Raw genomic sequence first — 129,797 nt, forward strand, 5'->3', positions numbered from 1 at the left:
TTTGACCCATATGTGCTTCATAATAGTTAAAGACTCTTGTTATAAACAACTAAATCATATTTCTATCGTTTCCAGAGATTTGTAAAATTTTCACACTGACCGAAATGTTTCCACGAAACGTTTTCACTTTTGGACCAACCGAAGTTTCCACCGAAACCGAAGTTTCATTCCTTGCGGTCAAGTCAGTAAACTTGGCAAATAATGAATAGTAATTATAAACCAGAGTTCTAGCTATGAAGTTAAATATGCTGATTGAGCGAGTCAGTCGTTCGAAGAAAAGGTGATACAGCTGAGTGTATGCCTGCCTAGTTCTCTGGTTGTCGAGTGAAATAAAGCTCTTGCATTCCTTAGTCGTATGGTGAGAGAAATGATCAGTCATCTTCCTTGAACAGTTGGTCGTAGGAGAGAGAAAGATCAGTCGCCTTCTTTGAACCAGTGACCGTCAGAAGAGAGAATAATCACTCGTCTTCCTTAAGCAGGTGATCGTCAGGAGAGAGAATGATCACCCGTCTTCCTTGAGCAGGAGATCGTCAGGAGAGAGAATGATCACTCGTCTTTCTTGAGCAGGTGATCGTCAGGAGAGAGAATGATCACCCGTCTTCCTTGAGCAGGTGATCCTCAAGAGAGAGAATGATCACTCGTTTTCCTTGATAAGGTGATCGTCAGGATAGAGAATGATCACCCGTTTTCCTTGAGTAGGTGATCGTTAGGAGAGAGAATGATCACCCGTCTTCCTTAAGCGGGTGATCGTCAGGAGAGAGAATGATCACCCGTCTTCCTTGAGCAGGTGGTTGTTAGGAGAGAGAATGATCACCTGTCTTCCTTGAGCAGGTGATTGACGGGTCATGAAAATGTCCCATTTAAGTCGTTTAATTTAGCCAAGTTAGTCGGTTTCGAGTCTTTATTATAATAAAATGGTTGGTTTTCTTGATTAGGTGTCTTTTGCAGAGTTAGGTGTGAAAAAGAGTTAAAAACGAGGAAAAGATGCATGAAGGGTATTTTGGTCATTTGGAGTCAAGGACATTCTGTTAATTTGGTTAAGGTCAGTGCATGGGTGAAAAGTAGAGACCAAGGCGAGCTCGGAGGAGAAAATGAAAGTCAATTCGAAGTCCGGATGAGCAAACTAGGCAAAGTCAAAGATGGAGTCAACAATGTTGACTAGTGGGCCAGTTTCGGGCATGGTTCTGGCGCGCGGTATACAAGAAGAAATGTGGCGCGCTGTGGAGGCCGGTGTATCCAATTCCCGTGTTAGCGCTGCGCAGCAAAATGACCCTAAAGGGCTGATCCGGTGGAGCGCGTTGCAACTTGCTTCTGTGGTCCCAATCCTACGTTTTAATCTCAGCCATTCCCTTTCGCGTTTTCAAGATCGTGCGGCTGCTGTGCGTCTCCTCCTCTATTCATGTTCCGTGTTACCCGAAGCTGCGTATTAGAGTAGTCCCGGACGCGTGTCCCCTTCCCAAACCGTCCAGATCCGTGCAAGCCTAATCAAAAGGCTACTGAACCGCTTGCAACTTAATATCTTGGGCCATTTCACACGCTAGGATCCGAATTGTGACTAGCTAATCCCAAGAATTCCACAAGTGACCCTATCCTTTCTGCTTTTCTACACTTTAACCCAATAAAAACCCTAACCCTATATAATAACTCTTGATCCTCCATTAAAACCTAGACTTGAAAACCCTCTCAATCCATCTTTCTCTACTCCTTTCTATTTCTTTCCCATACCTTCTTCTTCCTTAGCTTTAGTATTAGTAGTAGTAGCTAGTCTTCTTCTTACTACTCCTTCCTCTTCTTACTAATACTACTACTACTACTACTACTTCTTTACCACTATTATTCTTCGAGTAATAGTCTTCTCCTTCCTTCCATATTCTTCTATCATCTTTATCCCATTTCATCTCTTCTTTCCAACTTCTTTCTACATCTAATTCTTTCTTCTCTTTCTTTTTCTTATTTGGGTAACAATAAAATTGATATTACTTGGATTTCTTGGAGTAAAATTCTTGAGCACAAATGGAGCAAATCTTGGACAAAATGGAGATACATTTGTATATGGATTTTGAACATTCTTGGTGATTTCTTTCCATTAATTTCTTAGTATTTTTATTTATTTTACAATGTCAATGAATGTTACTCTAGATTCCATGTATAGTTAACTTAGCAATCTAAGGTTGTAGATGAACACATTTTGGATCTTTGTAATACTTGTTCTTGATTAATTAAATCCCTTGATGTGCTTTAATGTCTATTGATTGTTTATCTATATGGATTGGATTTTTTTTCCATTACTCATGCCTCATAATTAGATATTTCATACTTTCGTTAAGTTGTTAGATAAAGTATGCTTTTTAGATGATGAATAATAGTTAAGCAAACCGAATCTCTATAAGGAAGACAATTAGAATTAGTAATTATAAAATTGTTTTATCTAGAAAATCATCCGGGATCCAAATAGTTCATTATATTGGATCCCGAGTATATACAAATGAGATTTAAGTAATTAAGTGTTTGTTTTATAAAGTGAAATTATGCGGGGGATTTTATAACCTTAGATATCCTCTCACCTCTCACTTAGATGGTTTAGTTAGTTTTATTTGTTTTCTTATTTCTTACAAATCAATCATCAAATCTATGAAGTGGGGTGTGTTTGTTTTAGTCTAAGTAGCTATTGACATCTTGATTATTGGGTTAAACTCGCCTTCAATATCCGAAGTTGCCTACCTATCCCTTGGGACGATTCACGAATTTTCTAACATACTATAACTTGACCCCGTATACTTGCAGGAATAGACCTATTTGAGGCCTATCAAGTTTTTGGCACTGCTGCCGGGGATAGGTTAGTAGTTTGGATATCGTTTGTTTGTTTGTTTAATAGTTTAGTGTTAATTTCTTACTTAGACATTTTTTCTTTATTTGTTTTTCTATTTTCTTAAGTGTATTTTCTTTTAGGTACCATTTCAAGAAAATAGCCAGAAGAGACACAAGAGCGAAGGAAAGGAAAGAATCGAGAAGTAAAGTGAAAAGTCGATAGTATCGCATTCTATCTCTTCCTTCTTACTTGTGTGTGATTGTTTAGTTATATAATTGTTAGTTCCCATTTTGTGATTATGTGTTACCATCTTTGAATACTGTTAGATCATGACCCGTTCTTATAACGGTTGGTCATTCGATGTTGATGATGATGAGCTTATTTCGAGGATTCCCCGCACTAACCGACCTGATATGACCTTAGGTGAATACCAAAGGATGTGTAGGGATGCTCCGATTAGTGAGGAGAATATACTATTTGAGCATGACCGATCTCGTATGACCTTAGGAGAATACTGATGGATGTATAGAGATGGTCAAATTAGTGATGGATATAATCTGACACTAAATATGTATGAGAGTCCTTATAGTCCACACTATTCTGAGACCAATGATTTTAGAGGCAGGTATGATCCTAGTATGTACGGTGGGAGTTATTATCATGAGTCTTCATTTAATTACACTTGTGAACCTTATCATGAAGAGACTCTTGAAGATAAATCTCAATTAGAGTCTGTGAGTCGTCTGACTGAAATGATGTTACAACTTGAAGAGACACAAGATCGATTTCAACATACGCAGATTCAAATGCAAGAAGAGTTACATCAGAGGTTTGAGTCTCTAAATCATCAATTAGAGTCTCTAAATCATCAATTAGAGATGATTGCTCCACAGTTACTAGCCGACGAGGAAGGGGTTTTACCACCCCAAACTCAAGAGGGTACTAGGTCCGATGGCGAGGGTAATAAGTCGAACCCTAGGACTAAGTTAAATGTCGACGAATCAACTGAGAAGACCTAAGAACTTGAACAAACTAATAACCTTGTTGTCTCGTTTCCTCACCATGTGTCGTCTCATCTTGATAGGACTACATTAGACTTTGAGATTCAGGATGATGGCTCTATGAACAAGTTTGGGGATGACACTATTTTGAACTTTTCGATTTTCGACACTTGCAGGGAGTCAGTCTTAGATGCCAGACATGATGTTATAGCAGATTATGAGGCTTTAGATGCCTTTGAGGACATCGATGACATAGTACCTAGAGACATGTTGGATAGCTTGTCGGACCATTTACCTAAGGAAACCATGGACCTTGACTTTGTCCCTGAGCCTATTGTCTTACCCTTAGAATCCAGTTCAACCTTTCACGTGATCTCAGACTCGGTCGTTGATCCCTTTTGGGACATTTTAGACGTCTTTCCTAGAATGTCTATGGACTTAGTGGATGTTCTATCCACTAAGCTTGCAGACGACTTTTTGCCTTCGACTGACCTCTTAGCTCTTCACTTGTATGTCGATCCTTTTGACGACTTCTTAGTCGTCGCCCCTAGCATTTATGCTTACTTAGTGGACCGTGCATCCACTAAGTTTGGGGATGGCTTATTTTCTTCAATCGTCTTACTTGCACTTTATAATTTGTACATAGTTGTGAGACGATTACTATTTGTATATAGCTTTATTTGGGTTGACCCCCAAATTTTTTGTCTTTTGCTTTATGATCATTAGGCCGATTGAGATGGGTCTTGATGTTTGTGGGTATCATCTCTGGAAACCCTCCGCGAGACATAACTCGTGTTCTTGTGTCAAATCAAGAGAATCAAAGGCTAATTGCATAGCTCAATGCAATCGTGTATACCCACGTTAGTGGTAGATTTGTATGTGGTCATGTCTTTTATGTGATTCATTCTCATGATATTTGTTGATATTTTAGGAGCAATTCTTATATGTTTTGCTTCTAAGGCGTGGTTTGTTCCAAATTTGGGGATGGCGCGAGCTTGACATCAATTTGGAACCTCTTTATACATGAGCCTTGGTAGTATCATCTTTTATCTCCTTCGGTTATGGTAATATCTCTCTACTCTTCTCTTTAGATTGATGTGTCTCTTTATCTTTTGGTGAGTGTATGCTTAGAACATTGAGGACAATGTTAGTTTTAAGTTTGGGGATGCGGGATATGACCATAACCAATGCATGACCATGGGTTTCAAAGACAAAAGAGTTCAAATTAGCCAAATTTGAAAATTTTGAACATTTTGAGTAGATTTGCATGTGATTCTAGTGATAGTTTTAAGAATTTTGATGCATATGTGTCGAGTTGATGAGTTTTGTGATTGCTAATGGCCTTTGCATGAAAGTCGAGTCTTTGAGTGTCTGTATTATACTATGGGAGTAACATCTTAGTGAAGAAGAAACATCTCTAAGAGACCTAGAGTAGTCATTAGTGGAGACTTAACCCATGTGAGAGCTCAAAGCCTAAATTGTCCTTCGATTGTACTCTTCCGCGCTAACTCCGAGTAGAATGAAGAGCTACTCAACCTCGTAACTTATAAAAGAGCTCATTTGATCTTGTGTGCTCAATTTCCTTAGCCACTAGGAGTGACATTAGGATAGCGAATTAACCTTGCCCTTTTAGTCCATGAAACCCAATGAGAATGCCAACTAGAGGAAAGCGGATACTCAATCACCATCCATCATCTTATATCCCGAGAATGAAGACATGAGATAAAAGAATGAAGAATGTCAAAAACAAGTATGAAATGAAAAGTTGATTGCGAGAATAGAGTTATGTGTGTAGTATTTTATTTTGGTTGATTGAAATTGTGTTATGAAAAGAAAAAAAGAAGAATGAAAAAAAAAGTGATATGAAAAAAAAAAAAAAAAAAAAAATGAAATAAAGTGATTTTTGTGTTGTTTGAGCATGTGTTAGCTCTTTTGTGTGAGTGATGTGATTGTATATATGTGTTGGTGTTTTTGTTCATGAATAAGTATTCGAAGCAAGAAACAAATGTTGATATGCTTAAGAGGTTCTACCATAATGAAGAGGTCAAAATTCTCGGGAATCCACCATCACCATCCATCTCTAGTATCCGCTAAACTTTAGAAGGCATTTTTAGAGGGTAGAATGGGTGAGTAGGGCGAGTGAGCTTCCCCACTCTATTTAGTGGCTAATTCCTTTTCGAAGATCATTTGTTCCAAAATGTTGTCCTCGCTCCTTTTTATGTGTTGAGTTCAAGTTAAGTGATCACACTCACACATACGAGCGAACCATTCTTGAGTGATTTGATTTTTGGAGTGTATGTCCGTGAGGCCGAAGTCGAGGTGAAATGTACTAACTCTATTTAGTGGCTAATTCCTTTTCGAAGATCATTTGTTCCAAAATGTTGTCCTCACCCCTTTTTATCTGTTGAGTTCAAGTTAAGTGATCACACTCACACATACGAGCGAACCATTCTTGAGTGATTTGATTTTTGGAGTATATGTCCGTGAGGCCGAAGTCGAGGTGAAATGTACTAACTTGGGAATCAAGGTTTTGTGACTTCAGAACATAGATGTGCTCATTATGGTATGACACTTGCATTTTAGGGTAAGACCATTAGTGACACTACAAAAAAAGCGTCCAATAGGGACATGCATTTTTACTTCTGTCCCTAATATATTAAAAGTAGGGACAATTTTTTACTATTCGTCCCCAATAAAATTGCAATAGGGACAAATTTTAGGTACAACTGAAAAATGGCGCAAAATTTCGGACAAAATAAAAGATTGCGCAAAAAAATTCCCTCTTTTTTTTCCTAAAAAATCAAATCCCTCGTTTTCTTTAGTTTTTCTTTTCTTTCCTTTTCTCTCTCTTCTTTTCTCCTCGGTAGGTACAGAGAAGAGGAACGATTTCTCCTCAATAAAGAGAAGGAGATTTCTCCTTTTTCTTCTACATGTTATAGATTTTTATTCTTCCTTTGTTCGATCTCTTCTTCAATCTCTGTCTCCTGGGTGTGGGTTCTTTTTTACCTCCACTTCTAGGGTTTCACCACCAGGTATGTGTTCATCCTCTTCTTCAAATAAATCAATGAAAATTTTGGAGTACCATGAAACCCTTATTTGTTTTTGCAGAAAACCGTTTCAGTTCAGGTGTTAAACAAAGTTAGATTGTTTCCACAAGTCTTGCCACAACCAAGTTATATTTTTCTTCATATTCGTCTTCTTCTTCGAATTAAGCTACTAACTATTTATGACATAGTTCCTGATTCAATTTTGCTCCAATGTTATTCAATTTAGCATCAATTTTATTCAATTTTGCATCATTTTGGCATCAACTTTATTCAATTTGACTGTTCCAGGTTAGTTGGTATTCTTCCTCTTCTTCCTATTCCTCAATAGTAGAAATCAAGAGTTTATGGTTGGGTGAAATCAAAGTATTTTTGTTAGCTTCATGTTTCTACTATTATCAATAGATGTTAAGACTGAATTGGTCAAGAAATCGATAGAAAGTTCCTTCTTTAACCATTTTTTGTTGTCTTCCTAGTTTTTGTTATCTTCCTATTTTATTTGATGGAGTAAACTTAAATGAAAAATGTATACCAAAAAAAATAATCCTAGTCATGTTGATAAAGGAATTTTAATCATTTTCTTTTTTCGCTCGACTTGTTTCATCTTTCAGACGTTAGAGCTAATTGAACAAGAATGCGTCAGTGTATCTGCTAAACTAAAACTAAAAGTGAGGCGGTAATATCGAACTCCTTACACTCCGGACTATTAGAGGAAGTGTATTATAGATTTTAAGCTTTATTTATACAACTATGTTATCGAACAGAAAAAACTACATGATGGTCATTGAGGATTTGAATGCCAAGTTTTTATAATGCTTTTATCTCCCAAGCTGTAAATGATAATCTCTGGCTTGTGTTTGTATAGGACTTGATTAAATATGAGAAGCTTGGGATACAGGTTAGTCGTACTTCGATGTAGTTTGCCTGTTGGATACATTTGAGCACTCGCGAGAACGGTTCTGAATAATGAAGAAGTGCTGAAGCCGAGGTCATTGTTGTTTCTGGTTTAACATCTTTTTGCTTAAATATTTTTTAATGTCCTAGCCTTACTAACCAATGAAAGGTTTAGCAGATCCAATGTTGTGAACACTTGTGAGGTTTAATTTGATATGAAACTTAAGTTCAAGGAGACAAACGCTGTAACTTCTGTTGACTTTTTTGTAGTTTTTGTCGTGGTTTCTTTACAATCATATTACTCACGTTGGTTAGATCTTTTTCGGTCCTTAATTTATCTTACTTTATATGATAGGTTTGATATTTTGTACATTCTGAGCTCATGTTCTTTGCTACCATACTGACTACTACAGGTCCAGGGAGATTTTGGTGAACAAACATGCAAAATTGAAGGTACTATCTTGATGATTTTGATATACTATTGATGTTATAGTTCTGAATATTTTTCGGAAACTAGTCTCTTGATTTGGTTGGACAACATATTACCATGTGAAACTTTTCAAATCTTGGGTTGACTTTCACCATGAGAGTTTAGTTACTGGTTGGGCAATTTCTGATTTTATTTTTCTTTTCCAGGGGAAAATTAGGCAAATCTCTAATATGTTTACTTTGTATTTCGCCTTCTTTGTACAAAAGACCTATTTTATATCAATGTCTGAAGGACAAATCATTTTGATGTTTTGGCTTACAAAAGGATTTTTGCTCTCTCATATCTTTCAGGTGCAAGGGAGGGTACCTATCAGATCCATGTTGTTAGTGATAATCAGGTATCATCATTTAAACCTGAACAGTTTGGATTTCAAATACCAAATAGTTGATGCCTATCAGGAATATGAAAATAATAAGGAGTACCAGGATCTACAGACAAGCTGGACCCAATGAAAGCTAAGCACGAGGAAATAAAAATGAACAAATCAAGTCTTGTTTCAGACAATATAAAGGTATGGTTCTTATTTGAAACTGCAACATTGTCCCAGTTTAGAAAAGTGTTCTTTCTTAATCTTATTTTTGTCATATCAAGTGGAGCAGTCAATTCAGGAAAGCAAATCTAGGGTGACAACTTTCCGGTTTGTTAGTTGTCATATGCGTGCTGGAAGTCTGCAGTTAAGTTCTTAAACACTAGAAATTAATGGTTTAGCAGAGATCATTTAAATCTCAAATAATACCAAGACTGGGAAGTCCTCATTGGTGAATGGGTGAGTGAAGTTGTTGAAACTGTCGATTTGTTTATGTACAGTTTTCTGTTTTATCTCTCAGTGATTCAGATGTATGATGGTTAGATTTAACTTGAAATTTAGGAATAACCCTTATCTAGGATCCATTGGATAACGACGTTATCAATATTCACATTGCAACTCTAGGTTTCCTGATTCAGTACATGTACTTTACCTGTCTGGTATTTTTTTTTGTATTTGTACCTTATATAAAAGTCTCTGACTGAGGTTTACGCTATGTTGTTTCTCTTCCTTTCTTTTTCATTCTACTATCCTTTGATTGGTGTTAACAGGCAGAGCTTTGTGCTATGGGTATGAAGACCTTGAAAGAGGAACATCAAGCTCTTTTATCTGATAAGGCTGCGGAAAAGGAGTACTTGCAGTCTCTGCAACATCAGATTCAACAACTGAAGGTTACTATAACTGAACTGATTCTTCAAAAGAAGCTTTAGAGTTAATAGTCAAGTTATGAATTACAAAAATGATCAAATTGACTGCTGTTCTGGGCCTCTGGCCGGGATCTGGAGCCTAATCAAAATGACGAAGTGCTAATAAAGTGGTTTCCCTTAATTCGACATTGGAAGTTGGAATAGGGTCGACTTCTCCAATGAGGGCTTATTCATTTGATTCATTCTTCCTAGCAATCTTTGTCTAGGATCAAAACCCAACTTTCACCGTCTCACATGATCTAGGCCAAATTGTTCGCACGTCACGGAAGATGATGGTTATTCTCGTATTATAGAGAACGAGTGACTTCCCAATCTGGTTGTCCTTTTCTGCTAGTTTGACTTTAACCCTTTGTTATCTTACTCTATTCCTCTGTTTTTGGATAGAGCATCTCTCACATAAATTATACTCAAATTATACCATTGTTTGGAGATAAAGGAGAACTTTGGTTGATCAAATTAGGACACTCAATATGAAACGTTATTTTTTTACTGAATTATAGCAGTGTTTCTAGAACTAATGCTGTATTACAGTGACCTGGACACTTAATATGAAACATTATTATGTACTGTAAAAGAATTCTCTTCTAAATGCAACGCAAAGACCCGTGAGGGTATGCTCGTTAGATTACTAGAATAGTAAACACAAACTTATTATGAAGCTACGACTTTTAAGAAGATTTTATTTGTGAATGTTTGCTCTTTTAATAATTTTATAGAAGTTTTAACATGTTTGTATATTTGTCGTGTCCTAATTTTGAAAAAGCTAATAAACTAATGGCTTTTGTTCTCTTCTGTTTTTCGTGTCCATGGCACAGGGATATGATGGAGCTCTGCTGAGATGATGTGCTAATAGTGTTTCTACTTTTTCCCTACAACATGAGAAACAAGATGGGAGGATGAAGTTAGGGTAGTTTATTTTTCATACAATGTTATCTTCTTGTGGAAAAGTTATTAGTCTATTCTCTTATTTTGGTTTGACCTTTTTTTTCGTCCACGCTTGTGAATTTCTTCGGGAGGTTTCTCAAAACATGTTAATGTGAATATTTGTTTTTTAAATTGTTTAGGGAAAATTTTCTCTTTTGTATGCACTAATTATTGTTTGGAAAACTTCTAATCAAATTTGTAGGGACGAATATTAACTGTATCAGGTACAGGCAATAGAAAATCACAATCGACCTTATAGGGATGACTATTATCCGTCCCAAATGCTAACGAGGGAATTCTCTCCAAATTTTTAGGGACGGATATTAATTGTCCCAAATGCTAACAAGAAGGAATCACGCCGAATTTTTCAGGGACAAATATATGTTGTCCCTAATAATTGTTGATACAGGGACAATTACAAACCGTCCCAAAAATATATTTGGGACAGATGCTATCTGTCCCCATATCCGTCCCCATTATTATTTGGGACGCCACTTTCTGGGACAGATTTTAACCGTCCCCAATACACTTTTAGGGACAGTTTTCCCATATTTGGGACGGTTTTTGGCCGTCCCTAATGGACCTATTTTTTGTAGTGTGAAGAGATCTTTAACTTTCACATGAACTTGTTTACTTGATTCATTATGTTTTGACATGCTTAAACCCTTCACTATATGAACCATGCTTATCTATGATTTGGATGTTGGACCCTTTTGTTTAATGAAAATCGACGTTTGTGGGTATCATCTATGGAAAACCCTCACGAGACCACACTCGTCCACTAGGGCAACCTAGGGGTTTAACGGCTTGTTGCATATGCTAAATGCAACCGGGATTCCTCCGAAAGTGAGTTAGGTTTTTCTTTTATTTTGTTTTGCTCGAGGACTAGCAAAATCTAAGTTTGAGGATGTTTGATGGGTCATGAAAATGTCCCGTCTAAGTTGTTTAATTTAGGCAAGTTAGTCGGTTTCGAGTCTTTATTATAATAAAATGGTTAGCTTTCTTGATTAGGTGTCTTTTGCAGAGTTAGGTGTGAAAAACGGTTAAAAACGAGGAAAAGATGCATGAAGGGAATTTTGGTCATTTGGAGTCAAGGACATTCTGGTCATTTGGTCAAGGTCAGTGCATGGGTGAAAAGTAGAGACCAAGGCGAGCCCGTACGAGAAAAGGGAAGTCAATTCGGAGTCCGGATGAGTAAACTAGGCAAAGTCAAAGATGGAGTCAACAATGTTGACTGGTGGGCCACTTTCGGGCATGGTTCTGGCGCGCGGTATACAAGAAGAAACGTGGCGCGCTGTGGAGGCCGGTGTATCCAATTCCCGTGTTAGCGCTGCGCAGCAAAATGACCCTAAAGGGCTGATCCGGTGGAGCGCGTTGCAACTTGCTTCTGTGGTCCCAATCCCACGTTTTAATCTCAGCCATTCCCTTCCGCGTTTTCAAGATCGTGCGGCTGCTGTGCGTCTCCTCCTTTATTCCTGTTCCGTGTTACCCGAAGCTGCGTATTAGGGTAGTCTCGGACGCGTGTCCCCTTCCCAAACCGTCCAGATCCGTGCAAGCCTAATCCAATGGCTACTGAACCGCTTGCAACTTAATATCTTGGGCCATTTCACACGCTAGGATCCGAATTTTGACCAGCTAATCCCTAGAATTCCACAAATGACCCTGTCCTTTCTCCTTTTCTACAATTTAACCCAACAAAAACCCTAACCATATATAATAACTCTTGATCCTCCATTAAAACCTAGACTTGAAAACCCTCTCAATCCATCTTTCTCTACTCCTTTCTATTTCTTTCCCATACCTTCTTCTTCCTTAGCTTTAGTATTAGTAGTAGTAGCTAGTCTTCTTCTTACTACTCCTTCCTCTTCTTACTAATACTACTACTACTACTACTACTACTTCTTCTCTACCACTATTATTCTTCCATTAATAGTCTTCTCCTCCCTTCCATATTCTTCTATCATCTTTATCCCATTTCATCTCTTCTTTCCAACTTCTTTCTACATCTAATTTCTTTCTTCTCTTTCTTTTTCTTATTTGGGTGGCAATAAAATAGCTATTACTTGGATTTCATGGAGTAAAATTCGTGAGCACAAATGGAGCAAATCTTGGACAAAATGGAGATACATTTGTATAAGGATTTTGAACATTCTTGATGATTTCTTTCCATTAATTTCTCAGTATTTTCATTTATTTAACAATGTCAATGAATGTTACTCTAGATTCCATGTATAGTTAACTTAGCAATCTAAGGTTGTAGATGAACCCATTTTGGATCTTTGTAATACTTGTTCTTGATTCATTAAATCCCTTGATGTGCTTTAATGTCTATTGATTGTTTATCTATATGGATTGGATTTTTTTTCCATTACTCATGCCTCATAATTAGATATTTCATACTTTCGTTAAGTTGTTAGATGGAGTATGCTTTTTAGATGATGAATAATAGTTAAGCAAATCGAATCTCTATAAGGAAGACAATTAGAATTAGTAATTGTAAAATTGTTTTATCTAGAAAATCATCCGGAATCCAAATAGTTCATTATATTGGATCCCGAGTATATACAAAAGAAATTTAAGTAATTAAGTGCTTGTTTTATAAAGTGAAATTATGCGGGGGATTTTATAACCTTAGATATCCTCTCACCTCTCACTTAGATAGTTAAGTTAGTTTTATTTGTTTTCTTATTTCTTACAAATCAATCATCAAATCTATGAAGTGGGGTGTGTTTGTTTTAGTCTAAGTAGCTATTGACATCTTGATTATTGGGTTAAACTTGCCTTCAATATCCGAAGTTGCCTACCTATCCCTTGGGACGATTGACGAATTTACTAATATACTATAACTTGACCCCGTATACTTGCGGGAATAGATCTATTTTAGGCCTATCAGTGATTGTCAAGAGATAGAATGACCACTCGTCTTCCTTGAGCAGGTGATCGTCAGGAGAGAGAATGATCACCCGTCTTCCTTGAGCAGGTGATAGCCAAGAGAGAGAATGGTCACTCGTCTTCCTTTCAGGTGATCGTCAAGAGAGAGAATGATCACCCGTCTTCCTTGAGCAGGTGATCGTCAGGAGAGAGAATGATCATCCCTTTTCCTTGAGCAGGTGGTTGTTAGGAGAAAGAATGATCACCCGTCTTCCTTGATTAGGTGATCGTCAGAAGAGAGAATAATCACCCGTCTTCCTTGAGCAGGTGGTTGTTAGGAGAGATAATGATCACTCGTCCTCCCTGAGCAGGTGCTAGTTGACTGCCAGGGGTTTGAATGATCGAAGTAAGAGAGAAAATAGGTGGTTAGTTGATTGCAAGTGAATTTGGATATCCAGTGTTGTTATCTGTAGTTGCACCGATTACCAGTTGATCCTTATATAGAGTTTTGTAGTCAATTGTCCGGTTTGGTCAACTGTCCGTTTTGGTCAACCGTCACCTGGTGGTGAGCTGTTGCCTTGAATGTGGTAACGCATGGAGCTATTACCATTAATATGGATATTGTAACCCCTTAACGGATATATTCGGGATATTGTCATCTTAAATGACGGTAACGCCTCCCCAACGGATATATGAACGGAGGTTTGCCGAGGGGGTGAGGACGGACCTCTACATCCAGAGGTGGATGTACTTCCATACTTTAATTTGCTGGTGAGGACGGACCTCTTTATCAAGAGTTGGACGTACTTCTGTACTTTAACGTAGCTTCGGGATGCCTGAAGGTGAATGGATCGGGCCCATTAATTCATGGGCTTGATCACCGCGTAAGCCCATCAATCGTGGATTTCTTGGGGCTCCCCTGGTGACGTATATGCAAATCCATCCCATGGACAATCACTTGCTTTATGATCATCATGACCACACTAGTAGCATTTTGAGAATGAAGACCCACTTGTTGTTCCAATAGTTTCATTTAACCATTGGAATCCCCCACACGTAGGAAATTGACATTTTAGATATTTTAAGCCTTTAAGAGGTGTTCCTTCAAATTACAATAGCATTCTAATACCAGTGCATCATCTCTGATAGCATTTAGAGTACACCCAACAACAGGATATTGCTGAATGAGAAGCTTGGTCACACAACTAACATATCTTAACATTAGAAATAAATTAGACATAAGTATATCTGTTTATGCATAATGTTAGTATTTGGATAAAAAATGACAGAAATACTTACCACTATGTTGTTTGATTTCATTTTGGTTCTTTCACTCCTAGCTACTGATAGCAACTAACGTTGAGGTTTGTAGAGTTCTGAATTAAGGAAAAAAAACCACAAATTAGTTGTTCAAATCCAAAGATGAAATTAAGGTATGGGTGAAAAGTGGGAAGATGAGTATTTACAAGAAATTGGGGATAAACTAGTATAATCTTGAGATAATCTTGGTCGTTCAATTCGACGATCCAGATCTGTTGAAAAAAAACGGTCGAGTGACGTCAACAGACGACCGTTAATCTGTCATCAAGACGTCGTTAACGTTTTTTTGAATTCAGATGGTGGTTAACTATTGTTGGTAGTCAACTGGTTCAAGGGCTACTCCATGACCTAGACCCTATAACGCACAAATTAGTGGCCCAAACGCTAACTCCAATACTTTTCTTTGACCCAAACGTTAAGTCTGTTAGCCGCATGGAAAAGTCTAATGTCTAAGTCAAAGGTTAGAGTCAAAGACGGTTGACCAAATCGGCTAGAATACATTTGGCGTGTAATCTGACGGCGCGGGTAAAATTTTCAGTACCCTGGTGGGTCCATGCAGGTGATTTTCGAGATCAGTTCCTCATGCTAACACCGTGCGACGTGACTCTTGATATATTTGTACTCTTGTACCCGTTATGCCAGATCTGAATGTCGACTTAACCCCCGAATATGTGGTGTAATCCGACCATGAGTATCGCACAAGTTTTATCCTCCCCTGAAGTAAAGATTCGTGTCGCCCTCACTATTCACTCATCAACCATTTGACCTACCTTTTCCTCCAGCTTTCAAATAAAAAAGATAACAGAGAAAGGAAGTTTTTTATTATTGGAAATTTTTCCTTTTCTGTAACCAGGGACGGAACTAGGAGTAGTAGTCAAGGGGGGCCGAAAAAAAAAAAAAGTGAAAAATCTAAGTCTACCAGTGATCGAACCCAGGTCTCTCACGTCCAAAACTCGGACCTCTACCATCTCACCCACGCTACATATGTGTTAAGAGTATGACTCGAACTTTATTTATGCGATAAACCAGAGAGCAATCAGCATTTCTAAAACAATTTACGGCAAGTCAAGGGGGGCCATGGCCCCCTTTGGCCTGCATGTAGATCCGTCCCTGTCTGTAACAAAGAAAAGAAGAGATCAATTGAGATTCTTTCAAAGATGAAAAGGAAAGAGGAGGATTGGGAAGGGATTGAGAGCTCGGTTGGAAGATAACAGAGATGGTTTTCTCTCTTTATAGGAATCCACACGAAATCTGCCGATGGTAAGGAGAATTTCTGAACCCGTTGGTAATACAGAGGCGACATCCTTTATTCCGTCGGCAGAGTCGTCGGCAGTACTACTGCCTACCCCTTTAAAGCCGACGGCCTGGTTCCGTCGCCACAGAGTACTGCCGACGGTCTTTCATATGTTACCGACAGTGTTTTTCCGTCGCAATAACCTTCATTTTTGTAGTGAGTAGAGAGTGAAAACTTAGATATCTCTCCTATTTGCAGTAGAGAGATAGAAATTTGATTTGAAGATCTAAAGACAGAAAAGATATTTTAGCTAGAGAAGAAAAATCAGAAAGAGATCAAGAGATTTTATCTAGAAAGAGAGGTCGGAGCGGCTATTTAAAGATCTCTTATCTCTGGGCTGGAAAAAAAATAAAGAAAACAAAGAGTTTAGATCAGATTTCTATCACCTTCTCTTTGGGGTGGGGGGGGTAAAGAAACCAGGGAGCATCATCTTCATATTAGTTCTTCATGTTAAGAGAGAGAGTTCTGAGGAGAGAATTATTGTTCTTGACTTTGACTGTTATTTATGAAGCAATTTTTATTCTTCATCATAAACTTCATCATCTTATCTCATCTATTCCCTTCACTGTATCAAGGATTTTTCAGAAAAAGTTGCTAAAAGAAAGAAAGAGAATAAGAAAGAAAACAAAGGATTCTAGAGGAGAGCTCGGTTGAAAGTGCTTGAACAGAAATTTAAGTAAGAAAGAGAGAGGATTCTTCACCATTTGTGCTTCATCATCAAATATTTGGTGATCTCTAGTTTACTCTTTCTTAATTTTGATCCGTGTAATGAAATTCTTTATGATATCCTTGATGAGTATGAATAGCTAACCTTTTCTAATATTGAGTTTTGATGATATTATAATTTTGCATGAGAAATAGACTTGTGATTTTATTAGTTTGTTAAGCATCTCGTATGCATTGATTTTCGATACCATTCGTGATTCCTTCGTCAATTACATTTCCGAGTTGATTCGTCGTATTTAGAGTAGCATCCATAATGATCTATATACTTCTTAGTTGATAGTTGATTATTGAGTCATGTCTAATCTTTCATTACTTATGCTACTTGAATCTTGATCCATCATGTTTAGGTCATTTAATGGTGGATACTTGTTAGTTGATAAGTAATAGTTAGAGTCGTTAGAAAGTTGATCATATTGAACCATAAAAGATATGAGATTTAAATCGACGTCTATGCATGATTAGAATTGATATAAAATCCTAAACTTCTCCCCCATTGATTATTTTACCCTTAATATTTATCTCCGTTGTTTACTTTAAATAATTTTTTTATTTTATCACAAAACCAAATTTAAATAAAAAATCGTGTTAGTTCTAAGTTTTAGAATAAGTTTGACTTAGTCTCCGTGGATTGACCTCGGTCTTACCGAGATACTACTTGACACCAGTATACTTGCGGGTGGAGACCTTTTAGGGACCATCAGTAATCCCCATCCAAGTGCTAGCTAGCAAGTACCAAATAACAAAAACCTTGACAAGTAAACACAACTGATTCACCACCCAATCAATTAAATACCCAACAAAAATCAAAGACATAAAACCTAGGCAACTTCCAAATAGAAAGGAAAACCCTCTTTGAATTTGAAAGCAAATAACTGGTTAACAAACAAACAAAAGCAAATTGTTTACCAAAATAAACTTAACTTTAATTATAAATAAAAGTTTCTTTTCCACAACCAACAACAAAATCAAATACCCAAATAAATTAGAAAAATTCAAATTAATTCACACATTCATCATGACACAAACATGATCAGCATTATGACCTTGTGAAGTTTGATCAGTATTATAAGCTTTTCATCCTTGCAAAAATTACATCCTTGCAACTCTTACATCCTTGACCATCTTGTAGACTAATGGGAATAACCTGCTGGCCCAAGCTCATATCTTGCTCCCCCCATAACCCCAGCATTTGAAATCTTCAAGATAAAAATAAACTCACATTAATATATGTTATATCATTATATAATAGACTTAGGACAATTTTACAATTGATTCAATATCTGTATACTACTTTATATACATATAAAAAAAAGAGTTACGTTCTTAAAATTGATGAAAAATATTTCGTCTATAAGAAAAAATTCATCTGTATAAATTATAGTAATCTTGTTTGTGCCCGTAGTTTTTTTTTTTAAATTGTCAGTGTGCCTCGAATCCTTGACTTCTAAAGTGCAAGACTAAACCGCTTACGACTCCTACCAAGGGTTGTTAGCAAAATTAAACTGGCAGATGTGGAGGTTAGACCCACGACCCTTGAATCCTGAGATACAAACAACACCGGTGAACCACATGCTTTGTCTGTGTGCCCGTAGTTGTTTTATTATTTTAACTATAAATTGATTTTTGATAACATGTTTTTGCAATCAATTGGAAAGTAAAATGATTTCGATAGAGGAAACGAATGAGAGGAGCAATTTGTTATCTTCACCTTAGGAACTAGAATTTGCAGCCCCATTATACGCACCACCTGCAACATTTGAGCATAGAAGAAATTAATCAAATGACATCAATCAAGGAAGGTCTAAAATTAAAGTACCCATTAGTGTCCAAGAATCAAATGATGAACCAACTATAAATAAATATATATATATATGTGTGTACTAGTTCTGTTTGACGAACTACTGAAGCTAATGGCTACCGAACGTGAATTTTTCTTTGTCTATGTGGTTGGACTATATATTCTCATAGTTACTATTACAATGGGATGTAATAAAGCGCATGTGAAAGGCCTATTACCCACTAAGTACATAAATGCTTCTTAGGTTTATGAAGAGTGACTTATTCTAAAGTCTCAATAAGACCAGTTGATGTTTTTTCTTGTCCAAACGCAATTCACCGGAAAACCACATTACCTAAAATAAGCAATGAAATTTGAAGTACAAATAAAATTCACCCACAAATGCTTACTTGGATTCGCATTATTATTGTAGTTCCCATAGGCTTGATTGCCTGCATTGCTTTTGAACCCTTGGTTGCCTCCGTACCCTTGGTTCCCTTGGTTCCCTTGGTTCCCTTGGTTGCCTTGGTTGCCTTGGTTGCCTTGGTTGCCTCCGTACCCTTGGTTGCCTCCGTACCCTTGGTTCCCTTGGTTGCCTCCGTACCCTTGGTTCCCTTGGTTGCCTCCGTACCCTTGGTTCCCTTGGTTGCCTCCGTACCCTTGGTTCCCTTGGTTGCCTCCGTACCCTTGGTTGCCTCCGTACCCTTGGTTCCCTTGGTTGCCTTGGTTGCCTCCGTTGCCTGGGTATCCTCCGTTGCCTGGATATCCTCCGTTGCCTGGATATCCTCCGTTACCTGGGTATCCTCCGTTGCCTGTGTTCGGCCATGTTGGATTTCCCATATACAAAAGAAATAGTACTTAGTTTAATTGGCTGTGTGAAAACAACTAATCAAAACATGACAATAAGGGTTGTGTTTTTCTTGTTGTGTAAGAAACTCTACTTAGACAAAATTGTCAACATTTTTAGGTAAACAAAAATCATGAAATATTTTGAATTTACTAGACTTTACATAAAAAAGAGAGTAAAAAAAGCACTTCCTGAGCGATTCCATTTTCTTTTCGAAAAGGAGGTACATAAGACATGAAAAATTAGTATTTCAAATCAAAAATAGCAGAGTGGATCCTTTTATTCACCTCCATTGTTGGGATTCCATGGTCGTGGTGGTTGAATTTTGAGAAAATCCCTCCACCACATGGTAGAATATTTTGGAGTACGCGCGTAATTTTGGCGATTGACAGAAATTATACCGAAACGCTTGGTGTAGCCAGATTCCCATTCAAAGCCGTCGAGGAATGACCATACAAAGTATCCTTCCACATTACTCAACTGACCCCTGTTCATACATACATTTAAAAGTCATTTTCTCCTTATATTTGATTAGTAAAAATGAAATTGTGGATTACTTACCGGTTAATCGACTGTAATAGAGCAGCGAGGTGCTGATCAAAGTAGTCACATCTCTCTGAATCCATCCAAGTAGGGTTTGCAGCATTTACACCATCCTCATCAGCCATTCCTATTTGAAAAAAAAGAAACAGAAAATGAGGGTTTTGGCAGAGGTGCTAAGATGGCACATAAAAACCCAAAGTTATATGTACATACCATTCCCAGTAATAAAAATTGTGGGTTTGTTGTAAGTAGTCGTTATGTGATTGAGAAGCTTTTGCATGAAGAAAGTTGCCATGTTGAGCCCCTGTCATTTGGGATGACCACAATATAGAATAAGACAGTAATTAAAGGAAAGGAAAATGCTCTAGCCAGAGTAATTAAAGATGCTTGCCTGTTGTTTGTCTGTGAGACTACGACCTTGTGAGTCCTTTGCTGAAGACAAAACAAACAGTATATTAAGATATATAAAAAAAAAATTACTTGTTATATAGTTAGAAATATATAAAAGTTGTGTGAGATTATTAACTTACTTAGTACTTCTATCTTTTGTTCCCGTTCGAAAAAGTCAAGACTTCTATCATATTTGGCGATAAATCTGGATCCATAATGATTAACTCCCAGAAAATCAATCGACCCTTTTATTGCTTTTTTATTTTCATCTGTCAGTTGTGGTAGCCGAGGGCCAATAAGTTTACGCATGTCTTCAGGATAATCCCCGTGAGTTATTGGATTCAAGAACCTTCGCCAAAACCCAAAGGCATGTCAAATATAAAACACAAGTATATATATAAGATTATAGAAGTAATATTAACATAAGCCCATTTTGCGATTTAAAAAATTGAGCTTTTGTGGGTAAATGATAATACCATCCAATTTGAAAATTCAAGTGCCTTTTTGCAGCTTCTACATCTTCGGGGTTATTCCAATCATAAGGCTCTCCCCATTGGCAACCAAGTGCTATGCCTATTTCACCACCTTGTTGCTAAATTACACAAAATTACAACATATATGTTAATATTATGATGATCTATTGAGAAACAGTATTTGTTTTTCCGGTGACTTGTTTACAAGGTTTAAAATTTCTGAAAATTATTAACGATTTATCAAAACATTTTTGACATTTGTTTTTTTGAAGTGTTTGAAAAATGAATTTTATTTTAGTGCAAAAACATAATAATTTGTAATAAAATAGTGAACTACAAACCTATTTTCCCAAAACACAATAATAGAGCACAGATCAAATAGAATACCTTGAAGTTGGTTTTGTAACTGCCAACGACAAGTGCGTGAGCTAAAAGTAAATGGTATGCAACTTTATACGGTTCCGTCGTTGGAGATGAATTTCTACCAGGAGCATGTATTCCAGTACCATATCCTTTTATAGCAATAGAAAGAGGATCATTTATTGTGATCCAATGCATCACTCTATTCCCGAATTTTGTAAAGCACATCTCGGCGTATAATTTAAAGCGAGCCCTATTAATAAAATGCACTTATCAATTTGAGTATGACATTCAAGATGAGGAAATCGTCCTCAAAGAAAGATACTTCAATAGCTTAGCTGGGTTTAACTTTTATACTTACATAATTTGGGAACATAGCCATCCATTTGTTGTAGCTTGGAGATGATTAGGAAGATCCCAATGGAATAAAGTCACATAAGGTGTCATTTCTGCAGCACATTAATAAATTGGTTAAAATATTTGATATTTGGTTCATCTTTAAATGAAGCTTCACCCCTATCCTAACTATATAAGTAAAAGTAAAAAATGAGTTTTAAGAAAGAAAAAATAAATTTAAATGAGCTCGTTCAAATAAATGTAATGCTACAGGGATTATAGTCTCACTTTTCTTTCAACACACGTATTGTAATAACACTCCGGTTTATTAATGCAGTTTGTGTTAATTGTAACATAAAAAATAAATAGAATGTGGTATTGAATCATGAGTAAGAAGCAATAAATTACTTCTCTGTATTATAGCGTTGATGAGATTATCGTAGTAGGCAACTCCCGCTGCATTAACTGTCTGTCCGAGACCATCTACAAAGAGTGAAACGTGTATAAATATAATTTTTAAATGCATAGAATATCAAACTAAAAATCAATTGATGATACTATTAGTGACACTAGATATTATTTATTTAGTAATGTTGATGCTTCTTTTACTTCGATTGAAAGTAACATTGGTATTAGCATTATTGCCCATGATGCATATTCAAAATTTATAGCAGCACAGGTATAATCTGCCAGAGCCCGTACTAGTGAAGAAAGTGAAGTCATGGCTATATTACTAGGCCTCATATGGGCAAAGGAATATCAACACAAAACAGTAATAGTCGAGAGTGACAACATCAATATCATCAAGCATCTGAATCATCCCAAGCACATAATCCAATGGCAGACTATGTTACAAGTCAAAAAAATCAAAGATCTTAGGAAAAAGTTCGAAAGCGTTAAGTTCATCCACGTCAAGAGGAAATGCAATGCTAAAGCGGACAAACTAGCCAAATGGGCACGTACGAAGAATCGCCCAAAGTTATGGAATATTGTACCATATTTCTTTGCGAGTTTTTACTGTAATGGCACCTTAGTTGGTTAATGCGATCTATAGTTCAACAAAAAAAAAAATAGTAATGAGATTTTCTTGTTCATATTTACTGTTTACGCCTTTTGTTGTATCACATTTCTACGTGATCGTTGGTCTGTTACGTGTAGACGTTGTTTTGATATGACTCCAAACTTTACCCATCAAACTCAAAGCTAGTCAGGCAGAAAGCAAAATTTTGCTATATAGACCTATCCTTGCCGCACAATTCATGTACGTAAATAAAGAATAAAGTTACAGTACCGGCAAAAATACGAGACCATGAAATTGAAAAGTGATAAGCCTTGAATCCAAGTTTAACCATGAGGTCGAGATCTGCCTGCATATGATAAAAATAAATTAAGAAAGACGACAAGAAAATTACTTATATTTGTGTTTTGAAAAGATGTAAGATCTCCAATCCACTTTATGGATAAATGGGGAGGAGTTCTTCGTGTTTAATGACTCACTGTTGGTTCCTAATATTTAAAAACCAACAAATCCGAAAAGAGTAGCCACTAGTTTGTTCTTTCGGCATATTCACCATTTTTGTAGGAATCTGTCATTGTAGTGAACGTAAGTAGGGAAATTCTGGGAAATACTAAAGTTACTTAGAATTTCTTACTTAGAGGGTGATATGTTTCTTCGTCTAGATAAAAAGCAATCCACATCGTAGTCAAATTTTGAAAAAATTGTTTTTAGTGAAAAATAAGTCATTGTGCCATCCTCTAAGTGATTATAGCATCTCCCAAGTAAGTATTATGTAGAAAATAGTATTACAATGTAGTGATGATATTGACCAGCTGCTACATCACCGTTTTGTGAATCTTTCGTCCGTCCTGCAAATATAACAATAACATTGAGACAATGTGGTCAAGTTGTGGTCGGTATAATATATATATACCACCGTTTAGCTTAATGGCTGGACACCCAGTCTATGTGGCGGAGGTTCCAAATTCGATTTTCATGGAAGTGAAAATTTATGATTTATTGAACTTTAATATAAATAAACAGATTTAGAAATAAGTGGGCTCATATATAATGGTCTTCAGACTGTTCACTCCATATCAATATATATATAATATATACATATGTATATAATGGTCTTATATATGTTAAAAAGAAAGTAAATTTAAGGAGGCCATTATCACCCTTCGTTAATCAGCAATATCTTGTAGTAGTAAACAGAACATCACATTAAAATATAGACAAACTTTTAACTACATACATTTGTTCCTCTGGTATACGATCGCAAGATCTGCTCTTGACATAGTGTAGCGATACCAAAATGTACCGTCTCTAATGTTAAAACAAAATTAGTTCAGCAAGTATTGTCCGCCTTTTTTGCTGTAATAGTTGGACACCTCATTTTTTTAACCCATGAGGTACAAAGACCAAATTTCAGTTGAAGCTATTTGCCTCAAGATTTGCTCTATATAATAAAGACATTGAATAAACTAAATGTAAGGATATATTAACTCTGATGCTCGTAGGAAGGCCTTAAGAGTCTCTATGTAGCCTTTATAGCCTAGATGTCATAATGAGGACGCTTATTCAATTAATGACATATATTAATATTATCCATGAATATTATATCTGTCATTTAATGAATGTAATGATTTTGGTGTCTATACCCGACAATTTTGTCTTGCAGTTCATTTTGGCTCTGAGAGTTCATATATTCTGCTTTTATGGTTGCTTTCAGGGGCGGATCCATGGGGGTGCGAGGGGGTGCGACCGCACCCCCAGGATCCACCCGAAAAAAATTTATAGTAGCAGTACCAAATTGTTTTATGTATATAGGTATATAAAATAGATGTCTTCTGATGTTAAACAATAACACAAAGGTTGACTTGGCTTAGTGGTTTAGGTGTTGACCGGATTTTGGCTACAACCTAGAGGGCGTGAGTTTGAAGCCCGCTAGAAGCATTTTTGGTGTTTTTTTTACTTTTAGTGCTTTTTTATGTATATATTTGTCTATGTCTATATATATTCAATCGTGAGAATTCATTTCATCTACTCTATAGAATTCATTTTATCTACTCTAAACCCTATGAACTTCAACCCATCTACCATAAATTCTATAAATTTTAAGAGAAATTTTTCTTCGGGTTCATCAAGTTCAACACCCGAAGTTCTAGACTCGACTCCAACGTTATTTTTCATTCTAACACCGGGACCAACTCTAATTTATCATCTTTGCCAATTGATCTTGGACTACCAATTTCAAGTTATGAATACAAATACAAAGATGAAATTTGTAGATACTATTTACAACGTGGTCGATTTCAACCAAAATACCACAATTTTCCCGAATTTTTTTTTAGTAAAATTAAACTCTCGTAGAGGTCAATTGCGTTTGTAATCGTTGATGTAATAATATAATTAATAAATATAAATATTTTATTAGTTACTGTGTTTGAAAAAAAAAAATTAAGCATATAAATCCGCACCCCCTAAGTGAAAATCCTAGATCCGTTCCTGGTTGCTTTCCTTAAATTTCATATAACTTTTTTATCCACTTCATCTCTCTCCCTCTTCCCAACTTCACCCCAGTTAAAAGAAAAAAAAAATTCTCTTCTTCTTCTTCTTCTTCTTCTCTCTTCTTTCACAACCATCACTTTCATCATCACCTCACTCACTCTCATCCTCCTTTCTCCACCACCACCACTTGAACTGCATCCAACACACATCTTCTCTTTCTCTTCATGGCTCAGGCAAAGGAGAGTCTCCCCTTTCACGTGAATCTTTCGTTTGAGAAGAATCGAGGGGGAGGATCCTTCTCAATCTCATGCAACACATCTTCTTTTCGTCTTGCATTTTCTTATTAAAAAACAATTAACCTTCCATTTTACTTAAAACCATGTGGCAAGAAAAAACCTTTTGTTGTTGCAATTATAAGAGGTGATTTGAAAAAAAAATGGATGTAGGAAAATTTGATATTAGTATCCACCATTACTCAAACACAAGGCAGCTGTTAATAAGATGAAAACTAGAAGAAATATATACCACTCTGACGGGAAAAGACATCCCAAATACTGTCACCTCTCCCATCCTGCTTAGGTGCCCCTTCCACCTTGATAATAAACAAGCAAGTTTTTCATTAGAGCTAATCAAAAATATTAATTGTATTGAAACAAAATAGTGATAAAATCTAATAATTGACAAAAAAGAAAAATTACATTTAATCAGATTGATGATAAAAGCGAATTTCAATATGTACCTGATAAGCTGAATTACCAACACCCCAAACGAATCTTCGTTTAAAATCATTAGCAGTAACACTAGGCGACATTTCTTGATGTTATTTGGTAATAGAAAGATCAATGCATAAATGTGTACCGAGTTATTATTTGCCTGGTGTATGGATATATTTATATACTAGTCCGAAATGCCAGTTTTTTTTTTTGTTGTGAATGAGATTAACATCCCTGGAGAAGATAAGATACATTGTTTATTAGGATGACTTTGCCCATATTTGGAAACTTCGATATTTTATATCATTTTATATTATTGACCGATTAAAGTAGACTTCTGAACTTTTCTATCATTTTTTAATCTCAGATCTAAATAATGACTTGAGAAGTCTTGGACAAAGAATTTTTTTAAAACTAAATTGTTATTTTAGTTCTCAATTGTTGTTGTTAGTTGGCATTAATTTTAGTCTACTTTATTCTAACCCTGAAAATATTAACTATCAACATGGCCCTGTCAAGTTTGATTACAAATTGAGTTGTAAAAATATTCAATCGAGCAACTATTATCATAATTAATTAGTTGTTAGATTAGGATGTCTAGGATTAAACTTATAATCATAATTAATTAGTGAAAATAAAGTTGAAAAGAATCATCGACCATTGCATCTCCTAAAAAGTCTCATGTAATAGCCCACTTGTTATATTTTTAATTTTTGGGTATATGTGTTAGAGAAGACGATGGTGTTATTGGAGTGTCAGCATAACTTTAGTTGTTTCTTTTATATGAGTCTATAGGCACTCCTGTTAGTGTTCTGTTAGTGTTAGTTAAAACATAACAGAATTTATCTTCTCCTTTCTCTCTCTATAACAAACTCTATAAACACTATAAATAGAGTAGAGATGTAAACTTGTGATTACGCAATAATACACAATCTCATTACTACTGAAATTTCTCTCTCTTAGGGTTTCTATCATGGTATCAGAGCATCTAGGTTAGAGAAGCTCAAATTGAATTTTAATGGAGTCGTCACAGTCTTCGTCGTCAATGAATCAACCAAATCATCATACACTCAATATAGCAAATTACATTTCGGAAAAGTTAGATGAATCTAACTTTCTTCTGTGGAAAGATCAAATTGAAACAGTGTTAATCAGTAATGATCTCTTAGGATATGTTGATGGATCAATTCAGCAACCTGAAGTTTTCATTATTGAAGATGGAGAAGAAATCATGAATCCAGCTTATCAGATCTGGAGGAAACAAGATAATTTCGTCAAATCATGTCTTAAAGCAACATTTTCTCGATCTGTTACTGCTGATGTTCTAGGTTTACAAACTGCTAATCAAATTTGGAACTATCTCAACTTGATCTATGCTGATGAATTTGAAGCAAAGCAAGATCTATTGAGAAGAGAATTACAAAATACTCGAAGAGGATCTGCATCAATTACTGAGTATTTACGCAAAATAAAGTCTCTCTCTGATTCATTAACAGCTGTTAATGATAAAGTATCTGATAAGGAGATGATCAGAATAGTGTTAGCTGGATTAGGCAAGGAGTATAGTCAATTTGTGATAGCAATTGATAGTCGAACAACAAGAATTAATTATCCTGAGCTTCGATCTCGTCTTCTCCATCATGAACAGTGGCTCTTATCTCAGGAGAAATTTGAAGAACAATCAGCCTACTTTGTGAAACCTAATAAATCTTCTAATCCATCTCAAAAACAGTACTATAATCGACAATCAAGTCAGTACAATACAAATAATAACAGATCAAACTATCATCAATACAATAGATCTCAGTCAGATCAAAACAGATCTCAGTCAGATCATCAACCAACACAAGCTTATACTAAACAAGGTGATCGATCAACTTCAAAATCTCAGGTTCCTATTTCATCTACACAACAAAATCAACAACAATTACATAATCAAAAGGCTATGAATTTTGATTTTTCAACTATTCCATGTGGAATTTGTCATAAATGGGGTCACCAAGCCAGTAAATGCAGATTCAGGTATGCTCCATCTCGAAATTCAGCTTCTAATGAATTTGCTGGTTTACACTTAGAAAATTCAAATACAGAAACTTCACATAACAATGAGTCTCAACACACACAAGAGGAATGTAATTTTGCTACACATAATGAGTGTTTTGTAGCACACACTTCTAGTTTTACTAAACCTAAGAGATGGTTAGCTGATACAGGGGCTTCTAGCCATATGACAAATGATAGTGATATGATTACCTCACCTAAACCATTCAATGGTGGTGAATCTGTCATGGTAGGAAGTGGTACATCTATTCCAGTTAAGAGTTGTGGTGATACCAAGGTTGTACACTTAGATGTTCCATATGATCTTAATAATATACTCCTTGTGCCTAAATTGACAAAGAATTTGCTGTCTATATCTAAATTTACCAAGGATAACAGTTGTTCAGTTGAGTTCTATCCTTGGGGATATAGTATTAAAGATCTTTTATCTCACATTACTCTTACTCAAGGTCCTATGGTGAATAATCTTTATCCTATTGACTTTGATACAATAAGCAAGCCTCAAATTGAGGCCTTATCTGCTACTATAGTTGCTTCTCCCACTCTTTGGCACAGGAGATTGGGTCACACACCCAAAGGCATTCTTGATCAACTTAAGAGGTCAAACCTTATTGATTATGATTCTAATGACTTCTCCTTTTGTGAGACTTGTCCACTTGGGAAGAGCAAGTGTTTACCATTCGAACTATCTTCAACACTTACACCTGGTCCATTACATCTTATACACTGTGACATATGGGGTCCTGCACCTGTACCAACAGCTACTGGTGCTAGATATTTCATTTTGTTTGTGGATGATTTCACTAGATTCTTTTGGATATATCCCATGACAGTGAAGAATGAAGCTTTATCTTGTTTTAAGAAATTCAAGACAGCCTATGAGAATCTCTTAGAAACTTCAATCAAGTTCTTCCAGTGTGATGGTGCACCTGAGCTTTGTAAAGGAGATTTCTCTAAATTTCTTATTGAATCTGGTATTCTCCTACGAATTTCATGTCCATATACTCCTCAGCAGAATGGTCGAGCTGAGAGAAAGAATAGACAAATTACAGAGATGGGTAACACATTAAGGTTTGAAGCTTCTGTTCCAAAAAGGTTTTGGTTTGACTCTTTTGCTGCTGCAACTCATATCATTAATAGACTTCCAACCAAGCTACATAATGGTGCTTCTCCCTTTGAAATGTTATTCCATAGGGTACCAAATTATACTTCTATGAAGGTCTTTGGTTCAGCTTGTTTCCCTCATCTATCTGCTGTGAGACAAGATAAGCTAAGTCCTAAGTCTACTAAGTGTGTGTACTTGGGTATTAGCTCTCTACATAAAGGTTTTAAATGTTTGGACTTGGTAACAAACAAGGTGCACATCTCTAGACATGTTATGTTTGATGAAGAATGCTTTCCTTTCAAGGAGGTTCCTTCATCCTCTTCATCTGCTGAGCTTTCCATTTCATCTCCAGTGGTGTTAGACTTTCAACCTGATATTCCTCTTGCAGTTGAGCCAGAAGTGGTGGTTGGTTCTCTTCAGCCAGAGGTAGTAGTTCCTTCTTCATCTCAGGTAGCTTCTTCTTCTAATACTCCTATTAATATGTCCACTCAATTGGTACAAGATGATATTGTGCTTCCTGTTACTTCTGCACATCCTATGATCACTAGAGCTAAGGCTGGTATACATAGACCCAAATATCTACCTGACTATGTTGCTAATTTCTCAGTGTGTCATCCTCTCTCTGAGACATATATGGCATTATTAGAACATACCCCTGATCCTACATCATTCACACAAGCATCTAAGGTTCCTAAATGGTGTCAGGCTATGTCTGAGGAGATTAGTGCTTTAAAACAGAATGACACATGGGTGTTGGTACCAGCAACATCCTCTATGAACATTCTAGGATGTAAGTGGGTGTTCAAAACTAAACTTAAGGCTGATGGGAGCATTGAGAGGTACAAAGCCAGGCTAGTGGCTAAGGGATTTCATCAGCTAGATGGGCTAGACTATTTTGAGACATTTAGTCCAGTTGTTAAACCAACTACCATAAGGTCTGTTCTCACAGTTGCTGTTACCAAAGGCTGGTCCATCAAACAACTTGATGTGTCTAATGCCTTCTTACATGGGGATCTTGAAGAAGATGTTTTTATGAAACAGCCTCCTGGTTTTATAGACAGCTCAAAGAAGGATTATGTGTGTCACTTGAAGAAGTCATTATATAGCCTGAAACAGGCTCCTAGAGCTTGGTTCACCAAATTTGCTGACTTTCTTTTGGATTATGGTTTTCAAAAGAGCTCTACTGATCACTCCTTGTTTGTATATAGATTGGGAGTTGATACATTGGTGTTACTTCTATATGTGGATGATATAATATTGGCTGGGTCTTCTTCTTCTATGATGGATATTCTAATCACTGCCATGAGCTTGAATTTTGCTATGAAGGATTTAGGAGCTCTTCACTACTTTTTGGGTATAGAAGTTAATCCCATTCCTTCTTCTTCAGGTCTCTCACTTACTCAAAAGAAATACACTTTAGAACTTCTTCAAAAGGCTGAAATGCTTGACTGTAAGTCCATTTCTACTCCTATTCCTTTTGGTCAGAGATTATCAAGTCAGGAAGGTGATCTTCTTGAGGATCCTTTTCTATATAGAAGTCTTGTGGGTGGATTACAGTATTTAATAATGACCAGACCTGATATCTGTTTTGGAGTAAATTATGTTGCTCAATTTGTCTCAGCTCCAAGAACTTATCATCTTCAGTTGGTTAAGAGGATTTTGAGATACCTCAAGGGTACTTTGGGTTCTGGAATTTCTATTTTACCAGGTGATCTTTCACATTTAACTGCCTTCTGTGATTCAGATTGGGCAGGTTGTCCGGATTCCAGAAGATCAACCAGTGGTTATGGTGTTTTTCTTGGGTCTACCTTAGTGGCCTGGTGATGAGACATGAAAATGTCCCATCTGAGTCTCTTAATTTGGACAAGTTAGTCTATCTAGGGCAGTTACTCTCATGAAATTACTCCTTTTTCTACTCAGGTACTTTTTTCAGAGTTATGTATGCAAAGCGGATAAAAGTCGGAGAAAACGCAGACTAGGGGTATTTTGGTCATTGGCTGATTCTGATTTCATGATCAGTATTAGTGCTCGGATGGAAAGTAGAGTCCAAGACGAACCCGTACGCGAAAACGGAAGTCAAATCGGAGTTCGGATGAGTAAAATAGAGCGAGTCAAAGTTTGGGTCAAATTCAGTTGACCAAAGGTCAAGAGGGACACGTGGCGCGCATCCAGGAAGTCATCGGAGGGACCAGAGAAGTCGCGGGACACCTTCTGTCACGGTCAGGAGTACACGAAGCTATTATCAAAACACGGGATTATTTAACGGTCCCGATTTAGCCGAGACATGTGGCGACATCCAAGAGCAGGAGCCGTACCATTTTCCGTCCGGCCGCGACGCACTGGATTAGGAGCATATAACCTCCTCAACGGCCGGCGTCTTCTCATCGGGCTTTTCTCTCTCTTTCTAAAAAACCGAGAGTTATCAAAAGAGGGTTGTTCGGATTCGATGGGATTCGATTCAAAATAACATCAGAAACAAAGGAGGAGAGAAGGAGAGCCCGGTCTATAAAGAACAGTAGAGAGAGAGAGAAGGGGATCTCTCGGCTGGGGGGTTCATGCTCCTCGGAAGCTCAACCCTAACAGAAATTATTAGAGAAAGAGAGGGAGGAGAACAGAAAAGGGAAGAAAACAGCTCGGTTTTAAAGAAGAAAGTTAGAGAGAGAGAGAGAGAGTCGATAGAAGAAAACAGTAGAGAGAAGGAGAAGTAGAGAGAGAAACTGAGCCGAGCTTTGATTCAACTTATTTTAATTTCTCTTTTGTTTCTTTGATTTGTAATCTTGATTTCTTAGTGAGAGAGAGAGAGAGATTACAGAGAGAGAGAGAGATTACAGAGAAGGATATTGTAGAGAGAGAGAGAAACCCGAGAGCTTTAATGGAGGTAACTTTTGATTTCAATTTTATATCTCTTTGTTTTTAATTACTTTGTCTTTGTGAGAGAGATAGAGAGAGAGAATTAACAGAAAGATTAAGAAAAGAGAAAGAAACTTAAAGATAAAGAGAGAAACAGGAGGTTGAAGAAGGTGAGAAAATTATTTTCCAGAGAGGAAAATATTTCCGGGAAGACGAGAAAATCGTTTTCCCAGAGGGTGCGTTTGGCAGATTCTCGGGAAAAACAGAAGGAAATCAACTCCTTAAGGGTCTGTTTGGTGGGAAAATCGCAGAAAAGTAAGTTTCTTTCATCTTTTTCTTCTATTACTTCGAATATTTATCGTTTCTAGCATGAGTAGCTAAGTCTTTTATATCTAGGGTTTAGATGAAGTTTAAATAACTATTCTAATAATAAATTTATTACAGTTTTTATTGTTTTAACGATAATATCTTCCGGGTTTTTAGACCGTTCATGGACTAAAAACCTGAGTTATACAAAGAACTATCAAATTAGACCAAAATAAATTTGTCTTTAGAATTGTTAGGAAAACGGATTCGAAAACCCTAGGTTCCCTTTCTCTGAATATCGAAATATTTATTTATTTATTTATTTTTCTTGAGTTTTATATTATAATTCTATTTTATCACCATCAAAACCAATTTTGAATCTCAATAGTTTTAAGGTTAGAATTAGTTTAACTTAGTCTCTGAGGAACGAACCGGTCTTACCGGAACTATTACTTGACGCCCGTATACTTGCGGGTGGAAACCTATCTAGGTAACTTTTTAGGACCATCAAGTTTTTGGCGCCGCTGCCGGGGACTTAGTTTAAATTTGATCTAATTTTATTTCTATTTTTGGTAAGTTTATATTTTTGGACACTTTTACTTGCTTTTCCGTTTTTGGTGTAGAAAAAAAACACTCAGGAGCAAAGGAGAAGGCGCAACAAGGAGAGGAGCTCAAGAAGAAGAATTTACATTATTTTTTACTTTTTTATTTTTATTTTATTTTTTTATTTTTGGGAGAGAGAGACTTTTAGACTTTCTAGTTTTATTTTTTTATTTTTTAAGTTTTGACCCTAAATTGGAGGGCTTAATTAAATTGTAACCGAAAACCAAAACGAAGCCTCGGGTCGGAACATTCGCGGGTCATCTACAAAGGTCATCGCCCGTCTTGAACGGGAGGTAAATTTCTTGAACACCCACGAATCTCCTGTCAGTGGGTATTGGTGTGAATTTGTGTGCCTAATTGCTGTGACCGAACTGTTTAGTGTAATCATTCTAGTAAGGGCACTAACCCAGTTACAAGATAAGAAACGGATTTCATCACCGTTCTCTTGCCCACATAGGTGACAACATTCACGAACCCAAACCTCACTTAAAAAAGCTAAAATATTATTTAGACATCAGCCCCTAAGGTAACGAGCTCATAGGACCCTTCAAAAACAACTCGGGAAATTGACTTTTATCTAGGCATTCTCAGAGGAAAGTTTGTAAACAATTCTTGTCAAAAAGGCCGCCTCGAGAAGAGGAAACGTTTGCCGAAGGAAGACGGCTGTCACAACGTTCATCGTTGGTTGTCTTCCTGGAGAATTGTTTACCGACTACTCTGATCGAGTAACCTTTATAACAGTCAAAGTTCAAGTGTTGTGGAGAAGTAGGAGCTGTCTAGCTTTTTAGGTGAATCTGACAAACCCACTCATTGCTAGATTTTTTTCTAGGTTGCTTGGTGGAGTCAGCCTGATTGTGTTTGCTTTCCTATAGGATCTTCGTAGGGCTTCTTCGGTTCTCGGTCTCAAAAAAAAAAAAAAAAAAAAAAAAAAAAAAAAAAAAAAAATTGAGTGATGGATAGATCGTGGTCCCAACATAATGGCAGAAGGGACGACAGTTCTTCAAATCTACCATGGTGGTACTTAGCAAATGGGCAGAATAGTAGTAGTCATCCTAGAGACAATGTGCATAATGATGGTCGTAGGGATTATTACCAACCTCAAGAAGGTTATGAACCATATTATAGATATCCTGACAGATCATCTTACATGCATTATAGTAGAGAGTCTTATGCTCCGAATGTGTCCCAACCTCAATGGGAAAACATTGAAACTAATGACTCTTACATGCATTATAACGAAGAATTTTATGCTTCACACGTATCTCAACCTCAATGGGATAACGGTGAAATTATTGATCCTTCATCTTCAGCATCACCTTCGTTGGCCGAAACTATGAGTATGTTAAAAAAGGTTCATGAAGAGTCTATGAGTGAGCTAAGGAGGATTTGTGGAGAGTCTTCTGCTCCACACGTGTCTCAACCTCAATGGGATAACGGTGAATCTATTGACTCTCCATCTTTAGGATCATCTTCGTTGGCCGAAGAAATGAGTATGTTAAAAAAGGTTCATGAAGAGTCTATGAGTGAGCTAAGGAGGATTTGTGGAGAGTCTTCTGCTCCACACGTGTCTCAACCTCAATGGGATAACGGTGAATCTATTGACTCTCCATCTTTAGGATCATCTTCATTGACCCAAACTGTTAGTGATCTTCAAAAGAGTACTTTCGAGTTTTGTCAGACTTTAGAAGAAAAGAATGACAATACCGATAGAACTCTAAAAGAAATAACAACTAGTATTATAGAAGAAGATCACCATGAGAATGTAGAGTACGATCCACAATGTCCTGTGTACTATGATGACGAGGATACAATTTTAGAGGAGTACAGTTCTCCCGACAACATCGTTATTGAGACTAAAGTCTCAGAAACGATGGAGCCCAATATAGAGATATCCTCTCATTGTACCGAACTTGAGATCCATTCAGACCATAATGAAGAGTTCACTAGAGCTGAAGATAATTTGAAGTCGTTTGACTCAACCGAGGATGATGAATCATGGTTGACCAATTTGCTAAATGAGAGGATTGACTCGCCTGATTTAGGCGAAGATTTAGAATTTTTTAGGGACACCGATGATAACGTGGTAAAAGAAATTATAGAAGGACTATCTAACTCGACTTCTAGGGATTGTGAGTCTGATAGTAGGGTTTCTCCATTGAAGGAACCCGAAGCACCTGTTTTAGAGAACCCTAGTTTAAGTCCGAGTGTCATTGATAGTCCTCTAGATTGCTTTGTATTTTGTCCCTCGAAACCATGTGTAGATTTTGAAGCACTCGTTCCCTCTGTCTACCGTCCATATGAAGACCCCTTCTATCAGGTATGTACTCTCTCGGGTGCAGTACCAAACTTAACTCCCTTATTGTCGTCTAAGTTTGGGGATTGCCCTTCCTTTTTGATAGTCTCACCTACACTATCACCAATTTATTTAAGTGTGAGACTATCGTTCACTGAAAACTTTGTGTTTTGGGTAGACCCACAGATGTATCGAATATTGGTTTACAGTTAATCACATATCTGTAATCCAGTAGGTTAAATCTTTTCTATTTTTTGAATCATCTGTTTCGTCTGGCTGAAGACGTTAAACTTAGCGCTTTCTGGGAGGCAACCCATGCATAGGACGCTGAATCGGGTAATATCTCTCCCTTCACCCTGTTATTTTTGCATAGTCTTCAGAACATTGAGGACAATGTTCGGTTTAAGTTTGGGGATGGGGATTGAATTTTTAGTCCTTATTTCAAAAATTCAAAAGGGTTTAAAAATTTTTCAAATTTTTTTAATTTTTGGATTGGAAACGTGAGTCTAGTTGTTTTTGCTTGATAATAGTTATAGAGTCTAGTTGGTTGTACTATGCTTTTGCTAAAGGTTTTTCCACGAATTTCGAGTCTTGAAGTTGTCTGTGCACTGGCCATGTGAGTATTAGATAGGTGAAGAGTAGACTTTTCTAAGAGAACTTAATCGATCATTAGTGGAGACTTAACCCATGTGAGATTCTGAGCCTTTCTTGTTGTTTTGAGTGATCTCTTCTGAGCTCATTCTGAGTAGAATGAAGAGCTACTCAACCTCGCAGTATTCCTTAGAACTCAGTTGATCTCTTGAGTTCAAATTTTACAACCACTAGGGATGTCATCAGGAATGCAAACCTTCTCTTGTAGTCTGAGAAACTTGAAAACAGTGTCAACTAGAGAAAGATAGAACGCCATCATTATTTAGAACCCTGGGAATAAGGCATGAAGCAAAATGAATAGAATTTTACCAAGGAAAAAATAATGTGAAGAAAGTATGTTATGTATTTTGAGTTTTATTACCTGAGTCAAAAAAAAAAAAAAAAAAAAAAAAAAAAAAAAAAAAAAATGAAAAATGAAAGAAAAAGAAAGTGTTTGATTAGTTTTGTTGTGTTTATCCCTTGAAGTAGTTCTTGAAGTAGTTCTTGAAGATTTGAAGACGTCGAGTTCTCAGGAGTTCTAGTCAGATCCTCATTAGTGTCTATCTACCTCTAGGAAGCATTGTTAGATAGTAGATCAGGTGAGAAGAGTTGGTTAGCTTCCCCATTCCATATTAGTGGTTGTTTCCTTCTTTGAGATCAGTCGTCTACAGAATTTTAGTCCGTCTTTTTCATGTGTTGAGTTTTCCTTCATATTCATACTAACACATAGAGTGAACCATTCTTGAGTGACTTTGATTTTTGAGTGTATGACCGTGAGGCAGTAGTCGAGGCGAAATGTATCGAGACGGTAATCGAGGTCTTGTCTTTTCAGAACCGAAATGATACTCATATTGGCTGGTCACGTGCACTTCGAGTCTTGATTACTAGTGAAGGGATTTTTAGCATTTGTATGGTTTGGTCGACTTAGATTTCATGTCTATTAACTTTCGAAAATCTACCGGATGAACATTTTTAGTCCACATCATATTTAGACCCTTTTGCATTTTTGATCTTTGAATTTTGTGGGTATATTCACTGCAAACCCTCACGAGACAAAACTCGTCCTCTTGGGTAACCTAGAGGTTTAACGGCTTGTTGCACGTGCTAAGTGCAATCGTGATTCCCTACGAAAGTGGTGAATTAGGTTTAGTTTTATTTTTTTGTTTTGCTCGAGGACTAGCAAAATCTAAGTTTGGGGATGTTTGATGAGACATGAAAATGTCCCATCTGAGTCTCTTAATTTGGACAAGTTAGTCTATCTAGGGCAGTTACTCTCATGAAATTACTCCTTTTTCTACTCAGGTACTTTTTTCAGAGTTATGTATGCAAAGCGGATAAAAGTCGGAGAAAACGCAGACTAGGGGTATTTTGGTCATTGGCTGATTCTGATTTCATGATCAGTATTAGTGCTCGGATGGAAAGTAGAGTCCAAGACGAACCCGTACGCGAAAACGGAAGTCAAATCGGAGTTCGGATGAGTAAAATAGAGCGAGTCAAAGTTTGGGTCAAATTCAGTTGACCAAAGGTCAAGAGGGACACGTGGCGCGCATCCAGGAAGTCATCGGAGGGACCAGAGAAGTCGCGGGACACCTTCTGTCACGGTCAGGAGTACACGAAGCTATTATCAAAACACGGGATTATTTAACGGTCCCGATTTAGCCGAGACATGTGGCGACATCCAAGAGCAGGAGCCGTACCATTTTCCGTCCGGCCGCGACGCACTGGATTAGGAGCATATAACCTCCTCAACGGCCGGCGTCTTCTCATCGGGCTTTTCTCTCTCTTTCTAAAAAACCGAGAGTTATCAAAAGAGGGTTGTTCGGATTCGATGGGATTCGATTCAAAATAACATCAGAAACAAAGGAGGAGAGAAGGAGAGCCCGGTCTATAAAGAACAGTAGAGAGAGAGAGAAGGGGATCTCTCGGCTGGGGGGTTCATGCTCCTCGGAAGCTCAACCCTAACAGAAATTATTAGAGAAAGAGAGGGAGGAGAACAGAAAAGGGAAGAAAACAGCTCGGTTTTAAAGAAGAAAGTTAGAGAGAGAGAGAGAGAGTCGATAGAAGAAAACAGTAGAGAGAAGGAGAAGTAGAGAGAGAAACTGAGCCGAGCTTTGATTCAACTTATTTTAATTTCTCTTTTGTTTCTTTGATTTGTAATCTTGATTTCTTAGTGAGAGAGAGAGAGAGATTACAGAGAGAGAGAGAGATTACAGAGAAGGATATTGTAGAGAGAGAGAGAAACCCGAGAGCTTTAATGGAGGTAACTTTTGATTTCAATTTTATATCTCTTTGTTTTTAATTACTTTGTCTTTGTGAGAGAGATAGAGAGAGAGAATTAACAGAAAGATTAAGAAAAGAGAAAGAAACTTAAAGATAAAGAGAGAAACAGGAGGTTGAAGAAGGTGAGAAAATTATTTTCCAGAGAGGAAAATATTTCCGGGAAGACGAGAAAATCGTTTTCCCAGAGGGTGCGTTTGGCAGATTCTCGGGAAAAACAGAAGGAAATCAACTCCTTAAGGGTCTGTTTGGTGGGAAAATCGCAGAAAAGTAAGTTTCTTTCATCTTTTTCTTCTATTACTTCGAATATTTATCGTTTCTAGCATGAGTAGCTAAGTCTTTTATATCTAGGGTTTAGATGAAGTTTAAATAACTATTCTAATAATAAATTTATTACAGTTTTTATTGTTTTAACGATAATATCTTCCGGGTTTTTAGACCGTTCATGGACTAAAAACCTGAGTTATACAAAGAACTATCAAATTAGACCAAAATAAATTTGTCTTTAGAATTGTTAGGAAAACGGATTCGAAAACCCTAGGTTCCCTTTCTCTGAATATCGAAATATTTATTTATTTATTTATTTTTCTTGAGTTTTATATTATAATTCTATTTTATCACCATCAAAACCAATTTTGAATCTCAATAGTTTTAAGGTTAGAATTAGTTTAACTTAGTCTCTGAGGAACGAACCGGTCTTACCGGAACTATTACTTGACGCCCGTATACCATTTTCCGTCCGGCCGCGACGCACTGGATTAGGAGCATATAACCTCCTCAACGGCCGGCGTCTCCTTCTCTCCTCCTTTGTTTCTGATGTTATTTTGAATCGAATCCCATCGAATCCGAACAACCCTCTTTTGATAACTCTCGGTTTTTTAGAAAGAGAGAGAAAAGCCCGATGAGAAGACGCCGGCCGTTGAGGAGGTTATATGCTCCTAATCCAGTGCGTCGCGGCCGGACGGAAAATGGTACGGCTCCTGCTCTTGGATGTCGCCACATGTCTCGGCTAAATCGGGACCGTTAAATAATCCCGTGTTTTGATAATAGCTTCGTGTACTCCTGACCGTGACAGAAGGTGTCCCGCGACTTCTCTGGTCCCTCCGATGACTTCCTGGATGCGCGCCACGTGTCCCTCTTGACCTTTGGTCAACTGAATTTGACCCAAACTTTGACTCGCTCTATTTTACTCATCCGAACTCCGATTTGACTTCCGTTTTCGCGTACGGGTTCGTCTTGGACTCTACTTTCCATCCGAGCACTAATACTGATCATGAAATCAGAATCAGCCAATGACCAAAATACCCCTAGTCTGCGTTTTCTCCGACTTTTATCCGCTTTGCATACATAACTCTGAAAAAAGTACCTGAGTAGAAAAAGGAGTAATTTCATGAGAGTAACTGCCCTAGATAGACTAACTTGTCCAAATTAAGAGACTCAGATGGGACATTTTCATGTCTCATCACCTGGTCCTCTAAGAAGCAGCCTACTGTGGCTCGGTCGAGCACAGAAGCTGAATACAAATCAATGGCAGTGGCTACTTCAGAATTGCTATGGATTTCTTATGTTCTTGAAGAATTAGGCATTCCTTTATCACTTCCTATGGTTCTGAAATGTGATAATATGGGAGCAAAACATTTGGCTATGAACCCTGTTTTCCATGCTCGCACCAAGCATGTTGAAATAGATTATCATTTTGTTCGAGAATTGGTTGCTAATGGTGTTATTCGTGTGGATTTCATTCCTTCTTCTGCTCAGCTTGCTGATGTTTTCACAAAGGGATTGTCTGATCCACTTTACTCTCATCTTCTTTCCAATCTTATGCTTCGAAACTCTGCCTCAGATTGAGGGGGAATGTTAGAGAAGACGATGGTGTTATTGGAGTGTCAGCATAACTTTAGTTGTTTCTTTTATATGAGTCTATAGGCACTCCTGTTAGTGTTCTGTTAGTGTTAGTTTAAACATAACAGAATTTATCTTCTCCTTTCTCTCTCTATAACAAACTCTATAAACACTATAAATAGAGTAGAGATGTAAACTTGTGATTACGCAATAATACACAATCTCATTACTACTGAAATTTCTCTCTCTTAGGGTTTCTATCAATATGGCCCAAAAAACTGACCCTAATAAGAGATTTAGTCCCCTCTAATCCCATAAAGGGTATAAAAACCAAAATAATATTACAAATAGATACCTAGTCCTTTTGGTTCAATCTAGAGAGCAAACACAAATCCCTAGAATAAATATACTTTATTAATACCCAGACTAACCTTTCTTAAATATCTAAACAGTTATAAGCTCAAAATCAGTTAATATATTTTCCATTTTTATCTCACTGTTTCTCTCTCCAATCACGTTTTATATTAAGCAATCGTGATCTTCTCATAATCAGCAAGTTTTGTAACTGATATCGTATTGTTTCTACTCATCTATCTCTCTCTCTCCCTTCATCTGATTCGAACGTAAATCCTCCATTAAAACAGAATCATTTGAGTTGCAGCAATCATAATCACCATTCTTAATCAGGTAAAACATTCATCATTATATAACTTTCTTTGATTTTGTTTTAGTTTATGAAGATGTTGATTATCTATCTACATCTTCCATTAAAGTCATGAAATTGTTAAAACTTCATTAGAGCTAATCAAAATCAGTTCCCTAAGTTTTAATCAGGTTTTCAATCTTCTTATTTAATGTTTCTGTTTCATATGGATATGAAATTAGGATTTTCTTTCTCTCTCTAAGGATTTATTGAATGATAGTATCTTTAGATGAATTAATTCTTCATTACTGAATCTTACAAATCCAGTTTAATACAGAAAGATTCAATCATCTAAAGATATGTGGATTAAGCTTAATGAGATTTGTACTTTTTGTTCAGATCCGGTTTTCAATCCGATTGGATAATTGAATCGTGTTTTACCGTACGGTTTCTCGTAACAGATTTATCAGTACCTGTAATTTATCATAAATAATCATATATTATTGTAAATCATGAAAACATCAGAACTCCAATGTTTTTGAGCTTGTAAACAAATTATATATAATTTATCAAGCTTTTAATGAATCTGTCATTATGACTCATAAATTACCTGTTTGTAATACAACATTACGTATGCTTTAATATAAATCAGTATTCGTTTCATTAACATAAAACATTCGCACTATTGTTCCACCTCATGATTGATTTGGGATAAATTATACATAATTTATTCTAATGTATCATTGATTTATGTTACATCAATATACTTTGTTCAAAATTTATTTGTATTTATTGTATTTCAACATGTTATCACAGATGGATTTCCAGGCAGAATCAACAAATCAAATTAAGCAAATCAAATTGAAATCAGAGGGTTGGGATAAGATATTTACAGAAGTAGGACAGCTCTTTCCCGGTGGTGCCAAAGCATTTCGATATGCTCTTAGGCAATATAGTATTAACATAGGACATGATTTCAAATTCATTAAAAATGATACAAAGCGTGTTACTGCTGTGTGTCCTGTGGAAGATTGCAAATGGAGAGTGCATGGATCGGCACCATTAAAATGCGAATCGATGTTCATTTTGAAAGATTTGAAAATGAAACATAACTGTGCTGATTTCATTAAGAAGATCAAAAAACCCAAAATCAACAGTTCTTTTGTTGGTAAACTTATTCTTGATGATGTAACAAGAAGTCCAGATCGGTCCACTAAAAGTTTGAAGAACGATTTCTTGAAAAACTACGACGTCCAACTTCCATATTACTACACTTATGAGGGGAAGAAAGTTGCAATGAACGAAGCATTCGGCCAGGAAGGAGATTCATATGCAAAATTTAAATGGTATACTGATGCCTTTTCACGTACAAATCCAAACAGCATAGTCCAATTAGAAATCGACGATGTTAGTCGTCGATTTCAAAGAATTTTTATAGCACCACATGCTTGTATGGCTGGATTCAAATATTGTAGACCTGTTATATACGTTGATGGAACCTTTTGCAAAACTCGTTTTAACGGTTGCATTCTAGCTGCTGTTGCTAAGGATGGAAACAATGGTTAGTTCCTAAACTCACATAAATACAATATATTATGCCTTCAGTTTGTATACTTTATTGACATTATTCATACTTTTAATATTCCCTTCATAATTTAGCATAAAGTTTATGCATTCAATTTACATTACCTATTCTTTACGTGTAATTTAGACATACATGATTACAGTATTATAGATTTATCTAACATAATTCGCAATTCCAGGTCTGTTTCCCTTTGCTTATGCTGTTGTTGACGCCGAGAATGACATTAATTTGGAATGGTTTTTAAGTCATTTACGCAATGCTGTGGATATGGAGAAGACATATACTTTTATTTCAGACCGTCACAACGGTATTATCAACGGTGTTAAGAAAATTTTCCCTACAGCCAACCATTCTTTTTGTGTTTGGCATCTAAGGAACAATCTCAATTTAAGACTCGCTAATGGAGCTCGAAAATCTAAGTTCTTTCAATCTTTGATTTTCAATGCAGCCAGAGCTATTCCCGAGTCTGAGTATAATAATACTATTAATCAGATGATACAGATGGGTGGTTCCAAAGTTGCTGCATTTTTTCAATCCTTAGACCCTGCATCATGGGCAGATTCATTCTTCCCCGGTCCAAGGTTTGATTAATATAACTATACAAAATACATTGGTGCTAATCACATATGTTTGTTAATACATTTTTCATGATTTAGGATTTTGAAATCATATTATACCGACATTATGTATAATGTCAGATACATCATCGTAATTTTGACTTATTAAATTATAATGTAAACACCTTTTTTAATTCTTTAGATCATGATATAACTATATTATTTTGTTTTGTTCAAACAGGTACACAACAATAACTTCTCAACTATCGGAGTCCTTTAATAATCAAATCAGATATGCTCGTGTACTCCCAATTACAACAATGTTGGATGCAATACGTACCCATATAATGAACAAGATGAATGTAGCACGTGAATTGTCCAAGAAGTGGACTACGTTCTTGTGTCCAACCATCACTGATCTTTTGAAATCTAAACATGATAGTGCAGCTACTTGGAATTATGCACAGGCTGCACCATTCATATTTGAGGTTTATTCTGATCCATCACATTGTGTTGATCTTCTAAATCTGACTTGTACAGGTAGAAGGTGGCAGGTAGATGGGGTTCCTTGTGAGCACGCCATGTTGTGCATTAAAACTTTGGCTGACGATCAACAAGATTGTTTCTATGATCCTATATGGACAACTGAGTCTTATGTTAAGACTTACCAGGAACATATAATGCCAAGCCCAAATTTTGATGAGCCTCGTTCATTTGATGAAGAGTCAAAAACACTTCCACCGTTGATTCGTCGTAGACCGGGTAGGCCAAGAACAGTACGTATCGAGAGCTCAGGGAACATTCCCAGGAAATTGAGGATATGTGGTAGGTGTAAGCAACCTTCCTACCACAATCGATCCACATGTAGGGTTAATATTTGATTTTATTTCTTCAGTTACAGTATAAACAATGTATCATTGTTCTTATTAATGACAAACAAATTGGTAAAATTTCATTGTTTATGATAAATGTGTCATTATGTTTCATTATGTTTGCACAATTTACTATAAAGTATACATAATTTAGTAGAAACATTTTCTAGATTTTACATACATACAATAATTTGTCCCATAAATTATAAAAATTTATAGTACATCATGAATTCTTCTGTATAAATCTTACTTAGTTTATATCAGTACACTATATAAATTGCTTTATCTGGATTTTCACTAACATAAATTACTATAATTTAAATCACAATCCAAACATTTATATAATATAATCATATAGAAATCTGTCATTAAATTGATTTTGGGTTCAAATACTTCGAGATATTACATTTGACAAATAATTGTAGACCTTCCAAAAAAAATTAAAAACTCAACTATTATAAATTCTTTCTCCACTGATCTTTCGTTTCATTCAGAAGCTCGTACGTCACTTGCGCCCTCTTTCGTTGTGCTAAATCTGTCCAATCATCGCTAAGAAATTCTTTTTGTACTCCCCATTTGAAATGTTTCATGAACAACAACTCCATTTGTAACATTATAAATGGACCACAATCCGCACTGTCCATCATTTTTAAATTATAGTAAATTACATACCATGAAATAAGTAACACCAAATCAAGCTGTATAATAGTAATATGTAAAATAATATAACAAGGTTGTTACTTACTTCTCTCCTTGTTGATGATCATACGGCCTTTTCAACTCCTTACATTTCTTTTTAAATTCAGGACTTACATATTGTATTTCATGAAGCACATCAAGTATTTCCTGCGCATACTTCTTAGCATTTTTTTCGCAAACTTTACGTAGTTTGATGTCGAAGAATAACAAGTTGTAGTGTGTCCAAGTTTGATCATAATAATAAAAAAAAAGCAACGTCCAATGGATACCCCTACTTACATCTGTAATCATCGCATGACACATTGGTGCAACTACATACGACAGCAGCCCTCTATCAACCTCATTTAAAATCCGATCTTTGAATAGTGCGTTTATGTTTGCTTTGGTTGCCTTGCATTTTATCATTGTCTGCACAATAACCATTCAAGATTTGCACACCAAGTTTGCATCTTATCATATAAAGATTAAATTAAACATTAAACAATATGATATATTTCATGTAAATCTTAAATAATTTACAGTCTATAAAATAAAAGTTATGGTCTGAACATAACTTTACACATAAATCTGCACCAAGATGTTTACTGTTTTAGTGCAGCAGTCATGTTGTTTGGTAAATCATGACTACTTTATCATACATTATGCATATCATAACATAACCTCACTGACAATTTCATGTAAATTATGTATACTTTATAAATATAGATTCATAACATAATAGAATGTATCTGAACACTTACCCATAACTCTACTCCAAGAATGAATACTTGTCCAGCTCCAACCATTACTTCAGAAAATAAATGTTTTCCCCACCAATTTATAATCTGAGCATCTGTCTCGCAATTCATCATTAGTAGGTCCAACTGTCTCCCTCTGATCTCACTCATGATTTGATTTGTCCAAACAAGTGTTCTGCATGTTTTATATTGTTAGTCAATATAGAAATATTTCTAAAACTCATAAATATAATATTTCATAAAGCTCACAAAATGTCAGTTACAAACACAATACTAATACTTCAACAACATAACATTGTTCACAAAATATAACATCTTTAATATCTATAAAATCAATTACGTGTTTTTTCCTCCTTTGCTAAACTCTTCCAACAGCCCCTTTTCATCATCTTTAACTTGTTTTCATACTTTGCTCTTCTTCCAGTTGCAGAGTTTCTCGTCATCATCTGATGCTGGTTTCTTCCCTTAGTATCTTCCACAGTTTCGACATTCACGACCTCCTTTTTCGACATTGTAGCATTCTTCTTAGTAACCTTACCTTCCATTAATTTTGGATCTGCCTTTTCAGTATGCTTTCTTGTCCTAGGGGCTTCCTTCACTCTCTTGATAAGAGAATTTTGCTTAGGTGTTTTAACAGCATCATCTTGTTTTAATCCTACTCCTTTTGATGCTTTTGACTTTGTCCTTGGCTTCTTTATTGTCTTTGGTGAAGGCTCTACAAAATCATCATCTTCATCTATTTGTACATCTTTTCCTTTGTAAGATTTTGCAAGTTCTGCTATACCAGCAAAGTCATTTGGCTCATTATCATCAATACCCAGGTCAAATGTTGGTGTGCTACTAAAAACTCTATCTTCAACCATTTGATACTTGACTATGGTTGTGCATGGTACATTTTCATCAGCTTCTGAACAAAAAATAAATATAATTTTAGATAAATCATACATAATTTTACATTTGTATTGAAATAAATCATGTAAACAAACCATAATGTCTCATAAAGTACCTATAATTTATGATATCGATAAATAATAGGTGTTGTAATTATGCATACTGTAAGTAATGTTATACCATCATTTTAATAGAAAATGACTCACCAAAGTTGTTGCCACCATCATTGTTATTCTCACTCTCCTGTTGCTTATCACCATCATCACCAACATTTCCCTCAACATCTTTATCTTCTTCTTTTTCACTATTTTCATAACCACCTTCCATTCCACCTTCTTGACCTACATCTTTATCTCCCACATTACTTTCAAGACCAAAATTACTTTCATCATTTCCATCATTGCCTTGATCTTCACATTCCTCCACATTAATTTTTTCCTTCAACTTAAGTTGTTCCTTCAACTCAGCTATTTCTTTTCTCAACATCTCTATTTCAACATCTTTAGACTTCATTCCACTCTTTGAAGTTTCTATCATCTCCAGCATATCAATTTTCTGATCATAGGTTAATTCAATATCAACCTTTTCAGTAAATTTGAGCAAACCATGCTCTTCTTCATTTTCTTCTTCATCAACACTAACAATTACCTGTATTCGAACATTAATCATCATCCCAAAATTTCCTGGCCAAACTTATTATTTAATGTAAAAGATAGAAACCAATAATGTAAAATTAACATTATTTTATATAAATTACATATACTTTATGATAAATATAAAATGAGTTATATAAATTATACCTCATTTTCTTCAAGTCCGGCAATATCGCTCTCCATTCCATTACTAAAAGCATCAACTGACCACCTCAAGAACCTTGGATATTTTGTTGCATTCAAAGGATTCTTAGGATAAAGTGATGTGTGCATGCATATCCAGAACTATAAAACAAAATGTAAAATTTCAACATCAAACAACTATTATAAGACATAATTTTATGTAAAGTATATTATCTCTAAATAAAATCTGACAGAGATCATGTAAAGAATGCATACTTACAGGTAAAAGTAACAGACAACCAGATGCTTTGGTTGGTTCTTCAGCATGTTTGTCAATGGTTTCTATCATGTAAGAGTGTATGGCTCTTGGCCATGACACCCTATTGATAGCCCTTCTCGACATTATGTTCTTATAAATGCTGGGCAAAACAGTGAAACCAGCCAAAGTTGCAAAAAGGAAATTGGCTGCTAACAACATGATTAGAAAACTTACAAATTCGCTTGCTGGTTCCTGTTTTCTAATACATCTCTGAAGTGCCATTGCAACATAAGCACTTAAAATCTCCTTGTTTTTGTTACTTGACTTTTTTATTGGTTCCTCAAAATATTTCATTAGAAATGAACACTTGAAGGGATCTTATTCACGAAACCTTGGGAAAGCTTCGTATTCTGCACCCTCCATTGGCATGCCAAGCAATAGGGATACATCTTCTGGTTTAAACTCTAACTCAACCCCTGATGTGACATGAAAATGTCACATTTGGAGAGCCTAACTTAGACTAATTAGTCTTTATCGAGTGTTATCAATAATATTTTATATGTTTTTCATGTTAGATACTTATTTTGGAGTTAAGCGTGTGCTTCGGAATAAAATGAGCGAATTATCACTATCATTTCATGCGCTGAAAATGAGAGAAAAGGACTTCAAGCAAATCAAATGACAAGTATAGTCAATGACGAGTCCGACGGTGAAAACGGTATTCAATTTGGAGTTCGGACGGGGAAGATATGAAAGAAAGAAGTCCGAGGGTATTCTAGTCCTTTGTGAGAATTTGAAGATGTAGAGACAAGGACGGAGGCACTCTCTTGATTTCTAAATCAAAGCCCAAAACCAAGTCCAAGCCCAAGAAATATTAAGAGAAGAAGAATTGTGTGGATATTTTATGGGCACCCATTTGTGGTCTAAAGACTTAGTCAAGTTTGACTAAGTCTAGGGTTTGACTCAAGTTAGAGAAAGGGGGGTCAAAATCTACTATTCATCTTCTTCTTCAATCATCTTCTAACTTGGGCAAGAAGGAAGAGAGAGAAAAGAGGCAAGAGGGTTCTTGAGTTAGGGTTCTTCATCAAGGGGGTTTGAAAGAGAAAGACAAGAGAGGAGAAGAAGGAGGATCCGGCCAAAGCATAGGCCGGCCAGCACACTAGGCCGGCCTAGCTTTGGCCGGCCGAGTAGCAGCTCGGGCTGCTCGGGAAGGTTGCTCGGGAGAGCTGCAACAGCAGCAACAGCACGGCAGCAGCAGCGACAGCACGGCAGCAGCAGCAGAGCTGCTCGGCACAACAGCAGGTATGCTCGGGTAGCTGTTGCTCCAGCTCGGGATGAGCAGCTCGGGATCCGGCACTAGGGACGCATCTGCAGCTCGGGACGCCTTCACGGGCGCGACTGCAAGCATGGGATGCACGGATGGGACGCGGCTGCGGGCACGGGAAGCTTCCATGGGAGCTGCTGGCCGGAATTCTTCTTTCTTGGCCGGAAGTTCTTTTTGCCGGATTTCTAGGGTTTCCGGCCACTTTCTTGGCCGGAAACCTTAGGGCTTTTACTCCCCCATCATCTTGGCTAGCTTCCCACATGGTTTGATTTGATTTTGGGTTACAAATTTCTAGAGAGAGAAAGTTAGGGTTAGCTTTAATGGAGGTTGTGTTCTAAATGGAGAAGATGATGGTGGTCGCTATGGGGAACCCAGAATTTGCTAAGGGGAGATCGGCTGCACTTTAAAGACTCATATTTTCCGACGATCTTAGCCTCGAACCACATCGAAAAAGGGGGATTCTCTCATCATCTTCTTTTCATTTTCTATTTAATCACCATGTTTAGCTAACTTTAGTGTGTCGATTATATGAGATGGAATGTGATGAATTCGTGATTATGTTTAATGTGATTTGATGTTTTGATTATAAATTGATGTTCATTTATTTCGATTATCGTTTTGATCGTATTTTCATGTGTCTTGTCAAGCACTTCGCATAGTTAATAGACGAAACGAAGTATTCGATATCGATCGTAGTCTAAGTCATAATTTCATGTGTCTTGTCATGCACTTCACATAGTTAGGTGACTAGACGACACTTTCGATGACTCGGGATTAACCGATTTAGACGTTTGTTTGACTAAGTATGATCTCCGGATATACGTAGTACTTAGAGACATCTACTTTAGGAGTCGAATATCGATTGTATTTCGACACATTAGATTGGATCATACGTAGTCATAGGTTTATCATTATGGATTCCCGGATTTCGACACCTCTCTCGCTTATTTGTTGCCCGAATCGAGTCTTACCGTCTCCCGACTCTTGTTCCTCCGAACTTTTCTCTCGAATCTCTCTTGCCCGTTTACTTTTATTGTTTAGTTTAGTTTACTTGTTTGCTTTATTCTCTTATCGCTCGTGCAATCTTTAAATCCCCCATTTACCTTTGTTCCCTTTTCGTCTTAGTCTAATTAGCTAGTAACACTTAAACCGACGAATAAGACCCTTCGATATCTAAACTACCTTCCTATCCTTGGATCGATCCCGGCTTTGCCGGATTACTACTTGATACCTTCGCTTGGGTGTGCAACCTTTTCGGGTGCATCAACCCCACCAATAATAAATTTTTTTGTCGATTTTTTGTATCGACATAGAATATCTAGTATGGCACTTATTGGACGAGTGTTATAGTTTTCCCTAAGGATGAATCCCTCTGCCATGGAATCAAATAGCTTTGAGAAAGGTGTATGGCCAATCTCTTCCTTCATTTCTTCCGTCATGTATTGACGGTGGCTTGTTATCAACTCGATCGGTTTGCTCAAGCTATATCTGAATGGATTGAAAGTCTTCCCCTCTGGTATTATCTTTTTCTCCCCAACTATGTCAACAGTACGGCAATTATTCTCTTTTTCCTTCCATTTCCTTGTTGTTGAGCTTGCTCCCACCTGTTGCAAAAATTTGTTCAATTTATATGTTAGAATAACACATTTCATGTAAATTATCAATACTTTAACATAAATTACAAGAATCTTCAGAAATTACTAAAACATTCTCATAAATCATACCTCTTTGAAAGAAAGTGTTTTGTTTTTCGATTTTTTAACAGTTTCACCTTCTACATTAGCCGAAATTTCTTTGTTTTTCGATTTCTTACCAGGAACCACTTCTTACTCTGATGCTTTCCTTTTTAATGGACTTCTCCTGACTGGTGTGGAATCTTTGGATGCTTTAGGAGCCATTTTTGCTTTTGGTGCCATTGAATTCTCCTGCAACAAAAAATTATAATGTTTTCATTCCTCAAGAACCCTAAAACACTATTTATAAGAAATTTCTTGTAATTTATACATCATAATCAAAAGAAAAGTAACATTATGAAACCTAACAACTTAAATAACATATCAAAACCCTTACAAAGTCACATAATCGGCCAAAACACAATACTAACCCTAACCCCCAAAAAAAACCTGGATTCATAAACTATTCTTCATTATCACATAACATTATGCATAATTTATCAAACAGATATCAAAATTATGATGTATTACTAAGAGATTAAACCTAAATATCTAGATCAGAACATAAAAAACCCTAACAATATATCACACCAAAATCTTACCATAACGATGCAACTATCTTCTTTATGATGTAAATTTAACATGCAAAATCGTTTTTATAAGGGTTTTGAACTGACAGTAACGATGGTTCAAAAATCAAACGACGAATCTAGACGATGAGACATTAATCACAACAATACCTTTTCACCTGAACCTGAAACCTCAACCGGAATGTTGAAAAGATGAAGAAGGTTGATGAACAGCAAGATTTCTTGGCTCTTGGAAGATGACGATTCAGTGGTTTAGTTAGGGTTTTTCACCGTTTCGTTTTAGGTAAGATTTCGTTTTTACCAAATCGGTGAAAAGTAGAGAGAGAAAGTTGGGTAGGTGAAAATAACTATTTCCTATTAACGACCCCAGCAATCACGCTTTTATTCCGTTACCAATATTCTCGCTGGGTCCACAAAGATAAATTCGGCTCTTTTAGTTCAGGGACACACGCGTAAATCTTATATGATTTATAAGGTTTTTTTGTCCAAAGTGTAAAAGGACTAAAAATCCATGTTTTAACAAGATTGGACCCTAAACTTTTTTTGGTTATTATTTTGGCCTATATACCCACGGACCCTTATATTTTTCCTCTATTTTGTTTATTGTCATTATGGACAAAAAAATATGAAATAGAAAATAAAAGTTGACTTAGTATTTAACCACCGGCTATAAATGGTTAAATGATTTATAGTACAACAGGCCTCACCACCCATTCAAATTAGGTTAGTAAGTATGAAAATGTGGAGCAACAACATAAATCTTACCTATAAGGATTTATCGACTTTATCTACGTGATAAATAATACATACTTATACACTTCGCTTACACTGTCTTCGACCTTTATTTATTTAGTTGGATCTCAACCTTCATTGACTAGGTGAGTCTAACAGTATGATCTTCTACCATCCAGGCAAACCAGTATGAAATTTGTAATGTCTGGGAATTGATAGAATTAAAATTGTCAAAAAAAGTGAAGGAGATAGACAAGACACATTCTGGACAAGTCAGACTGAAATATGTTATAAATCTCCGGCGGACTAGTCCAGAACATATTTTTTTCTTGGAGAGGAAAGACAAGGTGTGCCTTCTGATCTGGTCACAAATTTGTGTTATTGAAGGAGTGTTTTTAAAGAATGGGCGTGTTTAATAGAAACTTTGGGTGCCTACTTCCTATCTGTTATCTATCCTATCCTGCTCATCCTTGTGAGTCCTGCACGACCATTAGTGAAGAGTCCAGCCCATCACAGCCCGAACAATGTCCCAAACCTCGATATCCTAACTAGAAAACCCTAAGCCCATATGGTCATGTTATATCGATATTCCCTCTAATCTCATTCTAGGGTTTTATATTAAGATCATGTCCAATGCAAAACTCTATTAGTCCTGCTTGTGATTCAGATTCTCTTAGCTAGAAGACATTATTGAGATCCTTCAATTTTTGTATTTCTCCAATGGAAATCTCTAAATCTGTTATTTTACTTACGTGGCGTGATAGTTTTTGTAAATAAATATTTAGTTAGTTTGAAGATATATTGTTAGTACTAAAAGTCGCGGAAGCTATCGAACCTATCCTAGAAATTGATCCGATTATGAAAATTAATCGAAAAGCTAAGCCAAAATCTAAATATGCGAACAGAATTAACGAGGTTCGGCCTAAAGCCTACGTCCTCGGGCGAACAAGAAATCTTTATTGAAGGATAGATGAAGACGACTCACACAACCCGCAAGTTCGTCCCAAGATGGTACCGTATAGAAATTAACCTTCTATACTAGATCTTCGACGACCGAGAAATTAAACACCGCTCAAAGCTATGAACAAAATTTCTCTCTCACTCTCTCTAGCTCCCAATTGAATAGTTGTTGTTGAGTTGTTGTGTGTTGTTGATGATGTATCAAAGCACTCAAACCCCCCTTATATTTATATATAATATAAGCCGACATGGGAAGTCACCAATTTAAAAATTCAATTTGAAACCGCCTATTGTAAAACCGCCTTTCAAATCAATTGTGCAAATCACCTCTATCCATGAAACCGCCACAAGCCATGCCAATTCAAAAACCGCCTCTTACAATTCTCCACCTCGTACACAATTTGATACCATTCAAATTTTGGACGAACACCAGGATACTCCTTGTAAGATATATTTGCTTCTTGTAGCTTCATCCGACTGCATCATATGACCATGGCTGCCTACGTACCCTTTTATAGGATCAAGCCTACCGTAGTTCTACCAACCCTTCACATAAAGTTTACCTTGTCGCCATTACGCCCTTTCGGGCAACTTAACACGAGCCGGTTTGTAGCAATTTCAAGCAATGCTGAAACTTGCTACAAGTCACCACTTTAGTCAACATGTCCGCGGGATTCTTGATGCACCCGAAAAGGTTGCACACCCAGGCGGAGGTATCAAGTAGTAATCCGGCAAAGTCGGGATCGATCCAAGGATAGGAAGGTAGTTTGGATATCGAAGGGTCTTATCCCTCGGTCTAGATATTAAAGGCTAACTTAGACTAAAAAGGAAAGGAACAAAGATAAATGGGGGTTTTGATCGAATAAGCAATAAGAAAATAAAACAAGTAAAACTAAACTAAATTATCAAAGTAAAATGGGCGAGAGAGATCGATAGACGAGTTCGGAGGAACAAGAGTCGAGGAACAAGAGTCAGGGAACAAGAGTCGGGAGACAAATAAGTGAGAAAGGTGTCGAAGTCCGGGAATCCATAACGATAAACCTACGACTATGTGTAGTCCGATCTAATGTGTTGAGGTACAATCGATATTCGACTCCTAAAGTAGATGTCTCTAAGTACTACGTATATCCAGAGATTATACTTAGTCAAACAAATGCCTAAATCGGTTAATCCCGAGTCATCGAAAGTGTTGTCTAGTCGCCTAACTATGTGAAGTGCATGACAAGACACATGAAATTATGACTTAGACTACGATCGACATCGAATACTTCGCTTCATCTATTAACTATGTGAGCTACATGACAAAACACATGAAAATATGATTGAAACGATAATCGATATAAATGAACATCAATTTATAATCAAAACATTAAATCATATCAAACATAATCACAAATTCATCACATTTCATCCCATTATCGACACACAAAATTAGCTAAACATGGTGAATGAATAATAAATGGAAGAACAAGAGAAAAAGTGGAAGAAGGTGGAATTTTCTCAGCTAAAATTCGGTTTTCTTGCTTACACCAAACACACCCTCGAAGAAGAGAGATTTCCCAGCTGAGAACACCAAAACCAAACGCACCCTAGCCACCAAAACTACCTCCTTCACCAACCAGCTACTGTTTCTCCACAATCCAGTGAAAGCCGCCTTTAAATTTCCAAAACTACCACTTCTTAATGATAAAAGACCGCCTCCCAAATAACCAGTCAAAATCACCACTTTTCACCAACCATCTTCCAGCTTTTTCTCAAACCGGCCAAGTACCAACTCCCCAAACCCGAGTAGCTTCCTGTGCCTCCTATGTGCCGGCCGAGCTTGGCCGGCCTTGAGTGCTGGCAGGCCTAAGCTTGGCTGGCACTCCTCTCTTTCCCTCTCTAGCTCAAACCCTAGAAACCTTCCTTGATCAAGATTCAAGAACACCAAACCCTAGCCTCTAGCTTCCTTTTTCTCTCTCTAACTTGTTTTTTGTAGAAGATCCTCCCAAAAAGACTTGGTATCGTTTCTCTTAACCAAACCCTATGTCCTATGACTTAGTCAACTTATTTAGACTTGTTGACTTGGACTCATAAAAAAGGTTGCTCATAGAATTCTACTTTGGACTTTTGAACTTTGGGTATGGGTTTGGACTTTGGGCTTTGATTTAGAAATCAAGGGAGTGCCTATATCCTTGGTCTCTACAAATCTAATTTCAAGAGGCGACTTTGGCTTGCATCTTTCATAATTTCTTCATCTGAACTCCGATTCAACTTCCGTTATCATCGTCGGACTCGTCATTGACTCCACTTGTCATTTGATTTGCTTGAGGTTATTTTCTCTCGTTTTGGGCACATGAAATGATAGTGATAATTCGCTCATTTTATTCCGAATTTCATGTTTAACTCCAAAAATGATACCTAACAAGAAAAACACATAAAATATTATTGATAACACTCGAAAAGGACTAATTAGTCTAAGTTAGGCTCTCCAAATGTGACATTTTCGTGTCACATCAATTCTCATCTGTGTGAACTTTCATGAGAGAAACATCACCTTCCTCTATGACATCTCCTACAAAGTGATATCTGACATCGATATGCTTAGTACGAGCATGATGAACCTGATTCTTCGCCAAGTGGATCGCACTTTGACTATCACACCATACATCTACGCACTCCTGCCTAATCCCTAGATCATCCAGAAGACCCCACAACCACAATGCTTCCTTCACACTCTCGGCCATAGCCATATACTCGGCCTCCGTAGTAGATAACGCAACTGTAGATTGTAACATCGATCGCCAACTAACTGGAGCACCATGTACCTTAAATACATAACCAGTAGTAGTCTTCTATCTAGATCGCCAGCATAATCTGAGTCAACATAACCGCTTACCTGACATGTGTCTCCACCAAAGCACAAACCCGTATCAACAGTACCCTTCAAGTACCTCAAGACCCACTTCACAGCTTCCCAATGTGTCTTCCTCGGGTTAATTTGCCATAAACCTACTAACCACACTGACCGCCTGTGAAATATCCGGACGAGTACACACCATAGCGTACATCAAACTGCCAACTGCACTAGCATACGGTACACGATCTATATGATCCTTCTCCACCGCCTTCGCATTCTGCATCCCGAATTGAGAAACTACTTGTTCGATGTAACCTTTCTGACTCAAGTACAGTTTCTTACTTGACCGCTCTCTCTTAATCTCCATTCCTAGTATCTTCTTTGCAGCGCCCATGTCTTTCATCTCAAACTCTTGACTGAGTTGAGATTTCAACTTATTTATCTCCACCATGCTTCTAGAAGCAATAAGCATGTCATCCACATACAAAAGGAGATAAATAAAGTCACCTTCACAAAACTTCTTGATGTATACACAACAATCATAGTCACTTTTGCGAAAACCATGCTTTAGCATGAAAAAATCAAATCGTTTGTACCATTGGCGAGGGGATTGTTTTAATCCGTAAAGAGACTTCCTCAAACGACATACTTAATTTTCTTTACCCTGAACCTTGTATCCCTCAGGTTGAGCCATATGAATTTCTTCTTCCAAATCACCGTGCAAGAAGGCGGTTTTAACATCGAGTTGTTCCATCTCAAGATCACTATGAGCAACAATACTCAATAGCACCCGAATAGAAGTATGTTTCACGACCGGGGAAAAAATCTCATTGTAGTCGACCCCTTCTTTCTGTGCATAACCCTTGGCCACTAGTCTTGCCTTATAACTTTGTACCCTTGATCTCGGAAGAATCCTCTTTCTTCTTGTACACCCATTTACAACCAATAACAGACTTCCTTTCGGGCAATGGGACAACCTCCCATGTCTTGTTCTTGTGAAGAGACTCCATCTCTTCTCGCATAGCAACCAACCAACTCTCTCTTTCCTCTGCGGTAATAGCTTGTTTGAAGGTGACCGGCTCGTCGTCTTCCACCGAGAGTGCATATTCAACCACATTGCCTGCCCGTAATGCCTAAGAGGTTTGTCTGACCCTAACCTCTGTACCAGCTTATATAACCGTTTCGGCCTAGTGTGTACCGAAACATCCTGTTGTTGTTGTTGTAAAACTTATGTACCTTCCCATTGAACCTCCTCATGATCGGGTTCATCAATTTCCTCATCCTGAGTATTATCCTGATGCTCCACCTGATCATGATTCCTAAAAACCAGTTGATCTTCGGCTTCTACTTCCACTACTTGAGCTTTAGTAGACCCAACATCACCACAACTAGGCACCGTAGTTTTCGCCATAGCTACAATAGATGACTCATCAAACACCACATCTCTGCTGATTACAAACTTCTTGTCTTTCATACACCATAGCCGATAACCCTTGACTCCTGTAGCATATCCTAAGAAAATTGTCTTCTTTGCTCTATTGTCAAGTTTGTTACCTTTAACATGGTAATAGGTCGTACAACCGAAAACCCTAAGTCTCCCATAATCTGCATGTTCACCTGACCGCAACTTGTAAGGTATGCCGCCATCTAAAGAAGAATGTGGAGAACTGTTCACAGTATAACAAGTTGTAGCAACAGATTCTGCCCACCATTCTACGTCTAATCCTGAATTGGAGCGCATACATCTAGCCTTCTCAAGTAGTGTACGGTTCAATCTCTCTGTGACTCCATTCTGCTGAGGTGTGTTTACTACTGTCCAGTGCCTCACAATGCCTTCCTGATTACAAAACTCCTTGAATGCCCCATCCGTGTACTCGGCCCCATTATCCGATCTTAACGACTTCAGCTTTCGACCAGTTTTGTTCTCAACCATTGCTTTCCACACCAGAAACGTGTTGAATACCACATTCTTATGCTTCAGAAAATAAAGCCAGATAAATCTCGAATGATCATCAACGAATGTAACAAAATACCTGGAACCACCCTTGGAAGCTAACTTTGTCGGTCCCCATACATCGGTAAGTACGTAGTCTAATACCTCTTTGCTCGTGCGCTTGCTTGTAGAGAACGTCACCCTGTGTGCCTTCCCGAATACACAATGCTCACAAAACTCCATGCAAGGCTTCTTCATGTTCTTCAACAAGCCTTTCCCGCACATCAAAGATAGACCCTTTTCTGACATATGCCCAAGGCGCATATGCCAAAGCCTCGTACTAGTCGTTGGATCCCTTCCACTGATTCCTACTGCTACATCTCCCGTAATTGTTGTCCCCAAAAGTTTGTATAAATTACCGTAACGGGTACCTCTCATTACCACCAAAGAACCATTAACGACTTTTATGGAGCCATTCTCTATAATTATCTTACAGCCGTTCCGCTCTAACACACCGAGGGAAATTAGATTTTTCCGCAAATCGGGTATGTGTCTTACGTCCGTCAATGTTCTCACCACTCCATCGTGCATCTTGATACGTATTGTTCCGAGTCCCATAGTTTTACATATATTATAATTACCCATTATAACTGTACCACCATCTATACTCCTATAAGTAGTAAACCACTCCCTATTTGGACACATATGGTGTGACGCCCCTGAATCAAGCATCCACTTATCGGAGATATTCTCAGACACCTCTGTCACTGAGAAACATTCGTCAGGGTCTTCTGACACATATCTCGCCTCTTGCATCTCTTGTTTTCCCTTGTAGCCTTCGTTCTTTTGCTTCAACTTTCTCTTTGGACAAACCGCTTTAAAGTGGCCAAGCTCACCACAACTAAAACACGTTTTCTTGAAAGAGTCTCTAGGTTTGGATATAGATTTCCCGCCCTTTCCCTTTCCCCGTTCATTACTCCTCCCCAATACCCTTGTGCTTGATCCTTGTCTACTCCACCTGACGTCATACCGCTAGTAGCAACCTTACGAAGGTCATCCGTTAATAACGAATTTCTCGTCTCTTCCATGCTTAGACTATCACCAACAAGCATCAAAGTTTGAACAAGGTTCTCATAGGATTTAGGTAATGAAAGTAACAATATGAGGGTTTGGTCCTTATCTTCAACCTCAACATCAATATCCTTCAAATCAAAGATAATCCTGTCAAACCTATTCACATATTCCTTAATAGAAGAACCCTCTTCCATTCTACATGTGAATCATTTGGATTTTAAGTAGACCTGATTCGTTAAAGTTTTCGTCATGAAATTGCTTTCTAGCTTTAACCACACACTCGCCGCCGTTGTTTCTTCGTCTACTAGGAACGCCACGTCTCTCTCAAGACAGAACATAATGGTTGCCCGTGCTTCGAGATCTAACTCTTCCCAATCCTCATCTGACATATCTCCTGGTTTCCTTCCCGTTAACGTCTTGTGTAATTTCTGCGAGATTAGCAGATTCTTCATCTGCATCCGCCAACAAGAAAAATCATTTTTCCCACTTAACTTCTCTATCTCATATTTCCCTGATTTGACCGTACCACTTCTCGATCCCATCTTCTCTTCGTTCAATCTCAGCAAGGCTCTGGTACCAATTGTTAGTACTAAAAGTCGCGGAAGCTATCGAACCTATCCTAGAAATTGATCCGATTATGAAAATTAATCGAAAATCTAAGCCAAAATCTAAAAATGCAAACAGAATTAATGAGGTGCGGCCTAAAGCCTACGCCATCAAGCGAATAAGAAATCTTTATTGAAGGATAGTTGAAGACGACTCACACAACCCGCCAGTTCGCCCAAGATGGTACCGTATAGAAATTAACCTTCTATTCTAGATCTTCGATGACCGAGAAATTAAACACCGCTCAAAGCTATGAACAAAATTTCTCTCTCACTTGCTCTCACTCTCTCTAGCTCCCTATTGAATAATTGCTCTTGAGTTGTTGTGTGTTGTTGATGATGTATCAAAGCACTCAAACCCCCCTATATTTATATATAATATAAGCTGACATGGGAAGTCACCAATTTAGAAATTCAATTTGAAATCGCTTATTGTAAAACCACCTTTCAACTCAATTGTGCAAACCGCTTTTCAACTCAATTGTGCAAACCGCCTCTATCCATGAAACCGCCGCAAGCCATGCCAATTCAAAAACCGCCTCTTACATATATAAAGGCTTCATATTTATTGGTCAAATTTAAAAAAATAATGAGTTGGAATATATCTCAAGACGTTACTCTATTTCTAGAGTGTCTTTTTTAGATATCTCTATTTAACCACCAACACATCATCTTACAGACTTAAATTGAGTTTTACATTGGAGAGACTACTTCAGAAAACACTCTAAAATTCTTGTGTGAAAATTAAATTTTCCAAGATTGAGTATTGCATTTAAGATGTTCTAAACCCGTGATACAAATGTGTCTTTTCTCTTAGAAACTCGAAAGTTACAAGTATGGTAGATAGAGGAGAGTGTCTCGATCTTCAACAATGGTGATAATCATACAACTTTAACCTACATCATTTCTAGAGTTTCTACATATCTCTTACATCTTTTCATTTAGGTTTTGTTTGACAACTGGTTTTGACCGATTTATTGATCTTCAAGATTCCGATTTTTCATTTTCATGAAATATTAGTAGATCTGGAACCATATCTTACCATTGTTTCTATCTCAAGTTTTTTAAGCTTTAGGTGTAGTTAAATGTGTGTATCAAGCATTTTCTAACAATTTCCTTCATTTAGGTCGTACCACCTGAGTTTTTATTCAAAACTTCATTTATCCTTCTCTCCACCTCACCATCTTCTCCGACGAAAGCCGTCTTTTTCCTCTATTTCTCGACGACCTTCCAATTTAGAAAAATTATATATTTCTTCCTCTGTTTTCTCTCTCTCTTTCTCTTTGTCTTTTTCCTCTTTTTCTACTTCTTTGTCTATCTTCTTCTTCACTTCTATTTCTTTTCCTCTCTCTTACTCTCTCCAGAGCTCCCTTCGAGAGTGGTCTAGCCCAGAGAAGAGAGCAAATTAGAAGAGTGAGAAGAAGAAATAGAAGGAATAAGAAAAAATAGAGGAAGAAAGAAAGAAACAAAATTAGTTGGAAGGTCGTAGGAAAAAGTGGTCGACTAACAACTTTCGTTAGAGAAGATTGTGTGAGATGGACAGAGGAAGAGGTGAAGTGGAGGAGAGAAGTTATGATTTTGGCAATAATGCGATACAAAATATTACACAAGGATATAGGTCTGTAATCAACCGGTGTTTCTGGTGAAGAAACTTTTGGAATCAATGCAATAAAAAGTATGTTTTAGATCACCTGGCAAAACTCCCTTCTCAAAAATAGTTCCTATTTGATTTGTTACCTCATCTCCTACAACGTGCCAACACTTTTTAAAGAATAGTGTGGAAACCATCCGGTCCAGGTACTTTACATGCTTTCATCTTCTTAATAACGCCCCATATCTCATCCCTTCTTAGAAGTAACCCATTCTCTGATGGCGAAGTAGGTCGACCGGTCAATTCAAGTTCTTCCGGGAGAGAGGTAATTGGCTCCACCCTAGAGACCCTGTAATAATGATTAGTAAACACATTAGCAAGTTTTATCGGGTCAACAGACCAAAAATGGTCTACCAACTTGACTGCATTAATATTATTTTTCCTTCTTCTATTTAACACTGATAGATGAAAAAATTTCGTGTTTCTATCGTTGTTCAAGATCCAGTCTTTCTTAGCTCTTTGCGCCCATAAACGTTCTTCCATCCTTCGAAGTTCCATAAGCTCCCCAATAATTCGATTTTCCTCTTCCAACACCGTTAAGCTAGGGGGATGATTTTATACAGTCAACAACTTAGACTCGACCTCTTTTATTCGGGTAAAGATTTGTCCCACTCTTTTTTTTTTTTTTGAGGTAATCATCAATCTATTAAATAACATTAATGTTCATTACAACTTGATGATCATCAGGATGTATCTCATCCACATGGATAGATTGACCTGTTTTCCTAGCTAATTTAACTATCATATCCGTTCTATTGTTTGCAGTTCTTCCTATGAGGTTAAAATGCAACTCGTGAAAATGTTTTTGACTGTTCATCAATTGGTCTATTGGAACCTTCGCTGTCCAATGGTGTTCTGAATTTCTTATTACCTCCTCATGTTCTGTCCAATCAGCTTCAAAACGGAACGGGATGCCTCCTTTAATTCTTGTTCTTACCATACTGAGGATAATGGGTGCGTGGTCACTAGTAAATCTTGGTAGATGCTTTACTTGAGCGTTAGGAAATCGTAATCTCCAATTTGGACTGACTAATGCACGATTTAGTCTCTCCCGAATATGATTCTGAAGTTCTCTTTCATTTGTCCAAGTGTAAGCTAGCCCAGAATATCCGATATCTGTAAAGTTAGAATCCGTTATCACATTTCTGAGTTGTTCTGCCGTTCTGTGATTTAGTCCTACACCTCCCCATATTTTTGACCCATTAGTTACTGCATTAACGTCTCCCATCACACACCATGGGTCTGGTATTTGAGCTGCAAACCATCTCATGAAATCCCAAAATACACTTCTATCATTTAGACAAGGGGGACCATACACCATTACTAAGCTCCAACTTTGTTCATCTCCTACTTCTTCAATTATAGCATAAATGTGATTTTGCGAGCTAAAACTCACTGTTATCTTAATCTCTTCATCCCATAATAACCACAACCCACCACTTAGTCTAATGGATGGAACTATATAATGATATTTATAACTCAATTTCTGAAGCCAAACTTCTAACAACCGTTGAGAAAGCTTTGTTTCGGACAAGAAAATAACAGAAGGTTTAATTCCCCGGAGGAATGTGTTGACAAACAGAATAGTCGGAGCATTCCCCACTCCCCGACAATTCCAGCTTTGCACAGTCATTTAGTTTGCGTCCTTGAAGGGTTGGCCGCCTCTACCCATACTTCAACCAAGTTGTTCATAGCAAATTTACCTCTCTTAATATCATCGTCCCTCGGATCTTCATCCTTTAGATTTAATGACCTGTTCCTCTTATTATTTTTGAAACCCTATTTCTTTTTTAACGAGTTTCCATTTGCTTTTTGTGATCTCCTCCACGACCCCTTCGTTGTTATGTCATGTTTCTTGCCTTTCTCTACTTTCCCTTACTGTTAGTATCCATAGTCAACCATTTCTTACTTACCTCCAACTCCTCTATTTGTTGGGTTCTTTTCCCTGCTTGATAACGTGTTTTCACCACACCAAGAGGGTCTTCTATAATTAGACTGTTTGTTGGCAAAGATTTGGTCTGAGTTATGGATCCTACATCTTCGTTTTTTCCTATTGAATATTCATTCTCTTCTGCAAGCTCCAACCTTCTTGTTTTAATATTCTTTGTGGTGGGGTCTTTCGGATTGAACTACTGGGCCTGCTGCTAATCCCCTTTCGGCCCACTACCTCCATGTTAGGGGTGAGCAACGGTCGGTTTTTTTCGGTTTTGGCTCGAGCCGAAGTCGACCCAATAAGTGGCGGTTTGACTAAATCGTAGGCCGAAGTCGAGTCGATCATTCGGCCGGCCGACATGGTTCGACTCGGTTTGGTTCGGCTCGGTTGAGTTCGATTGATCGGTTTAACCGATCACAATTTAGAGAAAATTGTAAAGTAATGTTATTCATTTCATTGCATATACCGAAAATAAAATTAAGAACTCATCATACTTTTCCGCCATTACATATTGCCGATAATAATAATTTAAAATTCATCGTACTTTTCCACCATTACAAAAAAATAAATAAATAGAAGTGTGAATACAAAATTTATAATTTTAAGTTACTAACTAAGAATAGGTGTGTGGTAAATAGAAAATCAATGAAGACTTACTTTTAAAACCTTTCAATCAAGTTGAATAGGTGGTTGCTGAAACCGATAACAACAACTAGGAAGGATGACGGATAGTAGTATGGAAGACTTGATTAGGAGTTTTCCAATTTTTTCCTTTTTAGTTTAGCACTTTCTAACTTTACGAAATTATTATTTCATTTTTCCTGAGGGTTCGGTCGGTTCCGTTTGGGCGGTTTCTAGAAACTCAAGTCGAAGCCAAACCAACCGATTTTGGGTTGTTCGGTTTTTCGGCCGAACCAAGTCGAATGGTGATCGGTTCGGCCCAAAAATCGATCGGTGCGGTTCGACTTGGTTTGGTTCGGCCAATTGGTTCGGTTTTTGCTCACCCCTACTCCATGTAATTCATTTGTTCCACAACTTCAGCCAATTTAGAATTGATGGGTCCCATTTCTTCAATTAATTGCACCATATCTACATCCATACTAGCCGTTACTGGCTTCCCACTAACTTTGGCAACTCCCTGTTGATTAGGTTGGGAGAAGATTTTAGCTACTTCTTTGATTTTGGTACTTTGTACATTATTCTTTCCCAAAACCGTTTCATAAGCGCTGACATTCAATTGCCTTGATTGCTGCTCACCATCTAAGGAATGAGAATTATTGTGGGAAGTGTTTGAGGCTAAGTTAAGTAAGTTTCTTATATATATTGCTCGATTCTATTACCATATTATTGCGCTTCCTTCGACCCTCGTCGGATCTCCGTTCTATTCTGGCCAACCTGTTCTCCGCCAGTTTCCCTTGACCGAGCATGAATTTTCGTATTGCTTCTGAATTCTGCTTTCATGGGATCATTGAATCTTGGAGATAATAATTTTTTTGCTTTCTCTTGGGTATCCGAAGGCCATTTATCAGAGATATTCTCACGAATTGCGGCTCGAGTTGCACAGTCTGCCATGAGATGGTCAATCTTTCCGCAAAAATAACAACACTTCACTAATTTTTCATATTTAATTTGAAGAGTGCTTTGGCGTTTGTCAGATAACTCAATAGTAATTTCAGTCTTCAGAGATTTGTAACATTGATATTTACCCGCACTCGAGCATATTTTCCCCATTTCTTTTTCGTCTTGGAAGGGTTTAGCATCACCAATCAAATTACCAATCTTGTTTAATGTTTCTTCAGTTAAGTACTCTTAGGTAATCCATGTATTTGGATATAGAACTCGGCTTTATCAAAACTATAATCCGATGGGATTTTGTTCCTCTCACATCGTTCCTAGATCAAAAGATCATCATTAATGTACCACGGAGACCCGACTTCTACCTTCTCCAGATCCGATGTAAGTTCGAAGGTCACCAGGTATGAGCTTCCATGAAATTCTTTCAGCCAAATCTTCCTTATCGGTTTCCATGTACCCAACAAGATTTCATTCAACACGTACATACTCATCGTTCTCTCAGAGATAAGTTTAATGGAAAGACTATTTCTAGCTTCATCTTCAGATTCGGCATCCTTGTCCGAGAGTTTCAATATACTATTGTCTTCTTTCCCCATTAATGAAATCATAGAATCGTAATCATCTTTTATGGATTCCGTAGTGTTGTTGTGCCGATCTTCCATTCCCAAGTAATGGATTCCGGCGAGAAGATTTTCTTATCAACAGGGCCGTGCCTGAGATTTTGAGGGTCCAGTGCCAAATTTTGTTTTGGGCCTCTCGCTTTTAACAAAAAAATCAACTCAATGTGTATTTGTGTGAAAGTTTAAAATATTAACCCTAAATCTAATTAGATCTTTACAAAAAAGAATATACTAAATACAATATTTAATTTGGTAGACACAATTATGATGGCTGAATGTACTAAAAAGAAAAAAAATCTTACCGGTATACTATGGTCTTGATAGAGTTGTCTTCAATTTTGTTGATAAAAAATTGTAAATAAACAAAGAATTTATGTCAAAAACATAAAAATAATTTATAAATTTAATTAACCTAAGGCTTACTAATTAAAATTAATACCTAATTATTTTAAAAAGAAGAAAGACACGTTACTTACTATTGATTAATATACTGCAGATAGCTAACTATTAAATGTAATAATTACTTGGTGAAACAACGAGAAAAATAAAAAAACAATACAAAGAAAATTGACATGACACTAAAATTAAGAGAAGACGAATATACAGATCTGAAACTAAATGATTTTTTTTAGAAGTTAATTGAGACTCGTTAACTTGAAAGAAGATGATTGAAATTATAAAATTATATTGGGTGAAGTCAAACCTTTTCAAAAAAAAAAAAACTCTAATCTTTTTACCTTTGTTTTTGGAAATATAGAGAAAATAAAGGGAATAACTTATAACATAGAAAGAGAATAAATAATAGAGTAGATAGGAAGAGACCATTAAAAAATCGAAAATTTATGGAATTCAAATTTCACTGGCAATCATCTATATCTATACGTTTCACTTTGGATGTTGATTTGTGAGAGAAAAAGGAAGGGAGAGAGAGAGAGAGTGAGAGAGTAATAACGTACAGAGAGAATTGAAAGTAGAGAGAGAAAGAGCTATTTGTCACTCAGGCTCAGGGAAGAGAATGGGCCCTACTTGCTTATCTAAATATGCCCAAACTTGCTTTTTAAATTTGACCTTTCAAACTTTGTTTTTTTCTGAATTAAAATAGTACTACAATTACAAAAAAGTGGGCCCATCAGGGCGGGGGGCCCAGTGCTGGCGCCCTGCCCGCACTGGGCACCGCATGACCCTGCTTATCAATAATCGCCTCCTGTAGAGACCTTTAGTGCTCCATTTTAATAAGTAGAGATAGTTTAATTGGGGTTCAGACCCTTGTCTAAGATTCCTTTAACTTTAAATAATAATAGCTCAAATTGATTAGAAAACATCTCTAAAAAATGAAAATTATTTGGTATAAAACTGAATTAAAATTTTATATCGTAAATCTAACTTTCTATCCAAATTTGATTTGTAATAGTTTAAAAATAAGATATAATTTTCTCGAAAACCATGAAACTCCTAAAATAGTAGAAATCGAGACTGTCTATGCCTAAGGCAAGCATAACACTGTTGAGCCATATACGTCGTTGATGTTAAAGAATCTTTGGCTTCTAATAAATTCATATCATAAGAAGTCGTTGTACTAATTCAGATCAGGTTATATACATACCGCTCCTCGGGTACAAGCGGGTAAAGACTCACTTCGAAATCCCAGGACCAAAGGGCCTCACATAAAGTCTAAAAAGAAATAATTAAGGGGGGTCATTTACTATACCTTTATAACAAAGATTACCAAATTGAACAAGTAATCTACTTTAACTCAATTAGTAGCAAGCATGTATGAGATCCTAGATGACCCAGGTTCAATCTCAAACATAAGCATTTTTTCTACTTAATTAGTATTTTTTTTGTAATTACAAGTGATACTTTTACCACCACAATTACTAAACCTCTACACTTTCCCTCTACTTCCGCCACCACGAAATCTATACTTCTAACACTATACTTCGACTACTACCACCATTACTAAACTTCAACACCACAAGCACCGCCATTAAATTGTACTTGTTCAAATTACTTTGTTTGACACTTGTACCACCAACAACAAGATTATTAAGCCTCTCCCGTTGTACCCACGTTACTAAACTTCAACACCCCAACCGCCACTAATACTAAACCTCCCCCACCATCATCAAACCACCACCAAAAAAAGAAGGTTGAAATTTCTTTTGCCTATTTTCTTAGAGGATAGTTTTTTAATATTTTTTTCAGTTTAAAAAGGAAAGGAAACTGAACAAACTACTGGCTCGTCGAGTTCCTTGCTGAACTACTTGATCGGGAAATCGACTAAGGACCGACAAGGACTCTCTCCGAACCCAACCCGTTTTCCCGAGTAACTCAATCAGATTGTTTCATTGAGACTACAAATTATGAAAACAAGTTTCGTGTTTAAACCTCACATTATGTGCAAGGAAAATATAGAAAGATTCAATATCCAAATCTTTTTCTTGTGAAACGTGTGTGAACCACGTTCTTAAAACTCGCCTCTGACCTCCGAAAACTCAAGGCCGACATTGGATATATATCACATGTTGGATATGAGTTATATCACTATACTGTTGTTCGATAACTACGTGGTTTACCAGGAAACAAATATTTGAATTTCAAAACAAATAACAAGTTAACAAACAAATAAAAGCAAATTGCTTATCAAACAATTACTTAAATTAAAAGGTTCTTCGACAACCAAAGCCACAAATAAATTAGAAATATCCAGATCCAAACACTAATAACATAAATATGATCAATGTTATGAGCTTCTCTAGTTTTATTGGTTTTATAAGCTTTTCAGCCGCTCAATCAGCTCATACTTGATGGCCTTGTAATAATATGGGAACATCAACATAAGCCACAATTTTGCCCACCAAAACCAGACCATTTGAAATCTTCAAAACAAAAAGAACTCATTTTAATACATGATATTAATGAAGTAATATTCCCATATCAAACACAAAGGATATCTCCTTCCCAATTCATATTTCCCTATTTGTAAACAATATCTTAGTTTCCATCCTTTGTAATTAGTTTCATCTTTTGTAATTAGATTTCCTAATTCTGTTTTATTCAATTATGCTAAGTTCTCTCTTTGTAAATGATATAACTACATGAATACTCAATCAATAAAGTTCACCTTTGATTCAATTTGTTTGTGCTGGAGTTATTATTATTATTATTTTCACATGGTATCATGAGCACAAGGATTTTTTTTCGTCGATATTTGGGATTTCTCGTCGTTCATTATAACTTATCTCTCTCCCAGCACTCAAAGGTCAGTATAATCTCTTCCATCCTATCATTATTTTCCTCATTTCCTTAGTTTTCGTCTTTTCTTTTATCAAAATCAGACTATTCAAAATCTGATCCGGCTACTGTTCAACCATTTTTTGTTTTCTCCTTCTTCCGGAGACTCTTTACAGCCAAACCCTAAGGGTTCTTTGGCTACCACCGGCACCACCCCCTGCCACCGACTTACCTTCATAGTGACTTTCCGGCAGCGATCTTATTTCCCTTTGGTCCATTCGACCTAGGTTTATCCCTAGCCGCACTTTCTCTCACTAGCTTCTTCACAGTAGCGACTTCACAGTCACTTCTCTCACTAGTTTTGACCTAGGTTTATCCCTAGATACTTGGCGCCTGCTAGTCCTCCTACGTGACTTTCCCGGCACCGACAAATACTTTTATTTGTCACATTTTGCTGGACTACATCTCATTCGTGACATATTTTCATTTGTCACTGTTTTCCTTTCACACCTTAATCATTTTGACTGTTTTTGGCTATCCTTAACAAACAAACAAACAAACAAACAAACAAACAAACAAAAAAAAAAACTGTTTTTGGTTAATGCTGCCAATATATCACTTATTTCCAACTATTTGTGACTATTACAAAATCGTCTACTTCACCCACTGCACAATCTTTTTTGATGCCATTTATTAAGTCATTGACTGACCCTCTTCTATTCACCAGCCACCTCACAGTGATTCTTGTGTCGGCTACATTTATGATATCAATTACGATATTAATCTTTGTGTCAATTGTAGACACATTTCCGACAATGCATCATTTGTCGAAAATTACCATGTCATCATCATTGTGGTTGTTACTCGTCATCCAATTTTTTGGCATTTCGACAATGTCTCTCTTGTCAACTATAAACACAACATTATTTTTGTTCTCATTATTTTTGTTCTCATTATTTTTCAATTTTTACATTTCCGATTTTTCCAATCGCGATTCTTCTTTTTTTAGAAACATTACTACAGTATGTTCTGACTTCATTACAAAATTCTTAAAAGTTATTCTCTTGAGTTTTTCAACTAAATTTTGCCGACCCATGATTTCTATACCTTCTTGTTCATTGAGAACGATTCTTTTCCCTGGCACAAATATTGGTAATCCTAGCCCTACGGCTACGACACTTCTCTCGGGAACTATTCTCTCCATCCACTCTACTTCGTGGATTATCGACAGTGGTGCTTCAAACCACGTCTGTTTTTCTTTACAACATTTCAGTTCTTATGAACCTGCTCCTCCATCAGTTTATGTTCAGATTCCTGATGGAAGCACATTATTGGTTACACATATCGGTAAAGTGGTATTTTCCGAATCTCTACATATCGATAATGTTTATCATATTCCAAACTTCAAATTTAATTTGATTTCTGTACGACAGTTATGTAAATCTCTACATTGTCTTGCGACTTTCTCACCTTCTCAATGTGTTTTTACGGACACCGTGACTACTCGCCTGATTGGTCAGGCTGATGAAGTTGGCGATCTATACATTTTACGCCATAAATCTTCAGCACTTACTCTCCATAAGTCGATTGACCTTTGGCATAGACGACTGGGACATCCTAGTTTGGATCGTCTCAAACACTTATCTCAACGATTTGATTTCATTCGCTTTGACTCAACGCATGACTGCACAATTTGCCCTATGGCAAAGCAATCTAAATTGCCTTTTCATAAAAGTACCACCGTTAGTACTTTTCCTTTCCAATTAGTTCATGCTGACATTTGGGGACCTTTTCCCGTACTTTCGCTCACAAATAAGCGATACTTTCTCACCTTAGTTGATGACTATTCCAGATACACTTGGACATTCCTTATGCAGTCCAAGTCTGAGACTAAGAAATATTTAGAATATTTTTTTAATTTCACAATTAAACAATATCAAAAGACTATTAAGTCAATTTCTTCTGATTCGGCAACCAGCTCTACCTGCCCTATTCAGACTTTTCGTTCCGACAATGGAACTGAATTTCTCACTAAAGACTTACAATCTTGGTTCCAGTCGAATGGTATTATCCACCAACGCAGTTGCGTTCATACTCCACAACAAAATGGGGTCGTTGAACGCAAACATAGACATTTGTTGGATGTTGCTCGTGCCTTGCGATTTCAAGCTAATCTCCCCCTCAGTTTTTGGGGCGAATGTTTAAAAACGGCAACTTACTTAATTAATCAGATGCCAACTCCAATTTTATCACTTAAGTCACCTTATGAGGTTTTATATGATACTCCACCAGACTACTCGACCCTCCGTGTCTTTGGCTGTCTGTGCTTTGCTCATAATTTTAAAGCTACTACTAAATTTGATATGCGTGCTAAACCAGGAATTTTTATCGGGTACCCTTATGGAAAAAAGGGTTACACCATTTATGACCTAGAGACTAAAACTCTCTATGACTCTCGAAATGTAACTTTTTTTTAAAACAAATTTCCTTTTGAGTCGGTTACTGACGTTTCGTCTGACTCACACATTTTTACTCCTTTGAATATTTTGGATGACCATGTGCCTTCTCCCAACACTTTTCAGACTTCGTCGCGACACAATATTTTTCCACCTCCACCTTTAGTCGAGTCTTTTCCCTCGCCTTCGGTTGATTCTCCTCGTTTGCCTTTTATTGAGACGACGCCTCCTATTTCAGGTAGGCCCCTGACTCCCTCTGATCCCAGCAAGGATATACCTTCATCATCTCCTGTAGAGGTGCCTATAGCTTCTTCTGGTAGTGCATCTTCTCCAGACTTTTCAGCTTCCGCTTCTCCTCGGCCTTTTACCACCAGTGGCACTTCATCACTCGACTCTCCCGTCGAGGAATCTGGTAATCCTACACGACCAATTCGTGTTAGGAATCCGCCTGCTTATTTGGCTGACTATATTCTTTCTAGTTCAGAAACGACATCTTCGCGCACTCCTTATCCACTGGCCGACTATATCAGTTTTGACCGTTTTAGTAATTCTCATAAGACTTTTCTAACTTCCGTTATCACCACAGAAGAACCAAAATCTTACAAAATCGCTTCTGCTTCTCCAGAATGGCGTGAGGCGATGACTAAAGAGATTTCAGCTCTCGAGACTAATAATACTTGGTCTCTGACTTCCTTGCCACCTGGCAAGAAACCCATTGGTTGTAAGTGGGTTTACAAAATTAAATATCGTTCGGATGGATCTATCGAACGTTATAAGGCACGCCTCGTCGCCAAAGGATATACCCAGGTTGAAGGTGTCGACTATCATGATACATTTGCTCCAGTTGCCAAATTGGTAACTGTTCGAGTCCTTCTATCCCTTGCGTCTATCCAAGGATGGTCGTTGCATCAATTAGACGTCAATAATGCTTTCCTCCAAGGAGACTTGGAAGAAGAAGTCTATATGACCATTCCTCCAGGTTTTAGTAGCAAAGGTGACACTAGAGTTTGTCGCTTGAACAAATCATTATATGGTTTGAAACAAGCCTCCAGACAATGGTTTGCTAAATTTTCATCCGGTTTAAAAGCTGAGGGTTTTTCTCAATCTTCGTCAGACCATTCTCTTTTCACTTATTTTAATGGTCCGACTGCTATCTATATTCTTGTCTACGTAGATGACATCATCATTACAGGCAATGACAACAAGGAAATTGACCTCCTTCGACAACGTCTCGAGAAACGATTTTCTCTTAAAAATCTCGGACGACTTCAATATTTTTTAGGCCTAGAAGTATCTAGGTCCCCTAAGGGTATTTTCCTCTGTCAACGGAAATACACTTTGGACATTATCCGTGATTCTGGACTTCTCGGAGCTAAACCGAGTTTATTTCCTATGGAACAACACTTGAAATTATTACCTACAGATGGTACACCTTTAGACGATCCCACTTCTTTTCGGCGTCTCATTGGTCGACTTCTCTATGTCACTGTAACGAGGCCTGATATCGCCTTTTCAGTCAATTATTTAAGTCAATTTATGCAACATCCCCGTTCAACACATATGGATGCTGCGACTCGAGTGCTAAGATACTTGAAGGGCACCCTCGATCATGGGATTTTTCTTTCGTCTTCTAGCTCTCTGACACTTTCGGGTTTTGCCGACTCTGATTAGGCCAGCTGCCCCATCACACGTCGTTCCACCACCGGCTACTTCACAATGCTTGGTGCGAGTCCGTTGTCTTGGAAATCTAAGAAACAACCGACAGTCTCCCGATCATCTGCTGAGGCAGAATATCGTGCTCTTGCTTTCCTTACTGCCGAGCTCCAATGGTTAAAATACCTCTTTCAGGACCTTCGAATTTCCATTCCAGAACCTTTTGAGGTTTTCTGTGACAATAAGGCGGCTATGCATATCGCTGCTAATCCAGTTTTTCACGAACGAACAAAGCACATTGAACTCGATTGCCACTTTGTCCGTGAGAAACTTGAAAGTGGTCTTATCCAGCTATCTCATGTTCGCTCTGCAGATCAGGTCGCTGATATTTTCACAAAGCCCCTTGGTTCTGACCAATTCCAACGTTTAACTTCCAAGTTAGGCTTGACTCAGATTTCTTCCCCAGCTCCAACTTGCGGGGGGGTAATGAAGTAATATTCCCATATCAAACACAAAGGATATCTCCTTCCCAATTCATATTTCCCTATTTGTAAACAATATCTTAGTTTCCATCCTTTGTAATTAGTTTCATCTTTTGTAATTAGATTTCCTAATTCTGTTTTATTCAATTATGCTAAGTTCTCTCTTTGTAAATGATATAACTACATGAATACTCAATCAATAAAGTTCACCTTTGATTCAATTTGTTTGTGCTGGAGTTATTATTATTATTATTTTCACAGATATATGACAGATATACAATATTTAACTGATTCTATTTCTGTAATCCGATTTATTTAAAAAAAAAAAAAAAAAAAAAGTTCAAATTTTCAAATTAATATAAAGAATGTTGTCTACTCTTTTTTTTTTGTTGTTGAAAGAATGTTGTCTACTCTATAAGAAAAAATTTATTTGTATATTTTTTTTTTGATGAGATAAATTTATTTGTATATTGTTGTAATTTTGTTAGTGCCAGTAGTTATTTTATTATTGGAAAGTAATAAAGATTTCTATAAAGGAAAGGAATGAGAGGAGCAATTTGTTATCTTCACCTTAGGAGATAGCATTTGGGGCCCCATTATGTAACACACCACCTGCAACATTTGAGCACAGAAGAAATCAAATGACATCAATTAAAGAAGGTCTAAAACTAAAGTAGCCATTAGTTCAAATCCAACACTGATTATGCCGGTATGTTGGAACGCTAAGAATGAAGAACCCCTATAGACGACCCTCTCGTATTCTTATACAAACTCTCAAGTGTTTAGCTCTCTTACATATGTGTTTGGCGATTCGGTGTAGCTCTACTGAAGCAAGTGGCTTCGACACGTGAAGCGTAGTTCTAAGACTTTTACCATTAAGTACGTGCTTCTTAGGTTTATGAAGAGTGATTTATTTTGAAGTCTCGATAAGAGTAGTCGATGGCTTTCCTTGTCCTAACGAAATTCACCTACAAACCTCATTGCCTAAAATAACCAATGAGATTTAGCGTATTAAATAAAATCCATCCGCGAATGCTTACTTGGATTCACATTATTATTGTATTTCCCATAGGCTTCATTGCCTGCATTGCTTTTGAAGCCTTGGTTGCCTCCATAGCTTGAATATCCGCCAGTATTTGGGTATCCTCCATTGCTGGGAAATCCTCCGTTGCCAGGATGTCCTCCGTTACCCGGATATCCTCCGCTGCCTGGGTTTGGCCAAATTGGGTTGCCTATATACAGAAGAAATAATACTTAGTTTGATTGGCTGAGTGAAAACAAATAAGAAAAAAAATGACAATAGGGGTGTGTGTTTTCTTGTGTAAGTTTTGAACTCTACTAACACATAATTGTCAAAGGAGGGAATTTACCTCCATTGTTGGGATGGTTGGGATTCCACGGAAGTTGTGGTTGAATTTTGAGAAAATCCTTCCACCACATGGCCGAATATTTTGGAGTACGTTTATAAGTTTGGCGGTCGACCGAAACTAAACCAAAACGTTTTGTGTAGCCAAATTCCCATTCAAAGCCGTCGAGGAATGACCGTACGAAATATCCTTTCACATTACTTAACTGATCCCTGTTCATACATACATATATAAGCCATTTTCTCCTTATATTTGATCAGTAAAAATGATTGGAGATTACTTACTGATTAATTGACCGAGACAGAGCAGCGAGGTGCTGCTCGAAGTACTCAGATCTCTCATAATCCATCCACGTAGGGTTTACAGCATTTACACCATCATAATCAGCCATTCCTATTTGCAAAAAGAGAAACACAAAATGGGGGTTTTGGCGGAGGTTCTAAGATGGTACGTAAACCCCAAAGTTATATGTACATACCATTTCCAGTAATATAAATTTTGGGTTTGTCGTAAGTAGTAGTTATATATCTGAGAAGCTTTTGCATATAGCTAGATGCTAAGTAGAGCCCCTGTCATTTGGGATGAACATAGTATAGAATTAAGACAGTAATAATAGGAAAGGAAAACGATATAGTCACTGAAACCCTAGGTAGATGTGGGAGAATTCCTCGTTAACGGTTGGGATTGATTCATTAACTTCCTCTTGATCCAAATCGCGAGGAAATGTTGGTCGTTTAATTGGGATTCCCTCTCAAATCTGTCTAGAATTTCAGTGGCTCTAATACTACTATAATGGGAAATGATACTTGAGCTGAAAATCTTGCTCCAACATGGTCGGGTGCTGACATGCCATGTCTGGGAGTAGAGATGAGCATGTCACATCAGTACTCATGTCATGTTGGGGCATGATTTTCGAACCATCTAGCACTGCTGGTAGCTAAATTGGTGAGGAAGTATAGGATTTGTGATAGAGAAAAAAGATCAATTAGCTTACCTGCTGGCCATTAAGACTCTGGCCGTGTGAGTTCCTTGCTGAAGACAAAACAAGATATTAATATATAGAAAAAACATAAGTTACTTGTTATACCGTTAGAACTTAGAAAAGTATAAAACCTAGATGAGAATATTAACTTACTTAGTACTTCTATTTGTTGAGCTCGTTCGAAAAAGTCAAGACTTCTAGTATGGTGGGCGATAAATCTGGATCTATAATGATTAATTCCCAAAAAATCAATCGAGCCTTTTAACATTTTACCAATGGTCATCAGTGGAAGCCGATCCCCTATAAGTTTAAGCATGTCTTCAGGATAAACCCCGTGAACTATTGGATTCAGGAACCTTCGCCAAAACCCAAAGGCAAGTATATAGGATTTTAGAAGTAAAATAACTTAAGCCCATACATAGATTTAAGAGAATTGAGGGTAAGTGATATAATACCATCCAATTTGAAAACTCATGTGCCTTTTAGCAGCTTCAACATCTTCTGGTTTATTCCAATTATGAGGCTCTCCCCATTGGCAACCAAGTGCTATGCCTATTTCACCACCTTGATGCTAAATTACACAAAATTACAACACATTCGTTATCATTACGTTTATTCAAAGAGAATCAAATTTTGTTTTCTCATTAACTCGTTCGCAAAGTTTATACGTATTCATGGAGATTCTCTAAATATCTCATTCCAAAAATAAAAAGTGCGAAATAGTTGGGAATTTTCTGAATGTAGTTACTGATTCATGATCGGGCATGTACATAATGAAAACTTCATTCTCTTAAGTGTTTAAAAAACGAATATATATTGGAAAAAACAGAGTAATAATTTGTAATAAAACAGTTAACTACAACCTATTTTCCTAAAACAGAATAGAGCATTGATCAAATAGTATACCTTGAAGTTGCTTCTGTAAATATTAACGACGTCTGCATGAGCTAAAAGCAAATAGAAAGCAACTTTATACGGGTCATTAGTTGATTTTCTACCAGGAGCATGTATTCCAGTACCATATCCATTTATAGCAATTGCAAGTGGATCATATATTGTGATCCATTGCATTACTCTGTCTCCAAATTTTGTAAAGCACGTTGCAGCATATACTTTGAAGAAATGCCTAATAATTGACAAAAATACATAGTAGTGTATTACTAAAATGTGCATGAGATTTGAGGATAGCCCAAATGGAACCTCCATTCAGTTCAAATATATATATGAAGTTTGGTGCAGCTTCTTATTGTTGACGTTTCATTTGTTTTTCGAGACACAGTTTGGGGCAGTTTCTTATTGTGATGATTTTTTCGGGACACATTATGTCTTAAAATGTGGGGTTTTTTTATCCTAACAAGTATCTCTTTTTTTCAGGGTGGTGTGGAGCGCGTGTGCCTATCACGTGTAGGCCTACCTTTAATAAAGGATTTCTAAGGAGTGTATTTTAAATTTTGGGAAGAGTTTCTAGACATTTATTAAGAAATGATGTTTGTTCTAGTCAGCATTTTCCCCTCTGTTTTATTATTATATAGATTTTATTAATTTAATTGTGAGATTAATTAATATTTATAATTATTTAATAAGTAAGATTAAGAAATTAACATAATTAAATTTCGATCAAGACGAGAAACTGACAGTAAAAGTTATTAAATTTATACCAGTGTACTTGACGACTGCATATGATTTGCAGCTATCATTTACAATCTAGTTAATCTTAGTAATGTGAGGCATTACCTTGTCTACATTACCTTGTCTAGTCCATAAATGGTCAACTAGAGCTTTCTGTAGTGCCAACTGCCAAGTGAGTCTATTTATCTTTAATTTTTTTGTGTTAGGATAAAAATTGTTGAAAACGTTCTATTTCGATCGCATGACAAATACGTATGAAGAAATCTCTGCGTAAAATTATCTCTGGAGATGTTGGATTATCTAAGAAATAGGTGTTCCAAAGTTTAAGATGTCCTTCTCTTCCACGATCAATCGTTACATGTTGAATTACGGAGATAACGTAATAGGTGGTCGGTTAGTCATCTTATTCTAGTCATACAATTACAATAACTTCAACCAACATACAGTGGAGATGGAGGTGGTTATAGTGGTGGCTAGGATGACAGAGATGGGGACAACTATGAAGGTGGCTATGGAGGCGCATACTTACCAATGTACTAGTAAAATAGTTTCGATCAGTAGTTTTGTAAGTGTTATAATGTATTTTGCATAATGTAGCGTGTTAATTTATTTATATTTTCGCTTTCAAGTTTTAAGCAAATGTTGTATTTTGTTTGAATTAAATTTAGTAAAGAACGCATTATTTTCTTAAAAATATATATGAGTAAAATATGATTAAAAAAAGGTTTTTTGACTTCACCCCTCAACACTTTTTTCTGTTGAGACCCCTCAACACTAATTGATTATTGAGTTCCCCCCCCCCCCCCCCCCCTCAGTTTATCCCTTTCAATAATTGATAATTGAATTTACCATCTTTAATTTATTATATTTGTTAAAATACTAAGGTCTGCCATAAAGCAGTTAGTTACATAAATTACATAATCTACTGAAAAAATAAGTCTTTACAGATCATATTTTTGACTAAAATCCAACACTAAAGTAAGGTATTACAATTACTAAAATCATATTGTCTGGTCATAATTCTTTGTAGTCATCTTTTTTCTACGCATCAAATATTGTCTTAGTTTTCTTAACAAAAGCAGTAAGCCCAAGAGGATAAAGTCTATTACTAATTATAGGGGGGATAAAGTGAATTATTGAGGGGAATAAACTTAATTATCAATTACTATTGAGGAAATAAACTCAAAAATTCTATAAAAAGTAGTTACAAAATTATTTTGGAGGGATAAACACTGATTTGGTGAATTTTGGGTTGAAGTTTGTTTGGTGAAAATACCAAAAATATGATACTTTGTAGAAATTTTTTTTTATGAGAGTAAAATTTTTTTTTATGAGAGTAAAAAAATTATGATTATATATAAATATTTTTAAGAATATAATTTTAAAGGAAATTACTAAAAATCATAATCTGCTATTTATGCTATGTCTATATGATTTCCTCTAGTTTAATTCAATGAATCAATTGGATTCTCGAGACTTAACTGAAAGTTCTATAAAGAACTCCGTAATTGAAGAGTTTGACCAAACTAAACAATTAAATCAATGGACCATACCCGCAATAAAATCAAATAAAATCTATAAAAAAGGATTTTTTGATTTCATTAGTCAAAATAATATCAAGACTCTTGAACAGTCAATCGGACTTGACCAAGAAGTAAAAACCCTTAGACTGTTGAGTCTTAAAGATATTGAAAAGTATTTAAAATCTAAATACAACTACCTGCACGTTGGATGCATTCAAATAGCATTCAAACCTTTGACTTTGGCCGGATTAAATGCCAGTATCTTATCCTATTTGCGAGATGCTAGGTGTTTGGATTTCTTACCATCTTTAATGGGAATAATCCAAACTAGTTTATGCCATGGACCGGTTTATTTTAATGTTTACCCGAATTTGACCTTATCTTTGACAGATAGAAATCTGTTTGAGGCCGTGTCCCTGCATATTCAAACACAGGGATATAATTATCTCCCTGGATCTGAGACAATATCAGTAATATATAGGATTCATTATAAGGTAATGAATACCTTGACTCCTAACGCAATACTGCGTAGTGAACCAGGCAAGACTATAGTAATAGATAGTAATTGCTTGACTACTAATATTGCAATTCCGAAGTTAATTAAATGGGAAGAAATTGACTTTCCACATGAATGGGTTGTACAGGATGCTGTACCACCTGTCAATATTATGAACAGGAATTTAAATCAAATAACCCAAACACCTGAGGGAGATGTTGAAATAACATTTGCCCCTAATAAAATCAGTAAACTAAGCTTAACTAGAAGCTCTTCCGCCAAAAGGATAGAAGACTATAAAGTCTCATATCCTAGTAGTTTATCTAGATACTCTGTATCAAATGATGAACTTAAAGAGCAGATCATCCGAGGATTAAAGATTTCTGATCAACAAATTCCACATGGAGTATATGTTGAACAGACAACTGAACAGGAGAAAGAACAAAGGACTTCTCCGACTCAATCTGAAATGAGTTTCCATTTATAAAATTTTATGGATTATAGTCCAGGATCAATACCTAGACAGTGGCTTAATCAGGAGCTCATGATGACAAAACATGAAGCTTTCCGAAATTGGTTTTTTGCAGCCTTTAATAGTAGGACTCTTGAAAATATTAAAAATATTTATTATCAAGAGTTAGAAAGGGATCAAAAAATGACAACCTTTACTATTTGGTTTCATAATTGGTACCCTAATCAGAAAACTATCCATGTTATAGAAGATTATACAAAAATGTGGACTAAGAGTGATGGAACTAAGATTAATTCTATTCATCCTCCACCTGAAGCCTTGACTCTTAAAAATGACAATGAAAGTAAAGCACTAGAAGCAGTTCCATATGCTATACCTAGTGAATCAGTAACTACCGTCATAAAACAGCACAATCATACCAATCTAAGTCTTCAGACTATTGGTAGTCAATTAATCAGAATTGAAAATACTATTCATAATCAATTGAGTAGTATTGAAGAAAAACTTAAGGATACACCTAAAGTTTTATCTACCAAGGTTGAATCCACTTCAAAAAATAAAGACAAAGAAATTGTTGAAGTAGATGTTAAACCTAGTCCAGAAATCAAAGACTTTAAACTGTCTGATAAACAGGATATAGACTTTGCTAATTTAATCATTGAAAGAATGAGAAATTTAAAGATTAATATTATTAGCCAAGATTCTAGTACTGAAAACTCTGATCTTGAGTCTGGACCAGATATCAGTAAAATTCAAACCATGTTATATAAACTTGGTAATGAACCTAATACAGGATTTAAGACCTATTATAAAAGACCTACTCCTCAAGATCTCCTCTTTGAGGAAGACTTTTATCAAAATCAGAATTCTTATAATGGTCGTTCCATTTATGAATGGAATATTGATGGTCTTTCAGAATATCAAATTTATGAAGTTGTTCATAAAATGTTAATGTATGCCAGCATTTGCAAAGCTAGTGGTAATGATGATTCGGCTGTGGCTAAATTCATTGTTACTGGTTTTGTTGGTGCCCTAAAAGGATGGTGGGATAATGTTCTCACTGTTGCCCAGCAGACTGAAATTTTCACAGCTACAAAACCTGAACCAAATACTGCACAAGTTAAACCTGATGCAGTTTATACTTTACTTCAAACTATTCTTTTGCATTTTGTGGGGAGTCATCCTCAAAGGCAAGAGAAAAGTCGAGAACTTTTACAGAACCTTAGATGTCCATCTTTAACCCATTTTAGATGGTATAAAGATGTCTTTATCTGTAAAGTTATGCAACGCAATGATGCTAATTCTGAATATTGGAAGGCTAAGTTCATTGATGGACTTCCTCCTCTTTTTGCTGAAAAAGTTAGACAAAGACTAAGAGATCAAAATAATGAAAACATCATCTCTTATAGTTATCTAACTTATGGACATATAATTACTACTTGTGTTCAAACTGGATTAGAAATTTGTAATGATATGAAATTACAATACCAATTGAAAAAACAGAATTTGCATGGGAAAAGAGAAATTGGTGAATTCTGTAGTCAATTTGCATATGATATGAAAATTGATTATCCAAAATCTCATAAAAGGAATTCTAGAGATTCGAAAGAGTATTCTCGAAAATCTTATTATAAGAAAAGAAGAAAATACAAACAGAATAAAGAAATTTATTATCAGAAGCCTCGACATAAGAAAAGATTTAAAGGAAATTATATTCCTAATAAATCTGAAACAAAATCAGGACAAAAAACAAGTAACAAAACTTGTTTTAAATGCGGAAAAATAGGGCATTATGCTAATAAATGTTCTACAAGAAGAAAACTGAATGAATTAAAAATTGATGACAATCTAAAAGCTGAATTAAGCAAAGTTTTCCTGACCTCTAATACTGAAGAAGAATCTTCATCTTCTAGTGACTCTGAGGATGTTAATGAAATTAACTTTCTATCTTCTAGCCAATCAGAAGATATATCTGAAAAGGAACCTTGTTCAGGACAATGTTCTAAAAACCAAGACTATTGGAAAGCCATTGTAGAAATGAATGGCTTGAGTATTAATGTTTTAACAGATACTCAATCAGAAATAATATCTATGATAGATAAGGTAACAGACCCTCTGCTAAAAAGTAAAATATTACAATTTTGCTTAGAACAGACAAAAAACTCTCCTAGTTCCTTTGAGAAACCGAATATTACTAAACATTACAGTATGAAAGAAGTACTTCAAAGACTTGAAGGAAAACCAGAAACTTCTTTAAAACCTTCTACTTCTCAAGATTTAAGAAGTGAGGTAAATATAGTTAAATCTGAAATAAAACTCATCAGAAAAGAGTTAGATAACCAGAATATCAGACTTATTCAATTAGAAAGTCTAGCTGAAAAACATCAATCAAAAGATAAATCGATTGCTATTCTAAACACAGAACCATCTAGTATTTTAGATAATAATCTTATCTTTTTAAATACTATGCAGAAAATTACCTATCAGAAATGGTATATAAGTATTAATATTGTTATCAACAAAGAATATACCATTACTAATGCAGTAGCATTGGTGGATAGCGGAGCTGACATGAACTGTATTAGAGAAGGTTTAGTTCCGACTAAATACTTCGAAAAAACCGTACAATCTCTACATTCTGCAAGTGGAGATAGAATGCCAATTAATTATAAGCTACCTGAAGCTTATATTTGTAATAAAGGAATCTGTATTCCACAAACCTTTATTTTAATCCGAAATTTATCTCAAAAAGTTATTCTGGGAACTCCATTTATTAATTTATTTTTCCCTTATGACAAGATAGATGAAACCGGATTGTATGCTAGTTTTCAGAATCATAAAATACATTTTGAATTTATTACTAGCCCTGAAACCAGGACTTTAAATGAGTTAGAATATTTAATTAATTCTAAAACTGCTCATTTAAACTTCTTACAAGAAGAAATACATAATTTGAATATTTCCGAGAAATTGAACTCCCGAGAAATAAAACTAAAAATCAAAGAAATTGAAAATCAATTTCTAACCGAAGTTTGTAGCAATATTCCCAATGCTTTTTGGGAAAGGAAAAAATATATTGTATCTTTACCTTATAAACCTGAATTTGATGAAAAAACTCAGATTCCGACTAAGGCTCGTCCTAGTCAAATGAATGCTGAATATCTTGAACTTTGTAAGAAAGAAATTCAAGATTTATTAGAAAAGAAACTTATCAGAAAAAGTTATTCACCATGGAGTTGTACCGCTTTCTATGTGAATAAAGCAGCTGAAAAGGAAAGAGGTGTTCCAAGGCTTGTAGTAAATTACAAACCTTTGAATGATGCTCTGAAATGGATTAGATATCCTATTCCAAACAAAAAAGATCTTTTAGATAGATTGCATTCTGCAAAAATATTTTCTAAATTTGATCTTAAATCTGGATACTATCAGATTCAACTAACTGAAGAAGATAGATATAAAACTGCATTTACTGTACCCTTTGGGCATTATGAATGGAATGTTATGCCATTCGGTTTAAAAAATGCCCCTTCAGAATTTCAAAATATTATGAACGATATTTTTATTCCGTATTCAAATTTTACTATTGTCTATATAGATGATATATTAGTATTTTCATCTAATATAGATCAACATTTTAGACATCTTAGAATTACAAAAGATGTTATCAGAAAAAATGGTTTAGTCATATCTGCACCTAAAATGAAACTCTTTCAAACTGAAGTTAGATTTCTAGGACAGAATATTAGTCAAGGGACAATAATCCCTATTGACAGAAGCATTGAATTTGCCTCTAAATTTCCTGATGAAATTAGAGACAAAAATCAATTGCAAAGATTTTTAGGAAGTCTTAATTATATAGCAGACTACTACCAGAATATAGCAATGGATAGTGCTATTTTATATGATAGGCTTAAAAAGAACCCATTACCTTGGGATGATCAGCATACCCAAGCAGTCCGAAAAATCAAACTTAGAGTAAAACAATTACCATGTTTAGGGTTAGCAAACCCTCAATGGTTCAAAATTGTTGAAACGGATGCCTCTGATATTGGTTATGGAGGTATTTTAAAACAGAAAAACCCTTCTACTAATAAAGAAGAATTACTTAGATTCGCATCTGGAATGTGGAAGAATGCTCAGAAAAACTATTCCACCATTAAAAAAGAAATGTTATCAATAGTCAAATGCATTTCTAAATTCCAAGATGATTTATTAAATCAATCTTTTCTACTCCGTATTGACTGTAGTGCTGCAAAAGATATTTTGCAAAAGGATGTTAAAAATTTAGTTTCTAAACAAATTTTTGCAAGATGGCAATCTGAATTATCTGCATTCGATTTTAAAATTGAATATATTAAAGGAAATCAGAACTCTCTTCCTGATTTTTTAACCCGTGAATTTTTGCAGGATAAAGATGGAACCACCTGATAAAGGAGCAGGAGGATCTAGATATCCGAAGAAAGTAAATCAGAAAAAAGGGAAGTTTACTTCTCTATCAGAATTCCCTGTAGTAGGATCATCCTCTCAGGATAAACCCAAGCCGAAACTAACTGCTAAAGATATCCTAAAAAAGGAAATCATTTATGCTAAAAAGTTAATAACTGAAAAAATTCTATCTGTATCCTTAGAAGATGTCCAGTGGAGACATGATCCATGGCACATCAAAGAACGGTACTTAGGAGTACAAAACTATCCTATCCAAGATGGCAAGCATAGATATATCTATGAAGCCATTCTGAATGAAACAGAATCTGTACAAATGGTACACCACCATTTAAATCTGAAAGACAGTAAGTCTCCTATAACACATTCTAAGTGTTATATAGTAAAAGTCTTACATATAACAGAATGGGCTCTTGACCCCTCAAGACCCAGAAGCCTGAAATTGAATGGTCAAAACTATAATTATTGGGATTATGTTTTGGCATGGTCATTCATGTTCTATTATCAGAATCCGATCAGAAAACACTCCTGGTTTATCAGTATTAACCCTGAAATTGTTAAAGGAAGAGGTTTCCCTCTCTGGTTTCTGCATTGGTGGGAGAAATTCGGTCCAGAACTGAGTTTCTTACCAGATACACTGAAAGACCCTTGGCTAAAATGGTATGAGTATCATCCAAAGCTCAAGGGAAAAACTGCAGAAAAAACCCCAAAAGGGTTATCAGCACTCTGTTATATGGCAGAGTTCAAAATACCATGGATATGGAGATGGGATCTAGAATTTCACTTTGATGATCTATTAATTCCATGTATTAGCAGAACTTTTCATTACAAATGGTGGGATGGATTTCCTATTACAGATACCCATAAACTCATTTGTCAAACTGTAATTGAGTATGAAAATGCCTATAAGGCTACTCAAAAATCCGTATCTATTTCACCTGCTGATAATATTTTCCAATTTTTATTGGATGATATTCAGAAAAAATATCCGAACCTTTCATCGGTAGATCAACAGATTAAAGCTATGGAAATAATTAAAAATCAATTCCTAGCTCATCATCAGAAGCAAGATATAGAGACTGAAATGCTAGATGACTCGTCATCTCAAGAAAATCAGTATGCGGTATTGGCTGGAGAAAGCCAAGATCCAAATGAGGATTTAGATGACTCAAAATCAGCAAAATCGGATACCTCAATGGCAGATTACTGGGATGCTATCATCGAAGTGCATTCTCAGAAGTTACTAAAATCTGCAAAAGGCAAACAAAAAGATCAGTAGTTTGCTACAGTTACTGTACAATTGTACAGTAAATCCGTATTTCAGTATTATTCGACAGTATCAGCATCTAGAAGACACTATTCAAAATATTGATTGTCAGCTTAAATAGTAAAGGTCAAGACTGTTTCGACAGGAAGAGTCAAGAACTATTTTAACAGGAAGAGTCAAGAACTATTTCGACAGGAAGAGTCAAGAACTATTCTCAACAGTAGATGGCGGCTTACTGTGACAAATAGTAAAAGGCAAATAGTAAAAAGTCAATTTTACTATTCACTATTCATCAGAAGACGACGAAGTAGACCTGGAAACCGGAACTGTTCCGGTCATCTAAAAATTTTTATAAATTCCGAATGTTGGTTCATTCTGAACCCAAGTTATTTTCTTCTAAGTTTTTCTTTTCAAGTTTTTAGTTTCTGTCAAGCACTGTAATAGTAGTTTATAAATAAAGCCGAAGTATTTTGAAGATTAAGTCTGGTTTCTGCTCTCCCATCTTTGTAAGTTTTCTCTGATTAAGTCTGGTTTCTGCTCTCCCATCTTTGTAAGTTTTCTCTTTACTCTTCTGTTAAACGATCCTTCTTAATAGATTAAGTCTGGTTTCTGCTCTCCCATCTTTGTAAGTTTTCTCTGATTAAGTCTGGTTTCTGCTCTCCCATCTTTGTAAGTTTTCTCTTTACTCTTCTGTTAAACGATCCTTCTAAATTGGTATCAGAGCCATGTTAGCTTAAATCCGAATTGGAGGAGAATATGTAGATATAGAATAAATCCGAATTATGATAGTTAGAAATTTCCTTTTAGAAATTTGTACTTAAAAATAATTTATTATAATCCTTGAATTATGGTACGTCACCCAAGTCGCGTATGGGTTTAGATCCGTTGTTGCCGGGTAGGCGTTGAGGATCGTTTGATACCCTTTAAACCGTTGACAGACGTGTAATTTAATGATTATATATAAATATTTTTAAGAATATAATTTTAAAGGAAATTACTAAAAATCATAATCTGCTATTTATGCTATGTCTATATGATTTCCTCTAGTTTAATTCAATGAATCAATTGGATTCTCGAGACTTAACTGAAAGTTCTATAAAGAACTCCGTAATTGAAGAGTTTGACCAAACTAAACAATTAAATCAATGGACCATACCCGCAATAAAATCAAATAAAATCTATAAAAAAGGATTTTTTGATTTCATTAGTCAAAATAATATCAAGACTCTTGAACAGTCAATCGGACTTGACCAAGAAGTCAAAACCCTTAGACTTTTGAGTCTTAAAGATATTGAAAAGTATTTAAAATCTAAATACAACTACCTGCACGTTGGATGCATTCAAATAGCATTCAAACCTTTGACTTTGGCCGGATTAAATGCCAGTATCTTATCCTATTTGCGAGATGCTAGGTGTTTGGATTTCTTACCATCTTTAATGGGAATAATCCAAACTAGTTTATGCCATGGACCGGTTTATTTTAATGTTTACCCGAATTTGACCTTATCTTTGACAGATAGAAATCTGTTTGAGGCAGTGTCCCTGCATATTCAAACACAGGGATATAATTATCTCCCTGGATCTGAGACAATATCAGTAATATATAGGATTCATTATAAGGTAATGAATACCTTGACTCCTAACGCAATACTGCGTAGTGAACCAGGCAAGACTATAGTAATAGATAGTAATTGCTTGACTACTAATATTGCAATTCCGAAGTTAATTAAATGGGAAGAAATTGACTTTCCACATGAATGGGTTGTACAGGATGCTGTACCACCTGTCAATATTATGAACAGGAATTTAAATCAAATAACCCAAACACCTGAGGGAGATGTTGAAATAACATTTGCCCCTAATAAAATCAGTAAACTAAGCTTAACTAGAAGCTCTTCCGCCAAAAGGATAGAAGACTATAAAGTCTCATATCCTAGTAGTTTATCTAGATACTCTGTATCAAATGATGAACTTAAAGAGCAGATCATCCGAGGATTAAAGATTTCTGATCAACAAATTCCACATGGAGTATATGTTGAACAGACAACTGAACAGGAGAAAGAACAAAGGACTTCTCCGACTCAATCTGAAATGAGTTTCCATTTATAAAATTTTATGGATTATAGTCCAGGATCAATACCTAGACAGTGGATTAATCAGGAGCTCATGATGACAAAACATGAAGCTTTCCGAAATTGGTTTTTTGCAGCCTTTAATAGTAGGACTCTTGAAAATATTAAAAATATTTATTATCAAGAGTTAGAAAGGGATCAAAAAATGACAACCTTTACTATTTGGTTTCATAATTGGTACCCTAATCAGAAAACTATCCATGTTATAGAAGATTATACAAAAATGTGGACTAAGAGTGATGGAACTAAGATTAATTCTATTCATCCTCCACCTGAAGCCTTGACTCTTAAAAATGACAATGAAAGTAAAGCACTAGAAGCAGTTCCATATGCTATACCTAGTGAATCAGTAACTACCGTCATAAAACAGCACAATCATACCAATCTAAGTCTTCAGACTATTGGTAGTCAATTAATCAGAATTGAAAATACTATTCATAATCAATTGAGTAGTATTGAAGAAAAACTTAAGGATACACCTAAAGTTTTATCTACCAAGGTTGAATCCACTTCAAAAAATAAAGACAAAGAAATTGTTGAAGTAGATGTTAAACCTAGTCCAGAAATCAAAGACTTTAAACTGTCTGATAAACAGGATATAGACTTTGCTAATTTAATCATTGAAAGAATGAGAAATTTAAAGATTAATATTATTAGCCAAGATTCTAGTACTGAAAACTCTGATCTTGAGTCTGGACCAGATATCAGTAAAATTCAAACCATGTTATATAAACTTGGTAATGAACCTAATACAGGATTTAAGACCTATTATAAAAGACCTACTCCTCAAGATCTCCTCTTTGAGGAAGACTTTTATCAAAATCAGAATTCTTATAATGGTCGTTCCATTTATGAATGGAATATTGATGGTCTTTCAGAATATCAAATTTATGAAGTTGTTCATAAAATGTTAATGTATGCCAGCATTTGCAAAGCTAGTGGTAATGATGATTCGGCTGTGGCTAAATTCATTGTTACTGGTTTTGTTGGTGCCCTAAAAGGATGGTGGGATAATGTTCTCACTGTTGCCCAGCAGACTGAAATTTTCACAGCTACAAAACCTGAACCAAATACTGCACAAGTTAAACCTGATGCAGTTTATACTTTACTTCAAACTATTCTTTTGCATTTTGTGGGGAGTCATCCTCAAAGGCAAGAGAAAAGTCGAGAACTTTTACAGAACCTTAGATGTCCATCTTTAACCCATTTTAGATGGTATAAAGATGTCTTTATCTGTAAAGTTATGCAATGCAATGATGCTAATTCTGAATATTGGAAGGCTAAGTTCATTGATGGACTTCCTCCTCTTTTTGCTGAAAAAGTTAGACAAAGACTAAGAGATCAAAATAATGAAAACATCATCTCTTATAGTTATCTAACTTATGGACATATAATTACTACTTGTGTTCAAACTGGATTAGAAATTTGTAATGATATGAAATTACAATACCAATTGAAAAAACAGAATTTGCATGGGAAAAGAGAAATTGGTGAATTCTGTAGTCAATTTGCATATGATATGAAAATTGATTATCCAAAATCTCATAAAAGGAATTCTAGAGATTCGAAAGAGTATTCTCGAAAATCTTATTATAAGAAAAGAAGAAAATACAAACAGAATAAAGAAATTTATTATCAGAAGCCTCGACATAAGAAAAGATTTAAAGGAAATTATATTCCTAATAAATCTGAAACAAAATCAGGACAAAAAACAAGTAACAAAACTTGTTTTAAATGCGGAAAAATAGGGCATTATGCTAATAAATGTTCTACAAGAAGAAAACTGAATGAATTAAAAATTGATGACAATCTAAAAGCTGAATTAAGCAAAGTTTTCCTGACCTCTAATACTGAAGAAGAATCTTCATCTTCTAGTGACTCTGAGGATGTTAATGAAATTAACTTTCTATCTTCTAGCCAATCAGAAGATATATCTGAAAAGGAACCTTGTTCAGGACAATGTTCTAAAAACCAAGACTATTGGAAAGCCATTGTAGAAATGAATGGCTTGAGTATTAATGTTTTAACAGATACTCAATCAGAAATAATATCTATGATAGATAAGGTAACAGACCCTCTGCTAAAAAGTAAAATATTACAATTTTGCTTAGAACATACAAAAAACTCTCCTAGTTCATTTGAGAAACCGAATATTACTAAACATTACAGTATGAAAGAAGTACTTCAAAGACTTGAAGGAAAACCAGAAACTTCTTTAAAACCTTCTACTTCTCAAGATTTAAGAAGTGAGGTAAATATAGTTAAATCTGAAATAAAACTCATCAGAAAAGAGTTAGATAACCAGAATATCAGACTTATTCAATTAGAAAGTCTAGCTGAAAAACATCAATCAAAAGATAAATCGATTGCTATTCTAAACACAGAACCATCTAGTATTTTAGATAATAATCTTATCTTTTTAAATACTATGCAGAAAATTACCTATCAGAAATGGTATATAAGTATTAATATTGTTATCAACAAAGAATATACCATTACTAATGCAGTAGCATTGGTGGATAGCGGAGCTGACATGAACTGTATTAGAGAAGGTTTAGTTCCGACTAAATACTTCGAAAAAACCGTACAATCTCTACATTCTGCAAGTGGAGATAGAATGCCAATTAATTATAAGCTACCTGAAGCTTATATTTGTAATAAAGGAATCTGTATTCCACAAACCTTTATTTTAATCCGAAATTTATCTCAAGAAGTTATTCTGGGAACTCCATTTATTAATTTATTTTTCCCTTATGACAAGATAGATGAAACCGGATTGTATGCTAGTTTTCAGAATCATAAAATACATTTTGAATTTATTACTAGCCCTGAAACCAGGACTTTAAATGAGTTAGAATATTTAATTAATTCTAAAACTGCTCATTTAAACTTCTTACAAGAAGAAATACATAATTTGAATATTTCCGAGAAATTGAACTCCCGAGAAATAAAACTAAAAATCAAAGAAATTGAAAATCAATTTCTAACCGAAGTTTGTAGCAATATTCCCAATGCTTTTTGGGAAAGGAAAAAATATATTGTATCTTTACCTTATAAACCTGAATTTGATGAAAAAACTCAGATTCCGACTAAGGCTCGTCCTAGTCAAATGAATGCTGAATATCTTGAACTTTGTAAGAAAGAAATTCAAGATTTATTAGAAAAGAAACTTATCAGAAAAAGTTATTCACCATGGAGTTGTACCGCTTTCTATGTGAATAAAGCAGCTGAAAAGGAAAGAGGTGTTCCAAGGCTTGTAGTAAATTACAAACCTTTGAATGATGCTCTGAAATGGATTAGATATCCTATTCCAAACAAAAAAGATCTTTTAGATAGATTGCATTCTGCAAAAATATTTTCTAAATTTGATCTTAAATCTGGATACTATCAGATTCAACTAACTGAAGAAGATAGATATAAAACTGCATTTACTGTACCCTTTGGGCATTATGAATGGAATGTTATGCCATTCGGTTTAAAAAATGCCCCTTCAGAATTTCAAAATATTATGAACGATATTTTTATTCCGTATTCAAATTTTACTATTGTCTATATAGATGATATATTAGTATTTTCATCTAATATAGATCAACATTTTAGACATCTTAGAATTACAAAAGATGTTATCAGAAAAAATGGTTTAGTCATATCTGCACCTAAAATGAAACTCTTTCAAACTGAAGTTAGATTTCTAGGACAGAATATTAGTCAAGGGACAATAATCCCTATTGACAGAAGCATTGAATTTGCCTCTAAATTTCCTGATGAAATTAGAGACAAAAATCAATTGCAAAGATTTTTAGGAAGTCTTAATTATATAGCAGACTACTACCAGAATATAGCAATGGATAGTGCTATTTTATATGATAGGCTTAAAAAGAACCCATTACCTTGGGATGATCAGCATACCCAAGCAGTCCGAAAAATCAAACTTAGAGTAAAACAATTACCATGTTTAGGGTTAGCAAACCCTCAATGGTTCAAAATTGTTGAAACGGATGCCTCTGATATTGGTTATGGAGGTATTTTAAAACAGAAAAACCCTTCTACTAATAAAGAAGAATTACTTAGATTCGCATCTGGAATGTGGAAGAATGCTCAGAAAAACTATTCCACCATTAAAAAAGAAATGTTATCAATAGTCAAATGCATTTCTAAATTCCAAGATGATTTATTAAATCAATCTTTTCTACTCCGTATTGACTGTAGTGCTGCAAAAGATATTTTGCAAAAGGATGTTAAAAATTTAGTTTCTAAACAAATTTTTGCAAGATGGCAATCTGAATTATCTGCATTCGATTTTAAAATTGAATATATTAAAGGAAATCAGAACTCTCTTCCTGATTTTTTAACCCGTGAATTTTTGCAGGATAAAGATGGAACCACCTGATAAAGGAGCAGGAGGATCTAGATATCCGAAGAAAGTAAATCAGAAAAAAGGGAAGTTTACTTCTCTATCAGAATTCCCTGTAGTAGGATCATCCTCTCAGGATAAACCCAATCCGAAACTAACTGCTAAAGATATCCTAAAAAAGGAAATCATTTATGCTAAAAAGTTAATAACTGAAAAAATTCTATCTGTATCCTTAGAAGATGTCCAGTGGAGACATGATCCATGGCACATCAAAGAACGGTACTTAGGAGTACAAAACTATCCTATCCAAGATGGCAAGCATAGATATATCTATGAAGCCATTCTGAATGAAACAGAATCTGTACAAATGGTACACCACCATTTAAATCTGAAAGACAGTAAGTCTCCTATAACACATTCTAAGTGTTATATAGTAAAAGTCTTACATATAACAGAATGGGCTCTGGACCCCTCAAGACCCAGAAGCCTGAAATTGAATGGTCAAAACTATAATTATTGGGATTATGTTTTGGCATGGTCATTCATGTTCTATTATCAGAATCCGATCAGAAAACACTCCTGGTTTATCAGTATTAACCCTGAAATTGTTAAAGGAAGAGGTTTCCCTCTCTGGTTTCTGCATTGGTGGGAGAAATTCGGTCCAGAACTGAGTTTCTTACCAGATACACTGAAAGACCCTTGGCTAAAATGGTATGAGTATCATCCAAAGCTCAAGGGAAAAACTGCAGAAAAAACCCCAAAAGGGTTATCAGCACTCTGTTATATGGCAGAGTTCAAAATACCATGGATATGGAGATGGGATCTAGAATTTCACTTTGATGATCTATTAATTCCATGTATTAGCAGAACTTTTCATTACAAATGGTGGGATGGATTTCCTATTACAGATACCCATAAACTCATTTGTCAAACTGTAATTGAGTATGAAAATGCCTATAAGGCTACTCAAAAATCCGTATCTATTTCACCTGCTGATAATATTTTCCAATTTTTATTGGTTGATATTCAGAAAAAATATCCGAACCTTTCATCGGTAGATCAACAGATTAAAGCTATGGAAATAATTAAAAATCAATTCCTAGCTCATCATCAGAAGCAAGATATAGAGACTGAAATGCTAGATGACTCGTCATCTCAAGAAAATCAGTATGCGGTATTGGCTGGAGAAAGCCAAGATCCAAATGAGGATTTAGATGACTCAAAATCAGCAAAATCGGATACCTCAATGGCAGATTACTGGGATGCTATCATCGAAGTGCATTCTCAGAAGTTACTAAAATCTGCAAAAGGCAAACAAAAAGATCAGTAGTTTGCTACAGTTACTGTACAATTGTACAGTAAATCCGTATTTCAGTATTATTCGACAGTATCAGCATCTAGAAGACACTATTCAAAATATTGATTGTCAGCTTAAATAGTAAAGGTCAAGACTGTTTCGACAGGAAGAGTCAAGAACTATTTTAACAGGAAGAGTCAAGAACTATTTCGACAGGAAGAGTCAAGAACTATTCTCAACAGTAGATGGCGGCTTACTGTGACAAATAGTAAAAGGCAAATAGTAAAAAGTCAATTTTACTATTCACTATTCATCAGAAGACGACGAAGTAGACCTGGAAACCGGAACTGTTCCGGTCATCTAAAAATTTTTATAAATTCCGAATGTTGGTTCATTCTGAACCCAAGTTATTTTCTTCTAAGTTTTTCTTTTCAAGTTTTTAGTTTCTGTCAAGCACTGTAATAGTAGTTTATAAATAAAGCCGAAGTATTTTGAAGATTAAGTCTGGTTTCTGCTCTCCCATCTTTGTAAGTTTTCTCTGATTAAGTCTGGTTTCTGCTCTCCCATCTTTGTAAGTTTTCTCTTTACTCTTCTGTTAAACGATCCTTCTTAATTGGTATAGAAATTTTTTTTGATACTTTTATGAGAGTAAATGTATCATTGCTTTTATTTTGATTTCACCAGGTGGATGCTGTGGATGACTGAAATATTGAATTTCTATGAGGAAGAACGTCAAGATATATCAAATTAAATTCTTCAATAGCTAAGGTATGGTTACAAATTTAACAAAGGGATTAGTTAATATACTTACGACATATACCCATCTGACCATCCATTTCTTGAAGTTTGGAGATAATTAGGAAAATCCCAATGGAATAAAGTTGCACAAGGTGTCATTTCTGGAACACATTAATAAATGGGTTAGAATATATGAAAAGGTATTGATGCTGGCTAACTTGTGAAATCACTTTATGTCCCCCACTAATAAAATTCTGACTTTTTTTTTTTTAGGTCAACAAACAAAAAAATATCAAGCTTCACCCCTATCCAAAATATAAAACAAAACAAAATAGGATAGAATAGAATGTGGTATTAAATCATGAGTAAGAACCAAGAAGTTACTTCTCTTTATTATAGCGTTGATGAGATTATCGTAGTAGGCAACTCCCCCAGCATTAATAATGGAGCCATCTACAAAGAGTGAAACATGTATAAATATAATTTTTAAATGCACAGACTATCAAGCTAAAAATAAATTAGTGACCGATACCTATAGTGACACTAGATTTTTTTTTTTTTAATTTATTTAGTAATGAGATTTTTTTTTGTTATTTTTACATGTATTTTGCTGTGTGACGTGTGTGCCTAACTGAGTTATGGAGGGCGTTGTTTTGGTATGACTCCAAATTTTGCCCATCATATTTAAATTCCGTCAGACGATTTTTTTTATATTATTTGCTTCCTCAGTTTTATCACATAATTTTTGCATGTATCAACCGATCGCATAACACTTCAGCAGATAAATTAATAAAATGGGTTAGAACTCAAGTCGAAAACAAAATTTGAAACGATATACCAACTTTAATTTCCCGCTGATATTGCAATAAATCTCTGATATATTAATAATATTTTTAGCTTTTCAACAAAAAATATATATAGAGCTATTCTCACGGTCGCATCATATATGTAAATAAAGAATGAGAACCTATTTACAGTACCAGTATAAATACGAGACCATGAAATGGAAAAGTGATATGTTGTAAATCCTAGTTCAGCCATAAGGTCCAGGTCATCCTGCATTTGATAAAAAGAATCAAGCACACATTAATGGAGGATGTTATATTATGGAGATGTACTGTAACAGCTAAATTGTCCAGTCGAAAGACGAGACAAAGCACTAAGCAGAGCTAGTGATCTTTTAGATTTTGCTTTCGGAAACATATTTGGTTGAGCTAAAGTATTAATCCGACAGAGCTACTGGTACCGTGAAACTTGACTGGTCATATTCAAGATCTTTTTACTCGTTTGGACTTTGATCGATAGTTGGTAGCATTCACTGCTAACTATGAATGTGGCTCATTAATCCAATTTCGACATTTTTCGAGTCAAAAGCAATTATAAGTCAAAAATATTTATATGTAGTACTACCAATTTTATTATTTATGAAAATAAAACAAATTACTTTATAGTTAAAAATAGTTCTTCCATATAAAGAAAAACAAATGATATTATAGTTATTAATTAATATTACTTGGTTTATGGTAGAAAATTAAGAATTATATTTACATAATTGATTTTTCTTAAAAAGAAATGTCATAGTGGTCAACCCCCTGATGCATGGACTATGCCAAAACCTATATGTGCTAGCACTTTGGTGCCCGTATTTTACCCATGTGAGCACGTCTAAGCCTACACTCGGTCTGTGTGACTCGACGACAATTTACGTAAACATTGTATTACGTTCACCCCGAGCGAAAGTTTGAACCCATTGTGCTTGCACTACTAAAATTTTCGACCACGACTGGCGCGGGAGATACCTAGTCTATTATATATGAATAATGATAGGGAACAAGAAAAACTAGACACACTCTTGACATACATCCTATGTGGTTTTCCTTCATTCGTTGTTTATTAGATTAGAATCATCAAAAACACGAATCACAGCAAGCCATATAGGATGTATGTCTAAAGTTTGTCTAGTTTTTCTTGTTCCTTGTCTTTACTCTGTATAAAAAGGATGGTGAGTGTTGAATATGACAAACTCAGTGACAAACCAAAGATAAATCTAGCAGTTTGTTGTCATATTGACCCTCTATTTATTGAAGATCAACAAAACAAATAACACATGCATAACTCTAATTTATTTGTAATAACATTGGTTATTTAATGGGTTATAATAAGTTTCAGTAATAAATTTCATGAAGAGGAAATATTTCGGTTACAAATCAAATAGGTTTCAGTAATAAATTTGATGAAGAGATAAAAAGTTTCGGTTAGAAATTAAATATTTTCATTGTAGTAATTCGTTACGGTCGTAATTCTCAACAAAGTTCATGATTTATAATATGAAATAATGTATGTGTGGAATCAAATATTTTGTCGTGGGTAATCTATCTAAGGATATGGGTATGGGTTTCTTCTTACAGTAGTTAAATGATAATCCTTAAGATCAAAGATAGCATTCATTCTACTCTGAGATGATTGCACCGTCGTAGGTGCTCAGTGACACAACTATGTGATTGTGTCTTTCTCTCTTACATTTAGTTTGAAATTTCTATATATTTGATTTGTTTTGGCTTCTTTTTTGTTTATATTTTTTTGCAGGGTTTAAATTTCTGCTCATGTTGCTTCAATTTGCAGAGGTTCCTAACTTATTTAATTATATTCCTAATTATATTCAATTAGTATTAGGGTTTAAATTCCTAACTATGTTCTTCTTATTCATTCTGATTTTGTTTATGATTGTAATTACAATTAATGGATTCCTATTAGTATTATATTAGAGTGCCAGAGATAGTGTGTTTGTGGAACGAAAGAAAAAACATTTCGATGAAGGTGGATGTTGAATTTGGAATTCGTTGATGCATTCATCGAGCATTTGCTGAAGTTGGCTTCGTTAAATTCATCGGATACACGCACAGGTCAACATGTATGGCCACTTTTGTCCAGATTTTCAAATTTTTTTTAACTTGCTGGATTATTATTATTATTATAGCTACTAGAACAAGTGCGAAGATGTTCCTAAATATTTAGATACTTGTAATGGCTTAATGTTACTTTAAGGATTTAGTATCTGATCTTGATTGTATTGGTTCCAGTTACAAAGTGGGTTTGTGATATCCATTTTTTTTGTAGGGTTTCCTTTTCGTCCCAAAATACAACAACTATATGAAAGTTCTGAGGCAAAAAAAAAAAATATACGAAAGTACTTAAATGAAAACTAGTCTAAATAAGAAAGTGTTGATCCATTCACTATCATGGGTGCGCATACAGTGATGTTTGATATATTTTATTCATGTTATTTATCTTCCTCTCTCCTGTTTTTTCAGATTCAACCATTATTTTCCTCAATGGTTAGATATGTTTATTTTATTGTCAAACTTAAGCAAATGGGGATTCAGAATTTTGCTAAAGTTTGGAGTTATTGATGAATCTACTTAGAGTTCTCTCGGTGCAAGTTGAAAAAAAAAAACTTTTGAAGTTTATTTTTTGTAGGCGACTTCCGCTGTTTATATATGTCTCTAATTTGGAGCTTATTCAAAGTTTACTTTCATGTGTTCTCTTTACATAAATTCCAATAACTTTGATGTCTCACCCAAACTAATTTAGCTAAAGTTAATCAGAATAGCTTCAATTATTTTCTTGGTCGGTGTCTAATCATGACTGATGATTTAATGTTTTGCATCTTAATCATATTACTTTACTGTTTATTTCAAGCTTTTGAAACTTTATTCTATCTAACTGTCTTTTTTCTTATTTGCGCACTACAATTTGCACACGGTATTTTTATGATGTCTTTAGGTTACCATGATATGTTTCTTTATCACACAAATACTTATGAATCATAAAGTTTTATACGATAATACCTAGATCACATATCACATTTGTGTTACGGGTACTGGTACCTTGTATACCATGTATATCTTTCTTTCTTTTTTGTTGAACTAGTATACCATGTATATCTGGTAAGATAGTGTTAGACCTCTTAACTATGCTACTTTTAGTGGCGCTATTTTTTAACGTATTTGTAGGGTTTTGTCAATCAATACAAAAAAAAATATATTGGTGTTTGTTACATAGGAAATGCACAACATAGGTTCAAATCATTGCAGGTTAGTAATGTTGGTTATAGTTTGAGATCAATTCATATCCTTGGCTATTATGTTGAAATAAATCACTAAATGATAATTTAGTTGGAAAACAAATCACGGTTTTAAAATTCAACCTCATTATATGAAAATTGTCTAACAAATGTTGAATATTTGATTTTTTACTTGGAAAGTTCTTGATGGAATTCGCCTATAACGAATATATATTTGGATCACATAACGATAGTTTTCTTATGTAAAGTAACATAATTGATTGCTTTTCCACATAACTGACTCAGGAAGAGCTTCATGATTTCATCAATTTCAGATATTCAACTTCTTATTTAGTTGAGTATGAACACATAATTTTTTATATTTAACGAACTGCTCCTGCCTTATCTGTACAGGTTACATCCCTTATAACGCTAATATGCTCAGCAAAATGGGTTATATCTAGTATATATATAACAGATAATAGTACATTACTACATATAAGTATGATGGTAGACTGTGGATGTGACGGTTGTAAGGTAATGGTGATCAAGGTGACAAAATATGGTAATGACCCGGTGATATGATATATAAAATAGGTTAAATGTTCTTTGATATTTTTTAAATATTTTAAGTATATAATAATACATTTATATATTGTTGTCCAAGCGCTCTTTGACAAAACTTAATTAAATTTTTGTTTCGATGGAAATTTCGGTACCACAGAAATAGAAATAGTTTGATCATTTCTATCGAGATATTTCAAAATTTGGGTGAAAATTCGATACCGACCGCCCGATACCCAAGAAACCAGAAAGGTTCGACAGACTTGGACAGGTTTTGGACACTAAAACTTTTTAAATAACCCGCTCGATTAAACCTGATAACCCGAATGTACAGAGAGTTCAAAGCCCGACCAGTCTAACCCGATAAATGACATGAACCCGACCGACCTGGACCGGCCCGACCCATACCGATTCCCAACCCTACCTAAAACTATTAGGTCTTAGGCTCCGTTTCGTTCGTGTGAAAGCTTTTGGATGTAAAAAATGATTTTTTCCTGATGAGAAAGAAAATGTAAATTTTAACATGTCAAATTATGTTTCAAGTGTTTGATAAGAGTGAGAAAAATGAAGGGTATTGATGCAGGCGCATGACATGTGGGCCCACGTCCACGCGTGCCCACATCCTATTCGGCCATAATAGTAGTTTTAATTAGTATAGGATTAGGAAGTTACTTTAATTTGATATTTCTTTATTTTGAAGTTTCTATGTTTTGAGTATTTTATTATTTTAGGAATCCTAGTTTGAGTCTATCTAGAAAAGTCTATTATCCTATAAAAGGAGGTCTAGTCTATTTTGTTATTCAGATTGAAGAGAGAAACCATTGAAGTTAATTAAGTTTTAGTTTATTTATCGTTTTCTTTACAGTTCTTCGTTTATTTTATTGTTCTTATTTTAATTCCGCTGCGTCTACATCAAGTGGTATTCAGAGCCAAATTTTTTTTTTTTAACCAATCACAATGGTTAATACTACCGTTCCTGCTACAACAATCAAAGAGAAGACACCAACTTTTGCCTCCGAATGGGACAACATCAACAAGAAGTTATCCTCGGTTACAAAATTGGAAGAAGCTTTCGAAAATTACAAGAAAGAAAATATGGAAAAATTCGAAAATATCAATCATCGATTCGATCAAGTCAATGATTCCATCATGAAGTTATCTAAACAACTCGAAGGCATATGTAAGTCTCCCTCTTCTACCACCACTCCTTCATCTTCTACTTCAATTCAAACATCATCACAACAACCACCTCCAACCGCCACAAACACAACCGTGGACACCACCACACCAATTCCAATACCCCTATTCGGTCACCCTATCACCAACCCATGCCCGACTACAACCCTACCACCGATTCACATCAACCCTACACCACCACTCTCACCGGTTTTTCCATTAACATACATAAACCCTACAACCGTTCCAACCACACCACCTTTCTCCTTCACCGATCAACAAACATCAAACCGACCCGAGTCGTTCTCTCACCAATCTATTACCAACCCGAGTATAACCCAACCATACCCCTTCCATACCCCTCGGCAATACTACTCACCAAACACCCTTCCACTCGAGACTCACCACCCAAACCGCAACCTCGAATTCTCAAGAACCAACATTGAAACACCCACTCGCCAACACTCTCATGTCGTATCTCCCCACCTCACGCCAAACCGAGGTGCCTCTTCTTCGAACCATCGAACCGAAACCCACCACCCCTTTCATCACCAAGAACCGGAACCCCTCACTCACCACGTCCAACAATTTTCCGACAACTATCCACCTTCCCGAACCCGGCTAACCGAATCGATTATTAACCAACCCACCGATTTCCCGTCTCCTCCTCATAACCGAGACCCAGATTTCCCCTTGACCCATCACCATAATCGAGAGGAACTTCGTGAACAAAACCGACAACACCTCGTTGAACCCGAATACCCACCTTACCGTCATGAAACCCGTCCTCAAAACCGAACCCACCCTTATGAACCGGATCGATCCAGAACCCGTCCCAACTATCAAGAACCGAACCATAATAGGTCCATGCAACGAAATCGTATTTCTTATCCACCACATCCCACTTATCACGAACCCGACGACCATCATCCCGATGATGATCACGATTCTCCACCGGCTTATTCTTCTTGGATTATATTGCTCGATTGGAAATTTTCTTTGATGTTATGCAGGTATACGGACAAGAACAGGTAAGATGTGTTACCGGATATCTTTCAAAAATAGCTTTAACATGGTGGAAACAAGAATCTGAACAACGACGGTTATCAAATCTTCCTCCCTTATCCTAGTGGTCTGAACTTAAACCACTTATGATGCCACGTTTCCTCCCTCCTGATTACGAAAATCAGTTATGTCTGGAATATCTTCGTTGTCGTCAAGGACGACGTTCAGTTGAAGAATATGCTTCTGAATTCCAGCGTTTGAGTACTAGGCTTAATCTCCCAAATACTGAGTCTATGAAATTGGAAAAATTCAAAGATGGCCTTCAAGGTGACAGTAAGGATCTTGTCAACCTCCGTCCTTTCTCTTCTGTCTCTGAATGTATTAGTGTGGCTCGTTCTTTTGAGTCAGATTCTCGATCAATCTATAGGGGAAACTACAATTGTCCTAATTATGTTCGACCACCTACAGATGATACTGATCTATCAAAACCAATGGATGACGCATCTAAGAATATTCCTGAGAATCTATACAAAAAACAACCTACGGGAAGTGTTTTCGTTGTTTTGAAACAGGTCATTATTCTAATAATTGCCCGTTACGTGGTAAGGCAAACTTCGTGGAAAAACAAGATCACTTGGATTCATTCTCTGAGGAGATCGATCATGTCAATATAGACCCTGATTCAGGTGACCGTGTTATGCTAGTAACTCGTAGGGTACTTTTTACTCCTCTTGAACCCGATCATTCTCAACGGAAAAATTTATTTGTTACACGAGGTACGGTTTTGAACAAGGTTTATACGATTGTTATTGATAATGGGTGTGTGGAAAATTTGATTTCATCTAGACTAGTAGCTTACTTGGGTATTCCTACTACTCCAAAACCACATCCTTATCGTACTGTTTGTATTCAATCTGGTATTGCTACATGTGTTGATCGCATGTGTACCTTTTCACTCTCTATTGGCTCTTTCTATTTGTCTGACATTACTTGTGATGTTACCGATATGGATCTTTGTCATATTATTTTGGGACGCCCTTGGCAGTCAGATGTGGATGCTATTTACAAAGGACGTTTGAGTGTTTATGAGTTTCCATGGAAGAAGAAGATTATCACTTTGTTGCCGATTGCGGAAGGATCTGCTGAACTTACCTCCATCCAACAATCGGTTCGGGACGAACCTTCTGGGGAACAGGGTGCTGATGCAGGCGCATGACCTGTGGGCCCACGTCCACGCGTGCCCACATCTTATTCGGCCATAATAGTAGTTTTAATTAGTATAGGATTAGGAAGTTACTTTAATTTGATATTTCTTTATTTTGAAGTTTCTATGTTTTGAGTATTTTATTATTTTAGGAATCCTAGTTTGAGTCTATCTAGGAAAGTCTATTATCCTATAAAAGGAGGTCTAGTCTATTTTGTTATTCAGATTGAAGAGAAAAACCATTGAAGTTAATTAAGTTTTAGTTTATTGAAGTTAATTAAGTTTTAGTTTATTTATCGTTTTCTTTACAATTCTTCGTTTATTTTATTGTTTTTGTTTTAATTCCGCTGCGTCTACATCAGGTATGTTTAGAAAGTATTTCATTGATTAGACTGTTTAACGAGTGCCTTCAAAAAAGTAACACATAAGTTGGGTTGTTTTCTTCCCGAAATCTCATTTCCTCTCTCTAGATCAATCTCTGGAGACTAAAACAGAAGAAGAGCATATAATAATCGATCAGTATTTCCGATCGGTGTTTTGGGGACCTTCATACTCGATGAAGCTGTTATTTCAGTGTATCATGTAAATTTCTTCTTCGTGAATCAATTAGGATTCACAGAATCTAGGGTTTTCTTTTAATTTCACTTATTGTTTGCTACTCTTAAATATGTTGCAGATAGAGGTTTGTTGAAGAATCAGAAGAAGAGTTTTCAGGGAAATACGACGAATATAGTCCAAGAATTTTTTTGCTTCAGTGTGAATTATTGGGGTTGACCTACTGTTAATTCTTTTAACTATTATTAATCCTTTATTGCTTGAATGTGATTTTTTTGCTTCAGTCCAAAAACTTTTTTCTTTCATGAATCAATCGAAATATAGAGGATTGAATTAATGTTAATAGTTGAATCTTGAGAGAATGCAATAGAGATTCAAAGATAGTGCAATAGAGACTGATAAAGAGATAGATAGTTACGAGATGTGGAGGTCCAAAACTAGGGAGAGGCCTAGGGGTGCGAATCGGATGGGTGGGTACCCAACGGGACCTTGGTTTCAGGCTCGGGATGATCGGGAAATTATGCTCCTTGACCACTCGGACACTCAGGTAAATCAGGCGGGCAAATTTAAATATTCCAATGGTCAAAGCCTGCCCATGCTCAGTTAGTAACACGGGTAAGTCGGGCTTCGGTCAAGCGCCCTTCAGGTGAAGAAATTTAAGTGTATACTCACAAGCCCATTACCCAAGTAGGCCGCCTGTAAAATTTAGCAAGAGTTGATGCGATATTACTGGCGTTGTCTGAAATTCAAAGGTCCAAGAGTTCATTTTATAAAGTTCCCACACTCTTCTCCAATCTAAAGTAGGTTATGTGGGACTATCAAGTGTATTGGATTCTAATCTTCTCAAAGACTAAGATTTAGTCCGACACTAAATACTCAGTGTAAGAATCACATGGATCTGGTTTTATAATCCCAAGTCCCAATGCCACACTCCATGCCTCTAACTCTACCTTAAATGTGTAGACACAGTCAGCCTAGAAGAGGTTGATTGATATCTATTAAGTGGGTGGGTATGTTGATTTCTAACGGGTTCACCTAATGTGCTTCGGACTTGGGCGGGTGAGTTGTAAGGGGTTCAACTCGATCCCATCCACCAATATTCATCGGGCCGGCCGGGTTGTACCCAACCTCGGGCACATGCGTCCTTAGTCCTCATCGAGCTCGGGTGTACGCGTCGGGTTCTCCTATGTAGCAAACACGCCCTTATTTATTAACTGGGTCACTTATCAAATCCATTTGTTCTGGAATCATTGAAATAAAAGGTTGAGAATTTTGGGTGGTTTAATGGTTATATCTCTTCGGCTGGTTTTTTTCCCGCTCAAAGGTCAGATTTTAATGAAATTTCTTCCAGGTAATTCCAATCAACGAGATCTATATAGCATTCTAGAGTTTCATATTTCGTCTAATTTTGATGGTTATATGATAATTTATATCGAGAACTCTATAGTTGGGTCTAATTTGGATTTTACTAACTTAGAATTATGTGGATAATTATAATTCAATTTCTTCGATTGATTTATGTTGAGGAACTTGTATAGGATGTTGTAGATTATTCCGGAGTGTCCATATATTGACGAGGTGTTGCCGAATTGTTTTACTGCTCGAATTTCATATTTGAACAAGTTTTGGAATGAATTCGAATATAGAAGATTACCCGAACTTTGTCATATTTTACATGGATGAACAATTTGAATTATAGATTCATATTATTGAGTTTGTTGTATGATTTATCATCTTGTGGAGATTCTGGACTGTAATACAAAGTTCATGCTTAGTTGGTTGGTTCGTAATGCATATCAGTTGTTCAGTGGAACGTCTCAGTGAACTGTATAGTTCCGATAGGACATTCTTAGCCTACTTTCATGCATTCCTAACATTCTTGCTTTGCAAGAGTACTCTAGACAGTTATGTGACTGTCAAACGACTGTTTTGCCTTTTTATATTTTAGTTGGACTATTGTACAACAGTAGGTAGTTTGAAGGGAGGTGGAGTCTAGTCAAGAGACACCGTTGGCGGCGCAAGAAGAGGTAGGATCCTATGAATCTTACTTCGAGCACGGGTATTCTTTATTTTACCATTATACATATAGTATTTTCTTCTTTTTATCGTTTTGTAGTTTAAATTATGACATGATGTGATATGAATGTATCTGGTGTGCTCTGTGTTATGAATGTTTACCTTTGCAAAACAAACTTGTTTTTTTTAAAACAATCACGTAGTAACGAAATCGCTTGAGCTACGTGTTTTTTTGTATGAACTATAAACACTCAGTTGTGGAGACTGGAGTCGTTTGAGTTGTGTGATAACATAGTGGCGAAATCGCGTAGACCGTGTTAAGTGTAATGATTGTTCGAAGATGCATTGGTTAGTCATCCCCTTGTTTATTTTCTGTTATGTACTAGCCAATAATTCATGTTAAGTGTTACACTTGGTATGTGGTCAGCCGTTTGGTAACGACCATTCCAGTTTACCCATAATGGAGTCTGAGGGAGATGAAAGTTGGGGGTATTTCGACCCTTGGAGTGATTAGGTGACTGACTAGTGTTATATTCGTTTATTTATTCTGCTAAGCCATTAGGTGATGTGGTTTGAATTATAGTATGATATGTAATTGAGATTTACAATGTCTTCACCTAAATGGAAAAAGAGTATTTACTCGAGTTTTCTTAATACAAAAAATACTTCATTCCTGAAAGTGAAAACTCGTAAAAGATTGACTTTAAACAGGGTTTACCCTACCTTAAGAAACAAAAGTAATCTTCTCCTTTGGTGGATGTTACCTATTAGGAAGACTCTGTTGTTGTAGCTTTGAGAGTCATCCAGACCATTTAATATTATTATATGTTCATGCATATATATATATATGTTTGGGTATTCGAATAGTTATTAAATTACCTTGCGAGGTAATGTCATATCTGCAGGAGATGGGACGTTCCTGAGGACAAGATAGTTGTATCGTCGTGGGTAAATGGCTTTGTTATACGACGATGCTCTTATAGTGGTCTAATTAAGTGACACATTCTAAGTGTATCATTGTTTGGGTGGGAGTTATTATTCGATGTGTATTGGGATCACAAGGTAGCCCGATGGGTGATGATGACAAATGGAGAGTTACGGAAGCTCTTAATGGATTATTACGTGGATCCACGTATACACAGCAGTATCAACTGTTCGATAAGGTGTCTCTTGCCTCCATATTAACCAAGCCCTACCGGCTCTTCCTAGCTGAATAGGAGGTCCCACCGTCTGAGGGTATACTTACTCGAGATCTTGGTAAGCTATAAGATTATATTGTTGTATTGTCTTGTTTGATGTGCGTATTGATATATATATATATATATATATATATATATATATATATATATATATAATCAATACATACATATATTTAATATACATCAGTTATAATTATTCATATATTAACCTATTGATGTGTGTGGTGCAGTTAGGATGTCTACATATCTTACAGAGTCAACTTACGAGTTATCTCACTCTTTTGTTTGTTTTTCTTCAGTTACTGTAGACTTCGATCGATCTAATCCTGCTTGTGAGTAACTTGAATGTAATATCGATTTGCTTTTTGATATTTTAAAGTTATGTAAATTATCACAGAACAAACAGTATATATGTATGACTATAGTATCTAGTTACGTGTAAGATTTTTGGAATTTGAATTTCGTAGTGTCTTGGTATGAAGTTTATGTGGGTATATTTGAACGTTTGGACAAATTTTTGAGGTTGGGTGATTCCAATTTACAGAGAAGACTCTTCCAAAATTTAGTCTCAACTATGAACATTGTTACGATTTGCGACCCACTTTATGGATAAGTAGAGCAGTTCTTAGTTTTTAATGGGTTCCTAATATTTTACAAACCAACAAATTGAAAAACAGTGTCCACCAGTCTGCTTTCTCGTTTTATTCAAGATCTTTGTAAGAAACAATCATTATAGTGTGAGTGTTGTGTGGTAAATAGTATTACATTATAGCGATGATATTGATCAGCCGACACATCACCGTTGCTTCCATCTTTTATGTTTCCTACAAATACAACAACATCATAATAAGAATATGGAGACAATTTGGTCAAATTGTTGTTCGTATATAATATGTATATGTACACCATCATTTAGCTTGGTGTGTGAACACCCAGTTTGCATACTAGAAGTTCCAAATTAGATTATGTGAAAATGAAAATATAAGATTTATTGAACTTGGATATAAATAAGATATATTTTGGACTAAATGGGCTCTCATGCCGCATATGATGGTCTTCATATAACCTTAGGCCCAAAACGTCTTTGAGATAGTAGTTATTGAATTTATCAAATTCTTGGTTTAATATGTGTACGATATATCTATGTCATACTAATGACTATTGTAGTTGGACAACACATTTTTAAGTCCATGGGGTACGAGGAACAAATCTTGGTGGAAGCCATTTGCCTCAAGATTTACTCCACAAAATTAAGGTATTAAATAAAGTAATGTAAGAAAATATGAACTCTCATACCTATAAGAAGAGTGTCTTTATGTAGCCTTTAGAACCCAGGATATTTTAAAGATGATGAAATTCATCACTTACGTTCATATTATTTATCAATTTTGCATTTATGTCATATAATAATGTAATTCCTTTTGGAGTCTATGACAAAAAAAAAAAAAAATTGACTCCATTTTGACCTCGAATTTGTGGTCAACTGACTGTTCTGGATGACAATTTTGTCCTATAGTTCATTTTGGCACTCGAAACCACTTAAAATAATAATCTGGTTTTATCTTTGTGGTTGTTTTCCTTAAATTTATTTTAATTTTCTATCCACCTCATCTCTCTCCATGTTCTACTTCACTCTCTCTCATCTACTTCATATCTTCATCCTCTTATATATGTTTCTTTTTCAATATATCGTCGATAGTAAAAGGTCGTCGACCGACTCTCTCCCGACAAACTCCACTACAGTTAAAAGAAAAACAAAGTTCATTTCTTCTTCTTCTTCTCTTCTTTGAACACCACCACCATCGTCACCTCATTCTTTCTCTTTTTTCTTTTCCCCACGCTTTCTCCACCACCATTTCAAACAGGGACAGATTTAGGGCATGTGAGGGTGTGCGGTCACACCCCCTAGATCCTCCCAGAAATTAATAGTATTAATATTGTATATAGTTAATCAGGTGAAGACATTAACATTTATTAATGTCTATTTCAAGTTATGAATCCAAATGTAGAGATGACATTCGCAGATACTATTTGCGACGTGGTACGTTTGAATCAAATGACAATAATTTTCCCTAAGGAAAGAATGAAGGCGATTCATTCCGTCTTGGTTTAATGATCATCAAGGGTGGTAAGTGTTGATGTCGAAAATTGACTTTCCGTTAATCAGTCAAGAAATAGAGACTTGATGCATGACAGTGTGTGTTATGAAAAGATATTCGGTTAAGTCGATTGAGATTCCTTCTTCCTGCTCCCGTTTCTTGCTCCCTGTTCCTTGCTACTTTCTCCTGTGAAACATGGATGGAGAATCTGCAAAGGGTTCGGAAACCGCTCCGACGCTCAAGATAGTTAGATTGCTCTTTGTAGTAAAAGATTGAATACTGATTTAACCTTTTGGGAACGAGTTGTGGTAACTCAATATAAGTGATCATGTCTTATGGAAGACGACGGGGTATAGGCTGAATTAGACCGATAGTGATAGACAGTGTAGATGAGCGGTTGTGATCTACTGTTTAGGGAAGTTTCATACTATTCGTAGTTAGGATTTCCCTTATAGTTTATCTCTATATAGAAGTTCCTAAGTTCAAGGATACTTCGTAGATATCTTGCCGAGGTGATAAATCTTCTAGGAGAAGTTTCCTCCTTCGAGACTCTTGAAGCCCAAACTTGCTTAAACACTTAAGATCATTAACCGTCTGAAATCTTTAGGAAGATATTGGGATAAAGTCCATAAGCGTGTTGCGCGCTTCTGCCTTCCCATTTGTGTAAGGCATCGACCATGCTCGTGTGGACCCCCTTATTCCTTTAGAGAATTCCAGGGTTGATCTGCCCGTGCCTTAAGCGAAACCGGATTGATACCTCTTAGCTGATCCTGGTCGACCTCCCAGTTCTGGGCGTAGGTGGCGGAGCGTTGAAGGTTCAGCAGTCCTGTTGGACTTCAGGTATATTCTTGACTTCTTGACGTCAGTCAACGTCTAGACATTTTGTGCATCATCAGTTAGAATATAGTGTTGAAAAAGATGTTGTTTTTTGTTTGTTTTGTTATTTTGTTTACAAAGGTAAATCGAGACGTGATATCTTTGTTAACAGAGGTTGGAATGGTTGGAGAAAACATGACCAGTTAGTATAACATGTTGGCCAAAAAAATAGGCAATTGGACCGGTATTTCCTAAATTTTTTGGCCAAAAATAGGCAATCTGCTCTTTCTAATCATCGTTCTGACGAAGGAGAGTCTCCTCTTTCACGTGAATCGTGTTGGAATCAGCACCTAGCTCAAAAGCAATTGGACCGATATTACCTAAATTTGAGGGAGCTAGATTCATCAAATCTCAAGCAAGATGTCTCGTTGGATTCTTCTCCTGGTGTGATGTGACATGAAAATGTCACATTTTAAGTGCCTAACTTAGACTAATTAGTCTGTTTCAGGTATTATTTATAATAGTTTATGTGTTTTTTATGTTAGGTATCTAATTTGGAGTTAGGCGTTTGATTCAGAATAAAATAAAGCAATTATCACTTTCATCTCATGTGGCCAAAACAAGAGAAAAAACTACCAAAAGGATCAAACGACAAGTGAAGTCAATGGTGAGTCTGACGGAGAAAACAGAAGTCGATTCGGAGTTTCAAACAGAGAAGTTATGAAAGAAGGAAGTCTGGGATATTCTGGTCTTTTATGAGATGTAGATTTGTAGAAAAAAAGATGAAGGCAGCCCTTTTGTTCTAAGTGAAGACCAAAGCCCAAGTCCATAACTCAAGAGCAGAATGAGAATTAGAAATCTATGGACATCCACCTCTATGTCTAGGGTTTTAGTTGTTGAAAGAAAGAACGCCAAGTCAAAGAAGAACTTTATGGGCACCCATCTTTAAGACTAGTCAAGATGACTAACCCTAGGGTTTGATTAAAAGAAAAATCATCAAGTTAGAAAGATCATTTTCTACAACACAGAACAAGTGGAGGAAGAGAGAGGTGGCTAGGGTTTGGTAGTTCTTAAGGGAGGTTCTCGGCCAACACTCAAGGCGGGCCAAAGCTTTGGCCGGCATACGAGCAGCAAGGGTTGAGAGAGCAGCAAGCTCGGACAATAGCTCGGGATAGCCTATGATGTAGCTCCTCAGCTCGGATCTTCAAGGGGACAGCTCAGGACGGCATCAAGGACGTGCGGTCGTGGCTTGGGACGCTTGGGAACGTGCACGGGAGCTTGCTATGGTTGGACCTTCTTGGATTTTAGCCGTAGTTAGTCATATCTTGGTCGGATTTTCAAGAGCTTTTCGGTAAGATTTTGGTCGAAATGTTAGGGGTTTTACTCCTCACATCAAGAACTTGCTTCCCATGTTGTTTGATTTGATTTTAGTATAGAAATTTCAAGACAGAGAAAGTTTTGTGAAGCTTTAATGGAGTTTCGATGATAAATGTAGAAGATGAGTCTGGTTGCTAAGAGGAACTCTAAATTTTACTCTGGGGCACCAATTTTGCAATTTTAAAGGGAACCCAACATTCTGCTAAGGGGAGATCGGATGCACCGTAAAGACCCACATCTTGCGACGATTTTAGCCTCGCAATACATCGAAAGAGGGAGATTCTCTGATCATTTTCTCGTCATTATTACTTATTCGCCATGTTTAGCTAACTCTTGTGTGTCGATTATGGGATGAATTTTGTTATTATGTGTGAATTATGAAACGAGGTTTTTTTTAATTTGATTATCGTTTCAATCATACTTTCATGTGTTTTGTCATGCACCTCACATAGTTAATAGATGAAGTGAAGTATTCGATATCGATTGTAGTCTAAGTCATAATTTCATGTGGCTTGTCATGCACTTCATATAGTTAGGCGACTAGACAACACCCTCGATGCCTCGGGTTTAACCGATTAGGATGTTTGTTTGACTAAGTATGATCTCCGGATATACTTAGTACTTAGAGACATCTGCTTTAGGAGTCGAACATCGATTATACTTCAGAACATAAGATCGGACCACACAGTCGTAGGTTTATCATAACGGATTCCTGGACTTCAACACCTCTCTCACTACTCTTGTCTCCCGACTCTTGTTTCTCCGACTTTTCTCTCGAGTCTCTCTCGCTCGTTTACATTAGATTATTTAGTTTAAATTTACTTGCTTTGTTCTTTTGTTGCTTCATCGATCAATATCCCTCGTTTACCTTTGTTCTTTTCTATTTTTGTCTAAGTTAGCTAGTGACACCTAGACCGGTGGATTATACCTTTCGATATCTGAGTTACCCTTATGTCCTTGGATCGACCCCGCTTTGTCGGGTTACTACTTGATACCTCCACTTGGGTTTGCACCTTTTTGGGCGCATCAGGGAGATCTTGAATGTGGACCTGATTTTTGTCCAAATCTGATTCCGTATGAATGAGTTATTACAAAAATAGTTTGATAAAAGAGCGTTGACTCTCAACCGAGATTTTAAGTTAGTACCACATCTAAGATATATGAGAAGTAGTACTTCCTTATATAGACTCTTCCATATATTTATGGTATATTCGTTGAAATGGAAAGGTGTTTTTTGTTTGTGGTTTGCTCCATACAAACCGCACACGCGCGACGTGGGCAATTAGGGTGCATTGGGCGCTCACGCGCACTTTGCACGTATGCATCATCGCGAGGAGAGATTGGAGTCTTCTATTTTAATATCATATATTAGATTGACAGTCAAGATGTTGGGTGTCCCTTAAGCAGATCTGTTGAGGGTTTAATGGTTGGCATTCAGGGTGCGAGATCTAGATAGATTTGTTGAGATCTGACGGTCAAGATGGTACTTGAAAGCCAATAGTCAAATATGACTGTTGTTAATTCGTCAATAGGCACTACCTAAAGTGTTGCTAATACTCCTATTAATACCAAAAAGATCACGAAAATTTTACCATTCTAAGTAACATGAGCCTTTTGAGTTTTTAAAAAGTCAATTTCATTTCTCGTTCTTACTATTTGTTCAAAGTTCACACTCTTTCAGAAATTTGAAGTACTCTTAGTCGTCAGACTGAAAGATTTAATCATTGTATCCTAAGAGACAAGCATCTTATTAATTTTAGTTCTAATACCAGGGTGTTCATTGTCTTAAGAAAATAGCAACTCGTTGACTTTCTCTCTCTAAATTTATATCAGAAGACAATATAAAGTGTATCCCTGTTTTCATAAGACATGAAGATCAGATTCTTGGCTTTCATAATGCCAGAGAAACAACAATCATTCGTTTGAGAAGGATCAAGGGGAAGGATCATTCTCAATCTCATACAAACATCTTCTTGTTCTTCTGAATTTGGGGCGAAAAAGAGGCGCATCTTCTTATTAATGAAAACAAATTAACCTTCTATTTTAATTAAAACCTAAAACTATTAATATTTAGAAATATTATGGGAAGATAATATGAAAAGTTATATAAGACAGATTGAGATGATGAGATCTCACGAATAAGATGAGTTCAAGAAGTGACCTACGTGTGTAACACGTGTATGTACGTGACGGGTCGAGAAGACGAGATCTGACGATCAAGATGAATTCAGGATATTTGAAGAAAACCATAGATATATGAATATCAAGAATATTTACTCTCTTATATTTAGGAAATATCTTGTAACTATGTAGTTGTAATATTAAATAGATCTTATGTCATTTCCTAGTTTAGTTAGGAGAAACTAGGAAATCCTAAACCCTAATGTCTCAATAAACAAAAGAGAATTCTACGAATTAGATTATCCAGTTATATCTGACCAATGTAACTAATCGAACCACGAATTGTATGAAACTATTATTCCCCGTAGATGTAGGTCGTGATTATCTGACCATCATCGTGATAATTATTTCAATGTTTATCTCCCAGTATCACATAATAGTGAATTTTACCACAAAAAAAAAAGACTTTCATGGTTGCAATTAGGTATTTTTGAAAAAATAGATCTAGGAGAATGTGATATTAGTATCCACCATTACTTGAACACATGGCACCTATTTATTCCATTTTTTTGGGACGGAGCCAGGTGAATAAGATAAAAACTAGAAGAAATAAATACCAGGTTGATGGGCGAAGGCATCCCAAATACCTTCACCTCTCCCACCTTCCTTGGCTGCCCCTTCGACCTTGATATTATACAAACAAGTTTAGCATTAGAGCTAATAAAAAGTATTAACTGTAAACAGTGATAAAATCTAATAATCAACAAAAAAAAAAAAAAGGTAAGGTTTATTAGATTGATGATAAAATAGAATTTTGATATGTACCTGATAAGCTGAACTACCAACGCCCCAAAGGAATCTTCCATCAAAATCATTAGCAGTAACTATAGGTGCCATTTCTTGATGTTACTTGTTATTTGGTAATAGACAGATCAATGCATAAATGTGTATCTGAGTTATTATTTGCCTGGTCTATACATACATTTATATACTAGTCGGAAATGTGAGTTAAATGACATTAGCATCCCTAGAGAAGAAAAGATACCTTGTTTATTAGGATGACTTTGCCCATATTTGGAAACTTCGATCAATTTTTTTCTATTATTGACCGATTAAAGTAGACTGATAAACTATTCCATCTTTTTTCTAATCTGAGATCTAAATAATGACTTGAGAAGTCTTGTAGAAAGAAGTTTTTAAAAATAAATCGTTATCATAGTTCTATATTCTCGTTCTTAGTTGGCATTGAGCCATTGATTTTAGTCCACCTCAAAACTGCAACAAGTTTTATTTTTTTTTAGATGGAGGAAGATAGTTTAAAGGGATAATGTCAATCAAGATAGACTTGGTAGGTATATTTATAATTAATTCCCCCCCCCCCCCCCCCCCCCCCCCTCCCCCCCAAGTACTCCGTTTAAAAGCTTGGGCCATTTGGGCTTTGATAGAGAAAGGAGAAGCTTACTATAACTTGACCCACTTGGACATGAGAAAGAGATAAGAAAAAGTATTGGTTGCTTGGCCCATCTGAATTTTAACAAGAAAGATTTGTAAGAGATTTAAATTGAGAAAGGTAAAGTATGAAAAAGATTTTAGAGGCACACTTGAACACACACCTCGCATCATCACACCAAGTTATAGACACCACAATTCCCGTGAAATTTAATTTTTTTTTTTTATGAAGCACCAAGTAGTTCTAGAGAACATCACACTCTTAAGAGCACACAAGTGGAGAAGCCCAACAACTTTAACCCTTATAATCCGAAATCTTAAAGACACCACAAAATAAGAAAATGAAGTGGAAACCCTAAGAGCATCTCCAATGCAAAACTCAAAAAAAATCTCTATTCGTCTTATTTGTCAAGTTCCAATTGAGATTCTCACTCCTAGGTGTCGAAAATAGAGATCCTCAATTCTTATATGTCTCCAATGCAACACTCTAAACTCTTTTATTTTACTTACGTGTCATGGTTATTTTTTTTAAAAAATAATTAGTTATTTTGGAAATATACGAAGACTCGATTTCTATTGGTTGGAATTTAAGTTTTGCATTGGAGATGATTTTTTAAGAAAAACTCAGAAAATTCTATGTGACACTCCGAGTTTTTTAGATTGAGTTTTGCATTAGAGATGCTCTAAGCAGCTGGCCTTCTTCTTCCCTCACTGTATTTCACCCGAAAATGAGCTCTTTGTAGAGAGAAAGAAGTGAAATGCATCAAAAACCAAGAACAAAACCATATCTTCAAACCCATCCAAACTCACAAGACAAGTCATGAAACCGATTAACTCCCACCATCATACTGTCTGCTATAAGCAAATAATGTAGTCTTTGTCCCTCTTAAAAAAAATTACTACAGGGATTTGGAACAAACTATTCCCATCACCACCTTCTTTAAAAACCGTTTGAAAAATAGTAAAAAACTTTGAAGGTGTTTAAATAGCAACTTAGAACTATTTTAAAAAAAAAATAAAGAAATTTTAGAAAATGAAGAAGATGAAGTAATATAAGAGCAAAGAAGATGAAGATGGTATCTTAACAGTGAGATTAAGAAAATGAGTGAAACTCAAAATTCGAATCTGATTTATGGATGGATGAAGAGAGGAAATTAATAGAAGTAGTAGTAGTAAGAGAAGTGGGAAAATAATTGAAGAAGACATTGAACCATGAGGGAAAATAGTAGAGAGAGATAGAGAATCATGGATTTTAAAGATGGGTTTAGATTAGAAGATTAACTCTCTCTGTGTGTTTTGGAGTAAATATATTTTATCGTCAATCATGCCATGAGAGAAAGAGAGAGAAATTAAGGGAGAATCAGATTGAGAAGAGAGATAGATTTTTTTTTTTCTTTTGAAGGGAGGCAAATATTTAATATTTGGGTTTTCAACTTTGAGAGAGAACTTTTACATTTGGGGTTTGAATAAGGGAAATAAGCAATTACAAGAATCTGAGTTTGAACATGGTTCTATTGTGGATTTTGAGTTTTTTTTTTTTTTTTTTTGAAGAACATTTGTGAAAACAACCATCAAGAAGAAGAAGTTCATGGGGTAGAGGTTTGTTTTTGACATTGTAGATTTGAAAGAAGACCACCATGAAAGTTTAACAAAATATAGTTGTTTGCATTACTCTTTTAGACCATCCTCTCCTACTATTAATAAGTAGAGATAGATAGATCTAAGAGTTAGAGATTGATCTTCAAACCTTCAAACTTTTAATGGTGAAAACCATACATTGTTGAAGACTTACATGAAGAATCAAAAACTCTTAACCTAAACTTGACTACTAAAAAAATTTAACTTATTTAGGTTGAAAAAGTAAACAAGATAACCTAAACGACAATACTCTGGCGGACGGTAGCCATTAACGGACTACCGCCGCAGGTTAATCGAAACCCTTGTTGTTGACTATATGTATACTATATTATCGTCTTGTTTCTTTCAACAATGAATGATAATATCCTTCTGAAATTTTTCCAGAGATAAACAGTTAGTATGTTAACTAAAATTCCTTAAATGAAAAACAGAAGGTTAGTACTCTATTTTTTAAATTTCAGATACAAAAATAAAATAAGAAAGAGGATAAAGAACAGAAATTATATTAGTTAGAACCGAGGCGAGTGATCTCTTTCCTTAAGACAATAATTCGCCCTGTTTATTGTACCAACAGTATAGGCGATTTGTCTCCCAGGATACAACGGATTACCTTTTCGGATCGGAGGTACTTGGATCTGAAAACTCTTTCGAACGTCAGTAAGTATTGAAAACTCTTGAATGCCTTAAACTCTCTTAATTCGAAGTGAATCTTGAAGTCTGGTTTCATGGCTTATTTAAAGGTGAGAGGTGACTGTTTGTTAACAGTCACATTTGGAGGGAAAAGTCACAACCCTCACATTTGGGGGGAAAAATCACAACCCTCTTGAAGAAAGGAGGTACTGATCCACGGGTTTAATCTGGTCCGTCGGATGTAGATTTAATCTTGTCCGTCGGATTGCCTTTGGTATTTAAATAAAAATAAAGGCTTCTATGCTCCTAGCGACGATGCGCACGTGCAAAGTGCGTGCGGGCGCCTCTAAAGCACCCAATGCGCCCTAAACGCCCATCGCCCACGCGCGTGCGCGGTTTGCGTGGTGCAAACCACGCAAATCGTTGGACCTTTATTTCATTCATACTATAGTATGGGAGAGCAGCTTATTATAAACCCTACATATTCCTTTAACTTACCCGATATGGGACTTTCCTTAAATATATCACATATTTCCATATTTAAACCAAAACTTCGAAAATTAATATCTTATTCATACGGATCGGTTTTGAGCAAACCAAAGCTTGAAATTCAAGCCCTCGACGAGACGAACGCAACGGTACGTTATTTGAGTTGTTTCGACAAAGAGAACCTTGTCAAAAGGGCAAAAAACGCTCCTGGTGGAACGTCGATTCCAACAACCCTAAGGATCAAATTCTTTAGAGTATATAAGCTCTTGATACCATATAAGATAAAATAAGAAGAGGGAGAGAAGAGTTGTATTGATTGAGAATTAATTACTTAGCTATTACACTTGAAGCCTTTATATAGGCTCTATAAGAGAGATCTAATATTAGCCCATCCAATGTGGGACTATCTAAGATAACTCATATGTTCTCTATTATCTAACACTCACTTCGTCGGTTTTAACCCCTATTGCTACCTCTTCTCAGTCCTCTCTTCTTCTATCTCATTCTCTCCATCTCTGTTGCTCGTCTTTCTCTCTCTCTCTTCCCCCCTAATCTAAACTTAATTATTTGGCAGAAAAAGTTTTACGTACTCCTTCACTTCTTCATATTCTTCCTATCAAGTTTTAGAGAGAGAAACTCTCCTTCCCAAAAACATTTGAAACCATCCTTCAAATCCAAGCAAACATATTTCCCTGAAAATGACAAAATCACGGATTCCCTAATTCCTTCTTCCCTATGATTTTCACTTCCTTCAAAACCTCACTCAAATCGATCTCTATTTCTTCTTTCACTCTCGAAAACCACATGTACCTCACCAAATTGATCTTCTTCATAGATTAATGGCGATTCGGTTCAGTTCTTGTACTAGGGGAAACCTATGTAATCTTCTCTTTCCTTCTCAGAAGAAATTTTTTCAATTTCCACTTCGTTTCAAAATCGACAACACCAATAGGAAACAGAGGAACTAGAAGTTATGAAATTAGGGATGGAGTTGGAGATTCTTATCTTGAAATGTGTAAACAAGCTACTGAAAGAGAAAAAAAGGAAATTGACTTTAAGAGGGTCGTTGAGAATTCGAATAGTGTTGAGAAAGTTTATGATAATGATAATCTGGAGGTATTGGAGCGAAAGAGTGACGAGTTTAAGAAGATACTTGGAGTTCCTAAAGAAGGGAGAGATCAGAATCAGACAATGCAAGTTAGTGATATTGCTGCTCAAGCTCTTCTTAAGGAGACCCCTCCACTGAAGAAAGTTTTTGATGAATAGTGATGATGATCAAATTTTGGCCTGAGATCAAGTGAGAGAGAGAAACCGAGAGAATAAATTCAACGAGAGAGAGAGATAAATGAGCAATATAGAGAGATAAAGAGCGAGAGAGAAACCAAAAAAGAGAAATACAAAAGATGAGAGATAATAAGAAAGGGGAAAGAAGAGGTGGCTATGGTTGTCGTGGTCGAAATGGTGGTCGGAAATTGTGGTGGTGATGATAACGAGAAGATGAAGATTACGGGCAAAGTTCGATCAAGTGAATATTTGGGACGAACAATAAATCTACCCCTAAGTCTATCTAGATTGAATTATTTCTGGAGATTTTTTTTATGCCCCAAAGCCGCGGCCTAATTTTATCATCAATATTCATATCACAAAATCAGTATATTCTAACCCTAAAATATTAACTACCAAAATTGCCCTGTAAAGATTAATCACAAGCTAAGCGGTAATTCGATCAAAAGCTTTATTTTTGTGTTGAAAGAATAAATATTCAATCGAGAAGCTATCGATTGGCATTTTCAGTTTTAATCAAGTTCTATTGTATCCACTTACCAAAAATAATTTGAGTTATTGAAAGAAAGATGCAGATGATTAATGTTAGATTAAGATGTCTAAGATTAAACTATAATCATAATTTATTAGTGAAAATAAAGTTGAAAAGTATTGCATCTGTGAAAGAGTCTCATTTATAGACGACCTGAGCGGCTGAATAGGACCTACAAATTTAGGGGTTCCAATATTTATGTATTTATATAGACAATATTATTATATGCATTTTTTCGTGCAAACATATATCAAGTTCGATTGGACATAACAACGTTGGTAAAATAGTTGGTCAGAGAACCTAAGGTCAAAGGTTGTATTTCATCGAAAAAAAAAGGTCAAAGGTTGTAACATACATCTTTAATATAATAGATTATTTCTTTCTAAAAGAGGCACTAAAGACACTACGTAGACCCCAATATCAGTATGAATGTGGAGCAAATAAAAAATCTTACTGTAAAGACTTATGTACTATTCCTGTATGGTATAATAGGAAACCGGACCTAAGTCTGAATAATAGTTGAAACAAAAAAATAATTTTGTAAAAGTACAATTTTACCCCTGAAATCAACGTGAAAAATATTTCTAAACAAATCTTAGTTTACTCTCAACAATTTTGTAAATTTTTGAATAAATTCGTTTTCGCTCAAATTATTTTACAAAAATATTTCGAATTTTGTCTTTTGTATTTGACAAACACAGGCTTACAATTGAATTTTGGCTAAAGCAAGATAAAAAATAGTTTCTGCGTTTTGCTTTTGATAGAAACATTTAGACTAATAGATTTTTTATTTGTCTTTCGCAAACAATAAAACGGTATGCATATTATCCTTTGTATTTGATAAACTCATCAACCACCAAATAATATTTTGGCTAATGCATTGTATATGTTGTTAACAAAATAATTAGGTATGTCGTCAACATTCTATAACAAGTCAGAACAACTATATATATTGTCAACATTATAACAAGTCAGAACAACTATATTGTTGTCAACATTATAACAAGTCAAGACATTATTGCATATGTTGTCAACAGTTTATAACAACATAATTATGTATGTTGTCAACAATTTAAAAAATGTTAGAAAGTGCGTTTCTTTTACATTATTATTTTTGGATGGATTTCTTCCCTATTAGGATCGAAATTTTGGGGGGTTTCATTTATTCTTTCTTATTTACTTTGCTAGTCTTCCACGTTCATTAATCATTTGGGTCTGATTGTGTTTTTTACAATCCAGACACTACAATGAAATTTGTAATATTTTTCGAATAGATAGGACTAAATTTGTCAAAAAAAGAACAAAGACACAATTTGGAGTGGTCAGAGTGAAATATGTCACAGATCTCGGACTGACTACTCCAAGATATGTAACATATTTTTGAAACTTCTTAAAATCTATTCCCCCGTCAAGTCAAATTTATCTTTCTACATATCGAAACTTTTTTCTTGTTCTATTGCCTCTTCTTGTTTTTGTTTTTCTTCTTGTTTTGTTGTTCTCCTTCTTCCCTCCTTTATCTTCAATTTGATATTTATTTCCATCTTCTTCTTGTTCTAGGGGGTTTGTGGGGGTGGTTTTGGAATAAACTTGGAGAAGAAAGTCAAGGTGTGCCATTCTGGTTTGGCTACAAAATTGTGCTATTGAAGGAGTGCTTTAAAAATAAAAACGATTTTAGTACTACTTTCCATCTGTTTTCTGTCCCTCTCCTGTCTAGCCCGGTGAGTCCGGCACGCACGACCATTAGTGAAGAGTCCAGCCCAACCCAACCCCAACCATACCCGAAACCTCGGTTTATAATGACGAAAACATCCTCCGGTACCCTAGCAATAAAACCCTAAGACCAAATGAATCTGAGCCGTCGATATCTCCCTCTAATCTCACTCTAGGGTTTTATATTAAACCCGTGATAAAAATGCCTCTCTTCTCTTAGAAACTCGAAGGAGACGAGTCCGGTTGGTAAAGGAGAGCGTCTCGATCTTCAACGATGGTGAGATAACACAACTTTAACCTACGTAATTTCTAGGGTTTCTACATATATCTCTATTGTATTTAGATCAGTCAATTAAGTCTTTCCTCACTTTTTGACAGTGTTGATATAGCTTACATCTTTTCATTTAGGGTTTGTTTGATTACTGGTTTTGATCCTATTTGGGATATGATCATTCTAAGCATGGTTTTCTTAGTTTTCATCTTAGTATTTGTTGATCTTCGAAAAATTGCTTCTCCTTTTCATGAAATAGCAGTAGATCTCATACCATCTCTTGCCATTGTTTCTATCGCAAAAGCCCTAGCTTTGGATATAGTTGAATCTGTGTATTAGGTTTGTTGAACGAGTTCCTTCGTATATGAGGTAGCAGCGTAGTCTAGAGTTTCATTTGGCTGTTTTATAGCGTGTTTCTGGGTGCACATTATTTTCATAGTTGGCACATAAGTATGAACAAGCTTATTGATGCATATCTATAAGTTATCGATGTGTTTTGAGTTTCAAGTAGCTGCCTTTCTTCTCCAACGTTACTCGTAAGCCATAAGCTTGCTCATTTTTGGATGATAATGTCGTCTCGGCATTTGCTTTGTGTCCTTGGATATTCGCGTAATTAATTTCTTTTGCATTTTAGGCCTTTGTCAAAGCTCAGAAGTCGAGGGCTTACTTCAAGCGTTTTCAAGTCAAGTTCAAGAGAAGGAGAGGTATGGTACTCAAGATTTGTGTTATATCTATTACTTTATCTTTGATCTGTTCTCCTGAAGTATTTTTTTCAATTATGTTGAAACAGAGGGAAAGACTGACTACAGAGCAAGGATCAGGCTCATCAACCAGGACAAGAACAAATACAACACCCCAAAGTATCGCTTTGTTGTTCGATTTGTAAGTGATATATTTTAACACTCTTGGGTTTTTTTTTCGACTCTTCATTATTTATAATTGTGGTACTAGTAAAGTGAATTTGCCTTTTGCAGTTCCCCCCTGCAAAATTTTTGCATTTCGGACCTGTTATCTGCTAAATTTAGGCTTATTGACACTGTTAGACTTTATGAGTATGCGTAGGTTATACCTAATAAGACCCATGTTATTGAGTTTTAGGGATGGTTTGTTTTCTAATTTGTTTTTGCGAATTGGTGATGGGTACAGACGAACAAAGATATTATCGCACAAATTATATCTGCTACCATTACTGGTGATATGGTACTTGCAGCTGCTTATGCACATGAGCTTCCCCGTTACGGACTAGAAGTTGGGCTTACCAACTATGCCGCAGGTATAGACTCTGTAATACTTCATTCTTATTTATGTTTCAATTATTGGAGGCATTCTGACAACAAATATGGGCACTCCAGCTTACTGTACTGGTCTGCTTTTGGCTCGCCGTGTCTTGAAAACACTTGAGATGGATGACGAGTATGAGGGAAACGTTGAGGTAAGTTTCGGAAGTTCTTTTTTCCACTTCATTTTTCTTACTTGAGTAGTTTTACGAACCTCATTTTTTGGCAGGCCACTGGTGAAGATTTTTCAGTTGAACCAACAGAGAGCAGAAGGCCCTTCCGTGCCCTCCTTGATGTTGGTCTTCTTCGAACAACTACAGGGAACCGCATTTTTGGCGCTCTTAAGGTAATATTTATTTGTCCGAATCTAATTGTAATTACTGTTTTAGGGCTTGTTTGCTTGCAGAATAATTTTTTCTTGCTTTTGGTGTATGGTGTATATATTATTTTTGTAGACAGATGGGTTTAATGCAAGTTTCATTGTAATGTTATGTCAGTAACCTATGGGTGGTGGATTTTAGAATTCCCAAATGCTACTTCGTGTCGATCTTTGTCATGAGATTTTAATTCTTTCACCATTTAATTATTGATCATATGAACCTTTCTTTTGTCTCTTCGCATATTCTTGTGCCTTAAACAATGTACCTCTGCTATCCAAACAACAATTTTTGGTATTTCCATACAACTCCATTGCATTAAACTATCTTCTATATACACCAAATCAGGGAGCCTTGGATGGTGGACTTGACATTCCCCACAGTGAGAAGAGGTTTGCTGGGTTCAAGAAGGATGATAAGCAGTTAGATGCTGAGGTTCACCGAAAGTACATCTATGGAGGTCATGTTGCCACATACATGAACGTAAGTCAGATTAAATTCTACTATCACTGGTTCATATATAATAAAGAGAACACCTTCAACTTTCTTACTGATTTATGTTTTCTTTTGACTGAAAAATTCTCCAGACTTTGATGGAAGATGAGCCAGAAAAGTACCAAAGTCAATTTAGTGAATACGTGAAGAAAGGAATTGATGCTGACGGTATTGAAGCGCTTTACAAGAAGGTACATGCTGCAATCCGTGCTGACCCAACTGCTAAGAAATCTGAGAAGGAACAGCCCAAGAAGCATAAGAGGTAATTTTTTGTTCTACGATTTTTAAGTTTTGATTCTTTTGATCATAATTGCATTAAACTTCGGTTTTTGACGGTTTGTGAAGATCCATTGATTTAAGGATACATGTTCCTCACTTTGTTTTTTGATCAATTTCAGGTATAACTTGAAGAAACTAACCTATGATGAGAGGAAGAACAAGTTGATTGAGCGATTAAATGCCCTCAACTCAGCTGCTGGAGGGGAAGACGACTCTGAAGAAGACGACGAGTGAACTGTTTTATAAAAACCCTAGATAAAGCAACAGATTTGGTGCTATCTTCCTTGGTCTTATCACAATTTTTTGTTTTGTCTCAGAACCTATTTTGTTCTTCAGTTATCTTTCTCGTATTGCTTCGTTTTTGTATGTTTTGGTTTATTAAACTTTTAGTTATTGGGATATTTAGAAGCTGAGAATCAATTATAACTTGAGTTTGTTTTTGGTTATCTTTTTCTCTTGATGCTGTGTTGCCAAATCCAACGTTTTTCAGTTGATCAAGTGATAACTTAACTGCATCACATATCTATTTTAATGGTTTTGTGGCCATAACTTTCAGCAGAGGGATATAGGAATTGAGATTTGTTAGGTTTTGAAAAATGAAAAAAGGAGGCTAAAATGGATGTTAACATCAATTGATTGATGATTCTCACTCAAAATGTTATTTCTACCTTTATACACTTTTAACTTGTTATTTAGATGTTTTGCAATAATGATTTTCGCCATGTTTTAAATGTCAAAATTGATTTTACCTTGGTAACACTTCTGATATAGTTGGTTAATGGCATTTACCCGAATTCTCTATAAGCATCGGTTTTGAATGTGGGTGACCTTCACAATCAGGCACCAACCTTGACCCTTTGTTCATTTTGCCACATTAGGGTTTGGGTTAGATGGAGATGTTCCTTCAACTCGTTTTCGACTTGACCCTAACTACAAGATTAACACCAAATTTTAGCATTTTAATAGATCTCTTCACACTTTCCTCCGAACTAACAGACGGTTGCTTCATTTAATCCACAGTAGCTTCACCGGAATCAACACTCACCGTTGCAACCTCCATTTATTCCACTACAACAAAAATACCCCAAAATTTCTGCCCTATTCAAAACACAAAACTTTTCTAGGTTTGATGAACAGTAGAAACTCAACAACACTATAAAAAGGAAAATTAAGAACTTCAAAAAAGGAATAAAAGTGAAATTATTGATCAGAAACCACTCAAAACCCTAAAATATCACTGAAATCCCATAAACTATCATCTTATTAGTCGATTTAAGAGGCAGAATTTAAATCTTGCCCAGAATGCAGTTTACTGAACTAAAATCAGAGTTTTCAAAGTCGATCTAAACAACATTACTTGAAAAGGAAAGTTGAAATATGCAAATGTACGTGGTAGTAAAATCGAACTGACTATACTATTTATGATTCTTACCTTCACGTTTCTTCTCTTTTAGTTTCAATGAGGCATCAACCATTTTAGGAGGTTGAGGTTGGAGAAGAAAACCTGAGACGATTTGAACTTTGACCGGTGCCTACATAGTTGGACGGTGCTAACAGAAAAAGGAGCAGTTGGGCCTGGTGCTGATAAAGTTGGATGTTAACAGCCTTTTGGCCCGGTGCCTTTAGAAGCACCCATTAACTATTATTAGTAAGAATTGTTATCTTTTAAGTGTTATGTCAAAACGTTATTCCATTTACTCAGGAACACTGAGTAAATGTTACTACTCCCTCAAACTAATAGTTTATGGTAATTCGTTAGAAACATCGATTTCGTGGTTCATTATGGTTTAATAATCTTGTTCAGACCCTCCATAAGAATGTTATTTTTATGATTCCTTATCTTAGTAATAATTTACAAGAAGGAACAAGTAGCTCACCTTGGTTGAGATGGTAGAAGGCAAGTTAGAATGTTCAAATAACCCAAGTTGGATCCAAACTAAAACATTTCTTAATAAAATTATATAGTTTTTCTTTTATTTTACTTTAGTTCGCAACTTAACTTGAGACGTTGTCCTCTCTCTCTTAAACTATTGCTTTTGAGATCCTATTTACTCTAAAAATTAACCGCTTTCCTTCCGAGAAAAATCGCAAGCATTTTGATTGTCTTTCAGGCGAAGGAAGATCTCCTTCGCAGGAATCTCATTTGATTGGGGAGATACCTCTTTTAGTTTGCTGTCTTTTACACACTTTTGGAGTGAAAAGGGAAAATAAGTGGGGAAACGAAGTTTGTGGATGCATCGATCTGGATAAACCATTCACTGTGTAGGTGAAAATGTGGTCGGGTTTGAGGGGATATTGCTTTTACCATGTAGTATTTAACCTATCAACAACATGACTAACGATTTTGAAGAAATTAGATGTGATTCTCATGGTCAGCAATGGTTTATATTGATCGTGATATTAACTAAATCGTCAAGAGAAGATATGAAATTTGTCTCTAGTAGAGGTTGGGCATGTTGAAAGTAAAACTGATTTATTGAAAAGTTTATCATCTCTACTTATACACATTCAGATGCAAAACAAGAGAGAGAAAGTAATTATAGAGAGAGAAAGTAATCTTAACTAATTTGTTAGTTACATTTAACAAACACTTAACATACCAATCTAATTAGCTAAGCGTGTGAGCCGTGTGTGTGAGTGGAGTGCCTTTAGACTTCTTCAATGTAACACAACTCAGGTCTCGCACTGCCCATTCATCAACTCGGTTCAAGTGACCGTTAATTCAGTTAGGCCGAGCCATCCTTCAGCTCCTTCTCCTTTTGGTCCTCTGTCTCAATGCCCCCCTCAAACTCATGGGGTGAGGAAGGAACAACCATGAGTTTGTCTCTAATGAAGACCAAGCTTGAATGCAAAAGACCCTTGGTGAAGATATCAGCTAGATTTTCTTCTGAGGAAACAAATTGAACTTTCAAAGTGCTTTGCATCACCAAGTCTCTGAGAAAGTGAAAATCAATCTCCACATGTTTAGTTCTAGAATGAAGGACTGGGTTAGATGCCAAGTACTGTGCCCCCATATTATCACAGTGAAGGTACATAGGAAGTTGAAGCTGAACATGAAGTTCTTTCAAGAGATAGGAAACCCACAGTAACTCAGATGTGGCAAGAGATAAAGCCCTATACTCAGCTTCTGTAGAGGATCGAGAGACCACACTTTGTTTCTTGGAGGACCAGAAGACCCAAGAAACACACAATACCCACTGGTTGATCTTCTCGAATTTGGACAACTACCCCAGTCTGAGTCTGAATACCCAGATAGAGTAGACAAATCTCCTGGGGTAATGGAAGTGCCAGCACCAATGGTGCCCTTGAGGTACCTTAAGACCTTTTTGAGAAGCACAAGGTGTGTTGTTCTAGGATCATGCATAAATTGAGCCAGATAGTTAACTGCAAAAGTGATATCTGGCCTTGTCATGGTGGCATATTGAAGGCCTTCAACAATGCTTCTGAAGAACAATGGGTTGTCAATAGGTTCACCATCAAGTTCTGAGACCCTTTTTCCATGAGACACAGGGATAAGACTAGGCTTGCTATCAAGGAGGTCAGCTCTGTGAAGTAAATCAATTATGTACTTTGTCTGAGTGAGGTGAAGGGTGGAGGTAGAAGAGAAATGCTGAACCTCTATACCTAGAACGTAACTGAGTTGGCCTAACTGTTTCATTGCAAATTCCTTGCCCAAATCACCAATGAGTTTCTTCATGAGGTTCTTACTAGAACTAATTAGGATGATATCATCCACATAAAGTAGAAAAATTAAAATGTGATCACCTGAATGGTAGATGAACATGGATGTATCTGAAGTACTCTTTAGGAAACCCCATTGGAGGAAATAAGAAGCTATCCTTGTGAACCAGGCTTTTGGTGCCTGTTTCAACCATAGAGGGATTTATTCAGAAGACAAACCCAATCAGGGTTGGGAAGATCCTCAAACCCAGGGGGTTGTTTCATATACACCTTCTCATTCAAGTCTCCATGAAGGAAGGCATTTGATACATCAAGCTGTTGGATAGGCCACCCATGAGTAACTGCCATGGTTAAAGCAACCCTGATTGTTTGAATTTTCACTACTGGACTAAAGGTCTCTTGGTAATCAATTCCTTCTTGTTGGTTATAACCCAAAGCCACCAACCTTGCTTTGTACCTCTCTAAAGTACCATCAGACCTATATTTAACCTTAAACACCCATTTACACCCAAGAATATTCATAGAGGGATCCTTGGGTGTGAGTGTCCAAGTGTTATTATGAATAAGTGCATCATATTCTGATTGCATAGCCAACATCCAATTCTCATCTTTGATAGACTCCTTATAAATTCTAGGTTCAATAATAGAGGAGACTGCAGCTATATATGAGGTGGGAAGGGGATGAGGGATGGTAAAATGGGACACATGGTCTGGAATCCCTTTAGGTTTAGTGATGCCACTTTTGAGTCTAGTTTGCATAGGATGTTTGTTTGTAATAGGAGAGGAAACCACATCAGAGGGTGAGGTTGGTGTTGGAACAGATGAGGAAGGTTGGTCATCCATATGAAAGGAGGGTGTGGAAGTGGATGGCAGAGAAGGAGGGATAGCAGAAGAGACCTCCTGGTCAGTTTGGGAGTATTCTGTATGATAAGAAGGGATTGATAACAAGGGACTTTGGGAAAGAGATGGTAAAGGCAGTATGTGATAAGTTGAAGAGGGTTCTAATGGTGCAGCTGAGGTAGTAGGTGTGATCTCAGCAAAGGGAAAACATGATTCATCAAAAATTACATGTCTTGAGACATACTCCTTTTGAGAGGAGATGTCAAGGCATTTGTAGCCTTTATGAGATGGGCTATAACCTATAAAGACACACTTAGCAGACCTAGGACTCAGTTTATCATGTCTAATATCACCTAAGTAAGGATAACATGCTGGCCCAAACACTTTTATCATAGAGTAATTTGGACTTTTATGAAATAAGACCTCATAAGGAGTTTGATAAGATAGTATCTTACTAGGAGTTCGATTGATGAGATAAGAAGTTGTGTCAAAGGCATGGAACCAGAAGCTTTTTGGCATAGAAGCTTTTTGGCATAGAAGCTTGAAATAGCAAGGTGTTGCCCATGGATGTAATCTGTCTATTCTTCCTCTCAGCTTTCCCATTTTGCTCTGGGGTGTAAGGACAAGAGCATCTAAATAGAATACAACATTTGTTTAAGTGTGATTGGAATTCCCCTTTTGCTAATTCAGGAGCTCCATCACTTTGAAAACATTTGATTGTAGCTGAGAGAAGCTTTTCATAATGTCTTTGAAAATGTTGAAAACACTTCAAAGAATCTGATATTAGAAGCATAGGATAGATCCAAAAGAACCTACTGAAGTCATCCATGAAGAGAATGTAGTATCTTATGCCAGATTTGGTGGTGATTGGGGCAGGTCCCCATATATCACAATGTATAAGCTCAAGAGGACCATGTGTAATGCTTTCAGAGGATAAGAAAGGCAATCTCTGGCTCTTACTAAGCTGACATGAGGAGCAGACAGAGAGAAAGTCTCTTGAAGTCAGTTTGATCAACTTCTCCTTATCTAAGCCCAAAATTATGTCTTTAGAAGGGTGTCAAAGTCTGTTGTGCCAAATTTTTGCAGATGCACTGACTGAGTATGTTACTTCAGAACTCTTTTGTTTTGGATCATAGGGACTAATAGTGAAATCTATGCTATATAAATTATTTACCATTGGCCCATCAGCAAGGACATCCTTTGACCACAAATATCTAATAAGGAAACCCCAAGGTAAGAACTCAACACTACAAAAGTTCTCCTTTGTGAATTTTGAGATGGATAACAAATTCTTCTGAATGGTAGGAACATGGAGTACCTTTTTGAGTTGAAAAGCAGTTGTTCCAGCAATAACAGTGGCTTCTCCTATGTGGTCAATGGACAAGGACTTTCCATCTCCTATCATCACTCTATTGTTACCTTGATAAGGAGTGGTATCCTTCAAGTTTTCTTTAGTATGTTTTATATGGCTGGTTGCTCTTGTGTCAGCTATCCAATTCTTGTCTCTTGTATTTGAACAAGACAAATGCACTTCATCAATGATTGGTTGCTTTTCAATCACACTGTAGTGTGCTTGTTCTTCTTCTTCCTCTGTAAATTGATCAGTGAACTCTTCTTCTTCTTCTTCTTCTTCTTCTTCTTCTTCTTCTTCAATTTCTTGCAAATGCAAGTTAGCAAAATTCCTTTGGGGTGGTTTGCTTGAAGTTGCTTCTGAGAAGTCCTTGAACCTCATTTTACACTGTCTTGCTATGTGTCCCCACTTGTAACAAATTCCACAGGGAACAGTTGTATAATTAAAGAAAGGGTTTCTTGGTTGTGAAACATTAGACCTCACAGGTTGCCTATTCTGGGTTCTTGGGTAATTACCATCAAAGGGTTGATTTTGACTCACCATTCTTTGGTTTTGAAATGGTGATCTCAAACCACTTTTAATTGGAAACTTTTTCACAAAATAGGACTCAGTTTCTTCAGAGATTTCTTGTTCCTTTAGCCAATGTTCATGATGTATGAGTCTACTTCTAAGTTCTGCAAAATTAAGAACTACATCTCTATTTTGGATTGCTATTACAAATAGGGAGTATTCTTTTCCTAAGCCTTGTAATGCAATCCTAGATAACTCTGAGTCACTAACTCGATCATTAACTGCTACTAAAGAATCAGCAAGATTCTTTATTTTACTCAAGAACTCAGAGATAGAGGAAGACCCTTTCTTTATGGTTTGAAGCTTGTTCCTGAGAGAGGACTTCTTGGCTTCAAATTCTTGAAGATAGATGAGTTCTAGGTATTTCCAAATTTCTCTAGCAGTTTTCAATCCTAATATATCTGAGGCAATGGACTGATTTATAGTAGCCTTAATACATGCCTTTACAAAGCTATCATTCTTCCTCCATTGAAGAAAGGCTGGATTAACCACATCCCTTCCTTCAATGACAGTCAATTGAGGTGGCTCTTCGAAAGTTCCATCAATATAACATATTAGGTCATTACCCATGAGAGCATTTTCAATTTGATCTTTCCAAATTAGAAAGTTCGATCCATCTAATCTAGTGGAAATTAAACTGGTAATGTTAGCGTTATGAGAGATCTGACCTGAATTAAGGCTTGCGAACTCCATTATGAGTGATTTCTTTCTCTGATTCTGTGATACAGAAGATGAATCCTTTTCTTTCTTGGTGATTTGTTGATTAAATTCCTAATTGAATGACTGATTCTTTGAAGACAGATGATTCAATTTTAATTTTCTTTGAGAAGAGATTGAATTGTTGTGATGGGTCATGAAAATGTCCCATCTAAGTCATTTAATTTAGCCAAGTTAGTCGGTTTCGAGTCTTTATTATAATAAAATGGTTGGTTTTCTTGATTAGGTGACTTTTGGAGAGTTATGTGTGAAAAACGGTTAAAAACGAGGAAAAGATGCATGAAGGGTATTTTGGTCATTTGGAGTCAAGGACATTCTGGAAATTTGGCGAAGGTCAGTGCGTGGTTGAAAAGTAGAGGTCGAGACGAGTCCGTAGGAGAAAACGGAAGTCAATTCGGAGCCCGGATGAGTGAAAAATGCAAAGTCAAAGTCAGGTCAACATTTGGTCAGCTTTCGGTACAATGTCGGGCACTATTCTGGCGCGCGGTACACCAAGGAACACGTGGCGCGCTATGGAGGTTGGTTCATCTAAATCCCGTGTTTCCGCTAAGCAACGAAATGGAACCTATTGGCCTGATCCGGTGGAGCGCGCAGTAACTTAACTTGGTGGTCCCGAGCCAACGTCTTAATCTCAGCCGCAACCTTCCGCGTTTCCATAATCTGACGGTTGTCATTGATGCCGCGCCAAGTTACCAGCAGCCGACACATGTCCAGTTATCCACCGTCTAGATCCGTGCGCGTTACGATCTAATGCTCCACAGTTGATGCCGCACCAGTCTTCAGCCGCCGCGAAGCACTGAATCGCGTGATTTCTAAATCTAACGGCCAGATTGCTCGCCCTTCCCTCCTTGCGACAAGTGTCCATCATTTCCAAATAATGGATGCCCAGCCGACCGACTACATGTGGTTGTGTTTTAGGGTTTTTGTATTTGATCCCTTTAACTCCCAAAATAACCCCTTCTTTTCATTCTTTTTACCATTTAATCCAACCAAAACCCTAACCCATCTATAAATAGCACCTTTCTCCTCCATTAAAACCTAGACTTGCAAACCCTCTCAATATCCCTCTTCTCTATATTCCTCTTCTCTACTCAACCTATACCTCTTCTTACCTATTTTTTTCTTTCTTCTCTACTATTAAATCCATCTTTTCCATTCTTCTTCCATCTTTCTCTACTACTTCTTCTCTACCACTATTCTTTCTTCCATTAATAGTCTTCTCCTTCTTCCTTCCATATTCTTCTATCATCTTTACCCTCTTCATCTCTTCTTTCCAACTTCTTTCTAGATCTAATTTCTTCCTTCTCTTTCTTTTTCTTATTTGGGTGGCAATAAAATAACTATTACTTGGATTTCTTGGAGTAAAATTCTTGAGCACAAATGGAGCAAATCTTGGATAAAATGGAGATACATGGGAATATGGATTTTGAACATTC

The 129,797-nt window shown here is 36.1% G+C and overlaps 2 protein-coding genes and 1 long non-coding RNA gene across 9 annotated transcripts; 2 read left to right on the forward strand and 1 right to left on the reverse strand.

Moving 5' to 3' along the window:
• The first annotated feature begins 6,648 nt into the window (after positions 1-6,648).
• On the forward strand, positions 6,649-10,556 carry LOC147568839 (uncharacterized). 6 transcript variants are annotated; one of them, XR_015238476.1, is made up of 9 exons: positions 6,649-6,842; positions 6,919-6,982; positions 7,466-7,530; positions 7,720-7,842; positions 7,927-7,993; positions 8,104-8,201; positions 8,529-8,749; positions 9,316-9,435; positions 10,287-10,556. It is a non-coding gene; the product is annotated as an uncharacterized LOC147568839 (long non-coding RNA). The 6 variants fall into 6 exon arrangements; XR_015238472.1 differs by lacking the exon at positions 7,927-7,993 and having other exon boundaries at positions 8,162-8,201; positions 8,529-8,575; positions 8,623-8,749; XR_015238475.1 differs by lacking the exon at positions 7,927-7,993 and having other exon boundaries at positions 8,162-8,201; positions 8,529-8,575; positions 8,637-8,749.
• A 6,951-nt stretch (positions 10,557-17,507) lies between these two features.
• Positions 17,508-25,791, reverse strand: LOC147568840 (beta-glucosidase 4-like). The gene is made up of 16 exons (XM_086655230.1): positions 25,583-25,791; positions 25,369-25,435; positions 23,140-23,198; positions 22,624-22,699; positions 21,741-21,815; positions 21,358-21,445; positions 21,024-21,249; positions 20,640-20,755; positions 20,304-20,512; positions 20,165-20,205; positions 19,987-20,077; positions 19,792-19,900; positions 19,518-19,717; positions 18,794-19,195; positions 18,315-18,353; positions 17,508-17,802 (listed from the first exon to the last, which is right to left on the reverse strand). Exons 1-15 carry the CDS (start codon positions 25,652-25,654, stop codon positions 18,316-18,318), a joined length of 1,869 nt encoding a protein of 622 aa, XP_086511356.1. The 5' UTR covers positions 25,655-25,791; the 3' UTR covers positions 17,508-17,802; position 18,315.
• Positions 25,792-59,080: 33,289 nt separating this feature from the next.
• On the forward strand, positions 59,081-121,648 carry LOC147568841 (large ribosomal subunit protein uL18-like). Of its 2 annotated transcripts, none has more exons than XM_086655232.1 (9): positions 59,081-59,146; positions 119,409-119,478; positions 119,565-119,656; positions 119,921-120,047; positions 120,127-120,206; positions 120,281-120,397; positions 120,777-120,911; positions 121,016-121,185; positions 121,322-121,648. In XM_086655232.1, the coding sequence occupies exons 1-9, from the start codon at positions 59,144-59,146 to the stop codon at positions 121,434-121,436; spliced, it is 909 nt and encodes a 302-aa protein (XP_086511358.1). In that variant the 5' UTR covers positions 59,081-59,143; the 3' UTR covers positions 121,437-121,648. The 2 variants fall into 2 exon arrangements, with proteins under 2 accessions (XP_086511358.1, XP_086511357.1); XM_086655231.1 differs by lacking the exon at positions 59,081-59,146 and adding an exon at positions 118,648-118,780.
• Positions 121,649-129,797: the final 8,149 nt, after the last annotated feature.

Source organism: Eschscholzia californica, unplaced genomic scaffold (assembly GCF_041429995.1).
Source record: "Eschscholzia californica isolate CP2 unplaced genomic scaffold, dmEscCali1.0.p SCAF_1, whole genome shotgun sequence".
In the NCBI taxonomy this organism is placed as follows: Eukaryota; Viridiplantae; Streptophyta; class Magnoliopsida; order Ranunculales; family Papaveraceae; genus Eschscholzia; species Eschscholzia californica.

Bases quoted from the DNA above. Each gene is read 5' to 3' on its own strand.
- LOC147568840 (XM_086655230.1), bottom strand. From the start codon at position 25,654: ATGTCGCCTAGTGTTACTGCTAATGATTTTAAACGAAGATTCGTTTGG. The intron at 20,206-20,303 runs GTAAGTTAATAA...TTTTGTCTTCAG, and splicing joins ACAAAAGATAGAAGTACTAA to CAAAGGACTCACAAGGTCGT. The intron at 19,901-19,986 runs GTATGTACATAT...TTTTTCAAATAG, and splicing joins AATTTTTATTACTGGGAATG to GAATGGCTGATGAGGATGGT.
- LOC147568841 (XM_086655232.1), top strand. The intron at 119,479-119,564 runs GTATGGTACTCA...ATGTTGAAACAG, and splicing joins CAAGTTCAAGAGAAGGAGAG to AGGGAAAGACTGACTACAGA. The intron at 120,048-120,126 runs GTATAGACTCTG...TGGGCACTCCAG, and splicing joins GCTTACCAACTATGCCGCAG to CTTACTGTACTGGTCTGCTT.